The 144,179-nt window shown below is 46.8% G+C and overlaps 1 protein-coding gene across 1 annotated transcript; it reads right to left on the bottom strand.

The window, feature by feature from the left end:
* Positions 1-26,368: 26,368 nt before the first annotated feature.
* On the bottom strand, positions 26,369-109,473 carry LOC138582687 (volume-regulated anion channel subunit LRRC8C-like). Its single transcript, XM_069654237.1, has 4 exons — positions 109,031-109,473; positions 65,688-65,751; positions 56,813-59,121; positions 26,369-26,411 (listed from the first exon to the last, which is right to left on the bottom strand). The coding sequence occupies exons 1-4, from the start codon at positions 109,471-109,473 to the stop codon at positions 26,369-26,371; spliced, it is 2,859 nt and encodes a 952-aa protein (XP_069510338.1).
* Between the last annotated feature and the right edge of the window lie 34,706 nt (positions 109,474-144,179).

Genomic DNA, 144,179 nt, shown 5'->3' with positions numbered 1-144,179 from the left:
AAACCACTGCCACCAGCCATTTCAAGAGGAAAGGGTAACATTTGACTGTTCCATGAGTGTTTAGACACAGGGGATGCTAGGCAACCCCTCCAGCACTCTATAGGAAGATAGTGTGTGCTGGGTCTATGAATTTAAAAAGACTAGCAAAGTCAATTTAACTTAACATGCTCTGGGAGACAGTAGTCAGTCCCAGAGAAGGTATTTAAACCTTGGGAAGTCTGAAAGATATGCCTGTGCCACTGCACTGAATGTGCTGTGTGACACACAAGAAAAAGATGATGCCTATGGAGTTGTCTAAAACTCCATATCCAAAGAATGTTGTCGTTGCCGGCCACAAAAGTAAAACATACACCAAAATACATGAAAGAGTGGGAAAAAAGGCTCACACTCTTTCCAGGTAAGAATTAAAATCCTAGACATCCAGCAAAGTTGCTGAGGGTCTCAAAAGGTAAGGGAAATTCCTGAGAATTCTCCCTAACACAGCCAGACCCGTACTGAGGTCCAATGACTGTAAAACTGCTAAGGTCCGAAATATTCTTATTACAGGTGAGGATGGATAGATAGATGAACAAGTTACTTACCAACTGTAACGTTCTTTCGACTTGGATGTTCCTCCCACGTATTCCTCATCTTATGATAACTCGTCGTCGTCAGCTTCGCTGCTTCGGAAACATTTATTCTCTCGGCAGAGGGCGCTGTGCTCGAGGTTGTGGCGTTGATTGTCCCTCGACAGACTCCGTACTCTGTCGACGTCACCGATGGTATAAATAGCTTGAGCCGCGCCCGTTGCTTCAGTTATGTTTTTTCGATGAAACATATAGGAGGAACACCCAGGCGTGCCCCATGACAGATACATTCTTCGTGAGAGGAAAGTGTAAGAAAACGTAAACTGTACTGTGGGGTAGGATGGGAGGGTCGATGAGGAATACGTGGGAGGAACATCCAGTCGAAAGAACGTTACAGTTGGTAAGTAACTTGTTCTTCGAATGGATTGTGTCCTCCCACGTATTCCTCATCTTATGATAGACTCCCATAGCAGTGGCAATTTTGGAGGCGGGAGTACTAGTTTCAGTTTTTGTGGACAGAATGCAGAACTGCCTTGGCAAATAATCCCTCATTGGAGGAGGCAGTATCCAAGCAGTAATGCTTGACAAAAGTATGCATTGTTTTTCAAGTTGCAGCTGCACAAACATCTGCTGCCGGGTCTCCCCTCTTTAGAGCCGCAGAAGTAGCCATTCCCCTTGTAGAATGGGCACAAAGCCCATCTGGTGGGTCTTTTCCCGCTAATCTGTAGCATTCAGTTATGGCTAAGATGATCCAGCGGGATATGGTCTGTTTTGTTACAGATAAGCCTAGTTTATGACTAGTACAACCCACGAATAGTTGGTCATCTTGTCTCAATTTAGACATCCTTGAGATGTAAAAACTAAGAGCCCTCTTGGGATCTAGTCTGTGCAGTCTCTCCTCTTCCTTGCCCAAATGAGGAGGAGGATAAAAAGTTAATAGTACTATTTTTTGTGACAAACGGAAGTCCGAAACTACCTTTGGTAAGAATGAAGGTTTAACTTTAAGGACTACCTTATCCTTATAAGAAATAGTATATGGTGGTTTGCATGAGAGAGCCTGAAGTTCACTAACCCTGCCGGCTGATGATAGGGCCACAAGAAGGACAGTTTTTAGTGTTAAAAGCCTCAATGGTCATGAGTGCAGAGGCTCAAAAGGTATGCAAGTCAAGAATTTTAATACTAAATTTAAGTCCCAAGTTGGGACATGAAAAGGTATTGGAGAGTATACGTTAGTAAGTCCTTTTAAGAATTGAATTATTAGTGGTATTTTGAAATATGAAACCTCTTCCGAAGTGCGCTTGAAAATGGACAGTGCAGCAAGGTATCCTTTAATCGCTCCTATCTGGAGCCCCAGATCGGCTAGATGTAATAGAAAAGAGAGCACTACTGGAGTGCCACATTGAAAAGGGTCCACATCCTTATCTTTGCACCAGTTACTAAACCTGTTCCAGCGACATTGATACAAAGATTTTGTTGCTGGCCTTCTGGCCAAAAGTAAGACTTCCATTACGTCATCCGGAAGTTCCCAATCCTTGTATCTCAACCTCTCAGAAACCATGCGTGAAGGTTGAGTGTCTTGACCTCTGGATGGAGAACCCGACCTTCCTCTTGCGAGAGAATATCCTCTCTTTGCGGAAGACGTATTGGAGGGCAGATGGACATGTCTAGAAGTTCCGGGTACCACGTCCTCCTGGCCCAATCCGGGGCAATTAGGATCATGGTTTTCCTGAACTTTCTCAACCTCCTGATTACTTGAGGAATCACGGGGATTGGGGGAAACGCGTACAGCAGTGGAAACTACCACTCCACTATGAATGCGTCTCCCAGAGCTCCTCTTTGAGGAAATTCCCTTGAGCAGTACTGATCGCACTTCCGGTTGATCGCGGTGGTGAACAGATCCACTTGAGGGGTTCCCCAAACGGTGAAGATCTCCAGAAGGACTTCCTGAGCCAGCTCCCACTCATGAGAGATTGTGCTCTGCCTGCTCAGAGCGTCTGCCGCCGTGTTCATCTCCCCGGCTAGGTGAATTGCTGATAGAGAGATTCCTTCTCGTATTGCCCAGAACCATAGCTGCATCGCCTCTCTGTGCAGTGGTAGTGACCCTACTCCTCCTCTTTTGTTGAGGTAGTACATGGCCACTGTGTTGTCCGTCATTATCAGGACATTCTTTCCCTGTACAGAGGGCAGAAAGGCCTTCAGCGCTAGTCTGATTGCCCTCAGCTCCAAAAGGTTGATGTGTAGTTTGGACTCCGATGGAGCCCAACGACTGCTGATTGTCAGATCGTTGGTGTGTGCTCCCCACCCTGTGAGTGAGGCGTCCGTCACTACTGTTATCTCCGGCCATGATTGCCAAAAAGACTCTCCCTTGAGAATGTTGTCGTTGCAAGCCCACCATAGAAGATCCTGAGCAACTGAGCTTGGAACTTGCAGAAGATCCAACATATTCCCTGAGAACTGGGACCACTGAGTTCTGAGTGCCCATTGAAGGGATCTCATTCTGAACCTGGCCTCTGGTACTAGGAAAATGCAGGATGCCATGAGGCCGAGCAACCTGAGAAAATCGAAGGCTGGTAGACGTTGGGCATTCTGGAATTTTGTTACCATCTGCTGGATGTGGAGAGCTCTCACTTCGGGAGGCGAGGCTTTTCCCGAGGAAGTGTCGAAGACTGCTGCGATAAACTGGAGCTTCTGGGATGTATCATGTGAGACTTCTTGAAATTGAGGGAGAAGCCCAATTTGTGGAGGAAGTGGCAGGTGATCGAAAGATGTTCCTGAGCTTGTTCTGGAGAACTTGCTCTGATCAACCAGTCGTCCAGATAGGGATATATGTGAATACCTCCTCTCCTGAGACTAGCTGCCACAACCGCCAACAGTTTGGTGAAAACCCTCGGGGCGAAGGTCAACCCGAATGGCAGAACTCGAAACTGATAATGAGAATTGACAATCACGAACCTCAGGTACTTTCTGTGCTTTGGATGGATTGGCACATGAAAGTAAGCATCCTGAAGGTCCAATGATACCAACCAATCTTGGAGTTGGAGAGCCTGAAGGATCTGAGAAAGAGTCACCATCTTGAACTTGTCCTTCCTGAGGAACTTGTTCAAGTTTCTCAAGTCCAAGATGGGTCTCAGTCCTCCGTCCTTTTTTGGAATGAGAAAATATGGGGAGTACCAACTCCTGTTCCTCTCCGCTACAGGTACCACATCTATGGCACCTTTCTCTAGCAGGGTTAAAATTTCCTGCAACATGAGCAGATCTGGAATTTTGACGGAGTTGGCTCCCGATGGATGATTCTGAGGCCTTTTTAGAAAGGGGAGACAGTAACCTTGGGCTACTGTTTCCAGTGCCCAAGCATCTGAGGTAATGACCCGCCATTCCTTCAGATGCTGAGAGATACTGCCTCCCACTGGTGTTTTGTGCAACAAGGTCTCAGAGGTATTTTGAGGCGGCTGCAGGAGTGGCTGAGGGTACAAGATGCCCCTCCTGAGGCTGATTTTGCACCTCTTCCTCGTGCTCCACGAGGGAACTTTCTTTTGCCCCTTTGAGAAGCCTGTCCTCTTCCTCTACCAAAAGAGGAGTAGTATCGAAAAGAATGACCCCTCCAGGAAGATGAGCCGGAATAGGGTTTTAGAGGCTGGCGCATAGAGACGCTAAGCGATTTAGCTGCCGCTTTTGAGGTCTGAAGTTTTTCTAGGCTTTCATCAGCCTTGCTGCTAAACAGCCTCGAGCCATCAAAGGGCATGTTAAGGAGTCTGGCTTGCACATCTGGTGCAAAACCCGACTTCCTCAACCACGCAAATCTGCGTAGCACAACGCTTGCAGCCATGGACCTGCTGATACTATCAGCAGTATCCAGTCCAGACTGGAGACATTTCCCCATTGCCTCCTTCCCGTCTTTCACTATGTTCAGGAAGCCTTCGCTTTCCTCGCCTTCCGGAATATGATCAGCCGCCGCCAAAATACAGTCCCACAGGGTATGGGTAAACCTGGCCAGGGTACAGGTGACATTTGTCGATTTAAGGGCCATACTGCCTGACCTGAAAACTTTACGTGCCTATGCGTCAACTTTTTTACCCTCTCTATCTGGAGGAATAGTGGGATATGCAGTTTGTTTTGATGTAGATGCTGCCTGAATGACTAGACTTTCTGGAGTCGGATGCTTATTTAAGTATTCAGGATCCGTTCCAGCTGGTCTATATTGTTTTGGAAAAGTGCTATCTGCAGCAGCAATACTCTCTGGTTTATCCCAGTTTTTCTCCACCGTCCTTTGAAGGGCCCTGTGAAAGGGGAGAACTGGATCTTTTTGAGGCCCTCTGACAATTATATTCGTCATGTCATCCTGTTCAAAAACGGGTGAAGTGTTACCCCAACCCATATATTCTATTACTCTGGTCATAAAACCCCTGTACCCAGCATCTGCATGCTCTGCAGAATCAGGTCTGGCAAACTCTAATTCTGGGGAGGTGTCAATTCTACTGGCAGAATGAAGAGTATCACTCAGGTCTCTCATTCTAGATTCCTGGTCAATAAGTTCCTCAGGAACTTTCTTTGTGCCATAAGAAACTCCAAAAGGAGTAACTTCGTCTTCTTCTGAACCAGATTCCTCATAAATTGAGGACATGGGGCCTCATTACACGGATGGCGGTAAGGAATTACTGGTACCGGTAAAATACCGGTACCGGTAAATCCTTACCGCCTTACTACGAGGTCCCTTTGCGGGTTGGGGGATTTAACGCCTGCTTTTTGCAGGCGTTAAAAACCAACCCCCAAAGGGACATAGGGAGCTAATTACGGTACCGCAATTTGCGGTACCGTAATTAGCGCCTTCCCCATTCCCATTGAGCCCTAAGGGCCAAAAATGGGAATGGGGAAGGGCAATGGTGGAAGGGGGAATTACCGCCCCGCCAACCTTGGAATGGGGCGGTAATTCCCCTTTCCGCCAAGGCGGTGCCGGTATTTTACCGGCATGAACCATGGCGCTAATAGCACCATGGTTCTCCGCCATCCGTGTAATGAGGCCCATGGACTTAAAAAAGTCTGACCTGGGCAAAGGAGTGACTCTCCTTTCTTCTTCTACCATACGCGTCGAAGGGATTGATAAATCCTTCGAAGTTGTCGAAGGAATCTCCGATGACTTTGAAGATGGCTTGGACACGGACGTCGAGGATGTTTTTGGTTTTGGTGCTGAAATGGTCGACGCCGGTGGCGTCGATGAAGTCGTCGAAGCCTTCAACGACTTGTGTTTTTTGTATGGCACCGGAGAACTGCTCGACACTCGAAGAGTCTTCGACGGCTTGGCGTCGACTCAAGTTTTTTTAGTATCCTCGACACTACTGGTCTTTACCATGGTAGTCTTGGACTTCCCTTTATCGTCCAATGGAGTGACCTTAGGGGTATGGCTTTTTTCGAGGTTCTTTCGAGGGGGTTGGGCCGCGTTCTCGAAAACCTCCATCATCTTTTTACAGAATTATTCCCATTTACTGGGAGAATCCGATTTTGTCGGACATCGAATTTCTTCGGTCGACTCTGAAGAAGAAGATGATGAGGGAGATCTATGTCTCCTCCTCATTTTTTTAGATGATGACGAAGAGTGTCCCGATCCACTCTTAGATCGAGATCTCTTGAAGTTCCTATGGCGATCCGATTCCTTCGAATCAGTCGCTTTCTTATGTTTTTTAGATGTAGCCTTCTTAGAGGCTTCCCTCCCCACCGACAGTTTACCTCTCCTCTCACGAAGAGCTTTCTCGGTCATGGATTGGCAGGAACCGCAGTCGTCGGGTCGGTGACTGGAACCGAGACACCAGAGACAAACCCGGTGGGGATCTGTGATCGACATTTTTGATCCACACTCTACACACTTCTTGAACCCAGTCTTGGGTGTCGAAGGAGTTGAAGATGACGACATTTTCTTCACAGAAAATCTGAAGCGCGCCGTTCTCGATAGCAGAGCGATCAGAAAAACGGAACTGAAGCAACGGGCGCGGCTCGAGCTATTTATACCATCAGTGATGTCGACAGAGTACGGAGTCCATCGAGGGACAATCGATGCCACGACCTCGAGCACAGCGCACTCTGCCGAGAGAATTTTTTTTCCGAAGCAGCGAAGCCGAGGACGATGAGTTATAAGATGAGGAATACGTGGGAGGACACAATCGTTTCGAAAGATAGATAGATAGATAGATAGATAGATAGATAGATAGATAGATAGATAGATAGATAGATAGATAGACACATAGTGATAGGAAGAAACCTGTGCAGTTCCCTTAGGGACCACTGCAAAAGATTTAAGACTAGAGGTGTTTGGCAGTAAACCCTCTTGGTAGCAGTCTGTACCACACAGATTCACTTGGTAGCTGTGGCTGAGCAGTCAGACTTCCCTCAAGAAGAGTTAGGCAGTATACAGAGCATACAAGATAGGTACAGAAATACAGTAGCACAAGCAAACACTGACCAGAGCTTGGGTGTAAAAGTATATAATTATTTATTTAACACACACTTATAAAACACACTAGCACTAAATTGGCAAGATAATTTCAAAACACAATCACTATTATCATATGTACATCCCTGATTAACTGTTGGACAAGTCTTAGTTAACACCACTTTTTTCCAGACAGAGGTGAGCGTTTAACGTTCGATGGCACTCCAACAAGTTAAATAAAAAGGGAGGGAAAAGCAGAATTATGGAAGCACACACACGAAACACTTTTTAAAGAACCACAGCAAGTTAGGAAGGCACAGTCTACTGGTGAGCAAGGAAGTTTAGGTGCCAGGCCCACTTTCAAGGGAGCCAGGTGGAAGATGCCCAAGATCAGACAGTTACACAGAGTCTTCGAAGTTTGTGGAGCTATTTCGAAAAAGGTTTAGTTCAGTTCAGAAAAGTTAGCTAAGGTGTCCCAGGCTAACCCAGGTTCGAGAGACAAGGATTTAATACACCCCGTTCAATCGGTTGCAAGGGAAGCCAGGCAGAACACGGTACCTTAAATGGAGAGGATCCTCCAGCGGGGGCAGTTGTTCCTGGCAGTGGGTGCAAGTCACAGCGTCGTTCAGAGGAAGAGAAGATCTCGTCGTGGAGGAAAGATGAAGGTCGTTGCACTGCCAGGGAATAAACCAGCCGCGGAGTTCTCCGGTACAAAGGTACTACCCTTTCGGTTCTCGGTAGTGGTGAAAACGTGGTATCCCGGTTGCCGGGGTGCTTGGCACAGGCAAGGCGGCCACGAGATGCTCCAGGAAGGCGAAAAGAAGGTAGACTGATTATCCCCACCAGTCGAAGGAAGAAGACTCTCCGGGCTGGAGATCTCCTCTGTCGTTGGGAAAAGTGGTGAGACGGTTCAGCAGGGCTCCACCGGTGGTGTCGTCGTTGCAGGTCGGCTCAGCTTCTCCCTCCTCGGATTCTTTAGGTCCAGTGGCGACGTCTGAAGTTCCAGTCCCCAAAGCCCTGCTTTTATGCAGCACACCCCTATTCACTCAGCCTAGCTGTCAATCAAACATGCTAAGTGGTGAGCCGGTCGGCTCACCACTTGGGCCAATCACACAAGAGTGCGACTTGAGTTACCAAGGTCACTCAGTCCAGGGTGCCTAAACCCCCTCCCACACCCCCTGTGGTACCCAGACAGAGTAGCACCACTTTTGGAGGCTTCTGTGGAGAAGCCCGCCAAAAAGTGGAACAAAGGGCTCGACTTGGGTTGGAGTCACAGAAGAGAACACAAATGCCATTTTAGAATCGAGTTCTGGCAAAAAATACCAACCGGCGAATTAATATTAAATAAATAAACCGGCGGTATGTTCGAGGCTATAAGAATTAAATAATTAAAGTTGGTAGCCTCGAACAATGGGAAAATCCCTCAGGGATATATTCGCGGTCGAATATAAATAGTAGTATCCACTGCCACCAGCCAAAACTCGATCAGGGGGGACGGAGACGTGCCCCCTCGAACAACAGACCCCGGGGCAATCGAATTGCCCCGACCAGTACGTCCACAATATGATGGTTTGTACGGGTTTCTGTTCATAATTTGGGACTAGCAAAGCCAATGGTGACTTTACATGCCCTGGGAGACAGTAGTCAGTCCCAGGATATGGAGTCTATGTTGGGGGGTCGCTACGACACCCCTGGGTTACGGCACGGAGGGTGCTGTGTAACCCACATAAAAAAAAAACACATGAGACCCTATGGAGTAAAAGACCCCATAGCCCATAAAACACTTGGAAAGTTAAAGGAACACCACAAATCATGGGGAACAAAAGAATCTCACTCTTAGCAGGAGAGAAAAAAATAAACCCCAAAAATCCAGCAAAGCTGCTGGTGGACTCACTAGGTTTGGGAAATTAGCCTTACAGAGAATTCTCCCTAACACATAGATATAGATAGATAGATAGATAGATAGATAGATAGATAGATAGATAGATAGATAGATAGATAGATAGATAGATAGATTGATTCCGGTAAGACGTCGTTGCTGGCAACCCGTCAGTGCTACCAGCAGTTTGCCAGCAGCCTCGTAATAAGTCTTGCTTCTATTTCTCAATCAGTGTTCTCTATCTCAAACATGAATGCATGCAGACAATCCATTGTAAATTAACTAAATCTTTGGCAGTGTGATGGATCGTTAGAGGTTGTCACTTCTCCCCAGGGGGGAACTCCTTCCCATGAGGCCAAGGAGGTGTGTTGGTTATGCCATAGTCCCCTTAGGGGTGGTATAATGGGAGAGGATCTCATGGGGAGGGACACCCCCCTGGGGAGAAGGACCACTTTCTAAGGTGTAGTCCTTACAGGAACATCACATCCCCAATCCCTCTAGCCTTTTGATTTAGTTGCAAAAGCAACTTTCCAAATATTCATTTATAATACATACTTTTATTTATTTATTTATTTATTTATTTGCATTTTTAAAGGGCTCACACAGCCCGTAGCATCAAGGCGCTGTTACAGGAATTGTTTGTTTTTTCAGTTGCGTAATTGTTTTTTTTTGTTTTGTTGTTGTTTCTAAGCGTGGACGCGGTGATCGAACCTGTGTTGCTTCGTGTCGTCTTGCTTCTAAGGCGCGCACGTTGCCGTTAAGCTATCCTCCCGGGACTTTATATCAATTATTTACATGTCTATTGCATAATAGTATATGTTTTTCCTGTTCCAACAAAGATGGATGATCCTGAAAATGATCAGAATTGTATGTATTCCACAAAGCAAGGATCTGCATTCAAAAGCACAAATCTATTGTTCTATATGTTATACAGCAGGTGTAGTATGTTTTGATCTCCTTCATTGGATTGGGTTTTGCCAAAAATACTAAAAAGTAAAGGAGTATTTTAGGCCTTCTTCCTATTTCCACAAAATGTAAGTGCTCTTGGAAGAAGTTAGAACTTTCAGTCCTAGATGCTACGCTAAAAGACAAGTAGCAGCACATTCCTGGATTGACCTAAACCCACTGCTAGCAAAGGGAGATAGATGGTCCTTCATGATGAGGGCATGTCATTGGATGCTCATTTATGTATTCTGCTACGACACATACCTGTGAAAGTTGAATCTTATTATAGCTATGATGCCTATTCAGTCCCATTACGTTTTATTTTCTCTGTTAAATTGCGCATTTTGCATCATCATCATCCACACCATGCTCTTGTCTAGTGCTTGATAGTCTTCAAAGTGTTTGTGGAGCTATTCTTTCCTAATACACTAAGGTTTCACAGTCTATCATTATGTGTTTTCATGTCTCTTCACTCTTATAGCAATATCTGCAGGTTATGTTTGCTATTTGCTTTTTTTTCCTTATCCCACTTAGCTAATCTTAATTTAGTAGGCCATAGATCGAATCTAAATCTTTTTATTTCGATTCTATATTGAATATCAGGGTGCTTCCTGCAATATTCTGGAATTGTCTCTTTTTTTATTTCTATATGCTGCTTCTTAAATACTTGATATGTCTCACATTCTACTATTGATTTTATCCATTCTGCCTACCACACTTTCTGTTTAGCACTGTTAGGATTAGATGTTAGGAGGTCCTTGCTAATGTCTGCATTGATCATTATTTCTCGACAATTTCTTTCCCACATATTTATCAGATAAATGTCCATATCCCTAAAGGTTTGGGTTACAATATCTATTACAGTGTTCTTGTAGTTCTCTATATTTTTTTGCATTTTGCATATAACATTAGCATGTTCCATTTCACTACAGCTTCCATAGAGATTAATCCTAATCAGTGTCAAAGGATTTGCATTGTAAAGCTTTTTGGGACAGACAATAAGGTCTTCCAAAATGTGCCCTACAGTGCTATCCATTGGGGCTGATCTTAGAGAGTTCTACTGGCTGCGCCATATTTTATGGTGGGTAAAACCTTTTGAATGTATTATGTGATAATAGGGACATATGTGAATTTCCCATATTTCCTTTGTATCATTTTCGCTTTCAGGCAAAGATTAGCCATTTTACATTTGAATTCCTCTTTATATGGTAGGTCTATTTTGCTGGTATTCATATTCATTCCAAAATATTTTATTCTTTCTACTACCTGTATTTGTTTTCCATCAATGATCCATCAATGATCCAAGCTCTATTTTGTTTCTTAGCGACCATTTTTTTGGTGCCCATTATCATTTCATTCGATTTCTCTGGATTTATTTTTAGCTGGTTCTGCTTAGCATGCATTTCCAGTTCGGACAGGGATCTTTGCAGGCCTATAGGGGTCTTGTCTATTATTGTCAAATCATCTGCATAAACAGGTGGTTTACCCTGATTTGACTAATCTTGGGCAGAAAGGATCTGGCTCTGTTAAGATACAGCCCCACATCACTGATGTGGAAATTAAAAAGCGTTGAAGCAAATAAGCATCCCTGTTTCAGACAAGTATTTGTCAGGATGGATCTGGTTAGGTGTCCTTCACTATTTAGCTGGACTCTTATGGATGTTTCTATGTAGAACTGTTTAATTATATGCAATAATTGCGGGGGGCACTCTGGTTGTTTTAGTTTGTGCCATAGCTTACATCGAGAGACAGTATCAAATGTCTGTTTGTAGTCGATGCAAGCCATATATATGTATATAGGTTTCTTGGCACTAATAGCCTGATGTTTAAGTGCTTGCATAATCAAGTTGTTGGGAGTCGTCCCCACTCCAGCTATGAATCCTGATTGGTTTTTGTCTTTCAGATTGTTTTTATAAAGCTATGTTTCAAAGGCGACCAATATAAATCTTGCACAGGGTCCACACCCTGTACCGTTTTGACCGGGACCCCATCACCACCATGGTGGACATGATAAACGATGACATAATCAGCCTGATAGAAATCCACACTGCCATACCCTCTCTACTGAAGGTGGTGTCTGTGCTTTACTTCCTGGCCACAGGCACCTATCAGACAGTGGGCCAGCTGCATGGTATATAAAAAACACTCTTTTCTCGCATGCTGACCCAAGTGCTTGATGGCTTCCTGAAGCATGCAAGCATCCATATATCCCTACCACGGACTAGCCAGGAGCTTGCTGACACTAAAGTAGGCTTCCATTCACTGGCAGGCATGCCCAATTGCATTGGTGCCCTCGACTGCACCCATGTAGAATTGGTGGTCCCTCATGCCAATGATGTGGTGTACCGCAATTGAAAGCAATACCACTCCATCAATGTGCAGATGGTATGTGACTCCAGCAAGATGATCACACATTGTTGCGCCCGATTTTCCAGATCTACACATGATGCCATGGTGCTGCATAACTCCACGCTACCCCGCTACATGGAGCGACATGCTGGATGACGTGCCTGGCTGCTTGGTAAGTTGCCTGACTGGGCTATGGCAGTGCAGTGGGGTTGTGAGATGTGGGGATGCATACTCCACCTGGGTGAGATTTGGGGGGATGCATACTCCACCTGGGTGAGATTGGGGGGGAATACTCCACCTGGGTGAGATTGGGGGGATGCATACTCCACCTGGGTAAGATTGGGGGGGATTTATACTCCACCTAGGTGGGATTGGGCGGTGAGTGGACAATGTACTTACAACTATACACTGTTGCCAACATCCCAACCTGAACATGATACATCAATGGCATACATAAGACCAATGCTGCACAGCAATGACAACATGCCAGAGGCACAAGCAGGCCACCATGGGCATGTCAATACCAAATACCTGCAGCCATGGCAGTGATTCCTAAAGTAGTTAGGTTAGATACTGACTCACGCATACCTCATTGTGCTCCTATGAAGGTGATAGTGGCTATCCCTTGAAGCCGTGGCTACTTACCCCTGTACAGAACCCGTAGAACAGGCACGAAGAGGAGTACAATTGGGTTCATACCCATACACGTGTTGTGATTGAGCAGACCTTTGGCCTGTTGAAGGCACGGTTCTGCTGCCTCAGCAGGTCTGGTGGAGCACTCCTTTATGGGCCTGAGAAGGTGGCAAAGATCACCATAGTCTGTGTCATGCTGCACAACATGCGCATCCAGAGAAACGTACCACTGCCACCTGACATTGACCGGCATGCACCGGTTGAGGATGATGAGGATGATGATGGAGGAGAAGCAGCACCCCTGGCAGTTCGTGATGCACAAGATGGCCGTGCTGTGAGCAAATCACTGATTGACGATTGCTTCTGAACCACAGGGACGTTGATGGTTATGTGTTAGTACTACACTGGGCACTGTGATTGTGTGGACATGGACACAGGGTGTCTGGGGAGTTGGGCACTGTGCACTGTCATGAATTGAATAAATACACACGAAATGACGAAATGAACAATGTCCAGTCATGAAATGAATTTGAACACAACGGGTGCATTAGGAAAAATAACAATATAGTGCTTCATCCCTCCACCTCTCACACACCCTCCCCCCTCCCCCAAAATCCACAAATGCCCCATACCCCCCCAAACACCCCATACCCCCAATAAACACCCCCAAACACCACCAACACCGCCTCCCCCCTCACCCATTGTCATCCCACACACGATGTGGGTGGACAACCTATTTCCAGCCTCTTTTCGGGTTTGGGGTCAGCATGTCCGTGTGCTTTGCGCTGCGCCTCACCATCCGCACAGGGCTTGAGGGAGTCAAGCTGGCAGATGTGGTTGATGGGGTGGAGGCGGATGGATGTGGGACCGCCGGTGCAGTTTGGACCGCATATGGTCCAGCATTCTGCTAAGGACCTGTGTCACCGCCCCTAAACTGTCACAAAGGACTATGGTGCTTGAGTTGATGGCCATTATGGTTGCGGCATCTGCCTCCCATATTTCACGGTGTGTCTGTTCCCCCTCGGCCACATACTGGCAGACCAGTTCTATCATGGAGTCCTGGCGGGCCTCTACCCTGGCCAGGCGTGCCTCCATGTCAGTGGGGGCTGTGGAGGTGGACGGTGCTGTGGCTGGGTAGACCATTGCAGGGCTGCCTTCTGACGTGGTGGACAGATGCGGACTCCCCAGTTGAACCGCAGGTACCTGCATGGGGCATGCTGGTGTGCCCTGTCTGGAGTGCTGGGAGGTGGACTGGGAGCTTGGAGTATGGGGACAGAAACATGGATGGTGTCGTCCATGTCCTGGTATTCCTCCACGTGCACATCCACGTCGCTGAGGGGGGCTGTGGCTGATGCCTCACCTACAGAACTGGTGGCAGCGGACTGTGTACCATCAGCCGCTCCCTCTGCAATTGTTGCCAACTCTGTATTGGCAGTCTCGTCGGCTGCTGTATTGTCCTCCTCAGCTTGCCTGGCCTGTACTGGTGCCCTGGGTTGCACTCTGGCCGTCGGTGCTGCCCCGGAGGTGGAAGGCCCAGTGCCTTCTGGTCTGGCCCTGGATGCCTTAGAGTGTGTCGATGCCCTTGGGGCACGGTCCTGCCCTTCACTTTCTGCGTCAGTGCCTGTGGGGGAACAAGAGATGCAGGGCATCAGTGATGGTGTTACATGCAAGATGCATGATTTGGTGTACAGTATTTCATTTTTCATGCATTGCATTCTTGTAGGTGTGACACACAGGGTACTTTCAAGGGGGGGGCATATTGGCATAAGCCGTGACCTCTCCATTCTGTACTGATGTGCACCAGGTGGCATACCGTTGCATAGCGGTTTGCGTGATGTGTGACATGTGAATGATCCCTGTGTGTTGGGTGTCTGCTGGTAATGGGATTGGCACGCAGCATGCATTTCATTGTGCCAGGGTTTGGGCCTCTATCTGGACATGGATCTGTATATGTGTGTAAAATGGGCCATGCATTGGCTTGGTTCACTTTCACATCTGTTGTACTACGTCATGTTTTGGTCTACTGGGGTTTGCGGGGTCACTCACCTCCATCTCCCGATGTTGCCGCACCTGTCTCCATTTCACGGAAGCCCTCAATCGACTCCATATTTATAGTGGTGCTGCAGGTCTCACATCGCATCAATTTGATGGGTGAGTGGGCCCCCCGCCTGTAGCCATGGCCTCCCTGCGATTTGATGATAGGATGTTTCGCACCCGGGGGCGTAGGTCATCCCATCTCTTCTTGCAGTCTTTCACCGTGCGGGGGGGGGGTGCCAACCGCTGTCACCTTCCGCGTCACCTCCTCCCATATTTGTTTTTTTCTGAGTTTCACTTCCCTTTTCAGGTTGTTGGCGAACACCTCATCCGCATGGGCGGCCAGCGTACCTGCAAGCATGTGAGCTCCTCGTCAGAGAAGTGCTTCTTGCACAAGCGTGGGGTGGTCTTGCAAGTTGCCTTTGACATGATGGATAGTATGGCCCTGCTCTCCACTCTGTAGCACTGCTGGGTTGAGAGGATTGCAATGGATTGTGTTTTTTAAGATGGCCGCCGGCGCACTTCCCGTTCTGGCGCAATGACGTTACTTCCGGGGACAGGATTACGAGCCCGGTATTTACATGATGGTATTACCAGGTCGTTATTAAGGGGTTGATCCTTGGCAGAGGCGGTATCGGTGGGTCCCGTGATGGCGCTATCGGGGGGTTGGAGGGACTTTAGCGGCATGGCAGTGCAGCCATTACCGGCATGGGGGTTCGCGCGTGCTTGCGCACTCGTAATCAGCTGCTATTAGTGGCATCAAGGGTGCATGGACGCGCTATTACCACCATGCCGTTAATGACTGCGTTTTTAGTGGGATTCTCATAATGAGGCCCAGGGAATATTAGACTTTTTCCAAGAATCAGGAATTTTTCCTGTTCCTTTAATTTGTTTGTAGATTTTATTCAATATTAAGGCCCATTTCTCAGGAGATTCCTTGAGAGTGGCGTTAGAAATGCCAACAGGCAAAGGAGCACTTGATGTACTTAGTTTGTGGATGGCAATTTTTATATCTAAAAGATCTACATTCAGGCTGTACATGCCAGGATGATATTCCTCTTGCGTTTCTAACTCAGACTTTTCACATTGAAACAAGGTTGAGAAATTCTCCACCCAGTCCTCCTCACATACACTAGTAAGGGTGTGGGGCATGCTGTCCACATTCGCCCCCTTCCCCTCCCTAAGCAGGCGCCAAATTTGTGCACTTGATTTTGCTACTAGGGTCCTCAGCATCTGTTCATTTTCCTCTTGTATTTTTTTATTTTATGACATATAATAAAGATTTTATAATTTGACATGATTTAAGCCTTTTCTTTCTTATCCTCCTCTATATTTTTTGATTCAATGTTTCTAATAGCTCTTCTTCTCTCTCTTTTTTTTCTTTTTAATTACAGGGTCGAAGCCTCTAAGCATTCTTTCTCTTTCCCTCTTATCTTCATTTGTTACAACTTTAAATTGGAGGAGCGTATGGACATATTCCTCCTGTTTATTTTTATTGTCATTTATTAGTAATTGATCTAATTTGCTATTATCATTAATTCTGTTAAGTCCTTGATTGTTTCCAAGGGTCTGAGCATACTTCTCTTTTTCACATGAGGGGGCAATATTGCATGTGATAGTTAGTATGTTATGGTCGCTTTGCTCTGTTTTAACAATTTTAAAGTTTTTCATTAGCTCCATATGTTTTTTGCATACAAACGCGTAGTCAATTATAGATTCAGATGTTGAGCTCTTCCAGGTTGCTTTTGCAGGCACGTCACCTTCAATGCAACCGTTAAGCATGATCATATCGCTACCTTCCATTAATCTCAGCCATTTCTCTGCTTGACCACATCTTATTCTTTTGTTGTTACTTATGCACTTTGCATTTAGATCACCTGCAATTATTATCATGCCAATTGTTGGATCGAAGTCTATTTTGTGCAAGACTTGAACTACCAACTTCAGAAAACGATTTTCAGTTATATTGGCTGGGTTCCAATATGTGTTAGATGCCATAAGATGGTTTATATTGCCAACTACATACTTTATTATTTGCAAGCCCGGATATGGATTATCCCATTGGATGAATTTACCAGGAGAGGTAATTTTCAAAGCACTGATTAAACCCTTAGTTGGCCTTCCCTTTTTACCTTTAATTGCAGCAACGGAGCAGATTTGATGATTGAGTCAGGATGGTGTTTTTATCAACCACGTTTCCCGCAACAATATTATATCATACTCTTTTAACAAGTTAGCACTTTCCCATTGGCCCAAATGCATATGTCCTCTGGTATTTCAGATTGCAATTCGCATTGGTTTAGCTTCATCCTGTTTTAAACTCTATCTGGAGTTTCCATGTTTAGTATCTTTTCTTGCCAACTCCATTTTGTTGGTTCCTTAATGGGTGTCTGCTCTAGCGGCTCTTTATAATATACCTCTCTTTGCAAACGTCCTATTGTACCCTCACACTTTATTAATAGGGGATTAATTGCCATTTTCAAGGGTTGTTTTTTTTTATGATCTAGTTCATGACTTCTCCGTCTTTACACATATTTGTAGTCTTGTTGAAGCTGAATCTCAAACCCTATGTTTTGTAGTTGTTGTCTTTCCTCCCACATTAATGTTCTCACTACTAGAGAGGGAATTTTTACAATTGCAGGGTTCCTTTTTTTTTTTTTCTTACAATTGTAACCATGTCTATGTCTCTAGATCTAATTGCTCTTATCGATTCAATGGAATGTATTGCCACTAAAATAGTGGGTCTGTTTGAGTACGGGTCTTGTTCTCTTCTGTCTGTCATTGTCATTATGAGCTTCTGATTACAAAGCGGGTCTACATCTCTCTGCTGCAGAGCATCTTTCCTATACTTGGCTTCTTCTCTTTGCATTAAGCCTTTCTGTTTATCAACTGCTCTAAGCATTTACTTATCCTGGCTTTTTCCGCTATGGTTTTATAGTTTGATTGTGCTGTGTTATTAACTGGTTTTATTAAGTCCAAAGGGGTAAGGCCATCACCTTCCCTCCCTTCCATTTCTAATTCATCCATTATTGAGTAATAATTCATTGCTGTCATTTTCATATTCATTGGAAGAAAGGAGCTCTACTTCTATAGTTGGAATAACATCCGATTTCTCCTTTTGTGCTTCTTCCAATCGCATTTTGTCGTCTGAATTTGTTTGTCTATTTGTCTTCTTAAATTGTGGTTCTTTTTTAGGTGGAAGAGCAAGTGCTTTTAAAAACCTTTTTTCCCCTACCATTTGCTTGGTGTATTTTAGTTTGCATTGATCTTCTGTTTTCTTATTGTTTGCATCAGCAGTTTCTTTTTATTACACTGTCTGTTTCGTTGCGGTTGAAATATATCATACACTTCATTTAGATCTGATGGAGTTTCCAGATCTACAACACTGTGGGCATTACTTATATCAACTATTAACCCAGTCTTCATGTTCTCATTTTCATTAATTTTACTACAATCCTCTGACTCTAATTCGGCCACAGGAATCATAATGGACTTGTGAGTCATATCACCATGCTGTGCTGTTGATTGGTTAGACAATATCTCATGTTGAACTTCATGACCGGCTCCGAGCTTCCACTTGTTTTCTAATATTATCAAAATTATTTCCAGTTAATTCTGCCAATTTGAATTTTGTTTTTATTTCCTGCATGTTCAAATTAATTTGATTCAGCTCACTGTGTATTGCAAGCGTTATGGCGTTGTTTTCAACTTTTAACTCCATATGCACATACAATTTAGTAAGTCCAATTAGGCTAGTATTCATGGCTACGAGAGTCATATCATAGGTTGAAGGACTTGGGCTTCTAAAACCAAATGAAGGTCTCGGGGTCGGTCGTACATAAGATTCCTCTGTCGAAGCAGAGGGGTCTAGCACAATATTTGTTTCTCTATTACCAAGTATCAGGGAAGCCGATAGGTTAGTGACATTTTGCAATCCCCTATCAATAAAGTGTTGATCCATTTGTTGCACTTGCATATCTGGCATTAGTATATCAACATTCAGCTCCCCCGTACCATTATCATGATCATCAGTAACATGCATGCCTGCAGCCATGTCAATGCTTTCTGGGTAGGTCGCTTGATCACCCTTGATTCCTATAGTCGTTCTGTTGTCCTCGCTACATTTTTCGAGGACTACGCCATTCTGCAGGCACAGACTTTGTTACCGCTTGCAAATATAGTCTCGGGACATTTAAGTGCTCTGACACATGGACTAGTGTTCCTGTGTGATTATATTCTCTCATGGGTCTGCAAAGCTCAGCATGCGGGGGTTGATCTGTCTTATTGCAATCACTCACCTCTTGGCAGTCTTGTGATCTGATCGTCATGAGTTCAGCATTAGTGACATACGCAGCAGCTTCTCAAACTGCACAGACAGCGGTGTCCATGGCTAGTGTTCTCATGTTGTCCACAGAAGAGGCCACGTTCAGTTTACTCCGGGCAGGGGACCACAGTTCTCTGATGTCAGCTCCAACTGACTTAGAGCGGCACACGTTTGTTGATTTAGGTTGGGCTTTCCATCTGTATGCCACTAAACTCCTTGCACGCTCATTCACAAGAGGGGCTGCTAAGCAATCCATGTCGTCACCAGCCCGAGAGGGCATGTTTGTCATCAGCATATACATCAAGGCCAGATCAGGGAAGCGAACAAGCGTGGAGAGAATCGCACCATGCCAAAGTCAATCAGGCAGAGACAAGATTTACGATTAAGAAAGGGCACTGAGGGGTGCTAGGCTGCTCAGCTGTTCAGCTGAAAAAGGAAGAAGATAGGGTCAGAGAAGAGGCGAGGAAGCGCAAAGAATTCCATGACGATATAGAACGTAAGCGAAGACACAGAGCAGGGGATCTTGAATATCTGGGAAGAGAGGTTAAAAAATCTAATCCAGTAGTAAATTGGGAAGATATGGAAAAATTCTTTCTGGCGTACGATTCAGTACCAGGCACATCTAGGGCAAATATGGAAGATGATTTCGAACACCCGAAGCATCGAAGAAACGATCGATAGAATGTATGATGAGATGGGGTTAGAACAAACACCCCAAAGGGAGGGGAAGACAAGCGCCCGGAGAGCACTCAGCTGTACGACACTGAGGATGTCTCCCGAAGTAGTGGAAATAGAGACCTGTCCCTGGATAGACTAGAAATAAGTAGGAGTAAGGAGGACACAAGAAGAGGCACTAGTTGGTGACAGACTATGTCCGACTCGGAAAGGGAAGAGCGCGAGGAAAATGAGGAAGAGAGACGGAGCGAAAGACGACTGCCAAGGGAAAAAGGAATAAGATGGTCAGACACTAGCGAGTCTGCACCGAGGGCATCAGAGTCAGCCACGCAGTCTGACCGACATGAAGAAGTATCTCATGGTCTGAGGGTGGTGTCTTCACTGCACTATGTAGACAGGCTAAGGACATTGCCAGGCAGATGGCGATGCAGGAATATTACCCCTGCAATAGATAGGAGAACAATGAGAGAAGAGAGAGAGGGCTATGCATCCCAATTTCCATTGCTTGAGAAAGGGGGAGTGAGACCGCAATATATTCTATAGCCACACATGGATCAGGAACATTTGAAAAACAAGCTTCCAATGCTGACATCGGGAGCTGGAAAGTGGATACATGAGTTAGAAAAAATGACAGGAGGAAACACATTAGCCATAGGGGACATTAAAGGTCTCCTAATCGCCATACTTGGTGAGAGAGCAGATGATGTGTGGCCACGAGCAGGCTACCCTGGCGTAACCACAATTAATACCGCGTACGATGGAGCTCCATTTAGCAATTATAGAGTCGCAGTATGGAAAACACTATGAGTGCTATACCCAGATACTACCGATATATAAAGGCGCGAAAAATGAAGGAGTCTGAGGATCTGTTAATTTACATACAGAATTTTCAAGATGCATGGGTGCTCGAAACTCATGAATCTTGGACGAAATCTATACCTGTGTTTTACCATATTTTGTGCCAAGGGCTGCCAGAGCCGGTGCAGAAACAATTCAAGAAATTGGTGGGAATTGAGGCCAAGCCTTGGGCTGAAAGACAGTTAACCATTGCACATTATTGTAGACTGCTGCAAGAAAAGAATTCGCAAAAAGGAAGCCGCTCGAAAGGGTGAGGAAGCGAAATCGGTGCAAAAGAAATTGTCAAAATATGCTCTTGAGGGAGCCATGATAACTAGTGTAGCTGAATCAAGCATGCAGCAGGTGACTAATCCACAGCAGAGTAAACAGGGCAATACTGGGTTTTATCCCAGGGAAGAGGATTTAGGGGAAGGGGATGGCAGAGCAATCAGGGAGGTTTCCAAAATAATCAAGGAGGCTTTCAAAATATGCAAAATGGTAACCAAGATATGTCAAACGGACAAATGATCCGACCACCGCCAGTATGTTGGTTGTGTGGAATGACGGGGCACTTAGCTCGCACATGCAGAAACCAAGGCATGATGCAGAACGGCCAAGGGACAGGTGCAGGCATGGCCAATCCACCTGCAGTTTTACAGCAGGGTGTTGCGCAGAATCATACAGTGCAACAACAAGCACCAGGAGTGCAACAAGGCGTACAACCGCAGAGCATGGGACATTTTCCACAAGGACAATCCCAACAGGCGCCGGTGCAAGTATCACAGACGATGAGCACAGGGCATACTCTGAACCCTGGAATGGGAAGTAACAATGGGAATGGGGGAAACCCACAAGGGCACAGTGGGCCAAGATTGTATATGGACTAGGACAGCTCACTGGGAACCCTGATGTGTTCTATCCTATCAGTGGCACCAGACCCTCACAGGGAACCTAGGGTGGATATCGTTATAGGGGATAAAGAATATTCCTTCTTAGTTGACACAGATGCAAAACGCTCGTGCATACGTGAAGGCAAGTTTTCCTTGTCCGGCAAGGCCATAAATACTCAGAGTTTTACAGGAGCTACCAGTCACGTTCCATTCACAAATTCACTTCCAGTCTCTATAGGAGAATGTGAAATGAATGTGCCTTTACTATATTCACGTCAGACCCCAGTAGACATTTTGGGTCGAGATCTAATGACGAAGTTAAACATGAAAATCTCGTTCACGGAGGAGGGCATAGTATGTTCAACTCCAGGAATGCACTACTCAAATATATGCAAAATGATTAGGGCATACTCAGGACATATAGCCATGAGGGCCATACCATTAGAACCAGAAATATTCGCGTATGGTACGGGTGTGCTTATGGCAGGATTGACAGGCCTTGCAGACAGAACCATGAGGACTCCAGATGAGTTCTTATTTAGAACAAGAATACTGATGCATAAGGAGAAGGGACAAGTATTTCCCTTGATAATATACACAGCTGTAGTGCGAGGTAGAGTGGCCTTAATTGATGGTTATGACGACGAGGGCTGACAATGGTGCGCAGTAATAGCCACTGAAGAAGGATATCGATTGACTGACGTCACCGATGACGATCTGTTTGATGAACAGGCAGATTTGGGAGAGACAATAGTGGAAGTGAGTCTCACCTTTTGGGTGAGAATAATCAAAAGAGAAGTACCTCAGAGAATGATGTTGGCACTAAATCGTCCTGAATATTTTGATGACGATATGGCCAAGGTGCCTGTCTCAGGAACTACAGGCCCCTATGATGTAGGCCCCTTGAAGGGGGTTGGAGAAGTGAAGATTAAACTGAAACCAGGACCAATTCTCCCAAGAGCACGACAATATCTCATGTCCAGAGAGGCAGATGAAGGGATTTTTAAGACAATTTCGGCTATGATAAAGCAAGGCATCTTAGTGACATCAGAGTTGTCATGCAATACGTCAGTGTACGCTGTGAAAAAAAGTAAAGGGTGGGCATTGGCGATTAATCCAGGATTTACGCCCAATAAATGATATTGTTGAGGCCGAGTTCCCTCTAGTCCCTAACCCTTCTACAATTATATGGCCCTTATTACAAGTCAGGCGTTAAGGGTTTAACGGACCCTTAACGTCTGATTCACACTTTAACGCCTGCTTTTTGCAGGCGTTAAAGTCCAAGGCGCTAAGCGACCTTGGTGCTAATTACGGCACCGTAATTTACGGTGCCGTAATTAGCGCCTTCCCAATCCCCATTATGCCCTATGGGGCAAAAATGGGAATGGGGAAGGGCAAATGGTGAATTACCGCCCCGCTCACCTTGGAATGGGGCGGTAATTCCGCCATCCACCATGGCGGAATCCAGCATGGACCATGGTGCTAATAGCACCATGGTCCACCACCGGACTTGTAATGAGGGCCTATGTAACATACCCATTGAGGCAAAATATTTCACAGTGACTGAATTGAAAAATTCATTTTTCTTGATCCCGTTGCACCGTGACTCACAAGATTTGATGTCATTCAAGTTCAGACAAATGCGCCTGAAAAGCATGAGGCTGCCACAGGGGTACTGTAAGCCTCCTTCTATTTTCAACAGAGTCCTGCAGATAGACTTGAGCAATATTGCACTAGAAAGTGTTGTCCTGCAATACATGGATGACATCCTAATCTGCAGCAACACAGAAGAGCAATGCAGGCACGATTCTGTTCAGTTATTAATATAATATAAAGTTGACAAAGAAAGTGCTGTACATAGGCCAGCTGATCTCACATGAGGGAAAAAAGTGACCCCAGAAAGGGCTGAAGCCATACTGAACACGGCTAAGCCACACACAATAAAACAGATGCAGAGCTTTCTAGGCCTGTGCAACTATGTCAGGGCATGGGTCTTCGACTACAGCTCCTATACTAAGCCTTTACTTTAGGGCCTAAAGAAGGCCCAAGTGACGAAAGAAAAGATTGAATGGTCTGAACCCATGGAGATAGGGTTTGCGGAACTCAAAAGAGCTATTTGCACAGCTCCAGTTCTCGGGATTCCCAATTATGCAGAGGAATTTTACCTGTTTTCGCACACAAATGGCAGTGTTATGACAGCAGTACTCACACAGAGAACCACGTTGGGGTACAAACCCCTGGCATACTACAGTGGGAATTTGGACCTAGTAATGAGAGGTAATTTCCTGGGCGAACAAAGTTTAGCTGCTGCAGCGTTCGCCATAGAGGAGGCTACAACCATTGTGATGGGATGCTCCATAACATTGTACGTTGAGCACTAACTATTTGCCATTCTTGAGAAAGGGCACATTGACATCTCAGAGAGTTTTTGCTTATGAAGTGATCATATCAAACCCATCGTTTAAAATAGTCTGATGTAAAATAGTAAACCCAGCTATGTTTATAGCAGAGCCAGTCACAGAAGGAGAACCGATACATGACTGTACAAATTATGAAGAATTCTATGATGAAATCCCCAGGGTGAAAGAAAATTCCTTGGCAGAAGGAGAGATCATCTTTATTGACGGGTCTTCGAGGATTGACCAAAGTGATGGGCAAAGATACACAGATGTTACTGTGATGAAGCACACAGCGAATGGTGAGTTTCGAGTGCTTGTAAGTGCACGAATACCATCTCATTATTCAGCACAGGCTGCAGAATTATTGGCATTGATACTTGCCATTGAGAATCACGCAGACCAGGAAGTAACGGTGTACAGTGACTCTGCCTATGTGACGTCGACAGTGCACGCAGGCCTAGCACGCTGGAAAAGAAGGGGCTACCTCCGAGCGGACGGCACGCCAGTGCAGCACACAGCCTTATTGGACAGGCTGATCAAGGCACCACAGATCCCAGTGGGCATAGCGGTCGTGAAATGAGCAGCCCACACGAAGGGGACAGATTTTATCTCACGTGGAAATCAAGCAGCAGACACGGAAGCCAAGTGTATGGCATCCAAAAGTGAGACGATCATGGCAGTGGAAGTTATCCATGCCAACGAGTGAATGATGGTTACACGAACTGCACCTGAGAGTTACAACTATTTGGGGCAAACACAGCTAATGGAACTCCAAGGGGAGGCACCACAGGAAGAGAGGAACATGTGGAAACATCGAGGGAGTTCTTTAAACCCCTCTGACAGCGTGTGGCGACAAGGCAGCACTGGTAAACCAGTAATACCTGTAGCCCTATTAAAAATAGCACTGGAGCAGCTACATTTCCCAGCACATATGACAAAAGATAATCTAGCAGCAACGCTCGTGGAAGACTTGTTCATACCGAATTTAGCAGAGCACGTTGCATTCTTTATAGTGAAGTGTATAATCTGCCAGCAATTCACGGCCGGGCACACATTAAAGGTAATGGGAGGAGTCATCCCAAGGCCAAATGGGCCTTTTCAGCACTTGCATGTCGACTAAGTCGACATGATTCAAGTATGTAACGGGTACAGATACTTAATTGTTGTGGTGTGTCCATTCTCTAGATGGATTGAGGCAGGTCCATGTACATACCCAGACTCTAACTGTGCGGCCACATTTTTAGTGAGGGAAGTGTTCCCTAGGTGGGGGGTGTGCAAAGTCATGAGATCAGATAATGGCCCTCACTTTGTTAATGCAATATTTGAACAGATTAGCTTGCTGCTTGGTATAAAGCACAAGTTCTCGTCTGTGTATCATCCTCAAGGTAGTGGAATCTGTGAGAAGCTCAGCGGCTTGTTAAAAAAAAGGATAGCCAAGTTGAAGCTTACTCTAAGGAAGGGATGGTTGCACTGCCTTCCACAGGCACTGTATGCACTTCGGAACCAACCCGGTTCCACCCATCATCTTACGCCACACAAGATAGCCACAGGAAGAAGAATGAGAACTCCTCTGACACCCCAAGATAGAGCTAGATGTGATGCCCAGTCAACAGGAGAAATTCTAGGGTCTGAAATGCAAAACTATCTGAACTGCATGACATCTTGCCTTACTGTAATTTCAGACCAGCTGCAGCGAAGACGAAAAGGGTGCAGAGCAGCACAGAACACAGAAGGAGATACTACAACAGACCAAGTTCAAGGTCTACGTGTTCCACCCATCTTCCCTGGAGATGTAGTCCTTGTGAAGAATCATACAAGGAAAAAGTGGGACAAGCCAAGATTCAACAGTCCTTTTACAGTGGAGGACTGCACTCCATCCACAGTGAAACTGCAAAACAGAAGAGCTTGGATTTTTCTCTGCGATATCAAACCCTACATCGGAGAAGGCTCCCTGCCTCCACCCCAACGAGAGGAATCGGCGGGCGACGGGGAAGAACCACAGCACGTGCAGACGAGATCCATGACGAGGAAGAAGGACGCATGACCAGCTAGACAAAGACAAAGAACCCTTGCAAGTTGTGGCTTAAATTGGACACTTCCTCTAAGCAAAAAAGGGGATAAAGACATAAAAACGGACCCTCTGTGCATCTTAGTTGCAGGGTGAAGAAGAAAATTGCACATACATGCCACAACACAGTCTATTGACTGCTGAACTTTGGACTGAGACATACTTAAGCCCTAATGAGAAAAGAATGTTCCAATTTTGATCAAGAACATTTACATTGGAAGCAAATACAGTATCCCAACTCGTTCCACACTGAGACCCTATTCGGAATCACTTATGGGGTCCCGCAGTAGCAACATCTCAATGGATGTGGTCACCTATTTTGATCTAGTGCTACGATCATACCCGTCATTAGTAGGGAGACTCACCAATGTCTCTGACTTTCTTCAAGTTCCTGAAAACAAAAAGGCAATAAGACAACTGCTCACTGTCATTGCTGAACAATTTCTTCTACTCCCTGAGTACAGTTAGGAAGAATCAAATGTTCCCAACACAGGCGGAAATAGATGAGCTTATCAACACACTGTTCTTTCGCATAATCGAAGATTGTCCTACTCTTATCGGAAGAACAACAGATACACTCACGTTTCTTAGCGATCCAGCAAATACAGAGCACCTAAGCCATCTCCTAAATAAAATCATAATTCTAGTCGCACTCCACGTGACCGCACAGTGCAGATATTGTTCACATTTAGGAGAAAACATATAATCCTGAACGTCAGCATGATAGGACGGATGTCCCTGTCACTAGAAGGCAGCAGGTTGGCACACAATGTCCTCTTTCGCCAAGTCACTGACTTTCCAGAGCTAATGGGGAGACCAATCGAAGTTGCCGTCCTCACATTCATCAGAGATCCAGCTAATGTTGCACAGGTGGGCATGCTCCTGCATGGAGTCGTGTTACAAACAGAGCTCTCAAACCATCAACAGAGCTATAAGAGGAGATTCTAAAAGCCTTCCGCCGAGGGTCAGATCAAGGAAGCAGATTCAAGAACTCCCACTTGTCATATTTGTTGCTAGTTTGCCCCTAGTCCTTCATACTGATTAACGTACGATATGTCTTCAGGACTGAAGCAAATACGAGGAGTGGATTGGGAGCTTACGTACTTCGAACATGCACAGTAAAGTGACTTACTGAAGTGTTATTTAATTTGATGTTTCCCATAGTCTAGCAAAGGAACTGTATCCTGGAATAAGAGACAATTTGTCACTCGCAGGATGGGGGACACTTGTGGAGCACCTGACACTCTTAAACACAGAACTCAAAAGACGATATTGGTTAAGGGAATAATAACATTGACATTTGGCAAATGATCGATATGGAGGTCCAGAGAAGCAATCTGGTCCTCCCACAAGAAGAAAGGCACCCCCGTTTCTCTGGAAGAAAATGCTGCCGCTTGACATACAGGGGCATAATGTGCCTATGCATCATATTCATTATTGTTTTACTGTCATTAACAATCAGAACTGCATTCTTTATTGGTGTACAAAGCGTTCCAATTTCAGTGCACCCACCTACTGATGCACGCATGAAACCCACAAAAGCACCCAGACCTTATATAGTCATTCCAGTCCCTAGAAGATCTGATGGAGGAGTGAAGGAACTTGAAATGGATGTGATTAGCAATGATACACACACACTTGTGGTCACAAACAAACAGAAAAGCCAGAGACAGGGCCGGCACAGTATGAATGAAGTAAAATCACTGACAACCACACGGATGCAAACACTGAATGCACATGAAGCAGGCCTAGTGTCAATGACTACAGAACCATAAACCAAAACAGTAGAAAAGAATAGACTGCCTGCCATAAGAAACTTCACAGAAGATGTTGTGAGAAAACAAGAAGAGTTAAGAGGAAAAGCAACAGAAGCAGTCATATCAGAAACCCTCAAGAAAACAAGGGCCACCTCAGAGAAACTCTCTGCACGGACACAACTGATAGTAGACTCATTATTTCCCAGGTTTTTCCACCATCCGTGCGAGGTGAGTGTGCTTTGCCCTAGCTGCACCTAAATCCGGCCCAAATCCCGCATTTTAAACATTGTAATCAGGCTCCAGGCCCTGTGTAGAAGGCATCCGCCTCTGGTAGAATCCCTGCTCCCATTTCCGCATTTCACCGTGTTTGGCCTACCTCCCACCCCCAACCGACCCACACCGCCCCTGATTGGCTGATCCGGTCTGCCTTGCAGACCTAGTCGACGGCACCAGCCCACACTCGCGTTTTCCACCATCCGTGCGAGGTGAGTGTGCTTTGCCCCAGCTGCACCTAAATCCGGCCCAAATCCTGCATTTTAAACATTGTAATCGGGCTCCAGGCCCTGTGTAGAAGGCATCCGCATCTGGTAGAATCCCCGCTCCCATTTTCGCATTTCCCCGTGTTTGGCCTAACTTCCGCCCCCATACCCACCCACACCGCCCCTGATTGGCTGATCCGGTCTGCCTTGCAGACCTAGTCGACGGCACCAGCCCGTTTTCCACCATCCGTGCGAGGTGAGTGTGCTTTGCCCCAGCTGCACCTAAATCCGGCCCAAATCCTGCATTTTAAATATTGTAATCGCCCGCTCCCCGGCTCCATTTGAACAGGAGCTTGGTGAGTAAGCAGATCCCTCCAGGAGCACCAGCTTTCTCTCTTTTTTGGTATTAATTTAAGGTCCCCGAGGCCTCTCTGCGCCCCCTGCAGCCCGCGTCCACCCGCTCGCTCTCCCTGCTTTCCCCCTTCCCTCCCGCCTCCCGACCCGCCCAGGCCCGCTCTGATTGGTCTCCCGACACTTCCCCACTGGTCCTCCCAGGGCAGCCCTCTGCCCGGCAGCCCCCTGCGGCTAAGGGCCCCAAGGCCAAGGGCGGCTCCAACAGAGGCGGCTCCAGGAGGTGTCAGCAGGTGTCCGCAGGGGGAAGCCAGTGGCCAGCCGTCAACCAGCAACTACAAGGACCTATAAGGTAGGAGGTGCCGGGGTCAGAATTAGAGCAGCTACTCTACCCCAGACTCCGAGCCACTTACCAAACCCAAGGTCTTTTTTATTGCATTGTATGAGGTTTGGATTGCACTGATAGGCCTCTCTCCCACTATACAGGTCTCTCAAATTTAGCAGGGGTTCTCTCTCCTGACTGCATGGTATGAGGTTTGGACTACACTGGTGGGCCTCTCTCCCACTATACAGGTCTCTCAAATTTAGCAGGCGCTCTGTCTCCTGACTGCATTGTATGAGGTTTGGACTGCACTGGTGGGCCTCTCTCCCACTATACAGGTCTCTCAAATTTAGCAGGGGTTCTGTCTCCTGACTGCATTGTATGAGGTTTGGACTGCACTGGTGGGCCTCTCTCCCACTATACAGGTCTCTCAAATTTAGCAGGGGTTCTGTCTCCTGACTGCATTGTATGAGGTTTGGACTGCACTGGTGGGCCTCTCTCCCACTATACAGGTCTCTCAAATTTAGCAGGGGCTCTGTCTCCTAATTGCATTGCATGATGTTTAGGTTGCACTGATAGGCCTCTCTCCCACTATACAGGTCTCACAAATTTAGCAGGGGTTCTATCTCCTAATTGCATTGCATGATGTTTAGGTTGCACTGATAGGCCTCTCTCCCACTATACAGGTCTCTCAAATTTAGCAGGGGCTCTGTCTCCTGACTGCATTGTATGAGGTTTGGACTGCACTGGTGGGCCTCTCTCCCACTATACAGGTCTCTCAAATTTAGCAGGGGCTCTGTCTCCTAATTGCATTGCATGATGTTTAAGTTGCACTGATAGGCCTCTCTCCCACTATACAGGTCTCACAAATTTAGCAGGGGTTCTATCTCCTAATTGCATTGCATGATGTTTAGGTTGCACTGATAGGCCTCTCTCCCACTATACAGGTCTCTCAAATTTAGCAGGGGCTCTGTCCCCAAACTGCATCATATGATGTTTAGGTTGCACTGATAGGCCTCTCTCCCACTGTGCGGGTCTCTCATATTTAGCAGGGGTTCTATCTCCTAATTGCATTACATGCTGCTTAGGTTGCACTGATAGGCCTCTCTCCCACAATACAGGTCTCTCAAACCTAGCAGGGGTTCTGTCTCCTGATTACATTGTATGATGTTTAGGTTGCACTGATAGGCCTCTCTCCCACTGTGCGGGTCTCTCATACTAAGCAGGGGTTCTTCTCCTGATTACATTGAATGATGTTTAGGTTGCACTGATAGGCCTCTCTCCCACTATACAGGTCTCTCAAATTTAGCAGGGGTTCTTCTCCTGATTACATTGTATGATGTTTAGGTTGCACTGATAGGCCTCTCTCCCACTATACAGGTCTCTCAAATTTAGCAGAGGTTCTTCTCCTGATTACATTGTATGATGTTTAGGTTGCACTGATAGGCCTCTCTCCCACTGTGCGGGTCTCTCATATTTAGCAGGCGTTCTTCTCCTGATTACATTGAATGATGTTTAGGTTGCACTGATAGGCCTCTCACCCACTATACAGGTCTTTCAAGTTTAGCAGGGACTCTGTCCCCAAACTCCATCATATGATGTTTAGATTGCACTGATAGGCCTCTCTCCCACTGTGCGGGTCTCTCATGTTTAGCAGGGTTTCTGTCTCCTAATTGCATTGCATGATGTTTAGGTTGCACTGATAGGCCTCTCTCCCACTACACAGGTCTCTCAAATCTAGCAGGGGCTCTCCCCCCAAATTACCGTGTAGGATGTTTAGACTGCACTGATAGGCCTCTCTCCCACTGCGCGGGTCTCTCAAAGTTTAACAGGGGCTCCGTCTCCAAACCGCACTGTTTGGTGTCTAGATTACACTGGTGGACGTCTCTCCCCACTGTGCAGGTCTCTCAAACTTAGCAGGGGCCCTGTCTCCGAACAGCACTGTGTGATGTTTAGATTGCACTGACAGGACTCTCGCCCACTATACAGATCTCTCAAATACCCTACACTACATAACCCAACTAAATCCCGTACCAGCGGACCGTTAACACCCTAACCCCCCCCCACCTCCACCGACAGTGCACCCTTAGGAAACATACCCTACCCACCGACAGGAAACAACACTGAACCAGAGAACACCCCAGCGTATCCAGAGAAGGAAAACCGAGGTTACTGCGACAGCACAGCACAGCATAGAGGACCAACTACCACACCACACCAGCACCTAGACTGAAAAATGGCCCGTAGCAGAAAAGGACGCCGAGAAAGAGAACAAGATTGTGCAACAAGAGACGCGAACATACAACACCGACAGAACCCACAAGAAACAGCCCCACTGGAAGAAAACAAACCTAAAACAGCCACAATCGAAGCAAAATCCACAAGAGAAAAATCCTTATACCTCACACCTTACCTCGTAACAACCACGGTACACCGACACCCCAACACGGAAACCTCTAAACATGCAAACAATTTCCTGATGCACGCAGAAAAAAGATCGGGACACTCAACAAGAGAGTGGGAGGGCTCTGACCACATTACCCCTTACATTACAAGAACAGAGGGGCAACATCGATTTTTACTACATTCCGCAGAACACGGCGAAGTACCAACAACCAGCAAAACCACCAGCCACCCAACAATCAGACCCCATGAAGACACCACTGCTGATCGTCATCCGAGTAGCATCACAGCAGAAACACCAAGACTAATCAGCCCTGTTATCAACTTAACTTACTAGACCGCTTCAATGAAGAAACAGATGTCGCCGTTCTTCATCATACCGACTTCAATGCGGAAACACCACGAGCAGACAAATTCAAACTCGAGCAACAAATAACCTCAAAACAAAATCTCACCCAGAGAATCCACTGTAATCTAATAAACGCAAGGTCAATGTCCAAACACTCAACGGAAATGTACAACCTCCTGTCAAAAGGAGGCATAGACGTCCTGTTTGTAACCAAAACATGGCTAGACGACAACTACAAGATCACCCTCAACAACTGCCTGCCTGAAGACTTCAAATGCATCCAAACAAACAGAAAATCCAAAAGAGGGTGGGGACTAGCGATCATCCACAAGGAAAAACTGGCCATCAAAATGGAACATCCACTAAACATCGATAAATGTGAATCTTTAATACTACGACTTTCAGTAAAACCCAAAACCCACCTGAAATTCATACTCATATACAAACCACCAACCTACGATGCGACTTTCGTAGACGCTTTCACAGAAGCAATTACCACCCTAGCCATCAAGTACAATCATCTGATCATCCTCAGAGATTTCAACATCTGGTTCGACGAAGAAACCACAACCACACAAAAATCCTTAACCGCCCAACTAGCAGCCATGAACCTACAACAACTAGTCAAAGGAGCAACCCACTCAGCAGGGCACACACTTGACGCAATCTTCGCCAACAAGGACCTCATCACGACAGCACCCCCAATTCAAATTCTTTGGAGCGACCACCTCATTATTCCGTTCATAATCACAACGGTCGCTCCGACAAAAAAGCAACAAGAAAAACAACCCATCATGATGAAAAGAAATTGGAGAACCATAAAAAACTCCAACCTAACCGAGCTCCTAGAACTCGGCAAACCGCAAGCATCAACTGTGGAAGAAGCAGACCTAGACAAAAAAGTTGCCATACTTCATACCCTGATCGCAACAACCCTTGAGGACATCGCCAAAGAAAAGCCCTTCACCCCAACACGCAAGAAAACTACAGCAAAATGGTTCACCCCACTACTCAAAACCATGAAAAGGAAAAATCAAAAACTAGAATCTGAATGGAGGAACAACAACACCACCGCAAACAAATTGAAATTCCTACAACAGATCCACGCATATAAAAAGGAAATACAAAAAGCGAAGAGGAAACATTACGACAACCGAATCTTCAGAGCACCAAATGCTCAAAAAGAATTATTCAAAATCATAAACGAAATAAAAAACCCACCGGCCAGCAACAACACGCCACCACCATCGACGAAACTTTGCGAGGACCTCAGAGACCACTTCAAAAACAAAATAACCTCCATCCAACACACCATACAAAACAGAACAAGCGTACACAGCTCAAACCCCACCGACACAGACGAGGAACACGCAAACAAACTACGAAACTTCCCAGAAATATCAGTTGAGGCTTTCATCAAACTGGTAAACCAAAGCAACAAATCGGGCTCTCCTGAAGACCCTTGCCCCCCGGACATATACAAAACAATTCTCAAACAAGGAACCCCCATGGAATACCACAGAAACCTCCTCAACCTCTCAATCTCAACAGGTAAAGTACCGCAGGCCTTCCAATACGCTTACATCAAGCCGCTACTCAAAGACACAACAGGAAACGTAGAGGACTTATCTAACTACAGACCCATCTCCAACATACCCTACATATCCAAACTACTAGAAATGTACGTCTACCAAATAACCCAAGAATTCATAGAAGGGCATTGCCTACCGGACCAGGCACAAGTTGGCTTCAGACCTATGAGAGGAACAGAATCGGCTCTCCTCTCAATATGGGACGACCTAAAAACAAACACAGACTCAGACAACAGCACCGCCCTGATCCTCCTTGATCTGTCTGCAGCCTTCGACACTGTCAACCACGCCATCCTCATAAAGAGATTAGAAGGACTAGGGATAACAGACACTGCCCTAGTATGGATCAAATCCTTCCTAACAAACAGAACAGAAACAATATTAATGAAACCTTGTAAATCCAAAACCAGAGTCTCCACGTGTGGAGTACCACAAGGATCATCCTTCTCCCCGCTTCTATTCAACATCTACATGTACCTATTAATCAAACTCATCAAAAAACACGGCCTTGCATGCTACAACTATGCCGACGATACTCAAATAATCTTCAACATACAAGACACCCGAGAAGAAAACACCACACTAGAGAATTGCCTTTGTGACATATTCAACTGGATGAACCTCAACCATCTCAAAATCAACCCGGACAAAACAGAGATAATGATAGTCTCAAAAAAGGGAGGAGACATCAACTACATCCCCTGGCCAAGAGAGCTTGGCACCACACCAGAACCATCATCAACTGTAAAAAACCTAGGGGCCCTGATGGATAACAACCTCACTCTGGACCCACAAGTAAACTCAGTAATCAAGAAATGTTTCTTCCTCCTGCGAGCAGCAAAAAGGATCCTACCGTTCCTGTCATTCACCAACCAAACACTTACCATCATCGCTCTGATCATGTCCAGAGTGGACTATGCCAATAGCCTATACCTGGGCGTGCACGAACGACCTCTAAAAAAACTGCAATGCATACAAAATGCAGCAGCCAGACTCCTCCTCAAGCTACCCAGAAGAGAACACATCACACCGGCGCTAAAAATACTACACTGGCTACCACTGAAACAACGAATAAAGTTCAAGGCCATGTGCATCACGCACAGAGCAATACACAAACAAGGCGCAGAATTCCTAAGCAACAAACTACGCCTACACCAACCGACAAGAACACTAAGATCAAGCACCGACATACGCCTGGAACCAAAACCCTACAACAGAAAAAAAACTCAGAGGATCGTCTTTCTCTCACCAGGCACCCAAAACATGGAATGACCTACCCAAGAATATACGGAATACAACAAACCACCTAGCATTCAGGAAACTCCTCAAATCATGGCTCTTCAAAGCGTAACCACGACGGAGACGCACTAGAATGCCCAGACATTAAAACAATGACGAAATATCTCCAACCTCGACCACTCTCAAATTGGACAAACACTCAAACCAAATAACCAACCAGTCGACAGAGCATAAGACATCATGGAAAATAGCCAATAAGGAAGGATGCAGAGACTGACCACATACCTAGACCCAGACAAAGGCCCCAAGTGACTCCCCCACTCATACGTACCGGACAAACACATCCAGACCGGCAGACGCATCTAGATAGACGTTGGCCTGCGTCGCATCTGGATAGGATCGTTTGAAGGATACCATGCCCGCGCCCAGAAAAACGTGAATGCTAGCATGTGCCACGCCTAGAATTGTGAACACCGGCCTGCGTGGCGCTCGGATGGAGTTGTGAATGCTAGCATGCCCAGACCTGGACGGGTCTCTAGACACTAGCCTGTGCAGCATCTGGATGGGGGTGTGAGGGTTGGCACGACCACACCTGGATGAAGTCCTAAACATTGGCCAGCGCTGCGTCTGGATGGGAGTGTGGGGGCTGGCGGATGTCACACTCGGACAGAGTCATGAATGTTAGCATGGTAACGGTCAGGTAACCCACTAACCAATATAAGCTCAAACTCTGCATACTTATCTCTCTCAAAAAACTCACACAACCATCTCTCGCACAACAAGCCGCATGCACTTCACAACAATGCAACAACACATAAGCCAGAACAACAGCACACACGGACTGACTCCGATCCGATACCTGCACCAAAGCTCAGCACCCGGTGTATACTGAGCTGAAGCTGCCAACAGAACACCACTCCTCTCACTATCCTACTCCCCTCTTCACCTTACTAACCCATCCCACCTTTACCGTTTACAGATCCGCCTGGGCACCTGGGGACCAATTCCGTTGGTGATGGTGCGCGGTACAAATACCTTTAACATTTAACATAGCCAGAGCGAGGAAACTGCAAGCGGAATTGAAGAACAAAACCACAGAGAATGTACTGCCAGGCATATATGTTCCTACACAAGGGACAAGTACTAGTTCCACAGTACAGCCAAATACCAGACCAGCGTCAGGCTGGTTGGCATGGGCATTTGTAACCAGCAGGAAAAAGATGTATGAAGAGAAGGAAAGAGCTGCCAGACTCTTGTCCACTGTTAAGATGGATTTCTGAACTCTGACCTGGAGGGGCAGAGGTTCAGAAGGCCAACCTAGTTTCTTGGAACAGGGTAACCTCTGGATAAGCCAGACCAATCAGGGTAGCTATGCAGGCAGTCAAGACTAAGGGCCTCATCACGAGTTTGGCGGTAATGCAGCGGTTTTCCTGTCGAACGTAAATAGCGCTAACGCCAAGCCCCCTGGTGGATAATTCTCTGTTTAGGCTGAATTTCCTAACCTAGTGAGTCCCCCAGCAGCTTTGCTGGATTTCTGGGGTTTATTTTTTTTCCTGCCAAGAGTGAGACTCTTTTACCCTCACTCTTGGGCATGATTTGAGTGTGTTTCTTTGAATCTAGATGTGTTTAATGGGCTATGGGGTCTTTGACTCCATAGGGCTTCATGTGTTTTTGTGATGTGTGTTACACAGCACCCTCAGTGCAGTGACACACGGGTGTCATAGTGACCCCCCAGTATAGACTCCATACCCTGGGACTGACTACTGTCTCCCAGGGCATGTAAAGTCACCATTGACTTTACTAGTCTTAAATTCTGAACAGAACCAGTATAAATCATCATATTGTGGACGTACTGGCTGGGGCAATTCAATTGCCCCAGGGTCTGTTAGTCGAGGGGGCACGTCTCCGTCCCCCCTGATCGAGTTTTGGCTGGTGGCAGTGGATACTACTTTTTATATTCAACCGCAGATATTTTCCTATGGGATTTCGCATTGTTTTAGGCTACTATCTTTATTTAATTATTTACAGTAGCCTCGAACATAACGCTGGTTTATTTAATTAATATTAATTCTCCGGTTGTTTTTTTTTGCCAAAACTTGATTCTAAAATGGCGTTTGTGTTCTCTTCTGTGACTCCAACCCAAGTCGAGCCCTTTGTTCCACTTTTTGGCGGGCTTCTCCACGGAAGCCCTCCAAAGTGGTGCCACTCTGTCTGGGGTACTTAGGAGGGGTGGAGGGGAATTTAGGCACCCTGGACTGAGTTGCCTAGGCAAGTCAAGTCACACTCCATCCTGATTGGCCCATGTGGTGAGCCGGCCGGCTCACCACTTAGCATGTTTGAGTGACAGCTAGGCTGAGTGAATGGGGGTTTTCTGCATAAAAGCAGGGCTTTGGGGACTGGAACTTCAGAAGTCGCCACAGGACCTAAGAATCTGACGAGGGAGAAGCTGAGCCGACCTGCCACGACACGACCACCGGTGGAGCCCTGCTGGACAGCCTCAGCACTTTTCCCAACGACAGAGGAGATCTCCCGCCGGAGAGTCTTCTTCCTTTGACTGGTGGGGATAACCAGTTTCACCGTCTTTTCGCCTTCCCGACGTACCTCGTGGCCGCATTGCCTGTGCCAAGCACCCCGGCAACCGGGATACCACGTTTTACCACGACCGCGAAACAAAGGGACCACCTTAACCGGAAAACTCCGCGGCTGGTTTCTTCCCTGGTAGTGCAACGACCTTCATCTTTCCTCCAGGTCGAGATCTTCTCTTCCCTTGGACGACGACGCAACTTGCACCCACTACCAGGAACAACTGCCACCGCTGGAGGATCCTTCCCACTTTAGGTACCGTGTCCCGCCTGGCTTCCTTTGCTACCGACTGTACGGGGTAGATTTAGCCCCCGGCTTTCGAACCTGGGGTAGCCTGGGACACCCTGGCTAAACTTTCCTAAGCCTCTCTAAACTCTTTTTGAACCCTTTGCAAGGCTTTCTAAGCCTAGTGTAACTGTGTGATCTTGGGCGCATTTGCGCTCTGCTCTCTCTAAGAGTGGGCCCAGCCTTTGGACTTTGGCTCACCAGTGACTTTTGCTCTTAGACCTTGCTAACAGTGTTCATGAATCTTAGAGTGGTGTACCTTTCCATATTCTGTCTTTTTCCCTCCCTTTCTCACAAACCTATTGGAGTGCCATCTAGTTAAGCGCTCACCTCTGTATGAAAATAAGTGGTGTTTTACTGTGACTTATCTGATAAGGAAAAAGGGGTGTATATATTACAATAGTAACTACGTTTAGAATATTTTACAATAAGAGTGCTGGAGTGTTTCAAACAGTGTGTTTTTAAATAAATAATTATATACTTTGATACCCAAGCTCTGGTCAGTGTTTGCTTGTATTGTTGTATCTTAGTGCCTATTGTGTATACTTTGCATACTGCCTAACTCTTCTTGGGAGAGGTCTGACTGCTCAGCCACAGCTACCCGGTAAATCTGGGTGGTACAGACTGCTACCAAGTGGGTTTACTGCCAACACCTGTAGTCTTAAATCTTTTGAGGTGTTCCCTAAGGGAACTGCACAGGTTTCTGCCTAACAGCGCAACATCAGCCAAAGGGTCACTGCAGTGGGGTGCGTGCCCCGGGATGGGGAGGATCGCCGCAAGCGCCTTAATGACCTGCGTGTGAGAGTCCGCGGCATCCTCTCACAGCACAAGAGTGCAAGCAGGGGCACTGGAGGAGGGCCACCACCACCCCCACCCAAAATCACACCTTGGGAGGAGAAGATGAGTGCCCTGATTGACATCGCCACCATCGAGGGAATTGGTGTAGCGAAGGCAGGCACTGGCATTGATCCGACTGCGGGTGAGTCCCACCGCAAATGCATGCAACTGAAAGTACCACACATGCAGACCCATAGTGAATGAATGTGAAGAAATGTGTGTGAGGCACTGCAGACACCTATAAGTGACCCCTTGATCCACTGAACCGTAGTGCTACCTAGACTACCCTGCACGTGCAGTGCATCAATAGAAGGGGCAGGGGACAGACATCCATACCCATGGGACAGCTACGTAGTGTGTGAGTGTGCAAGAATACACCCCAGGACCCTGAGCGCAGTGCACCCCAACCCTGCATGTAAAGTTGTCACACAAACATTCCCATGCAGTGCACTTCCACACTCACACCAAGCACCACATGGCGACTGATGAAATGCAAGTTGCATGCATGATTGATACTGTCTTCAATCCCACGTGATGGCATGAACTGCTTGATACTAATGTAGGTTGCCTTGAACTCAAACCACACTCTATGTACCCCACAGGCACATGGCAAACCCCACGGGATGAAGATGATGGGGAGGGGGCCACACCATCACAGCGCCCGAGGCAGCGTGCCTCCACCAGCACCACCAACCCACAAAGGGGCCGCACGGAAGGGAACCAACGCAGGCCACCTCCCACTTCACCACAACGCAGCCCTACCAGACCGCTGCAGCACCCACATGCCCGCAGGGAGTCCACGGCCAGCTCGCCCCAAGCGATCAGGCATAGATGCGATGCAGAGGGACTCACCTGTGGATCGGAGCCCGACAGGGGAGTGACACCTCCACGTGCGCATCAGGCAGGATGTCTGCATTCACCCGAAAGCAGTGACGCTGAAGGGATGGTCACACCACAGGGGACCCCAGGGCCAGGCACACAGCCAGAACAAACCGCACCTGTGCATGTGCGTCGTGTCCGCACACCACAGCCAGATGAAGACACGCCATCATATGGCAGCCCTGAAGACCGGCACTCAGAGCCCGGCAGCCCAATCCAAGCCGGCAATATGACCCCATGCAGCCCCCCCCAAACAGCGCACAAGTGGCAGGCCGGCACCTGGCACACCAGGGGTACCCTTTATCACGGGGGCAGCAGTGATGGGCTGACTGGACGTGATCGAGGTAAAACAGGGGAAAGTTGAATCTATGGCCAAGGTGCACAGCCGGCACATCAAGGCCATCAGTGCATCCATATGCCATGGATGCAAGTACATAGCGCATGACAATGCGTGCACACGCAGAGTGGTGGAGCAATGCACCACAGCCCTGACAGGGTTTGGACAAAGGGTGAGGGAGTTGTGCAAGGCAGTGTCAGCACTTGCTGAACAGACAAGGGAGGGGAACAACCTTCTCCGACAGCACATGCAGGCAACCGGGTCAGTCCCTTCAACCTCCACTACACCCACGGAGGGATCCCTTGAGCCATCTCCTAGGCGCCGTTCAATGTGCCACCTGAGGTCACACACACCAGAGGGGCCTGGACAAGGAAAGCGCCCACGACCATCCTAGTCGGACATGGCATCGTTATGGGCGCCCTGATAACAAACATGCACCTACCTGCACAGTTGTGGGGAGTTCACTGGGGGGAGGGGGGATTGTATGCTGGGTGTTCACTGGGGAAGGGGGGATTGTGTGCTGGGTGTTCACTGGGGGGTAAGGGGGATTGTTACACTGAGAATAAATCACGTTCCGAAAATCACAAAGCATGGACAGTAGTGATTGTGAAAAAGTGCTATTTAATTTTGAATTGACATTTGTTAAATGTAGCAGTCACCCGTTTCAACAAAAAACATCAATCAATCCCTGTCTGGCCTACCTCCCCTCCCTCAGACCAACCTTTTGTGCACATGCAACACCTTCAGGCACGTCATCACCTTCACTCCCATCCTCAGGTGGCTGCACATGAGCATCAGGGGGCAGTGGCACATTCCTGCGACAGCAGATGTTGTGCAGCATGGCACATGTCAGTACAATTTTTCCAACTTTTTCAGGTGCATACATCAATGCCCCTCCCGTACGGTCTAGGAACCGGAAGCGTGCCTTCTGCAGTCCAAAGGCCCTCTCCACACAGATCCGTGTACGAGCATGGGCAAGGTTATATGCCCGCTCCGCATGTGTACTGGGGATTTCCAGAATCACCTGCAGGGGATTGAAAGCAGGTTTGGGGACAAGGTAAGTTCAGTGGGTGTACAGGGCTCAGTCATCAGTGTCATTTTGCCATACTTGTCATTTGTGCTACGAGCAGCATTGATTCAATGAGGTACTCACAACTTGGTACACCTCTGTTTCAGTATGTAACAGTACTCATTCACTAGTCACTGGGTAAGGGGGCCATTCCTTCTGCTTGTGCATGCGAGAAGTGGCTGCTTCATGTGTCGTTGCCATTCCCTTTGGCTGCAGTTGCATTTGCTGGTTGTCACTATTCTGTACTGTTCTCCATGCATTTCATTGGCCATTCAGGGGACAGGGTTTGCGGGATGTACATTGGCATTACTCAGACTACTTATGTGTGGTGCATTTGTGGGTGTGGCGACTTTTGTGTTACATTTGCATAACTGTGGGGTGGGCAGGGTGGGATGTCTGTACTGTGCCAGTGTTGGAAGCCATAGTGCTACTCACACAGGAGGCTTTGTGGTGGTAGGCCTTCCATTATGTCACTGTGCTGCCACATGTCTTTTACATCCTGAATGGGCTTCTTCTGCTATGTTGGACATGTCCAAGGTTTCTCGTGCAAGGTGCTTGATTGGAAATGCTGCACTGATGGTGCTGCCTATTGACATTCAGGGATTTCATTGTGTGTGACCAGCCCCATCAGTTGTGGATTAACATACATTATGGTATACATTTGTACTCACCCAGCAGCCATGTGTTTTGCCCTCGGTGCCTTTCCATGTACGCTGGCAGGGTACTGTTGCGCAGGACCATAGAGTCGTGGGTGGATCCTGGGTAGCAGGCACAGCAGTGGCTGAAGGTGAGGTCAGGGCCACATGTCATCTGCACATTCAGGGAATGGTACTGTTTCCGGTTTCTGTAGGCTGCCTCATGTGCCTGGGGTGGTACGAGTGCTACATGTGTGCAGTCCAGGGCTGCTATTACATTCGGGACTTGGGCAATGGCATGGAATTGACCCTTCAGCTGGTTCACCTTTGCCTGTGTGGCTGGCAATGCGATGTGCTCATCCACATGATTCAACAGTGCATCAAGCACCTGTCCCAGCATGGCACTGAATGTGTACTGGGCCATGCCATGCATCATGGCAACGGTGTGTTGGTAGCTGCCAGTCCCGAGGAATTGTAGCACAGACACGACCTTCACTAGCGGAGGTACTGCTGTGCTGATAGCTATGCGGCTCCTGATGTCAGCCTGGATTGTGTCCAGCAACTGGGTGATGGTTGCCCTGTCCAGCCGATATTCAGTCACCAACTGGCCATCAGTCAGGGCCCAGGGTGTTGGCCTGACCTAGGGGATCGTTGGCCGCCTTGCTGGTGCTGCTCTCCTCCTCCCTCTTCTCATACCCACCACCCCCTGCACTCCCAGGGCTCTGGCCTGCTTGGCTGGACTCTGTAGCTCCAGGCACAGCAGGTAGAAGTCCACATCAAAGGTCCCGGCTCCAAATGGCAGCTGTCACGCTCACCTGATTCCCACGGGGGCGCAGGTCTGGCTTCGAGTGCTGATGCTTCTTCAATGGTGAAGCGCAGGACTCTGAAGATGGACAGGAAGGGCCCCTCTACTCTGGCTTTTCTGGTTCGCAGGAATATTCCCCTGTGCGTGAAAAGGGAGTATTACCTACTGACGGAATAATGCTCAAGCCTCCCACTCCCTTCCAACCCTCCACGATACCCTTCCACGATTCCCCGTGAAGTCTCACCTTAGGGTCTGGAAGGATGAGTTCTCCATCCTGCTTCTGATGCAGGGGCGCGTTGAAACCCAGTTACTTCACTGGATTGAGGTTTGATGGGATTTCAAAATAAGCTTGACTATTCAGGTGAGGTGCTGTAAGAGTTCTGTTGCAAGTTCAAAAGTTCAAGCTTGATAATAATGTTCATTGACTTATTGCAGCAAGCGCTAATGCTTATGTCTTTTTCCCCTTAGGGGCCGGGGTTCGGAATGCCGGAGATATGGCGCCGACCCGAAGTGAAACGTGCAGTTCCAGTAAATGACAGTTAAGTTCTGGATGAGCGTTCAGGTAATGTCTTTGCATTCGCTCATTCAAAGTCTTTCTCTTTTTTCCCCATAGGGGCCGGGGTCCGGAATGCCAGGAAGCGGCAGGACCCGAAATGAAATGGGATGACCCAACAAGTAAGTCTTAGAAGGAAACTGAGCCTTTCCTATTCCCTTCCTTCTCTCACCTTGTTTTCTTGTCTTTTTCTCTCAAGGCTCTGAGAAGTGGGTGCGGATCCGGATGATCGCTGCTGAAGATGGAGGCGCCCAGGAAAGGTGAGTGAAATGCAGCGCTGCAGCGATCGAAGCGAAATGCTTTTAAAATGATGTGTTCCCTTTCAGGATCGTCAGTGTGATGTCTCCGTGATGCAGCTTTAGCTGGTAAGGTCTTCTTTCTCTCCAATTCTCTCTTATCTCCCTTTGCAGGCGACCCAGGATGCTGACTGGCGTGGCTGAAGTCCAGATGCAGGAGCTGACACGGTGAGGGTCCAGCTGCGAGGAGCAGAACAACGCGAAGCGTGAGTTGCTGATCGGGCGTTGTTTAAATAACTTTGGAAGAAGTTCCAGGTATGTATCCTTCCACCGATCAGGTATGTATCCTTCCCCGACCACACCCAGGTGGAAAGTAGTCCCACAGGTAAAATAGTTCCATTCAGGCCTCAAGAGGGCCTGGATGTAGCAGCATGGTCTGCATCAGGTAAGTGCACATTAAAACACTTGAACACATGTCTAGCTTTATGAGCCTGGCACCTAAGGCGCCAGGAAAGGGGTCTAACATGAGCCTGGCGCCAAAGGCGCCAGGACTGTGTCCAAAGGGCCCCAGCTTGGGCCCGCTGGCACTTCCCTGGGGGGAATGATGCCTGCCTCTGGGGTTGCTGGGTCGGACCTGGCTCCTTGGAGGTAGGCATCATGACAGTAGCATGGTGTTTGGAAGTGTGTGTTGTGCATGGGTGGGTCGTTTGTAGGCCTCTGATTTGGATTGGTTTCACCTGGGCCCCTATTGCTGTCTCCTCCCTGCTCCTACTGGTGGAATGGTGTTGGGGAGGGTGTGTTGTGCATGGGTGGGTCCTTTGCAGGCCTCTGATTTGCATTGGTTTCACCTGGGCCCTTATTGCTGTGGCCTGTGTTCTTTTACCTCCAGCTTTTTGCTGGGGGTATTTTCGGTGGATTGTAAGCCGCTTTTCTGGCGCTAATTGCGCCTAATCCGGACTAATCCGGACTTTTAGCGCGAATGGTTACTGGCGCTTTTACAACCGACGCTTGTACAGCCGGGTGTACTTGCGCCGGCTGTAATGGCGCCAGCGGTATTTGGACTTGTGATCCGACGGACCCTTAAAATCGGCGCTGATAGCGTTACCCCCGATTTTAAGGGTTACCGCCGAACTCGTGATGAGGCCCTAAGTCTCAGGAGGGGTGAGGGTGACTGAAAGACCTCAATGAGCACACAAAGCAGGGACACTTACAAATTACTCCAGACAGGTGTTATATTAAAAATATAGACACATTTATTACAAGGCCTTTGTAATATAGACCATAGCAAAGAATCACAATAATAGTGAAGTAAACCAACACATCACAATCAACACGATATATATACAAGACCAGAGGGTTCTAACGGATTAAGAAGCACGAAATATGTAGACCACCTAGATGGGGAGGAAAACAGGCAGTGCAATAATCTTTAGACCCAGTTACACATCAAGAATACACCTAACTAACAGACAGTCCACGCGCTACGAAGAGTGGAGCCTTATGCTCAATAGTACATGCACACGCTTGTGCCAATGGACAAAATAGGGTCTCTTCAAGGGTCACTAGCAGCTCAGGAAGGTGGATAAGGTCGATGAAGAACAAGTCCCCACTATTAAAGCAGGACCTCCACTTGCAGGCAGAGGCAGGTTGAGAGTGAGGGATAGAGTCGCTATATCGCACAGCGGCGGAAAAGAAATGGGCTCCTGCACTAGGGGCCACTGGTTGTGGTATGGACTACTCACGGGTTCCCTGACGCAGGCAGACCCAGACTTCGCCAGTTCAGTCCACTTTGCTGGCAGGTTCGAATGCGACAATCAGGATGTCTCAACACCGTGTAGTTTCCGCGGTAGCAGGCTTCAGGGTCAAGAGGGTCACAAGTGCAGCAAACTTGCATAGGTCTTTGTTACAGGAGGGCAACATGGTAACCGCGTTTACTCCGGTCCGGGCGCACTCGTCTCACTTCAGACCTGGGAATGCCAAGTGTACGAAATTCGGTGTGAGGGTGCTGTGGACACAGAGCAAGCAGTATACCAAGTTTCGAGGGCTTCCTCGAAACCGCGGCGATGACAGAGCAAACATCCTGCGTAAGCTGGTCAGCCCACTGGTTGGCCCAGGGACACTTCCGAAGAGGCTTACTTGCAGGGTTTGATGAAGGTGCCGAGAATAGTTGGTCCCACTATTCCAATGGGCCGAAGCGCCTTCGCAGACCTTCTAGGATGATCAGATGCAGAGGGGTCTCGCAGGACGACAGCGGGCTCAGGGTGCCAAACCTTCCAGCGGGTCACCAGCGGTTCCTCGACTCGGCTTCTTGTTGCAGGATACTTGGCTCCTTATCCTTTCTTCGTGTGAACTCAGGAGATCGACATGGTAGTGGTGTTTTTCGGCCTCCTCTTATCCAAAGTTCCCTTTGCGCCAAAACGGAGAGGACCCAATGGGAGATCTGCTCACAAACACTCACTCCATACATGGACCAATCACGGACCACGGTGGTCCCAGGCATTCAGGACACTCCAGACTCTCTGGCACCCAGGATGTGTATTGGGAACAGACATCCCAGCCCACATCCTGGAGGCATACACACAAGGCATGCAGAAGCCTGCAAAAGCTTTGGGTTTTGCGGGAAAGTGCATGACCAAATAAGGACTGACCCAGGTCGGCTCGACCTGGGGAAGGTGAAGGGGTAAGATGGCCAAAGGACAGGACAAAGAACCTCGTGGCATGGCCATTTTGGGGCCAGGCCATTCGTGCCAAACGCAGTAAGCGCGGATAACATGGCAAAAAAGGGTTCAAAACTTAAGATAAACGATAGCTGCCACCAGTCCTTTCGTTGACACATCTGCACAGTTCATAACAAGTCCAGAGAGAGTTTCTAGGGCCTTTGGAATGACTAGAGACCCAAGGGTGCTGTAAAATAAATTACATTGCACTCTTGTTACATGTTGCACAAAAGCTGCAACATGAGGAAAGGACTAAGGGAAACAAAGTCTCCCAGTACTGACTGTCTTAAGGGCATGTCAGTTTCCCCAGAAGAAGTGAGCGAAAGCCCAGAGGAGTGCGGCTGAGGGCTGCGCTTCTCTGGCAAAGGTTAGATCAAGGTGTAGAACAGCAGCAAAAAGTTTGGGGGTTGACACATGGAGGGAAAATTGCATTCAAATATGAAATCTTTCCTAACATCCACTCAAATGGCGCCGATAAGGAAGCCTGCACCATGGACTGGGATACCTGAGAATCCTCCAGCAAGAAGGAGCCGTACAGATGCATTCAGAGATGTAGTAATAGCAAACTACATGAAAACACTAAGAATCAAGAGAAGCATGCATGGAGATGACAATGAACTGAACGACTACCTGGATAGCACAGCACACCTAGGAAACAACATTTGGTACCAGCACAGGAAGGAAGTTGGAAGACGAAATTCTGAAGGGGAATGCTTTGTTTGCGCATTCCTACCATACAGCATGGGGAAGTCCAGGATCTTCGTGGCTGTAGAAATTGATGTCCCAACAGCACACTGTCTCTCACAAGTAACAATGTGCAAGACCAGAGGCCAGTTCATGGGAAGTGATGCCTCATTAATATGGGCAACTGAAATAGCCTATCCCGATGAAGATGATTATGTCCAAGACATCAAGACACGGAATAGAGCTCATACTAGGAATCATGTGATCAGGTACGAGAAGCCTGGAGTTAAAGGAGCAGGAATAAGATGGGAAGCGAACCCGAGACTAAATGTCCAAGGAAAAACTCCAGAAGATGCTCAAATTGGAAAAACAGAGGCCAAATGCAGATTTGGGGAACAGTGCTTTCACCAGACGAATGGGAAAAAGGAGTAGTGATATGCAGGGCATGGATGGTTCTCGGAGCCTGCAAGGAAGCAATTGAAAATTCACAAAGACTGTGCAAGCCATTATGGCCAAAACTTGCAAAACTACGGACATGGGTCGAAGACTGTTAGGCAGAATCCTGTGCAGTTCCCTTGGGGAACACTGCAAAAAGATTAAGACTACAGGAGTAAGCAGTAAACCCAATTGGTAGCAGTCTATACCACCCAGATTTACCTGGTAGCTGTGGCTGAGCAGTCAGACTTCTCTCAAGAAGAGTAGGGCAGTATACAGAGGATACACAATAGGGCTAAAAACACAGTAGGACAAGCAAACACTGACCAGAGCTTTGTATCAAAAGTATATAATTATTTATTTAACACACACTTTAGAAAATACACTAGCACTATTAATCAAAGCAAGTTCAAAACGCAATCAGAAAAGTCTACACACCTCCCTTAAGAATTATTAGACAAGTCTAAGTCAAAACACCACTTTTTGTCAAAACAGAGGTGAGCGCGTAACTTAGATAGCACTACAATAATTAAGTAAAAGGGTGAGAAAAAGGAAGGTCATAAAAAATAGGTTCCCAACACTTTTAAGAGACCAAAACAAGTTAGTGAAGGCAGAGTCTACTGTAGAGCCAAAGTTCATAGGCCAGGCCCACTTAAAATGGAGCAAGGTGAAATGTGCCCAAGATCACACAGTTGCGAAATGCATTCAAGTCTTTGTAGAAATGTTCAAAAGAGGTTAGGGTGGTTCAAAAGATAAAGTTAGAAGGTCTGGGGGCCAACCTAGTTGGAAGGCCAAGGATTTAAGGGTCACCTTAAGCAAACCGTAGAAAGGGATGCCAGGTGGAACACAGTACCTTTAAAGTTGAGGAAGCTCCAGCGGTGGCAGTTGTTCCTGGCAGCGGGTGCAGTTCATGGTTTCGACCAGGGGAAGAGAGGATCTAATCGAGGAGGAAACTTGGAGTCATTGCACTGCCCAGGGAAGAAACCAGCCACCTCTTGTCGTTGGGAAAGTGGTGAGGTTGTTGCAGCAGGGCTCCACCGGTAGTGTCGTCGTTGCAGATGGCTCAGCTTCTCCCCTCTTTCGGATTTCTTAGGTCCTATGGCGACTTCTGAAGTTCCAGTCCCAAAAGCCCTGCTTTTATGCAGAAAAACCCCCATTCAACAGCCTAGCTGTCACTCAAACATGCTAAGCGGTGAGCTGGGCGGCTCACCACTGGGCCAATCAGAACAGAGTGCGACTTGAGTTGCTAAGGCAACGCAGTCCAGGGTGCCCATTCCCCCACCCACACATCCTGTGGAACCCAGACAGAGTGGCACCAGTTGGAGGGCTTCTGTGGAGAAGCCCGCCAAAAAGTGGAACAAAGGGCCCTACCTTGGTTGGAGTTACAGAGACGGACACGAACGCCATTTTAGAAAAGAGTTCTGGCAAAAATACCCAACCGGTGATTTAATATTAAATAAATAAACCGGCGGTATCTTAACATTGCACCAAAAAGTGGTGTGTTTAAAATCAATGGGAAAATCCCATAGGAAATATTCTGGTGGAATATTTTGCATGGTAACCACTGCCACCAGCCAGAAACTTGACAAGGGGGGACTGGACAGTGCCCCCTTGGAAACAGACCCAGGGGCAATCGAATTAACCCCTTCCAGTACTTCAACAATATGATGGTTTGTACTGCTTCTGTTCACAATTGGGGACTAGTAAAGTCAATGGTGACTTTACATGCCCTGGGAGACAGTAGTCAGTCCCAGGGTATGAAGTCTATGTTTGATGGTCACCATGACACCCCTGTGTTACTGCACTGAGGGTGCTGTATAACACATACACAAGATATCCTATGGAGTAAAAAAAAAAACATAGCCCATAAGCACACAAGAAGTCAAAGACATACCTCAAATCATGCCTAAGAGTGGGAGGAAAAGAGTCTCACTCTTAGCAGGAGAAAAAAACAAACCCCAAAAATCCAGCAAAGCTGCTGGGGGACTCACTAGGTTTGGAAAATTAGCCTTATAAGAGAATTCTCCCTAACAAATACAGAGGAGGACCCTTACAGATAGTACCACTGGAAAACCCTAAATTGTGCTTCAGGAATAATGGACCATGAAAAATGGGGGGAGAATCAGAACTGTGGGCGAATCTTTGATTCTCCAGGAATGGTACAGGGAACTGCAGTGATTATGGATCATTATTGGGCATGCGGATCCAAAGCATACATCAGACTGCCAAAGAACTGGGGAGGCATATGCACAATAGAGAATGTCCACGTTCCAGCATTGGTGATCCCGAAAAGTGACTTGAATATTGACAGTTTCCCGAAAGCAGATACTCACCTGAGAAAGAAGAGATCTGTGGAACTGATAACTCGAATGAAGAGAGAAAATTACTTCTCTGCTAAATCAGAAGAAGCCTTTCATGCAATCCCATATGAACACAGGCTGTTCAGCCTCACCTCATCAGTGTTCACAACACTCTTCGTGCCAAGAATCCAAGTTGGGGTAAATACTAAATGGTTGCAGATAACCAGATGGGAGTTGCTGCAGACAATCAACATGACAATAAAAGGATTCAATGCAATCAAGGAAGAGTTAAGAGCCATCCGACTGATGACTCTCCAGAACAGATATGTCCTTGACATGATCACAGCTATGGATGGAGGAGTTTGTGCAAAAATAGGAGAATCATGTTGCACATTTATACCTTCTCATGACGAGGAAAATGGAACTTTAACAGAAGCTATAGGGATGCTGACAAACATGCAGAACCAGATGATCAACGAAACCGATGAAGTTGATGATGACAGAATGGTTTGGATCACTGTTTTCATGGGTTCCACAATGGATGGCAGATGCATTCAAGTTCTTGGGAGCCCTGCTAGTGATGATATTACTAGGATTTTGTGTTATCAAGATAATAATCTTGCAATGCCAGAAAACTGCAAAGAAAGCCATAGGGATGAAGATCATGATTGATGTCAAGCCAGGATGGAAGCCCAAAGACCTGACTGATGAAGAAATAAGAGACTTTGTGAAGGCCAGCAGGCACGCACCAGAAGATACAAAGTTTCAATATCCCAGGAAACACAGAATTTATGTAGGAAGATGGGATTACTGTAGCCCATATGGACAATGTCAACTCATGACATGGAATAAAGACGAACATGTAAGGACAACAGGAAGCCTGAAGGGAGTAATACAGATATAGACTCCGAAGAGACACTTCTTCAAACCATCATGTATAGACCCAGAAGATGAAGAAGGAATGAGCCCAGGCGATGGAGTAAAGATAAATATAGAAGTGTCAAGTGAATGGAATCCAAAGAAGTAGGTGAAAGTGGTCGATGAATCGTCCAGAGGGGGGAGTGTAGAGGAGGTCCCAAATAAAGCCTGCACTCCAGTCCCCCATTTTGAAGTACCAGGAACGTTCAAATATGTGACGTATGATAAATAAACCAGCAGAGAGCCACAGTAGGGCTCTGCCTAGTACCTATCAGAAGAGCAACACCTATTGAAGTACCAAAACCCAGAAAACCATGAGCAGTAAGGTATCCATTGAGAAAACCCTACCAGCAAATGAGACAATGAGACGAAATGAAGATTACCTCAGTACCCTCCCGGAAGAAACCAAAAAGGCCTTAATGGAAGACGAATGGCGACGTCACGAAGACCGGGACAGACTCACAAATGGAAGAAATGACAACCAAAAAATGACACAAAGAAACGAAACGCCATGAATAAGGATATTGTGAACCTAGTAGAAGAGAACAATGTTGAAATACAAAGAAGCTTAAGCTGTAAGCAGGATGAAGATATTCAACCAGCTAATGCCTGTACATCTGCTTGTAACCACAAGAAAGCTAAGAAAACAGTGTGGCTTGCTATGCTAAGTAGAAGAATAGCGCAGCAAGCGCCATTATACAAAACGAAGCACAGTAAGTAAGTGTAAGTCCACTTTGCACAAAAAGCAGAGGCCAAACAAGACAAGATTCATATTCTAGTAGATGCATTATTCTAGTAGAACGAGAAGAGACGGCTGAATCGAAACTTGGCAGATGCAACTTGTGCCAGGAGAGCCAAGGTCATACCAATAGAAGGAACAAACAGTAGCTACATATAATCAAAACTTAAGAACAGAATATCCTGTCTTTGAAAGGTTGAGATAAGGAGGCGTAGGCAGGAGGAAAGCTGAATAAGAATTAAATGCACAAATTGAGAGAAACAAGACAAATTCACGGTGTAGGTAACACGTGACCAGCCGAGCGAGAAGGAGCAGAGGTTCACACCTATGTGGCATCCGCCTAGGCAGAGATATTAGAACTTTTCCGATATTAGAACTTTTCCAGACAGAAGATGCAGTTTCAAGGCCAACCACAGTAAAATAAGGGCTCCCTGCACCTGGCTGACCGTTCTGCGTGCTGCTAAGCAAAGCGGAAATTTATGCATAATCTTGGGTCCTATAGTTAGCAGAACCAATGGAACGTCGTACTTTTAATGACGTCTACGGTAGTCATATTTGAAGGAAGGGCTTAGACGCCCACCTGAGAGTGTTTACCCAATCTCCTCACTCCGTTACCATATACAGATATAGTACCTATATTAAAGTTACCTTTTCCTAACCAATAGAATTGCATGTTAACTTTTGAGTGTTACACATCAATTATGACAAGTTTTGAGTATAAATGTCACTGTTTGTATGAAGTTTGTTGGAGTTGAAGTGAGACGGACTATCGCATCCATGCTGATTTCCATGACTCCCCGTTTTTTGTACTTGTCATTAAACAGACTCCCTTTGCCAAACAATTGAGTTGTCCTTATTGATTGGTGTTGGAGTAATAAATCTGCACCCCCATCCATCTCAAAGGTGCAGCTATCTTGTCTTAAAGTACTTCAGAGCAAACCTCGGCTCTATGGGCCGGCCGTGGGTCTCCGGAGTACACTGCTCAGAAGTGCAGGAATATATACGCTTATGGGTAAAGGGGCGGAGTCCGATATATAAAAAAGTAAAAACAATGTATAGTACGTTTTAACGTTCTTCTAAATAATAGATCATGAAGTAGCAGTTCCCAGGATAACTTGTCTCCTACCAGGTAGGCCACAATATCCACAATGTCTGCGTTTTTGGGAAGCAGCATCTCCACCCGAACAGCACTCGCCCTCTGCGCTCCCTGCCTAGCCTTTTCATCCTCGGCTAATCTCTTTGTAGAGACCAGGAACATGTGTTGTTGTAAGGCAGATTACCTCGAGAGCCTGGAAAGTACTTGTACTGAGATGAAGAAGAATGTCAGGAACATAGCTAACTCAAGTACTGTGGCGAGGTGGGACATAGAAGCAATGAAGAACAATGTTAAGAAGGAACTGCAGAGGTATAGACTTCCGCAGGGGGCTAGTCTCTCTTACGTGATAAAGACCAATGAAGGACTGCTTGTCAGGGAGATGCATCCAACCAGGACCGAAGGCCAAGAAAGACCCGAGACCAGTCCACAACCAGAGTCAAGAGGAAAACGGCACTCCTTCCCCCAATGGCATCCAGAGGATACTGGGAGACTGTCAGACAGTGATACGAATGCAAGAAGCAGTGTCCAAACCCGTCACTCCATGGGCTGGGCAGGATATCCTCAAGGCAAAGGAAACGAGATGCAGAGAAGCCTGCGCAACACTCTGAGCAGGAGAAGGACCCCAGGAAGAACTGGCAACGCATCCCAAGTGCAAACCAGGTTATGGGAGAGGCACAGGGACTGGTAGGGGCTGAAAGCTATGGGATGCACAAACCCTGAACCGAGATTACAAGCAAGAGAGGCTGAAAGAAAACAGGGTCGAGGACCCAACTCAAGAGAATGATACGAGTCATCTTCCCCATGGCAGTTCCTGAAAGGGAAGTGAACCAAGTGGGCCAAGCCAAAGAAGAGAAACAAGTTTGAGGACCCAACCCAAGAGAGTGATGCAAGTGATCTTCCTTGTGGCAGTAGTTGGCAGGGAAGAGGACCAAGTGAACCAAAGAAGAAGAGAGAAACCAGGGTCGCAGACCATCTCAACACTCAATAGTTGGGTGTTGGAAGAGTGAAAGATAATTAGAAGACCAGGGCAAGGGAGTCATCCCCTTGGTTGGAGGAGACTGTTTCATAACTACCAGGACAAGGGAGTCATTCACCTGGCAACATCGGGCTCATTTGAGACTGAGACCAAATGCCAGGGGAAGGGAGGCATTCTCCTGGTTTATGAAGTTACTGTTAGTTTGGAACTTTGTGACATGGAGAAGGGAATCGTCCCACCAGGCCTATTTGGAATTTTATTTGGAGCTTTGTGACCAGGGAAGGGAGTCATTCCAACAGGTTATTTGTGACTGAACGCCAGGAGAAGGAAGGCATTCTCTTGGCACACCAAGGAGACATTGGGCCTCATTACAAGTCTGCCGGTCTGGAATTAAGGGTGCCGGACCGGCAGTCTACAACTGTGCCTGCTGGGGCCTCTGTGCCCAGCAGGACTGACCTGCCCAGCGCCGCGGCCCCAGTAGGCACAGTTTATTTTTATTTATTTATTTATTTATTTAATTGTTTTTTTATAATGCACCTAATACCATACCTGAGTTTGGTTTCTCAGCGCAGATCCGGGATTCAAACCTCTGTGATCTGTGTGGTATTGCTTCCAAGACTAGCATGTTGTCCCTGCGCTATTCTCTTTTCATAACGGTGCTGGTGCTTCCATTCCCATAGAGTCCTATTGGACTCTATGGGAATGGGGAACAACATTTTCCGCCGCCTGAGATCCCGGGCCACCAAATTTTTAATGTCCTGGTGCACTGGGATCTCAGGCGGGGAAGCAGTGGTATAGGGTTGGCGGCAACCCGCTGTGGCACCGGCAGGTTACCGCCAACCTCATAATGAGGGTCATTGTGTGGAACGTTGACAATAATCCAGGAGAAGGGAGTCATTCTCCTGGGATCCGCACACTGCTCTGTTCTTTATTAGTTTATAGTGTAAGGACCAGAAGTAGGGGTTTCTTGACACAGGACAGTGTCCACTTTTACTTTAACAGACATCCTGACAGTCACCTTAAGATTTTTAGTTGAGGAAGGGAACCCATCTTAGAAATAGGTTTTCTCTTGCTTTACTTTTACTAAAAAAAAGTCTATAGCCTGAATATGCTTTGTGTCACAGTCCTTCTTCTGCACTCTTAGAGTAGATAAGCAATATAAAAGTTTTGACAACGAACGTACCTATTTGAAGAAGTGTAGAGAAAACATGTATTAGCTAAACTGATTGCAAATGATGGACCAATGGTAATGAGAAGGTTTGTTAAATTAACAAGTCAAAGGGAAATGTAGAGAAAATGTCTAGTGTGAAATTGTGTGACAAACCTCAGTCAATCTCAGATGTAAAAGAAAAAGTTTATAGAGAATGTTAAGTAAAATGCGGATCTGGCAGTTGAACATGCTTTCATTGTTGAAAACTGTTCAAAAAGGAATCTTTCACTGGATACATGCATACCGATGATAAGTACCTGCTACATCAATAACATAAATAAAATGAAACACTTACTATCACAGATGGCACAAGAATCACTACAAGTCTCAGAGATGGTTGAAGGATTTTTATTGACATCTTTGTGGACCACGGGCCATCCCTCTCTCTCCTTATATTGACCCTTCACCTTAACCTAGGTGTCCCTGACCCCTCGTTAGTAGCTATCGAAGGTTAAGTCCTACTGTCTGAAGTCTATATTGTCCTGGCTCTGAGGGTCTAAAGGCCCAATGGACTTTTCTAACAAAGGTTTCCTTAAGATCTTCCTAGCTGTCCCTACTCTATCCAGCAGTTAGGTTCTGCTTGAATTGGATATTGTGTCGTACAAATTCCCTATTTGCTTCAGATTTACCAGACACAACCACTCTTACTCTTCCTTTCTTACTTTTCCACCTCACTCCTACCTCCAGTCACATTACCGTCCATGTTCTCACTTCTCCTAGGTATTAGCCTAAAACTGTTGATGTTGTTTCTCTCTCCAAACCACTGCTCCTCCCTCCAAGCCACTTCTCCTCCCTCCATACAGCTAGTCCTTTCACACAGTATCATCTGATCATCCGCTTCACAAAACACTACTTATACTATCTTCCTCAACACACTCCCCACACAACCCTGCACACTCACACCACAGTACTGCATTCACATTCTAGTCAATGCCTCTCCTGCTCCAAAAAACCCTGCCACAGTCCACATCTGTCTGCCCTCCTGCTGGTCCCTTGGTAGCCCTCCACCTCTGACCTCACTTGAATAACCCACACTTCCTGCTTCCTGATCCTCAGTTTAATGTCTCCTCTTCTCTCGGGATTGGACCCCTTTTCCTAGCCAATCCGTCCCTGCCGTCCCTGCCGTCCCAACCTGTGGCATGGAGGTTTATTTAAAAGGCTAAGTAGTGGACTACGCCCCACCCACTTTTCTCACATGAGGTTGACGGGGAAGGGCTATGGGACTCATGGCACTCTAGCATGATCAGTGTTTGTATTAAGTTCACGTGGCTTGAGGTTAGTCATCCTTGAGTTAGTTTGCAGGGGGAGGGTGGATATTCCTCCCTTTTTAGTCTCTTGTGGTCTATGATGTTTTATGTCATTGCGCAGGCATGCGTCTTCCAGTGGCCCCATGATGATTGTCTCTGGGCCATATATACAGGCAACTCTCAACTCTCTCCCCTACCAGTGATGCACATCTGCACGGTTTCTACCTCTCTCTGTTGGTCTCTCTTTCAGTCAGATGCTTTTCATCTTCCCCCCTCAGGACGTGGGTCGCTTGTTCAGGTTTCTCTCCTGGGTTTCTTTACTTCCCTCCAGGACAAAATGTCTTGTCTCTAGAAACAAAATAAAAATACTCGCAATTATCTGGTTGAGGCAAGGCTTGAGAAGACAGTGGACTGCATAGAAACATGCTGGCAAAGCGGGGGACAGGTATTGGGGCCTTCATTGGCCACTGCCCTCAGATTTAGAACTGGACTGGATTTCTCCATACCACTCCAACCTCCTGCTGATACAGATTCTTACACTGTTTGGCAAGGCCATGATAGTGGCTTTGTCACATTACTTTGCCTGTTTCACCAAGTTGTATAATGTGATTTGGTAAAGCTAAAATGTACTTTAAAGCAATAACCAAACAATGAAACACATATGGGGATAATAAAGCAAAACACGAAGAAAGGCTGTAATGATAATCATTGTGTGGGATAGTGTCTTCTGCATTTCCATGGTGACACATGAATGAGTAAATTAGTTGAGTCTGTGTTTTGCTTCGGCAGCTGCAGGCATCAGCAGGTGGGGTGCATACTATCATTTGTGCTGCCAGAGCATTCAAACTTAACTCAGCTATGTTTTGCTTCACATTATCACAAGATGGCCTTAGTTAACTAGAGTGAATTGAGTGATACGTGAATGGGAATGTAATTGTATGACAAAATGCATCACAGATAGTTTTCTTAAAAGTGAACTGACAACAGAAAAGTCCTTCTAAAAGAGTCAGAGAGGCACCATTCACAAAAGTATGCCTCCTGATAGCTTTTGCCTCAATGATGAAAAGGAGCCCCCGTAAAATGTGACCTGTAAATAAATGTGAATGCACCAGAGACTGTTTACTGCACACGTGCAATGCCAATGCATGTGTGCGTTTCGATGTGTGCAGCATTGGGGACATTTCATGCCAGCAAAAAACAGACCAAATCTGCGGAAATGCTTTGTGCTGGTGAATGTTCTGCAATAGGAGCACCAGGGGACCACTGCGGTGGTGATAGTGCGCGGTACAAATGTCCTTTAACATTAACAATAGAGGCTGCCATTTAAAATCTCCATTATCACAACTGAAAAGGCACAGGTTTCAAAGAAAGTCACTGCATGCATGTGGCAACAGGCTAATTTCATGGGGAGTTCCAGCACACTTGTGGTGACTTGTCATTTGGCCTCAGTCATGCTCAGAGGCAGCTTGGAATGTCCCGGTGTCAGGGATAGCCCAACTATCAGATGTGGCATTAGACGTTTTAGGGTCAGAATCAGCTCTTAAGGGTGCTGCTTGAATAGGGTCCTTTGAGGTTTTCAGTTAGAGGAAGTTGGGCACCTAGTAGGGCCAAGTGGCCAAATGCCAACCATGATTATATTTCATGTTTCTCACCTGTTGAGAGTAGTTGTATGAAAAGTTATTTTGAACATCAGAATAAGACTACATATTAAGCAGAGTGGCAGAGAAATACAAGTCCCCAAAAACCAAGTAAAACATACCATGTTCTGTGTTCATCCTTCAGAAGTTGCTCTCTCACATAAACAGGCAAAGTAGCGTAGACCTCCTTTTCGACCTGCAGTCGAGTCTTGGTGAGAAGGGTGCATTTTTCCAGTTCCTGTGGCAAACTTTCAAGTCGATTCCCTGTCAGATCCAGTAACCTCAGGTTTATCAGATTCCCCACTAGTGGAGACAAGGTAGCAATTGTATTCTGAGCAAGTGTTAGTTTTTCAAGTTTGACACATGTGAATAATTCTTCCGGTATTTGGTCTATATAATTGTAAGATGCAAAGAAATAGTGCAGCTCCTGTAGTTGACCGATTTCTTCGGGGAGTACCTGGATGCTATTGTAGGAAATATCAAGGTAAGTCAGCTTCTTTAGATTGCAGATGTTAGGATTTAGGGCAGTGATCAAATTGTTGTTCAAATAAAGATGCTCAACATTTGTTATCTGCCCGATATGTGGAGGAATGGATGTAATTCTGTTTCTAGAGAATTTTAAGGACCTGACTCTTTTAAAGTGCTGCAAACTTGCCAACTCTTCGAGGGATTTCAGGTTGTTATCTTCCAAATCAATTTCTTCTAGGTCACTTAAACTGAAGATGAAGTTTGGAATTTTGTCTAACTTGCATTGAATGAGGCCTAAGTGGCGTAGTTTTTTTAACATCTTAAAGCTGGTAAGAGAAAGAAGCTTTGTCCCCTCATTATGAATGATCAGCGTAGAAACTGTAGCTGCCAGTTCCATTATCGGTGAGGGTATTGTCCCTATAGAAAGCTTTAGATATAAGAACTGTATCTGTTTCATCTCCCGAAATGAATGCACATTGATGCTACCCTTGTCTACCTGAAGATGCCCATGCAAGTACAGCCACTGAATCTTTCCCAGGTGATATAGCCAGGAAGGTAACTCCTGAGAAGTAGAGAAACGCACTTTTAGAACTTCCAGGTTTTTCTTTAAAAAAACAAGTGCTTGAGAGTTTAATTTGATGGAACAGTAATACAGCCATAACTCATTCAGAGCTTTCAATTTGGAAATACTTGCAGGTATAATCATATCCACATTCTCAAGCTTCAGCACTTCAATTTCATCGAGCTCGAATACCTGACTTGGTATTCCAGGCATCATAAAGAGGTGAAGTTCGGTTTTCCCTTGTGAATCGATAGACAAGGACTGTTTGAGTTTCTCAATTGTCCAGTAATTGTTTAAATTCAGCTGCAGTAGCTTTGTCTCACTTACATCAGACAAAAACACTGCAAATTCTCTGGAATACAAAGTATCATATTGGTCAATGAGATGAAGCAAGAAGGCAAAGTCATTGATCACATCGGGTATGTCGTCAATACCATATTCCTTGCGGATCCTTTCAAAGGAGTATTCTTTTAGATTACTGTGAAAAATCCAGTAAAAGTTAACAAAAACCAGGCAGGTATAAATGCATAGTAAGAACAGATAAACCACATATATCATGGTGTACATCCTCCACATTCCGTGGACACAGTAATATTGTGTGAAGCCAGTCATATTCAATTCATCGATACAGTGGGACACAAACTTCATTGAAGGGACATAAATGTAAATGTAAACTATAAATACAATAGATTCCACAGCTCGTAAGAAAGCCTGTCTCTTGTACATTTGGTACAGAATGTCCTTTTCTTCTGTATGAACACGGAACTTCTTTACTTTTTCAAACAAAGCCTTGGCTTGTTCGCTCTCCTTTTTATCAAGGATTTGTTCGGGTTTGCTCTCAACCTTTCCACCAAGCATTTGTTTGGATGTTGTTCTCTTCATTATTGTGTCTGTAGGGGTTTCTTCATCTGTTAGGGTCTCCACATTTTCACCTTTAAGAGCATATTTACCCTCTGTCTCAAATGCATACATAGAAGGTCCTACTGCTTTGGGGTTCTTTGATGACACATTAAACTTTAACGAAGACTGAGCAGCATCCTCGTACATTGTTGCTGATAAGGCTTTAGCCGTCCAAGGGGAATTCAAGCACTTTCCCAACACTGATAGGAAATGTTCGATCTTTGAACTAGTTCCTGGGAATTTGAACCAAAAATTGCTGCTAATAAGGAAAATCAGGGAATTTATCAGGATGAGATAGGGAAAAAACTTTGTAAATGCTGTAACATAATTGTCATAGCACCACGTGTTGATCAGGGCAAAATATTGTAAATCCAAATTAGTTTTGAATCCAGTAAGTGATATTTTATCTTTTATCGCAGCCAACGCAGTAAGGTTCCACACATTGTCAGGAAGTGATAGACCGGGAGGTACTGCACAACAAACAACCTTTTCATATGAGATCTACAAGAAAGACATTTTTTTAGTTTTTACAAACTGGTTTTCCATATACAATCATCACCTACTATTGTGAAAACAATCTTAAGTGATCACATTAATACAATGAACTTCTCTGTAAAGCCGTCTCATTAAAAAGAAGTTAACCTTAACTTTTAATTTCGGATGTCCAAGTTCTTCTCTGTAAAGAGTGGTGTCATACTTTTGTTGTGATGTAAAGATATTTCATGGAAGAATTTGAGGAGTTAATGCATTTTAACCTTTCATGTTATGTTACACCTTCATTGCTTGTCTTCTTGTCATATTTCAACGAATACCTAGCTACTCTCGCCTACTGCATTTCCATTTTCAGCTCAAACTTCCAGTGCTATGCTGATGACACCCAACTCTTTTTCAGGCTTCCCTTAGACACCTCCTCTCCTTCCCTCATCTCTGATTGCCTAATTGCCATTCAAAATTGGTGTGCCGCCAACGATCTTTGTCTAAATGCCAACAAGTCTGAGATCCTCCTCATTGGTAAACCTTCACCATCCTTTCCCCTCACTCTCTGGCCGGCTTCCATTGGCCCTCTTCCTACCCCTACCCGCGAGGCTGAGGATCTCGGGGTCATCTTTGACTCCACTCTTTTCTTCTCCGCACACATCTCTGACATCTATAAAAAGTCAAACTTCCTACTGCACCTCCTTAAAGGCACTCTGCCTTTCCTCTCCTTCCCCCAGCTCACTGTCTCCCAAGCTCTGGTTCTCTCTAGGTTGGACTACTGTAACAGCCTCTTTCTTAATCTCCCTGCCTCCACTCTCTGCCCTTTACAACCAATCCAGAACAGGACTGCGATACTTGTCCTTGGCCTTAAGCCCTGGGATCGTATCTCTGCAGCTTTGAAATCCCTTCATTAGCTACCAGTCGATGCAAGGATTAAATTTAAAACCCTCTGTATTGTCCACAAGGAATTCTGGGGCCTGGGTCCAAAATACCTTCAACTATCCATCCGTAAATACCTCCCCTCTCGAGCCCTTCGCTCCTCTACTTCTAACTCCTTCAGGGTCAGTCGTTTCTCAAAGAAACGAGCTGGGGGCAGATCTCTGCCTTTGGCGGGGGCCTCCCTTTGGAACAGCCTCCCGGCCACATTGAAACTTGAGTAGAACCATCCCCAGTTCCAGAAGCACCTCAAGTCCTTCCTCTTTGCTTCTGCCTTTGCCCCTCTTCTCCCCTGCTGATCTGTTTTCTCTCTCTGCACCATGCTCCTGGCCACCCTTTGTCCTTCGGACTCAGGTACCTGCTCACCGTCCTGCACTGCCTGCGAGCCACCCCTTTCACTGGGATATGTATCTGTACCCATACGGTCCCCCATTCTTCTCCTGCACTTATCAGATACATCTGAGAAATCACTGACTTGCCTCTGCCCTTATTTAATTATTTATTGCATTTGTTGATTTTATTGCACTTATTATTTATTCTGTTCTCTCCTTTGAGCTGCATTTTCTACTTCTCCCCCTTCCTAGCACTTTCTCCCGTTTTCCCTTTTCCATGCACTTGCGTATTCTTAATGTCACTGGGCCTAGTAAGATAGTTGTTTTTATTCTCCCTTGTTTCCCCCCCTTTGCTTGGTCGTGCTCTGAAACACTTGTGTATGAGCGGGATATAAATGAAATATCATATCATAATCTAGGCGTTCTTTCCTCTGATACATACTATCCATAGCACAGCTCAAATAAAGATGTTTTCTAGTATAAAGACCTGTTTCCACTGTTGCTGTGCTTTTTATCTAAGGAGAGACCGTACCAGTGCAGTTTATCCCATTGTCATTCCAGCTAAGCCTGGGGATGCTCTGTGGTGTTGTGGATGCAGGCATGTGGGCCCAGCATGAGAGAACAGGTATGTCAGTATGCATGCCCAATACTGTATTCTGGGTTTTCCCTATTTGAGCTGTTGTGATTTGCATGAAGAGAGGTGTGAGGAAGTCTTATGCATAGGCTAAAGGATCAGTGCTGGGGAATCCTTGGGGCTGGTGAGTGCCATCTGCTTTGTGATGCCATCCCCCGATGCTGTATACAGAGGGCCCACAAGGGTCACCACCATATCCATAGGTTTGTATTTTAACTCTATTTTCAGTCCCAGAGAACCTAGCTAGGGTCGGGGAAATGTGACCAGAATCTGAAACAGAAAACTGGCAGTGGCTGTGGGAGCCTGTCTACAGTGCCGCACTTGTGTGCCTCCATGCACCATCAGGCATTAACAGAGGGAGAGAGAGGTCGGGTTTGTGAGCCCTGCTAATGCTTGTGACCACACATCCTATTGTGAGTTGGTGGAGGGGGGAGGCTTTGACAGAGCCCCCAGACTGACCCTACAGGTTGATGGTGGAGTACCATCACTAGCCAGGTAATGCTGGGCCCCAAGCCAACATGGAAGGTTCACTTGGCTACCCTCACCATGTCATGAGTGGGAGGCCGAGGCTCATCGCAATGCCACCTTAGAAGCTCCAGTCCTTTTAAGGATGGCCCTAGGGAGACAGCTGCACCTACAAGCTTGACATCTTTTGTGCGGGGGCAGGAATCATATCCGAAAACACAGAGGTGAAGAATAAAAGCTGAAAAAAGACAGATAGCGTGAACAGGTAACCAGTCAACAGAGAAAGTCTCCACACCCATACACCAACACCTAAGGCCTGTTGGGCTAAGAAAGTTCTTCCCAAAGGGCAAGCCAGGATGTGACAAATGGAGAGAGGACCGTTGAGGGGGAGGGATTAGCCTACCCCAAGTCCAACATCAAAACTCTAAGACATCCACAGCAGCGGTGCGCATTGGCCAATCCCTATACCGGTGGAATAGAGAGACACACTTGAGTTCCCATTGGCCAGACAGAGAGGATGAAATACTGGATCAAGGCTATAAGTGCAAGGGCCAGTCTGTGGGATTCCAGATAAGGGGCTCATTTTGGAGCCAGCTGGTAAAGTGTGTAGAATAAGCTGGAGTAGGAGACAGGAGGTGGGAGGAGGGACACAGAGGTCTGGGTAAAGGAGAACCCAGTAAGCTGGCTTAAGGTTAAGCAAAAGATACAGCAGTGTCATTAAAGGAGGACCCAGGGGGCAGGGGAAAGAAGAACATAAAAGGCTGAAGGAGATACCCAGGGTACTAGGCAGAGGAAGACCCAGTGAGTGGGGAAAAAGACCCAGGGGACTAGGAAAAGGAACAGTGGGTGGGGGAGAGAACGACCCATCAGTATTGGGAAAGAAAGCTATATGAAGCTGGCAAAATAGTGATCCAAGTGGGGAAAGAATGGTTTGAGAAGGTGGTATCGAGAGAAATTGAGGAGATCGGGTGCTGAGCCATGAAGCAGCAGGTAAAGAATCCAGCCCTCCATATAGAGGTGCCTATGAGGTATATATGAAAAATGGGCCTAAAGATAACTTGACAAACAGTGAGGAGTCGGGTAAAGAGAAGTGTGGACCAGTGTGGAGAGTTAAAGTGGAAAATCACAATAGGTAGGAAAGTGGAGGGGGAAATAAAGATCAGGAGGGAACAAAAGAGGAGGAGATGAGGGAAGTCATAAGGAGAGGCCAGTGATAGGGTAAGCACAAGGATTGAAAGAGAGCTAAGGAATTAGAGAAGGTGCCCCGAGTTTATATGAGAAGCTGTGGAGCCAGGACCCTGAGTGAGGGAAGTTGTGAGAGACCTAGTGGGGAGCATGTAAAGACCGTCACCCCTAACCACACCATCACATTTCATCTACTCTACCAGCCACCAGGGCTACTATCCACTTTCGCTGAGGACCTATCCAACATTCTAACACATAACACTAAAACTAACTCTCAAATCACAGTACTAGGTGACTTTAACCTTGGCCTTTCCGACCCCAATGACACTGCTGCCCTGACTATCGACAACATGCTCACGAATGCAGGCTTTACGCAGCACATTAATAGACCTACACATTCCAAGGGCAGAATCCTTGATTGGTTAGCTGACCACAACTGCCCTATCAATATCATTTCCAACCAACCATGTGCGTGGACTGACCACAACTTAATTACCTTTAAGAGCATGGCCAAACCTATCAGCCTCACTCCTACTGTTGCGCCTGCTATTGCCACACGTAATAAACGTGACATAACCTGTGACAGACTGCTCACTCTCATCCTACCAGTCCTTAATGATCAGGAACTTACTTGCTCTCAACCCACTGCCCTGGTTGACACCTTTAACCACGCAGTGCTAAAAGCCCTAGACCTCATAGCCCCATCTAAATTGAGAAAACGTAAACCTCGAGCTCACCTCAACTCCTGGTTCACACCCCAGTTTAGAACTTTGCGCAACGCGCAAAGAAAAACGAATTGCGGAATCACACTGGAAAAGCAACCCTTCCGTAGCTAATAAATCCTGCCTCTTCCTTGCTACCCTAAATTATAAGGAAGCTATATTCCAGGCAAAAAAAGACACTTACAACAAACGTATCGAGCAAGCTAAATCCAATACCAAAGAATTGGTCAGAATCCAAAAAGAACTTGAAACTCCTGTCACTGCACCAGATACTTGCATAACAGATAGTACTTGGTGCACCAAAATCCAAGAGGCTCTCCTTGGCAAGATTGCTTCTCTCCAAATCAAAATTAATAATAACCAAACTAGCCTACAATCTAACCTGCAACCCAATCCTCTTCCAATTATAAATAACTCCATCCTAGACTCTCTGACTCCGTTCAGTTTCTCTCCACGCTCCATTACTGAAGTGGAAAAGATCATCAGCAGCCTTAAATTGCCAAGGTGATCTCTGCCCGGCGCCTATCATTAAGGAAGCAGCTCATGACTTAGCTCCATTCATCACCATGCTCATTAATTCCTCCTTCAGCTCTGGGATCGTACTTGACAACCTGAAGGATGCTTGGGTCATCCGTCTCTTGAAAAAAACAACATTGGACGCCAGCATACCCACCAATTACAGGCCTATTACCACGGTCCCGTTGCTACTAAAAATCCTTGACCGAGCCGCATACCTACAAATTCAAGATTACCTTGAATCCAACAAACTCTTGGGACTTAGGCAATCTGGGTTTCAGGCGCACCACGGCACTGAAACTGCCCTTATCGATCTTAAAACACAGATTGAAGATCTAAAAGACAAGGGCCACCTTGCTCTTCTACTCCTCCTTGACCTCTCTGCGGCCTTTGATCTCGTCAATCACCAAATATTATGTCATCACCTCAAATCAGCTGCACACTTCTCCGACAAAGCCACAGCCGGAATTAGCTCCTTCTTGGACAATAGATCAATGCGTGTCTTTTCTCCACTAGCAGCTGCCCAGCCTTCACCTGTGGGGTGCCGCAAGGTTCTTGTGTTTCCCCCACATTATATAACGTGTTCACAAAACCTCTATTCGATATCTTGGACTATCTGGGTGTCACCTACACCAATTATGCTGATGACACCCAGATACTAATCCCAATCTCAGGCGACTACTCAGCTGACTCCCGCTCCGTTAATGCCATCTACCAAGTCATCCAAGCCTGGATGGCGCAACTCGGACTCTGTCTAAAGGATGAAAAGACAGAGCTCCTCATTCTTGGCTCACCTCTAAAACTTACCAAACTTGACCCTGCATTCAATTCCTTTACCATTGATGGCAATACTACCCCAACTGCCAAGGACACCAAAACTCTGAGGATTTATATTGACTCTACTCTATCCTTGGCTAGACAAACCAATGCAGTCTCCCGCGCAGCTGCATATACCTGCAAGCTTATCACAGCTAGCCGCCCTTTTCTCTCCTCATCCAATTGCGTCACACTCGCCAGGACTCTTGTGCTACCCAAAATTGATTATTGTAATGCACTCTAACTGGGCACCAACCGCTGCAACTTAAATAAGTTACAAATTGTCCAAAATAATGCTATTAGAGCAGCCCTTAATATCTCCAGGCGCCAACACATTTCTGACAGCAGACGCAACATATGTTGTCTCTCAGTCCCACACCATATCTCTCTTAAAACTCTCGCCCTCACTCACAAATACCTCTACCACAAAGCACCTTGCTACTTGGCCAACAAATTTGCCCTTCACAACTCTATCAGACCCCATAGAATGTCTCAGACCAACTGCCTTGTTATTCCACGTTTCAACCTTCAAAGATCAGGTGGAACCAGCTTCCCTGTAATGGCAGCCAAATTATGGAACACGCTCCCGAATGCGCTAAGAGCAGAGCCTTCTTTCCTTAGATTCAAACACTTAACGAAAGCTTGGCTGTCCGCCAAAGACCTCTAGCTATGATGTGCCTTGTATATATCTGTAACATTGTAAATAATAATTTGCTCTGCCTGCCTACTGTTATTATATTTCTGTAACTTCTGTAATTATTGCTCTGCCTGCCTTATCATGTTGTAACTAAGTGAGGCGACCGGTTGCCGCCGGGGCCTGGTGCGCTATCCAAATAAAATAAACACTAAATAATAAATACTTGTGGTGGACTGCTCTCTTCCTCTGGTTTAGTTTCAGGCTAGGTCCAGCATGACACCAACTACAGAGGTAACAATCAGGCTTCAGTGCACAATAGAGACCCGTAAGGAGGACTCCCCTCTCACCATATGCTTGTTGCCCAAGAACATTGCCAATGAGATTACCAGAGACTGAGGCTTTGCTTGTGGACTGAAAAAGAGAGAATCCATTATGACAGGTTTGAGTTACTGCTTTAGTTTGCCTTTATAAAGTAGGTTTTGGGAAACACATCTGGCCTATGTGTGATACTTGGTCAGTTTATGATAGGCTGCTCCAGGAGCCATAGCTGAAGCACAGAATGGAAAGAAATATCTTAACCCAAAGCCAGAAGTAGTTACCTTCGACTGAAAGGCAGAGGGGCCTATACTCACCTGGGATCAAAGTAGCAAGGCTAAGGTCCATGGTCCCAAGACAACTCAAAAGCCTGAGTACGACAGATATGCTTATTGCACATACCTCCAGTGTTGGGCTACATTGTGTCATGGAACCATGACGCGATGTAAGTGGAACTAGCTCAAGGAAGAGAGCGCGTGGGAGAGGACAGAGGACCGTTGGTATGGCTGGAGAGCGGGGCTCGCACCATCCCACACAAACCCATATTAATAAAATAGGTACAATCTCTCTTACCGTCTCCAGAACGCGTACTTCAGGTGGCGACGAGGAAGGAGCGAGCCCTGCCTTGCCTAAATAGACCAGTGTGCAGCCAGCTGCTAAACGGCGATGGCTGCAACAGAAATAATGTGATCGGGACGGAGCGACATTGATAAATGGGTGTGCTCGCAACTGTGCCGACAGTTACGGGCAACGGTGCTCCGTTGCATCCTGCTCATAAAATAAAAACAAAGAAAAGAAGTCAGGAAGCATTCAAAGAAAGCACCTAGCCCATGTGTCACGTGATGTGCGGCCATTTTCAAGGACCAGGCAACATTATGCTGATTTATATTTGTTCTAAATACAATCCTCCTCGTCCCAGTAAAAGAAAAAGAATTTAAGAATTTTTACTTGGGAGACTTGTTAACAGAGAAATGCAGTGCAATGAATAGAATGTTGTATATGTGAACTGGTCAAAAGCTAAACAGATAGTATAGCACCACAGCTACTCACAGAGGTGGTGGAGGTATGGCCATGCACAGCGTTTCCCCGCCTACCATGTTCCTACCAGAGGCTATTGAGCCATCTATAACCTGGAAAAGATGGCTAAAGATCTTTGAGTAGAGAAATCTTTATTTTCCACTGTCTAGGGTCAGCTGGCCAGGAATAATTTGAGCATCTACCGGACCTAAGCACTGATGAGGGTCAAGATATGAACGAATATGAAAAAGCCATGAAGAAAATGAATAATCATTATGAGAAGAAACTGAGCACAAGTCTAGAGCGGTACACGTTTGGTAAATGCACTCAAAAAGAGGGAGAGAGTGTTGAACAATATATCACTGCATTACACAAACTAGCAAGAACTTGCAGATTTAATCAACAGTTGGATGAGAGACTTAGGGACCAATTTATGTCAGAGTGCAGAAGAAGCAAAGGAACAGAAAGGCTGCGGGCTGAGGATGAGCCACCACTGGAAACAGTGTTGAGGGTGGCCAAAGAGATTGACCATACGGAAAAGTGTGCAAAGACTTTAGAGGACAGAATAAAAGTGACTGCTGTTAGGCCCACACCTGCAGCTACCCTGCAGCCATGTAATGATTCCATAGCGTTGATGAGTGGCCAAGGTGGAATAAGAAGATGGAGTAACGATAACAGAGGTTTCAGATATAACGGCGAGAGCAGAGGGGCAATGAATAGGGGCTCTGGAAGAATATCGGACACAAAGGGACGTGGCTGAGGACAATACATAAGAGGACAAAGAATGGTTAGAACCTGCTATAGGTGTAACAGCCACTCCAATCTAGCCAACAGTCTAAAATGCCCAGCATTAAGGATGATATGTAGGATTTGCAAAGGCAAAGATCACATAGTGACAAATTGTAGAAACAAAAATTCTGCCAATTGGATTGGGGATTAAGAAAGTGATGAAGGAGAATAATGTATATCTGCTGTAGGAGATGGAGAAGATACAACGGACAAGCCAATGACAATTGGACATGTTAATGACGCTCCAATCACCATGATGGCTGACTCAGGTGCTAAATACACTCTCATTGCGGAAAGGGTGTGGAGGAGAATCAGCCCTAAATGTTTACAAGAGGTTGAAATAAAACCCAGAGCATATGGAGGGGTAAAGAATGATTTACTTGGCTGATTCAAAGTGAAACCAGATTTCAAAGGGAGACATGCTGAAGGACACATCAAGGACTCCTGAATGTACGCCTGGATCCGAATGCTGATGAAGCAGTATTTGCAATTTAAGATGTGGAACAGCACAAGAGCATAACAGAATATGAGGCATTCAAGGAAGGAATCGGATGCCTAAAGGGGTTCACGCATCCTACTGTATTGAAGGATGGGTGCAAACCTGTTGCACAAAAACGATGCATCTTACCGTTACCCATGAGAAGTGAAGTAAAAGATTAACTAAAAGAATTAGAGAAGCAAGGTATTTTAGAACGTATCAATGCCTCGGAATGGGTGTCACCCCTTGTTAGGGCGAATTCTCCAGGATGGCTAATTTCCCTTACCTATGGAGTCCCACAGCAGCTTTGCTGGATTTCTAGGATTTATTAGTTTCACCTGGTAAGAGTGTGAGCCTTTTTTCCCACTCTTACATGTGTTTTGCTGTGTGTGTTGAACATTTTCTTGTGTTCATAGACTGTGGAGCCTCCCCTACTCCATAAGCATCATCTTTTTACCGTGTGTTACACAGCACCTTCAGTGCAGTGACACAGGGTTGTCTTTTAGACTTCCCAACTCCGACTCCATTTTTCTGGGACTGACTACTGAGTCCCAGAAACATGTAAAGTTGCCATTTACTTTATTAGTCTCTTTAAAACTCATAGACCCAGTACAAATGGAGCATTGTTTCGCTCACTTTTCATTATGACTTGGCTGGTGGCAGTGGTAACTACCCTATTTTTCCTACCGCGGTTATCTTAAATAACCCTGGTACTATTTAGGTAATCTTGGTAGCCTCGAACTTAAACCCGCTAGACCATATACGTTTTTATACGGTTCCGGCTGGGTTTATTCACCATTTCTTTTTGTAAAAGTCTTTCTCGTGTTTTACTCTGCGTGCCAAACCAGGTTTGGTTCCTTTATTCACTGACCTTTCGCGGGCTTCTATTCAGAAGCCCTCGTTAGGTGCCTGCATGTCTGGGGGGGACAGGATGTGAGGGAGGGGTTTAGGACTCCCTGCACAGGGTCTCCTTGGAGACTGATGTCGCACTCTGATCTGATTGGCTGTGGTGACTGTCCCGGCGGGACAGCCACCCTGCTGTGTGATTGAAAGCTGTGTGAATGGGGGAAAACTGCATAAAAATCAGGTCTCTGGGGCTGGAAAGGCAAAGTCGCGACTGGAACGAGAGAAACGAAGAGGAGCTGACAGAAGAGGACCCCTACAATGACTGAAACGCCCGGTGAAGCCCTGCTGCAGGTCTGAATGTTCATACTCCAACGACAGGGAAGATCTGCAAGGAATCTTCTCCCCTTGAGCTGGTGGGACCAACCAGTTCACCCAAACTCCAAGCAAGGCTCTCTACTCTGGTCGAATTTGCTGTACAGAGCTACAGTGAACCTGATAGCCAGGAGGAACGAGCCCTGTATGCGTTTTAAGGAAAGCACCTTTTATTCGTTGCTTTGCTCTGCTGCTGGTTTCTTCCCTGGGCAGTGCACGACCCTCCAGTCTTCCTACTTCGTGTCAGTCCAACAGTCGCTTCAGGAACCGTAAGCATGCAGGACCTGCAAGGAACGTCCGCCTCAGCCACAGCCTTCATCTCCATTTAAGGTACTGTTCAAATCCAGTTGTTTGTTTTGTCCATCCATGGTGAAAGTGCGTGAAACCTTTTGCCAATTCGCGGGCTTGTCCTTCTCCATTCTTTAAACTAACTTTTCTGCCGACCAACTTCGTCCGGAACTCTTGGCAAAGACTTAACCGCAAACTACCCTGAACTGTGTGATCTTGAGCAAAAGACTCTGACCCATTGACTTTGGGCCAGGCCCTGTCTGAATCTGATTTCCTCACTGTAGTTCCTTTTTCTAGATTGCCCTGCTTACTTACTTGTTGGTGTTACTCAATTTCTGCCTAACTTTGTCTTTCCATCCCTTTTAAATTGCTGGAGTGCATTTTGCTCACACTTCATTTTGAGCCTAACTTGTCCAGAATCTATTGGGTGTGGTGTAGTGTATTAAGACTGTGATTTTTAAACTGCTTTACTTTAGTGAAATGTTATACAACTAATGTGTAAATAAATGTATATTCTTTTACTCAGAAACCTTGAGTCAGTGTTTGTTTGAATCATAGTAATTGCTGTCCTTTGTGTAACTATTGATACTGCTCACTTACTCTTGAGATAAGTCTTGCTGCTCAGCCATCGCTGGTAGTTTACTGTGTAGTACAGGCTTGTACCAAAGGTGAATTTGTACTGTCACTTGTAGTCTTAATTGTGTGTGGTGTTCCCAAATGGTACTGCTTATAATTCTGCCTAACACTGATGTACAGCGGTGAGGATCAAGTATAGTGATTACACTTAGAGTGCTGATATTACCTTGGATCACCTAACCACAAGGCTAACATCACTAAAAAGCAATATTAATCATTTCTGATATGGAAAGCAACAGTCAGGAGACCCTCCTGTGTTACACTGTGGATTATCTGAAAAATCTGTGTAGAGAAAGGAATTTCTCTGTTAAAGGCAAAAAGTCTGAATTGATTGAAAGGTTGTTAGAGAAACAAAGTCTGGAGGGTGGCTCTGAAATACCTGACCCCTCAGCAAATGTGGAAAATAATGAGGATGATAATGTGTCTATTATTGATGAGTTAGAGGAAGTAGGTGTGTTTCATAATGTAGGCCCCACTGCTCCCTTACCTGCTCAGCAACCTCAACCTTGTCCACTGGGACCCCTACAGGTCCTACACTCAGTCCTACATTCATTGCTCTAGAAAGTATGAGGCTCGAATTGGAATGTAAAAGTTTAAATACTCAAACTGAACAAAAGCATCAAGAACATAAGCTCAGAGAAATGGAGATGAACCATGCGTTAGAAATTGAAAAGTTGTCTATTGAAAATGCTTCTCTCGAAGGCAGAGTCTTCTAGGTCTTCCAGTCCTAAGAGACCCTGTATGCCTCAAGAAATTGTGGGCATGTATGAGGTTAAACTTGATATTTTGGATTGGTTGACAATGTTTGAATATAACCATGGGATTCAAGATATTATAGGGAATCAGTTACTTCCCTGGCTCTTCTCTAGGCTACCCACTGTTGCCTCTGATGTTGTGATGGAGTTGGGGGAGGTGGATAGGATGGATTATGAGTGTGTGAAGCTAGCTTTAATTGCTAGATTTGGGAAGACCCTTTCCCAGTACCTTAAGAGATTTAGGACCCTCAAAAAGCATGATGGCACCCCTTGGCCTACCTGGATATGTGATTGTTTGAAAAACTTAGATGGTTGGGTTAAGGGTTACAGAGTGAACACTTATGAAGGTATGAAAAATCTTGTTATGTTGGTGTCAATTTATGATGCCTGAGCTCAGCCAGCTCTTGGCTGATTCTAAGGAGATAGATCCAAAGAAGTTAGCTAAGGCTGCTGACTCGTGGGTTGCCAACAGGGCTACTCACAAGGATTCTGGGGCAACTCGGAAGAAGGAAGAGGGAAAGCAGCCAAAGAAATATAACAAGGAGAATTCAAATACCTCCAATCCAAAAGAGATCCACAAATAGCAACATAAGGGTAAACCACAAGGGAAACCGAATCGGGCTAGTGCACCATCTGGACCCAAACCAGATGGAGGTCAGAACAAACCCCCATTCATCAAGACATTTGGGAAATGTTATGTTTGTGGGTTAACTGACCATGTGAAAGGTGATCCCAGATGTAAGGGTAAACCTTCACGGGTCAACACTGTCTCCTTAGCCTTCTCCCCAGAGGAAGAAGTACCTATGGCCCGTGGAAACTTTCACCTACTGGCTGATGAACCCATGAGAGTCTCAGCTAGTGTTTCTTTAGTGTCCCTGGGCTTGTGGGAACAACAGAATTTAGATGTCTATAATTCCATCCCAGATAATACTAAAGAGTATTATAAAGATAGTGTTCTTGTGAATGGCCAGGAGACTTCTGCCATCAGAGACACTGGAGCAAGCATAACTGTGGTGGATGAATCATTTTTCAAGGTGGAGGATGTTGCTAAGGCACCCAAATGCCTCACCAAGTTATCTGGAGGCCCTGTGCAAATGCTTCCCCAGTTACCAGCTCTCATCCAGGGTAATGATATGACTTTCAAGATACCTGTTAGTGTGCAGAGTGAAGTGCCTGGGAGAGTCCTGTTGGGTAATGAGCTTCTTACGGTCCTCTCCCTTGCAGGCCTAGTGAGCTCCTGTCTCCTCTTACTGGGAGGCCTGAGGGTGCTTGACACAACTCCAAGAGTTCATAGACTGTGGAGCTTCACCTACTCCATAAGCATCATCTTCTTACTGTGTGTTACACAGCACCTTCAGTGCAGTGACACAGGGTTGTCTTTTAGACTTCCCAATTCCGACTTCATTTTTCTGGACTGACTACTGTCTCCCAGAAACATGTAAAGTTGCCATTGACTGTATTAGTCTCTTTTAAAACTCACAGACCCACTACAAACTACCTTAAATGCAGTTCTGAAAAGGGTTAATACTTATCCCTTTTTGTCTGTTTCTCTTGGAGCATTGTTTCACTCCCTTTTCATTAAGACTTGGCTGGTGGCAGTGGTAACTACCATATTTTTCCTACCGCGGTTATCTTAAATAACCATGGTATTGTTTTAGGCTATCTTGGTAGCCGCAAACTTAAATCCGCTAGACCATATACGTTTTTATACAGTTCCAGCTGGGTTTATTCGCCATTTTTTTTGTAAAAGTCTTTCTTGTGTTTCACTCTGCGTGCCAAACCAACTTTGGTTCCTTTGTTCGCCGACCTTTTACGAGCTTCTACACAGAAGTCCTCCTTAGGCGCCTGTATGTATGGGGGGACTGGATGTGAGGGAGGGGTTTAGGACTCCCGGCACAGGGTCTCCTTGGAGACCCATGTCGCACTCTGATCTGATTGGCTGTGGTGACTGTCCCGGAGGGACAGCCACCCTGCTGTGTGATTGACAACCAGGCTGTGTGAATGGGGGAAAACTGCATAAAAAGCAGGTCTCTTGGGCTGGAAAGGCAGAGTCGCCACTGGAACGAGAGAACCGAAGAGGAGCTGACAGAAGAGGACCCCTACAATGACTGAAACGCCCAGTGAAGCACTGCTGCAGGTCTGAATCTTCATACTCCAACAACAGGGAAGATCTGCAAGGAATCTTCTCCCCTTGAGCTGGTGGGACCAACCAGTTCACCCAAACTCCAAGCTCGGCTCCCTACTCTGGTCAAATTTGCTGTACAGAGCTACAGTGAACCGGATAGCCAGGAGGAACGGACCCTGCTTGCGTTTTAAGGAAAGCACCTTTTATTCGTTGCTTTGCTCTGCTGCTGGTTTCTTCCCTGGGCAGTGCACGTCCCTCCAGTCTTCCTACTTCGTGTCAGTCTGACAGTCGCTTCAGGAACCGTGAGCCTGCAGGACGTGCGAGGAACGTTCGCCTCAGCTACAGCCTTCTTCTCCATTTAAGGTACTGTTCAAATCCGGTTGTTCGTTTCGTCCAGCCGCGGTGAAAGTATGTGAAACCTTTTGCCAATCCGAGGGCGTGTCCTTCTCCATTCTTTAAACTAACTTTTCTGCCAACCAACTTCATCCGGAACTCTTGGCAAAGACTTAACCGCAAACTACCCTGAACTGTGTGATCTTGAGCAAAAGACTCTGACCCATTGACTTTGGGCCAGGCCCTGTTTGAATCTGATTTCCTCACTGTAGTTCCTTTTTCTAGATTGTCCTGTTTACTTACTTGTTGGTGTTACTCAATTTCTGCCTAACTTTGTCTTTCCATCCCTTTTAAATTGCTGGAGTGCCATTTTACTCACAATTCATTTTGAGCCTAACTTGTCCAGAATGTATTGGGTGTGGTGTAGTGTATTAATAGTGTGATTTTTCAACTGCTTTACTTTAGTGAAATGTTATACAACTGAAATGTAAATAAATGTATATTCTTTTACTCAGAAACCTTGAGTCAGTGTTTGTTTGAATCATAGTAATTGCTGTCCTTTGTGTAACTATTGATACTGCTCACTTACTCTTGAGATAAATCTGGCTGCTCAGCCATCGCTACCACTTTACTGTGTAGTACAGGCTTGTACCAAAGGTGAATTTGTACTGTCACTTGTAGTCTTAATTGTGTGTGGTGTTCCCAAAGGGTACTGCACATCATTCTGCCTAACACACCTGGTGGTAGTAAGGAAACCTTTAGGTAAGTTCAGAGTAAGTGTGGATCTCTGTCAATTAAACAAATGTGTCATACCTGAACAGTTTCCTATACCCACTATTCAAGGGTTGATTTCTACAATGGGACCTGCTAAATATTTTTCGACGCTTGACTTCACCTCGGCTTACCATCAAATAACATTTCACAAAGATTCTCGTCATCTTAAAGCATTTATCACGCCATAGGGGTTGTTTCAATGTAGCAGGGTGCCATTTGGCCTCATTTCAGCCTCCTCTGTGTTTCTGAAAGTTATGTATGGAATATTTGATGGAAAATGTGTGACATTTTTCCAGGATGAGGTCTTGATCTATGCCGATAAGAAAGAGGAGCATGATAGAAGTTTAGAGAAAGTCAACAAAAATGTGTAAAGTAGGAATGACACTTAGCAAGGAAAAGTCGAAAATTAACAGGAAAGAAATTGAGTATTTGGGTCACGTGATTTCCAGACATGGGGCCTCATTACGAGTAGCCCGGTAAAAACGGGTTCATTACTGGCATGCCGGTAAGAGGGGGTCCGTGCTCGTATGAACCCACTAATAGCGGATGATTATGAGTGCGCGAGCACGCGCGAACCCCCATGCCGGTAATGGAAATACCGGCATGCCGCTAAAGGCCCTTCAACCCCCTGATAGCGGCATCACCGGAAATAATGTCATCGCGCAGGAACGGGAAATGGACGGCGGCCATCTTTAAAACCATAATCCATTGCAATACTCCCGAACCAGTAGTCGATAACTGGAGAGCACAGTGGAAAACTATAGAGAATGTCAAAGGCTACCAGGAAGACCACCCCCCGGCTGCGGAAACAGCATTACTCAGACGCAGAGCTGACCATGTTAGCAGACACTCTAGCTGCACATGCAGACATAATCCAATCCCACGACAAGAAGCGGGAGGTGCAGCAACAAAAGAGGCAAATCTGGCAGTAGGTAGCCCACGAGGTATCAGCCGTAGGTACCACCCCACGCAGTGTGCGCAGTAAGCGGTGGGATGACCTCCGGTTGAGGGTATGCAATATCATGGCCAACAATCGGAGGGAGGCCATGTCCACAGGCGGGGGTGCCCACCCCCCTGCCAAATTGATGCCATGGGAGGAGACGGCTAGCAGATTCATCAGTCCTGAGTCCATTGAGGGATTATGCGAGATGGAGACGGGTGCGGCATCAACCGCGGAAGGAGGTGAATGACCCTGCAGATCCCTGTAGGGGAGACCATGACATAGCACAAGTGAAGTGGTAGAGAGTCTAGGCAAGGCAATGCATGTCCCAACACCGACATGACCATATCCAAGTCCAGATGGCGGGCCAAACGATGCCACACTGAAAGGCATGCTGAGTGCCAATCCCATAACCAACACACAGCCAACACACCTGGACCTTGCCCATGTGATACATCTCACAAACCCCAAATCAACGGCATGCCACCTGCCATGCAGTGAATGCTAACATGCCCCCTCTGAATACCCAGCGTGACACACCTGTAAGACATGAATGCATGATCAAATGAATAATGAACAGCACCATCTTATGCCTCTGCCCTGTCACACCATCACTGATGCCCTGCATCTCTTCTACCCCCCAGGCACCGATGAGGAAGAAGCAACCCAGGAGACCACCGCAAGGGCATCCACCTCACACCCTAAGAAGAGGGCAACCACCACCACCTCCGCTGGAGGCAAGCAGGCCACAGCCACTACCAGTGTGCCTGTGAGAGCTGGGACACAGCCAGCAACACCTGCTGCCAGTGTGCCTGACACACAATTGACCCAGCAGGCCACACCCACACCTGTCCAAGGGAAGTTCCTGGAAGCAACCGCCTCCACTGGGGAAGACTTGAATGCCAGTATGGAGCCTGAGGGAGACACCGAGGTGACATGCCCGGCCACCCAGAGCCCTGTGCCTACCCCCTCACCCCAACACCTGCAGTCACCCACCTGCAGTGAAGCTGATCCCTGCCTCCGTGACTGTGACCTACCCACCTCTGAGGAGTACAGTCCCGAAAATGGCGTCCACGTGACTGCACAACCCACCACTCCAGCTCCCTCCAAAACCCTGGAGACACGATTGTCGATGGTGGAGGCCCAACAGGAGACCATGTTAGACCTACTCCACCAGTACATAGCGGACGGGGAGGAAACCAGGTGGGGTATTGCCACAGCAATTGCGGGGACCACAGCAGCCATCGAAGCCAACACAACCGCTGCTGTTAATGCATCGGCTCGGCTGGGGGCGGTGACACAGGTGCTGACTTCAAAGCTGCTCCATATGCAGCGGCCACGGCTTGCAGGAGGTGTGGAACCTGCCAGCGACTCACCTACTACCTCCACACCAGCTTCATCTGTCCCCACCAGCCCAGTGCGCCAGACACGTAGGAGTGCAAGGCACACTCAAATGCCATCTCCGTACAGGAAGAAGTCCCGGAAGTAGTGTGGGTGGACAATGGGAGTGGGACACAAGGTTGGGGGTGAAGGGGTGCATCTTGTGGAGTCTATTGGGGGTATTGCTGTTGGGTGGGGGGTTTTTGGAGTTTGTTGGGGGGGTCTGGGAGTTTGTTGGGGGGTTAGGGAGGGGGGAGTGGGCACATTTTTGCTGTTGTAAATAATACACACGTGATAAGAAAAATCCATGGCTGGACATTCTTATTTTCGTGTGCATCCATTTAATGTGTTACGGTGTTCAGTTCCCAACTCCCAACATTCCCTGTGTGCATGTCCACATTGGCCCAGTGTCTGACTGACACATGTCTTTCATAGTCCCTGTGGGTCAGGAGTATTCATGAATCTGTGCTTGGCATACTGCATGGCCATCCCATGCATCATGTACTAGCAGGGGGGCTACTTCGCCTCCGTCTCCATCATCATCATCCTCAACCGGGGCATGCATGTCAATGTCAGGTGGCAGTGGTAAATTTTTCCGGACGCACATGTTGTGCAGCATGACACAGGCCATGGTGATCTTTGCCACCTTCTCAGGCCTATATAGGAGTGCCCCACCAGACCTGCTTAGGCAGCCGAAATGCACCTTCAACAGGCCAAAGGTCTGCTCTATCACCACACGGGTGCGGGTGTGCACACAAATGTACTCCTCGTCATGGCTGTTCTGCGGGTTCCGCACAGGGGTAAGTTGCCACGGCCTCAAGGTATATCTTCCGTCACCTGCAAGCAAATACAAATAGGTGTGTGTCACTCTGAGTTGGCACCTTCAGGAAGCACAGTCATGGCGGCAGTTATTTGGTGTGGACATGCACATGTCCCTGTACGTATGCAAAATTGTCACCTAGATGCATTCTAAACTGCTATGAGGTGTGGTAGTCTGAATGGCGTTCAATAGATGATGCAGGGTGTAATCATGCATGCTGTGGCAGATGTGCTGTGGTAGTGCAACAATGTTTAGCCTCCAATTCATGCTGTTCATTCTTCACTATGCATGGTCACACTGACCACATTGCCACAGTTGCCATCCTGTTCATTCATGCATTGCTTGCCATCACCATGGTGGTCTGGTTGTGCCTCTTACTTGTTGTCATCGATATGCATTATTTGTGATACGTGGCCCAGTAATGTGTCATGTTCCGTTTGGCCGGTTCAGGTCAGGAGTGTTTAGCTCTGCATGCATTCTCCAATCACCGGCTATTGCCACCCAGGTGCAGTATGCCCCCCCCTTTCCCACCCAGGTGCAGTATGCCCCCCCTTATGCATCCCTACACGTCAGTACCCCAAAGCACTGCCATGGGACAGTTGTGCAACTCACCAAGCAGCCAGGCACGTGGTCCAGCATGGCGCTCCATGTGACAGGGTAGCGTGGAGTTACGCAGTACCATGGCATCATGTGTTGATCCGGGAAATCGGGCGCAGCAATGTGTGATGATCTTGCTGGAGTCACATACCATTTGTACATAGATGGAGTGGTATTGCTTGCGATTGCGGTACACCGCCTCTATAGCATGGGGGACTACCAATTCCACATGGGTGCAGTTGAGGGCACCAACACAATTGGGCATGCCTGCCAGTGCTGGTTGCGTGCTTCAGGAGGGCATCCAGCACTTGGTTCAACATGCGTGAAAATAGTGGCTGTGAAATGCCATGAAGCTGGTCCACTGTGTGTTGGTAGATGCCTGTGGCCAGGAAGTGTAGCACAGACACCACCTTTAGTAGCAGGGGGATGGCAGTGCGTATTTCTATGAGGCTGGCAATCTCGTTCTGTATCATGTCCACTATGGTGGTGATGGTGTCACGGTCCAACCAGTACAGGGTGTGGATCTGCTCAGGGGTTAGGTTAAAAGGGCTGGGTCTGGTGCGAGGGATTGGTGGTTGCCTACGAGGCAATGCTGGCTGCGCTGGTGGTAAGTGCTGGGCCTGTCTCACCCTCCTTCTCCTCCTGCGTCTCCTCTGTGCTGCCTGCTGTTGGTGCTGTAGTTGTTGTTTCTGTAGTTGTAGCAGAATGGGCATGTCCTCCAGCACCATGATTGCAACAGCTAGTGGTAGCATTTTGGTGTTGGAAGGGGTGTGGTGTGTGGGTGTGCTCATTTTATACTGGTCCAGCCTCCATTGATTCCACCTGTGGGGATTGTGTGCACCTGTGGCAGTTGCCTTGTATGCTGATTGCTGTTTGCGGGTGGTCCGCAATGCCTGTATGGCCGGCATCATGCAGCCCGTGATTACCGGCTTCATGATGCCGGTATTTGCATGTCTGCATGGGTTGGGATGTCCCCCTATTACCGGCATGCCGGTATTTGCTCCCCGAAGGGGCGCATGTACGCGCCCATGCCGCTATTAGCGGCACCGTTATTTAGGGTGCCGTTAATACCGGGTTGCCGGGTCAGAATACACCAGAGCGGTAAACGATGCTACCATACCGGCATCGTTTTTGCCTTACCGCCAACCTTGTAATGAGGCCCATGGTATTTCACCAAAAAATAAACTATTTCGTGCCATAGAGCAAATGGCCATGCCCAATGGTAACGATCAGCTGAGAACATTTTTAGGATTGGCTGAATATTATTCTAAGTTGATTAAGGGATTTGCTGATCACACAAACTACTTAAGGAGTTTATTAAGATCCAATGTGCAATTTGTATGGAGTGTGAACTATGAGGAAGAGTTCCTATATATTAAGCAAGCTTTGGCGAAGGCACCAGCATTGCACAATTATAAGAGGGGATGACAGATTTTACTTTCCATAGATGCCAGTAATGTGGGGTTAGGTGCTGTACTTTCGCAAATTGAGGACAAGAAGAAGTATGTGATAGCATTTGCCTCACGATTATTGAAGGGGCCAGAGAAAGCCTACGCACCCATTGAAAAAGAAGCTCTGGTGGTGAAATTGGCTACTGAAAAGTTCAGGATTTTTGTATGGGGCACAAAATCTAAACTACACACTGACCACAAACCGTTGGTCGAGATATTTTCAACTAAAGAATTAGACAAGTTATCAGGAGGAATACAAAGGTGAGTGTCCAGATTGCAAGAGTTTAATTTCAGAATGCTATATATTCCAGGAGTAAGGAATTACATTGCTGACTGTCACGTATGACTAACAGTGTGGAAGCGGAAAATGATGATGAGGAGCAAGAGACAATTTGTGAAGTGTGGGAATCTCCGATTTCCAAACAGGAATGGCATAATGAAATGGTGAAAGACGACAAAATACAAACTATAATTGAAGATTTTTTGGAAGGACGATTGAGTAAAGACACGAGAGAAGCAGGTGTTGAAGGCTTATGGAACTTGAGACGAACAACATTTGTGTGATGGCATTCTTATGAGGGGGACAAACTGGTACCCACAGAGGGTTTGAAGGAGAAAATAATACGTCTTGGTCATGAGAGCCATCAAGGGATTGTGAAGACAAAGCATATGATAAGGAACAGTTACTGGTGGCCGGCGTGCGATACACAGCTAAAGAAAGTACAGGACTGTGTCCTTTGTGCTAATAGTGATAAGGTGTGTGAGTGAGAGGTGTCCCATGGCTTTAATGGATATACCAGAAAGACCAGGGAGAAGTGGCTGATGGATGTGCTGGGACCGGTGTGGAGTGATGGCGGTCATGCATATTGTATAATGGTCGTGGATGTTTTGACAAGATGGGCGCAGGTGAAGATAACACCTCATGTCCTGATAAAAATTACTGATTTTTTGGAAGAATAGTGTGAGCGTGAGGGCTACTCGGGTGTAGTTCTCACCGATAATGGTACACAATTAAAATCAAAAGAAATGGAATTGTATTTCGAGAAGAGAGCCATTGTCCATAAACCAAGTGCCATATATCATCCACAAACAAATGGTATTGGGGAGAGATACAATAGAATTATTAAGGAAGGTGGGCATGATCTGCCTCTCAAGGACCTGGACGTGGAGCGCTGGGGATATGCGTTCCAGGACCCTCATCTGATCTTCCGACAAGTGACCCCGGCGCCCCTTAGCATCCGCTGCCTTCAAGAGGCGCCGGGCCTTGTTCAGGGTACTGGACCTGAAGTCCTCCCAGCGCTTCTTGACATGTTGGAAGTCGCGGACTGCCACCCCCTCCACATTGATGGCAGTCACGATGTCCGTCCAGATCCGAGTCCGTCCTTCCTTGTCAGCGCGCACACTTCCGGAGAGGGCATCATACTGCCCCAGGACTTGCTCCACCAGGACACCAACTTCCCTGGCACTGAAGCTGGGGCCCCTCTGCCTCTCTGGCCGTGGGTTGTCAGTGGTGCCAGATGTTGCAGTGCCCGACATGACAACCCCAGAGGCAGGAGTGGGTGGGCAACTGGGTCCTGGGGCTGGGCTCTGGAGCGATGGAATCCCAGTCGGGAGTCTTCGGTTCCAGCAGGGGTGGTCACAGCAACAGCACCCCTGGCTGATGTGCAGGCAGCAAATGGCAGGGCACGTGGGCAGCAGGCAGTCAGGCAGCAGCAGATGGCAGGTGGGAGCGTGCTCGGGGCTCTGGGGGGCAGTAATTCGGCCTTGTGGGCAGGAGCGTGGTCTTCCGTGTGCTTACGCGTGGCCAGCTTGATACGGAGTGATTTTGCATGTGAAAATCCTGCACGTCTGCGTGTAAATCGAGGAAAGGCCCTTAGCGCATATGCACGTCAGCACGCATATGCGATTTCATTGGACCAAAGGCCCTTAGCGCGTAAGCGCATCTGTGACGTGACGCGCGTGGGTGTTTCTCTCATTACACGTGATGACAGAGCACACGTGGATTTCCACCAATCATGTGTGAAACTTCCTGCGCACCCCAGAAATACACGTACCCAGGCCAATCGCGTGTACGCTCACTTCCCTCCGATTACACGCGATGACACTCGGACGTGCAGTTTTACCACGTGTGCTCGCATATGCGATTTCATTGGGCCAAAGGCCACCATGCGCAGCTGTGACATCACGCGCATGGCCGTAGAGAAGGGCGCGTGTAAAAAAAAGAGATACACGTCCGAGTGTCAAAGCGCGTAATTGGTGGAAATGGCCTCATCGCATATGCGCGTCTGTGACGTGTGTATAAAAGGTACGTGTAGAACGCCATTTCCTTGTACGTGCTTTTCGTGGAGAGCGAGTGGGTGAAATCTGTACTTCGTGTCGGTTCACACGCGATTTACTTCACGGCGTTTCCAGTTCGTACTCCCTGTTACCTCTGACAGCTTTTTCACTTTTCCTCTTTTTCCTGGGCCTGTTTCCTCAAACAGCGTTCCCTTCTGCTGTTGTCCTGTCTCCTCAGACAGCGTACAATTCTTCTTTTGGCAGGGTGTTGCCAACGCGCACACGTGCATATTTTTCACGCTTTTGTTCCTGGCAGACGGTGAGTCGTGCACGTATTTAACATCTGTGCTTGCCCCGTGTGTCGCGTATCCCTTCAGAGGTCATTCTAGGCTGCATGTGACACGCATACGTTCATTCTTGTGTTTCTGGGTGCTACAGCGTAGTGCAGGTTTATTTTTCCATGCACGTGGTCTAGGAGGGGTTGCGTGCACCTTACTTCCCTTTTTTGGGGTGCCTGTGCGTTGCGTGACCCCTCATCTTTCCCCAGGGGCGACATACAGCCTTGCTAGAGCACTAGGGTACGATTACCATCTGGTACCCAACCCCTTTGACTCCCAATTGCCCAGGACAATAGTTCACATCGACTCCCATACGCACAATAACATCAGTGCCATGGCTGGGAGGCGAACAAGCCGTAAGGGTGGCAAAGGTGGCCGAGCCCCAAGTGGTGGCCGTGGTGGATCCGGTAGGGGACGTGGCCGTGACTTGCAGGGTGCCCCTAGTCCCCCATGTGTGGAGGAGCAGTCGGGGACACCCATGCCCCCCCCGGTTGAGGTTAACGTGGCTGACACCATCCATGCTCAGCCCTTGTTGGACCAGCTCACTGTGGAACCAGACCTGGCACAGGGTGACTCCATGGCTGACTTCCAGGTCAGCAGGTCTAGGCCACGTGCGCCGGTGAACGTTGGTGTCATCAGGCCACGTGGATCAGGGGCAGCTAGGTCATCTGCTGCCCCGCGTAGGCTGGGGAGGCTGCAGGGGCAGCTGCGGCTCCATCCACCCCACCTCTCACACACCCAGCCAGGACAGTGTCAGTCCAAGTCCATCATGCTGACATTCCCCCTGACACCATCACACTTTAGCTAATGCCTGCACCAACTCCCATGCTGAGTGTGCAATCCCACGCTCCTGCCCCTAGTGTCCAGAGCGGCGTAGGACACTCAGGATCCCCACCACCTTCCAAGCGGAAGAGGAAGAGTGCTCGTCCAGTAGAGGCTGATGCCCCAGACACGGCTACACAGTCCGGCCCGTCAAGGAAGCCCAGCTTCAATGAGGCCGAACTGAATGCACTTGTAGAGTATATGTCCGCACATGACTGCGAAATGGTGATTGTTGCAGGATCCAAGACCACACCTGCACAACGTCAGGCACACTGGCAGACCATTGCGGACGTCATAAGTGCCCTTGGAATCGTGAGGCGCACAGCTAATGAATGCTACAAGCGCTGGAATGACCTGAAGCGTATGGCAAAGATTAAGCTGGCCTCAAGTCATGCCGCAACTCTAGTGACTGGAGGTGGGTCTCCAGCAGACGACCTAGAACTCACTCCACATGAGCAGGTTGCTGGGACCTACGTCACGGAGGAACAGATCCAAGGCTTGGGAGAACTGGCAGATTACGAGGCATTGTCCGGTGAGTGCACATGCATGTGTGTGTCATCCATGTGCATGGTGTGTGTGGGAGGGCTTCTGTTTGGGTGCCAGGTGAGGGTGTATGTGCCTGAGTGGTTTGGGTCACCCATGTGCCTCTTCCTATACATTCTGCGCACCAGCTTTTGGGTATAGCAGCATCCCTTCTGCCAACATTAGACATCCAGCCCAACACCACGCCAGTTGCCCTTGAAGTGTCATCTTGCCACAACATTGTTGCTTATTTACCTCTGTTTATTCAGGCAGATTGTTTGCATACCACCACTTTTACTCGTGATTTCTCAGTCCTATTGTAACATGTCTGACATGGCTATGGTACAGTGGACTGGCTTAGTTTCCTGGACATGATTAGTTTAGACATGTCCCTGTGCTATAGGACCATTTTGGACTGGCAGCTGCAGGTTAAATATTTGAACCATTTCAATGAAAAAATCAATTACATTAGCAAACTGGACTGAATGAACAATTGGTGACCTCCTCTCCCTCTTCACTTCATGGCTAGGGTACATGCCATCTGTGTGATGGCATGTGTATTTGACCTGCCAATCACTGGCCAATGTGTGATGCCACTGCTAGGCAGCATGCAGCAAATATGTTCATCTTCCATCTTGGTGTCATCAATGTGTGCCATCTGCCTCCCCTTCACACGCAGTGACGGTGCATGCATGGGAGGGTTTTAGTCATGTGGGACATGTGTCAATCAAGTACTGTTTCTGTAGCCTCTCAGCCCTAATTTTGTGCCATAGTGCTAATGCTTGTTTCCATTTGTTTTCTTTTATGTCTTTGCAGGGGATGACGCACTTGATACTGCTGGGGTTGTGGAGATGGTGCAGACCCAGGAGGGGTCTGAGGGCCGACCGACCACCAGTGAGGGACGTGGTGTGGTGTTGGGTGAGAACCCACAACTGCTGCAGGTCGTGCTCTCAAGGGGTGTCTCTGGCTGCACCTCCCCCGAGCTGTATTCAGGTGTCGATTCAGATGATGAGACCTATGTGCCGTCGCAGATGAGTGTTCCTGGGAGGGATTCTGTTCTGTCCGACCCACTTGCACCAGGGTTAGAACCCTCAATGGGGATGTCAGTGTTGGCAGGTACGCCTTTGGTGGTTACGGATGCAGGGTCACACTCCGCGACATCTGATCCTGTTCCTGGGTCAGCAGATCAGAGGGGGAATGCAGTCCTGCAGCCTCAAGCAGTGCCGGCACAGCAAGGCGCAGTTCGCCTTGCCCCAGACAGGTGTGGTGCCTGCCGACGTGGTGGCCGTCAGCCACCTGGCAATACCGCATGGGAGCAATCCATATACGGTATGGCAACCCAACAGGCAGCATCATCAGAGATGATGGCTCAGGCCATGGATAGGGTGGCCACTTCCATTGTCGCCCCCGAAAGGCTGATGGAGCGACTACAGCAGGCAACCGACTCCATCTGCCAGTCACACAGGGAGGACATGTTGGTGTCCGACAGGGACAGGCGGGCGGCACTGGTGACTCTGCAGGAAGCCATTTCCATAGAGTCCCAGGGCCCCAGGGAAGCCCTGAGGGTGGAACTCCTTCACCTCAGGATGATTCTTGTTGAGCTTGAGGCTTCAACAAACAGAAGGACAGAACAGCAGCTGGAGCGTCTCACACGTACGCTCTCAGCTGAGATGCAGGCAACTAGGGCGGAGGTCCGGGCATCCCGTGAGTTGTTGCATGGGGACCTCTGCACACTTATCCTCCAGAACGAGACCTACCACACCCGCATGCTTGCAGCCATGGAGGAACAGACTAGGGCTTTGTGTGGGCTGCCTCCCATAGTGCCACCACCTCCTGATGCAGCTGCAGAGGGTGAGGAGAGCGACAGCAGTGATACTCCCACAATAGGGTAGCCGTGTAGGCCATGAGCCCATGGAGGTGTTTTTTTTTCCGCAAGATCCACACAGGTGGGTTTTGGTGTGCACCCTATCCTCGGACCTCCTGGGTGGCCTCCCCCACCCCCCGGGCCCATTAATGACCAATTTTTTTTTTTTGGGACAGTGTGTTGCCTTGTGTGGCCCCCGTGGGCATATGCTGCATTGTGGCTGGGCACATGCAGGCTTGTCATGAATTTGGTTCAGATGCTTGGGTTTTTGTGACACACACCCCTCCTGCTTCCCATTTCCATGGGCTTGCAAGGGGTGTGCCCAAGTGACATTGACGTACATGGTGACATTGGACTCCCATGAGCTGTGTGGGCAGTCTGTCGTCAATACTGTTTATACATTCATAGTGCATATTGTTGTTGTATTGTACACTGCATGGTGTATTGATATGTGCCTCTGCATCCATCTCATCCTCCTAATTTGCAGGTCCATTCCTCATGTCTTCACAATGCGGTCTACCTTGGAACTGGAGTCCATGTTGTAAGCAGTGCACCTACACTCTTGCGTGGCGCTAACACTGTATACTTGGAGGTGTTTGGAGGACTGGCATCATCAGGGAGTGAGGCTAGCAAATTCTTAAGTCTGTAATGCCATGTTTAAGGTAGGTTGGAGGTTGTGTAGGTGATTGGTATTCTTGGTAAGTATTTGGTAATGTGTGTTGTAGGTCCTGCATTACTGTGAGCATTTCATGTGTGGACATGTTTCCATTAGGGACACTGTAGCTGGTGACACTTGGGGCATGTTGTGGGGATTCATTTGTTTCCTCTCACATTGCATGACATGCCATGGTGTGTTGTGTGGCCATGCCGGGGAGGGGTTGGGTGACATGGCACTGTTTTCATGTAGTATTTTGCGAGTGGGTATTCATTTCTGCAGCATGGAAGTGTCTTTTGATGACACTGCATTGGTGGTGTTTGTGTAGGTTGGGAATGCACACTTTGTGACACTTCCACATGAACAATCTCAGGCTGCTATGGTTCTGACAGTTGACTGTCCCTTTGTTCGTCTTAATTGTCAGGTCGAGTCATCATTGCTTATCAGATGGTATGTGCCAGGGCTGTGTGGACTCCACTGGGGTGTGATTTCTATGTGAAGTAATTAGCCACCAGCTGCGTACGGGCTGCCTCACCCTGTGTCCTCTCCCCTCCCATGCGCAGCGGGCGTGCATGTGGTTGGGGATGTGTGGCACCACCATGTCCACAGCCAGGCCCCGGCGTGTTGCAACATTGTGCAGGACACATGCTGCCACTATGATCCTGCACACTACTGGGGGCGCATATAACAGCTGCCCGCCAGAACGGTCAAGGGAGCGAAAGCGTGACTTGAGCACTCCGAATGTGCGCTCCACTATGCCCCGGGTTGCAATATGGGCTGTGTTGTATCTTACCTCTGGAGGCATGATGGGGTTCCGAATTGGCGTCATCATGTGGGTGCTCATAGGGTAGGCACTGTCCCCTGGTGAGGAGGTGATGGGTATCATTAGTGGGGTAGTGACATAACTCTGCATCTGACATGCATGCATGTGCAGTGGCATTCATACTCACCAAGCAGCCATGTATTGCCATGCCGCCCAGCTTCTAGGTCCCGGCTTAGGGTAGACATTCGGTAAATGAAGCTGTCGTGGGTGGACCCTGGATAGTTGGCATATACTGAGGTGATGATTCCCTTAGCATTACATACTACCTGCACGTTGATGGAATGCCAGTGCTTGCTATAGATGTGCTCAGATGCCCTGGGGGGACGTAGTGCCACATGGGTGCAGTCAATGGCACCTAGCACTTTTGGGAATTGTGCCACACCGTAGAAATCGAGGGTGGCAGCCTGCCTTTCTGCAGGTGTCCTGGGCAGGTATATGTGCCTACGGACTGATGGGTGTGCAGTGATGATGTTCAAGACCTGGTGTAGGCAGCGTGACTGCGTGGCCTGTGACACCCCACCCACTAGGGCACTTGTCCGCTGAAATTATCATGTGGCCAAGAAGTGCAGTACATTGAGGACCTTCTCCAGGGGGCTGAGTGCTTGGGAGCACAGGGTGGGTGATGTGAGGTCATCCTCCCACTCACTGACCAGGTCCAGAATAATGTGTGGTGGAAACCTGTACCTCCCATACACCTGGTCATCAGGCATCCCAAAAAGGCTGGTTCTGGGAGTGAAAATTCTGGCCCTCACTATCCTCCTCGTCCTCCTTTGGTAACCCACGGCCACTGCTGCTAGGAACGGTATATTCATCCTGGCGTCTGAGCTTGTTTGTTGTTTGCGTGCACTTTTATGCTGCGCGGGTCGACGTACGCCTGCTTCATGCTGGCGTACGTGTTTCAGGATTAGACCATTTATTTTTCAGCACGTCGTAGGCGAACGTGTGAATCTTCCCGCCCACCCCAGGAATACACGAGGCACGCTCTCCCAGGCCCAGTCGCGAGTAAATATTCCCGCCCACCCCTGGAATACACGTACCCCACTCTCACAGGCCCAGTCGCGTGTGGAAGTTCACGCGCACCCCGAAATACACGTACCCAGGCCAATCGCGTGTGGAACTTCCCGCGCACCCCGAAGTACACGTACCCAGGCCAATCGCGTGTGGAACTTCCCGCGCACCCCTTAGTACACGTACCCAGGCCAATCGCGTGTGTAACTTCCCGCGCACCCCGAAGTACACGTACCCAGGCCAATCGCGTGTGGAACTTCCCGTGCACCCCGAAGTACATGTACCCAGGCAAATCGCACGGCTGGGGGGTGGGGCTGATAGGGGACATGAGTGGGGGCCTGGTGGAGGCTGCCCCTGGTGGCTGGGGGGTGGGGGTGGTGGGAGACATGAGTGGGGGCCTTGTGGAGGCTGCCCATGGTGGCTGGGGGTGATGGGAGACATGAGTGGGGGCCTGGTGGAGGCTGCCCCTGCACTGCTGGGGGGTGGTGGTAGACATGTGTGGGGGCCTGGTGGAGGCTGCCCCTGGTGCCTGGGGGGTGGGCACTGCTGGGGGGTGGGGGTGGTGAGAGACATGAGTGGGGGCCTGGTGGAGGCTGCCCCTGGTGGCTGGGGGGTAGGGGTGATGGGAGACATGAGTGGGGGCCTGGTGGAGGCTGCCCCTGCACTGCTGGGGGGTGGGGGTGGTGGTAGACATGGGTGGGGGCCTGGTGGAGGCTGCCCCTGGTGGCTGGGGGGTGGGGGTGCAGGGGGACATGAGTGGGGGCCTGGTGGAGGGTGCCACTGGTGGCTGGGGGGTGGTGGGAGACATGAGTGGGGGCCTGGTGGAGGCTGCCCCTGCACTGCTGGGGGATGGGGGTGATGGGAGACATGAGTGGGGGCCTGGTGGAGGCTGCCCCTGCACTGCTGGGGGGTGGGGGTGATGGGAGACATGTGTGGGGGCCTGGTGGAGACTGCCCCTGGTGGCTGGGGGGTGGGGGTGCAGGGGGACATGAGTGGGGGCCTGGTGGAGGCTGCCCCTGCACTGCTTGGCGGTGGGGGTGGTGGTAGACATGTGTGGGGGCCTGGTGGAGGCTGCCCCTGTTGGCTGGGGGGTGGGGGTGATGAGAGACATGAGTGAGGGCCTGGTGGAGGCTGCCCCTGGTGGCTGGGGGTGGTGGGAGACATGAGTGGGGGCCTGGTGGAGGCTGCCCCTGGTGGCTGGGGGGTGGGGGTGGTGGGAGACATGAGTGGGGGCCTGGTGGAGGCTGCCCCTGCACTGCTGGGGGGTGGGGGTGGTGGGAGACATGAGTGGGGGCCTGGTGGAGGCTGCCCCTGCACTGCTGGGGGGTGGGGGTGGTGGGAGACATGAGTGGGGGCCTGGTGGAGGCTGCCCCTGCACTGCTGGGGGGTGGGGGTGGTGGGAGACATGAGTGGGGGCCTGGTGGAGGCTGCCCCTGGTGGCTGGGGGGTAGGGGTGCAGGGGGACATGAGTGGGGGCCTGGTGGAGGGTGCCCCTGCACTGCTGGGGGGTGGGGGTGGTGGTAGACATGTGTGGGGGCCTGGTGGAGGCTGCCCCTGGTGGCTGTGGGGTGGGGGTGATGGGAGACATGAGTGGGGGCCTGGTGGAGGCTGCCCATGGTGGCTGGGGGGTGGGGGTGATGGGAGACATGAGTGGGGGCCTGGTGGAGGCTGCCCCTGGTGGCTGGGGTGATGGGAGACATGAGTGGGGGCCTGGTGGAGGCTACCCCTGCACTGCTGGGGGGTGGGGGTGGTGGGAGACATGAGTGGGGGCCTGGTGGAGGCTGCCCCTGGTGGCTGGGGGGTGGGGGTGATGGGAGACATGAGTGGGGGGCTGGTGGAGGCTGCCCCTGCACTGCTGGGGGGTGGGGGTGGTGGTAGACATGGGTGGGGGCCTGGTGGAGGCTGCCCCTGGTGGCTGGGGGGGTGGGGGTGCAGGGGGACATGAGTGGGGGCCTGGTGGAGGGTGCCCCTGCACTGCTGGGGGGTGGGGGGTGGGAGAAATGAGTGGGGGCCTGGTGGAGGCTGCCCCTGCACTGCTGGGGGGTGGGGGTGGTGGGAGACATGAGTGGGGGCCTGGTGGAGGCTGCCCCTGGTGGCTGGGGGGTGTGGGTGGTGGGAGACATGAGTGGGGGCCTGGTGGAGACTCCCCCTGGTGGCTGGAGGGTGGGGGTGATGGGAGACATTAGTGGGGGCCTGGTGAAGGCTGCCCCTGCACTGCTGGGGGGTGGGGGTAGTGGGAGACATGAGTGGGGGCCTGGTGGAGGCTGCCCCTGGTGGCTGGGGGGTGGGGGTGATGGGAGACATGAGGGGGGGCCTGGTGGAGGCTGCCCCTGCACTGCTGGGGGGTGGGGGTGGTGGTAGACATGGGTGGGGGCCTGGTGGAGGCTGCCCCTGGTGGCTGGGGGGTGGGGGTGCAGGGGGACATGAGTGGGGGCCTGGTGGAGGGTGCCCCTGCACTGCTGGGTAGGGATGTAACGGTATAACGGTATACCGTTAAAGATACCGTGAACCACTCAATTGAACAATAATAACCGTCACATTGTTTATACCTGTATACCGTTCATACCGTTAAGTGCGCTTTTCTATCTAATTTGGAAAGGCTGCAGTAAGCAAGTGATGCACAGTCTTGGTCTTGCACTGTTGGATGTGCCATCTGCCAAGTAGTTTCAGTTGGAGCAGTTTTTAATGCCATTCCATAAACCACATGTGCCTGACAAAAAAATCAATATGTTAGCAATAGGAAGAATAAATACAGTGCCAAGAAGGGAGTTTACTTTGGGTTGGCGGCTTTGGGGTATATATATTTATAATGGATAATGTTTGCTAAACATAAGACAATGGGGTATTTGCCTGGTTCTATCATTGAATTTACACACAATAAGTCACACTGCGGAATTCACTCATCTCTGTGGGTATTCCCTGCTGCCATACCAAAGCGTAATATCTCTGTGATTACATGAACATCTTCTTTTGGCCCGCAAGTAAACTAAAGGCTGTAACGTAAAGAGAGCGTGCGTGTGCATGTGTGTGTATGCGCACAAGCTTATACGACCATCAGCCTCCATTGATCTGTGGCATGCAGGTTATAAAGATGGCAACATGTTCATCTTCACCAGTAGCCAGTGGGGGAGCTAAAAGCCAAAATGACCACTTAAGAAAAGCTATTCAGTTTGCTTTGCCAGTTGCAGCAGCCCCCCCGCCCACCCTCTCCACACGTGCGTTTGTGTTTGGTGGAAGCAAGGGATGGCATTTCAGTGGAAAGTATGTTGAAAAGCCCAATTCTGGCCCTGGGTGCCTGGTTTTGTTTGTGATGATAAATCTGACAATGTATGACCTTTTAGAAAATATTTGCTAAGATTGGTTAACTACACCTGCTATACCGCGATAACCATGATATACCGTCATTTGGCAAGAAGGTTATCGTACCATCATAAAACTAATAAAACGTGACACCCCTACTGCTGGGGGGGTGGGGGTGGTAGGAGACATGAGTGGGGGCCTGGTGGAGGCTACCCCTGGTGGCTGGGGGTGCAGGGGGACATGCGTTGGTGGGCAGTAGTGCAAGGTGGCATGTGGGTTGGCTGGGGGGCATGGCCATGGTGGATGGGGTGCCTGCAGGACATGTGCTGGGTAGGCCCCTGTGGTGTGGGCCACCTGCAGGGGCCGTGGAGGGTGTAGAGGGAACACCTGGGGGGACCCACACGTGCAATTCACGTGTGGTGCTCCCCGCGCACCCCTGTAATACACGTACCCTGATGGAATCGTGTGTGGAACTTCCTGCGCACCCCTGAAATACACGTACCCTGCTGCTCTTGCGTGTGATACTTCCCGCGCACTCCTGGAATACACGTACCCTGATGGAATTGCGTGTGATACTTCCCGCGCACCCCTGAAATACACGTACCCTGCTGATTTTGCGTGTGATACTTCCCGCGCACCCCTGAAATACACGTACCCTGCTGCTTTTGCATGTGATACTTCCCGTGCACCCCTGGAATACACGTACCCTGCTGCTTTTGCGTGTGATACTTTCTGTGCACCCCTGGAATACACGTACCCTGCTGTTTTTGCGTGTGATACTTCTCGCGCACCCCTGGAATACACGTACCCTGATGGAATCGCGTGTGATACTTCCCGCGCACCCCTGAGATACACGTACCCTGCTGCTTTTGCGTGATACTTCCCGCGCACCCCTGAGATACACGTACCCTGCTGCTTTTGCGTGTGATACTTCCTGCGCACTCCTGGAATACACGTACCCTGATGGAATTGCGTGTGATACTTCCCACGCACCCCTGAAATACAGGTACCCTGCTGATTTTGCGTGTGATACTTCCCGCGCACCCCTGAAATACACGTACCCTGCTGCTTTTGCATGTGATACTTCCCGTGCACCCCTGGAATACACGTACCCTGCTGCTGTTGCGTGTGATACTTTCTGTGCACCCCTGGAATACACGTACCCTGCTGTTTTTGCGTGTGATACTTCCCGCGCACCCCTGGAATACACGTACCCTGATGGAATCGCGTGTGATACTTCCCGCGCACCCCTGAGATACACGTACCCTGCTGCTTTTGCGTGTGATACTTTCTACTTTCTGTGCACCCCTGGAATACACGTACCCTGCTGTTTTTGCGTGTGATACTTCTCGCGCACCCCTGGAATACACGTACCCTGATGGAATCGCGTGTGATACTTCCTGCGCACCCCTGAGATACACGTACCCTGCTGCTTTTGCGTGATACTTCCCGCGCACCCCTGAGATACACGTACCCTGCTGCTTTTGCGTGTGATACTTCCCGCGCACTCCTGGAATACACGTACCCTGATGGAATTGCGTGTGATACTTCCCACGCACCCCTGAAATACACGTACCCTGCTGATTTTGCGTGTGATACTTCCCGCGCACCCCTGAAATACACGTACCCTGCTGCTTTTGCATGTGATACTTCCCGTGCACCCCTGGAATACACGTACCCTGCTGCTTTTGCGTGTGATACTTTCTGTGCACCCCTGGAATACACGTACCCTGCTGTTTTTGCGTGTGTTACTTCCCGCGCACCCCTGGAATACACGTACCCTGATGGAATCGCGTGTGATACTTCCCGCGCACCCCTGAGATACACGTACCCTGCTGCTCTTGCGTGATACTTCCCGCGCACCCCTGAGATACACGTACCCTGCTGCTTTTGCGTGTGATACTTCCCGCGCACCCCTGAAATACACGTACCCTGCTGCTTTTGCGTGTGTTACTTCCCACGCACCCCTGATGCACACGTACACAGGACAATCGCGTGTGGAACTTCCCGCGAACCACTGAAATACACGTTCACCGCTTGGCGTTTGCTGTTTGCCAGCCCTGTGAACTGGTCCAGGGTTAGCGCAGCCCTTTGCGATTATTTGGGGATTTTGAAGGCTTTTCCTTGCGCAAGGGCGTTCTTGGGGGCGTAACTGGCGCTGCTGCAGGGTCGCTGCGCCACGGCTGGTTTTGGATGCGAAAATCCATGAATACGATGTGCGCGGAAATTGATTTTAGCGCACACGGCTGGCGCAAACATTCGCACTGGCACGCTGGGCGCCAGCCGCGTGCAACACTTTTGTGCGAAATTCCATGAATTACCCTGTAGATCTTTACTGGTGCAGAGACAACGGGAGAAAACCGTAGAGAAACAGCACGCTGAAGGAGACAAACCGGGCAGAATGCTTGCTTGGTTGTACAAGAGCGACACACAGCGTCACATGATAGGTCCAGTTGTAGTTGGCGATGGCAGGTTGCATGTAAGACAAGCCGCGATAAATGAGAGTTTTTTGAGATTATAAGTCCCTATATGACAGCATCCCGGAAGTGCAGATATCAGATATAGAAGAAGCCATTAAGCAGAAAGAACTCTCCACCTTAGACGCTAGGGCAATTGAACTATTGGAAGCACCCATAACCCTGGATGAGCGGGTGACCTCGATTGGGGAATTCCCTACAGGCAAAACGGCAGGCACCAATGGATTGCCTAGCAGCTTTTACAAGGAACACGCTAAGGAGGTGGCACCTCCATTATTGGCAATGCGGAAGTCCTCACGTTATCATTAAGAGAATCCATTATTATACCCCTTCATAAGCCAAATAAAGCAGACACAGATCTTGGGTCGTATAGGCCTCTCTCATTACTTAATCAAGATGGGATGATACTATCAGGGTTTGCTGGAAAATAGATTAAAAGCTTCAATAGCCACACTAATACATCCGGACCAAACAGGATATGTGCCACGGAGGAGCATCACATGTAACCTGCGTAGGCTACACCATATAATAGACTATACCAGGGACAGCACAGACCAGTATGCCGTGGCTTCACAGGATGCAGTCAAGGCGTTCGATTCAGTCAGATGGCCTAGGTTGTTAGCCACATTAAGGAGGTTTGGGATAGGCCCTAACTATATTAAATGGGTCCAACTATTATATAGCCTGCCGGTAGCCAGAGACAAAACAGATAGCCTAATCTCAGAACAGTGGGCCTTACAGAAGGGCATAAGACAGGGATGTACTTGGTCGCCAATGCTTTTTGTCCTGGCGCTGGAGCCACTGGCTGCCTACCTCCGAAATGAATATAAAGAGGCGGGAATTAACGTAGAGGGCACGTGGCACTTGGTATCCCTATATGCTGATGACATGTTGCTGTACCTACAGCAACCTAAGACTAATCTAGAATATGTGCTAGAAGTGTTGGAACGCTATGTAGAGCTCTCAGGCATCATGGTGAGCACACAGAAGTCGAATCTGTTCCCGTTGGCAGGATATTGTCGTACGATTACAAGATTGTTGCCAGTGCTCCCAATCAAGTGGGTGGTGGACATGTTCAGGTACGTGGGAGTGGAGGTATACCATGACCCTGGGGATGAACATTTACACAACACACTGAAGGTGGTTAAGTGGGCTGTCAAAATCCACAGACTTCTGGGCGAAGCTTCCCCTTTCATTGATTGGTTGAGCCTCGCTCTTGAAGATGGTAGCCATCCCGTGGCCACTGCTTTGCCAACATTCCGTACCATATACCAAAAAGTTTTTTCAAACAACTTGATACATTATGTAGGGTTTTTTGTGGAACAATGGCAGGTGGAGTCTAGTCCTGACTAAACTGCACGGTACGCATGGCCAAGGAGGTATAAGGGTACCAAACTTTGAGATGTATTATGTGGCAAGCCAGCTGCAATTTGTTTAGACGCCCCATTGTTGCAGCCAGCATGCATCCCATTCTTTCTTAAGGGTATGATTCTTCCTTAAATGTCTCTGTACAACAACAACAAAAGTGACTTGTATGTTATGCAACTCAGCTTCACCTGGTATACTCTCCTGCCAAATCTTTTTTCTTACGCTTCATTTAACAATTTATTTATTTATTTATTGTGTGTGTATTACAAAACTGAACATTTCACACATCAATCATCAACATTAAAATCACAGTAAATCACAATCAATTAATTACATTTGTTTTTTTTGCGTGATTTATAATCAATAAATAATCAGTTAAAACTGTGGACTTTAAAACTATAAAATATGAACAGATCTTAACACTAGCAATCCCAGAGGATCTTATGGATACTACAATATTAAAATATAAAAGATATTAAAACAACAGCAAGTGTACATATTAACAACAAACCACAATGAATGAGTGACCCAGGCAACCTAACAGCTTTGTTTACAAACAGCTTCTGTCATTTTAATATCTAACACACCTAAGAGGAGCGAGGAAGAAAAATAAACCCTTTCTCCTATACCAAAACAATTTTTAAAAATGTTAGTAACCTAATAGAAAGAGAAATTACATTAGTATTAAAGATTCTAATCCATAAATCCTCTTCAAAGTATGCCTGGGCGCAGCGCAGTGTTTTCCAACCACAACACACGCATTATTGGACAAGATACACACAAATGTTTTAAGGTTTCGTCATATAAAGCACAATGTCTGCAGAGGCTTTTCCCTTGAGAGACCTTCCTTCTTCTGCCCAAAACATTCATAGTTGGGAGCAGATTTAACTTTAGCATCAACATTTGGACCCTGAATTCCCTAGACGGATGCCTTGTGACATATGGTGCTGGAGTGTTGTAATTCCTTAGTGTCCAATTAAAATGATAATTAAAGCAACGATATTCCAAAAAAGCAGCCCTAAGCTATATCCACACATATCTAAACATCTTTTGCTTTACTCTGTTAGGATTCGTTGATAATTCGTCCACTGAAGAATCAATTTTAGAAAGAGTCTCTGTGCACCATACATTCGTTTAACAATGCTTACACACTTTGCTTGGTAGGGATTTCCTCTTTTATGCTTAACATGCAAGCTCAGTTTTTCCTGATATACTCTCCTACCAGGGCTTTTCTCTTGTTATTCACTTTCTTTCATGAGCTTTTTTCAACACACGTGCAAACGTCACAGTGACTGGTATACTCCCTTGCCAGGGTTTTTCATTCATGCGTCTCTCTTGTAGCACTTGTAAACTTGTTTCACAATAATATTTGGTGGTGGGCTTCACACTTAATGTCTGCCTATTTTCATTACTATAGGAGGTCATTACAAGTATCCCGGTCTGGGAAAAATGCCAGTAAAACATCTGGTACTACTCTGAGTCTGCTGGTAGGGGCAGTGAACTCAACTGCCGAAAGTTGAGGCTCTACTGCCAGTGATTCAGTAGTTCCCATTCCATAGAGTCCTATGTGACTCCAAGGAATGGGAACTTACTGCCGTTGCGGGCACCCATAATATCCCAGCGACACAGGATATTGTGCGCTGGTAACAGTAAGGCGAGTCTACCGATGGGCTACTGGCAGACTCGTAAAGAGGCCGTAATGAGGCCCATGTCTTGGTTTGCCTCTTTGCCAATATACATTACTTGTTCTTTGGCTTAGTGTCTCCTTTGGGGTTCTTTTCCCCTGTTATTCTTATTTGTTCCCTGTTCTCCATGGCCTCCTGGACATTTAGCACTCGTCTCTCCCTTAGCGTACCTGTTTCTTCAGTGTGCAGCGCCCTTAGCGTATCTGTTTCTTTACTGTGTGGCTTTCGGGGAGGCGTTCTTCTCCCCATCCGGTTTGTGGCATTTGGGTTTCTTCGGTGGTTGGCTGCTTCCTCATCGCTTGCTTCCTGGTCGCTTCTCCACTGGGTTATCACTTCCGCAGCTGGCTTCACATCCGGGTATACTGCTCCACACAACAGACAGGCTGGAGTTCTGGCCGAAGGTTTCCTCAGGTAGCGTTACTAGAGCAGCATTATGCCTGTGTCCGCTCACTCCTGTTCTCCTTCCTCTTCGGCAGTCTTGGCTCTTCGGGACTCCTCCAGGTTGTGGTCTCTCTGCCAGCCATGCTGGATGTGCCTTTTAAATGTCCCAACACCTATCAGCGGCTCCCTACAACTAGACTGCATTATGTGCTTCTCACTGTCAGTGATATTTATTGCTCTAAGCAACTTTCTCGTCACAGTACTTTTATTTTCATAGGAATGGTAGTGAGTTTTAGGAAATCTATGCACAACACAAGGGAAGATATCATTGGTTTCTCTGGGTGGTAGAAGGGAGTTATGGCAATAAGCCATTAAGGCATGGGGAACAGAAGGGGCATCCCTAAAAGGGAGAGGGGGATACCATGTTCCATCTGATGAAGCATCACCCCCTTGAAGGTCACCACCCCCAATGAGATGCTCCTGCATGTAGCTGCCCCTACGTTCAGGATCAGGTAGCGGCTGCCGTCCCCTGGCCATATGGGAAGAGGGCACCATTGGGATAGGAGTGATGGCATCATCAGATTCATCATCTAGTTATGTGTCCCATTCCAGGCTCTTTCACTCTAGAAGTTAAAAGAGGAATAAGGAAGGGTCAGTTGTTACTATTTCTTAAGACATCTGCTTCCTCACGAGGACTAAGTCTAGATCCCCCTATCAGAAAGGAAACCCACTTTTTCATTAGGAGGTTTATCCCTATGGGCTCTCACTTTTATTGGTGTTTTCCAGGAAACTCATTGGTCAAATTGGGGAAGATCACCTACTATTTATAACTAATGGAGCTGATACATTGGGAATTATTGCCATTTTAAACGGGGGCTCTTTTTCCAGAATAGTATTGGGGTTGTTATGTAAAGTGCTGTCAGAAGTGGCCAGTGAAGGTTTGGTGTCTGGCGCGGCTTGACAGACATTTCCGCGTTGCGTTTTGTCTGTAGCTATGTTGCCTGGTTATTTCCTCTGTGCTTCCTTTAGTCCACTGAGTTTTCTGAAGCACAGCTCTGCACGGCACGGCATAGAGGTCAGAATTCACCCGCAAAATTAGCAAATTTACTGTGATTGGCGCCTGCACCTAGAATACATGGAGCATGGCAGTCTGGTTCTGATCTGCATCTATATATGACTTGCAGCATATTGTGGACCTGGAGGGCAGGACAGCTTTCCGGCACGCCGTCTGGTGACTGTTCAGGAAATATAATATAACAAACATATCTTGTGCTTTGTGTGCTAGTGTTGTAGTGGGCAAGTTGAGCAGTCGGCATGCTTGTGGTTGGCGTGGATTTTGACCTTGTCTAATGTAAATGCTGAAGCCGACTGTTAGGCAGAATCCTGTGCAGTGCTACACACAATTAAGACTACAGGTGGCAATACAAGTTTTACCTTTGGTACAAGCCTGTACTACTATGTCAGAGTGGTAGCAGTGGCGGAGCAGCCAGGCTTATCTCAAGAGTATATGAGCAGTAGCAGAGATTACACAAAGGGACCACCATTACTGTGACTCAAGCAAACACTGACTCAAGGTTTCAGGTAAAAAAATATAAGTACATTTATTTTTAAACCATTAGTTATTAACACAACACTTCTATTAAACTCAAATAAAAACGACATGTTAAATATACTACAACTAACCAATTCACTTTGTACAGTAAGTCTCAAGGTAAGTACCGTGTGTTTGAATGAACCAGTGTTATGAACAAAACACGTTACCGCGGATATGATTGCGACCACTTTTTCACAGTTCGGTCTACTAAATAAACACGTATCCGTGACATGAAATGCTACCGGGGCAAAAACACACTTAGCACCTGAGATACCCAGAGGGAGTTGGAGGCAAAAATCATAGGCAATATTTTTGTTAGGCAGACAGAAACAAGAAACACTCAGAGACAGGAGTTCAAAAGTCAAAGGGCCAGAGCCAGGGTCGGAAGACACAGGGGCCTATTGCCGAAGATCACAAAGACAAACAGTTCACGACTCCACGTAGCCAAAAGTCCTTCGATATTGTCAATGTTCGGAAGCAAAAGTTATAAGAAGGAGGGAAGACAAGAGCAAGCCTTGGAAAATGGAAGAAAAGGGATTCACCCAGTTTCCTCAAGTAGAACACAGTACCTTGTTCCAATGGTGCAGCTGGTGCCCTGGCAGTTGTTCATGTTGGTTTCCCGCAGACCCACGATTCCTGGAGCTTCGTTGTGAAGGAGGATGTCAGAAGGGGGTCTGCACCACACAGGGATGAAGCCAGCAGCAGCGACGAGGAATAAAAGGTGCGCTCCTTAAAAACAGGAGAAGCTCTTCAGGTGGCTATCCGGACCACTACAGCAGTGTGCAGCGATTTCGACCAAGGAAGAGGATCCTTTGGCTGTAGAAGATGAGCTGGTTATCCCCACCAAGATCAAGGGAAGAAGACTCCGGACTGGATCTTCTCTAAGTCGTTGAAGGGAAGATAGCTCGGGACTGCTGCAAGGCTACACCGGGATGGGGTAGTTGCAGCAGCCGTCGTTCTCTCTGCTTTTCTTCGGTTCCTTGTAGGTCCAGTGGCGACTCTCTGACTTCTAGCCCAAGAGACCTGCCTTTTTATGCGAAAAACCCACATTCACACAGCCTGGCTGTCAATCACCCAGCAGGGGGGTTGTCCCGCCCGGACAACTACAATGGCCAATCATGACAAAGTGTGACTTGGGTTTCCTAGGATACCCTGTGCAGGGGGTGACTACACCCCTCCCTCACATTCAGCCCACCTAGACACCCAGGTGCCTGGTGGAGGGCTTCTGAGTAGGAAGCCCGCCAAAAGACGGTGAACAAAGAAGGCAAACCTAATTTGCAGCGCAAAGTAAAACACAAGTAGGACTTTAACAAAAAGAAATGGCGAATAAACCCAACCGGAAACCAAAAGAATGACGATTTGGTCAAGCGGTTTTATGTTCAAGGCTAATATAATAGCCAAGAACAGTACCACGTTTATCTAATATAATTGTGGTAGAAAAGTTAGGGTAGATACCACTGCCACCAGCCAAGTCTAGATGTTAAAAGAGCGAAACAATGCTCTAGGAGGTACAGATAAAAAGGGATACGAGTTAACCCTTGCCAGTACACCATGGAAGATGGGGTGTACTGGATCTGTGGTAGATTGATTAAGTAAAGTTAATGGTAACTTTATCCTTTTCTGGGGGATGGTAGTCGCCTCAGAAATGGAGTCAAGGGAAGTCTCAAAGACAACCCTGTGCCACGGCACTGTAGGTGCTGTGTGACACACAAAAAGAAGAGAGCTACTGAAGTGGTGTACTTCAGAGTCCATAATCACAAAAACAGGTAGAAACACATAGCAAAACACAGATAAGAGTGGGGGAAAAGCTCTCACTCTTACCAAGTTGAAAAAAATTAACTCCAGAAGTCCAGCAAAGCTGCTGGGGGACTCACTAGGTGAGGGAAATTAGCCCTAGATGAGAATTTTCCTAACACTGACTTGACAGAACATCAGCCTTGGAGGCTTGCGGATGCTTGTGATAAACAGAGTGAGTAGAAAAGTTCCTTTATTCGATTTGATATTTGCAGAGCCTCCAGAAAAATAGTGGCTTTGGGTAGGTTTATTGCTGTCTTGCCTCTTGGGTGAATTATTAAGTAACTTTGAATTCTTTTTCAAGGTTGGATTAATAGCAGTACTATTGAAATGAAAAAAGCAGAAAGCACGCAAATATGGTCTGCACAGTGCTACTGCGCAGGCAAGTAAACAGCTGAGCAGCTCGGCGGCTTTGTTTCTGCCGGCAATACTAATTCAGTACCTAAAAAAGGATGTTCCTGCTAATAAAGAAGGTGAAAGTGCAAAAATCACAGATTTTTCAGGTCGGCTGTAATTAACACTTTACCTGCTAACAACAATGCTAATACTGCAATCATTTTGGAATCCCTTGCAAGATTGATGAATGAGATGAGAAGAGACTCTGATGTGAGTATCATGGGTTCTTCCACTATTGATAACAATAACTCTTTATTGAAGCTGTGCTTGGGACTACGGAAGGATTCGGTTGGTGAAACTAGGCAAACAATGCATTCTGATCCTAAATATAACAACGTGATTGGCACACAAATCTCTGCAATGCCGGAATTTGAATGTCTGGTGTGAAGCTCATCATACTCTCCTGAAAGTGACAGCAATAGTGACTCTGACTATTCCATACAATTTTAACCTCCTGGTTCTACTGCTGAGGAAGGTGTGTGTTTGTCATCCACATTGAACGCTATGTCCGCTTCGGTGGATTCTCTATTTACACTCTGTTCCTCTGTTCCAGCATAGCAAATGAACAGCAAAATCTGAAACACATTCTAGCCAAAGTTGTTGATATTATTCTGGCAAACTCTGGCCTCTCTTCACTTATTTATTGGTCATTTATATAGCACCTATAGATTTAACAAGCATTTCAAAGCGCTCCAACACAGGGAGGCAAAACAGAAAAAAACCCAGAAAAAAGACATTCTTAATAGGTATTGGAACATTCAGAATGGGCCAGATGTGTTAGCAGGTACAACACAGAACAAAGAGGAAAACAAACTGTAGACAACATATGACACAATTATTGTTTGTGCCTGACGGTTGATTCAAAATGCAAGAGCTAAACATAGAGAGAGGAGAGAGGGATTGGGGGAGGAGAACGAGAAGACAAAACTGAGAAAAACTATCATAATAGGCCTAATGACATTTCAGATAGTGAAAGTGCTTTAAATATAAAAGAGGGAAGGGGAAGAGGGAGGGGACCAACGGGATAGGTAAGAGGCAAGGATAGTGCAGGACAGGAATGAGTGGAGGGTACACAGATGCATGGTGGGGTGCAAAGATGTTAAAATAACCAAATTCGAATGTCCAGCACACACAGATACATGGCGGGGTGCAAAGATGTTAAAATAACCAAATTCGAATGTCCAGCGCACACAGATGCATGGCGGGGTGCAAAGATGTTAAAACAACCAAATTCGAATGTCTAGCGCACACAGATGCATAGTGGGCTGCAAAGATGTTAAAACAACCAAATTTGAATGTCCAACATACCAAGATGCCTGCTGGGGTGCAAAGATGTTAAAAACAACCAAATACTAAGTCCATCGCATACAGAAGCATGACAAACATACCCATGATCAGGGTAACTCCATGGGGGAGGAGGTGGGTACCCACTGAGCCCTCCAAGGACCAGACAGGCACAGACAGGGCCTTAGAAGTGGGCCTTTGTCAGCGGGGCCGGCATACGCCAGCCGGCTACCCTGATTGGCTCACTTGTGAGGATCACTGGACAATCACTGCAGCATCAGGCTGCATCGAGGTGAGGGCTGGGCTGCTTTATTGTACGGCGGCCATATTGAAGGTGGTAGATAGTATAGTAAATATAGCCCGGATGGTACAAAATGATTTAAAATGCAGCATGAACACAGATTCTCTGATCTGCATCTATTCAGTTCTCATGTTGCAGTGCAAGCGTTCAATTACCTTGATATTGCATCTCATGAACTTCACAGCCCGCAGGAGGCCTACCTGATGATGACGATAATGCTGCAGGATCCAAAAAACGGACTGGAGCCGCGTGGTTATGGGGAAGGCTCTCTGTGAGCCAGCAGTCGAACATCTTTCCTCTGATGCTAATGCTGGCCTATCTGTCACTGATTTATTTCCCACAATTATGTCCTCCAAAGCTTTGCCGCATGTGAAGGCCCTCAGTTTGGATACGATTCAATGTTGAATACGCATGACTGGACTAATTGCTCTTGGAGAGCGAAGGGAATAGTTTCTTACCTGTAACTCCATTTCTCCAGCATTGGTATCTTTCATGGATTCACATGCTTAGAATATTCCCCGTCGACAGACTGGGATCCCTCGGTAAGCTTATAAAGCCATTTCCCATAGGAAAACGTTCGACACTTTCGTGTCATATCTACATCGTTTTGGCCCGCGCATGCACGCCCCACTAGGACGTAGCGGTATAAATGCCGCCCGCCCGCGGCTCCCTTCAGATTTCGACTCCTCCAAAGCAGAATGGGGTGAAACCAAGAACTACAAGACGATTGCATTTAGGGGAGGCCGGCGGGCGCATGTGAATCCATGAAAGATACCAATGCTGGAGAAATGGAGTTACAGGTAAGAAACTATTCCCTTCTCCAGCAATGGATCTTTCATGGATTCACATGCTCAGAATAGAATGCACAGCAGTGATCCTGAAAAAAGGAGGAGGAGGTGTGAATGCAATCTGGCACCCACCCAATCCTGCATACAGCATATCACGTTTACATAAGATTCGAATTTAAAGTGTGCCACAGTAACTGCGCAGAGCAATATGCATATAAAGCTATAACAGTATACATAAGCATACATTTATATCTATATATATATCCATACATATAAATGTCCAAATCAGCATAGACCCTTCTTGAAAAAGGGCTTACCTTATTGAAATAGATGTCGCAAGACTGCTCTTCCCATTTGTATTTCGTCCGCATGCTGTCGTTCGAGGCAGTAGTGGCGGGTAAATGTGTGAGGCACCGTTAGGCAGAAACCTGTGCAGTTCCCTCTGGGACCACTACAAAATATTTAGGACTACAGGTGTTTGGCAGTAAACCCACTTGGTAGCAGTCTGTACCACACAGATTCACTTGGTAGCTGTGGCTGAGCAATCAGACTTCCCTCAAGAAGAGTTAGGCAGTATACAGAGTATTCACAATAGGTCAAAAGAACATAGTAGAACAGGTAAACACTGACCAGAGCTTGGTGTAAAAGAGATGTAATTATTTATTTAAAAACCACATCTAGAAATACACACAGGCACTAGTAGTAAGCAATTCAAAAACACGGTCACTAAAAGATATACACTCCCTTAAAAGAATATTAGACAAGTCTTAAGTAAAGCCCCACTTATTTTCAGACAGCGGTGAGCGCTTGACGTAGATGGCACTCTAATAATTTGTTTTAAAAAAAAGGGAGAGAAAAGCAGAGAATACATTGGAACAGATCCCAACACCTTTTCACGAACACAACAAGAGAGGAAGGCAAAGTCACACCGTGAGTTTAGAGTCAGTAGGCCGGATCCACTTTAAGAGGATCAAACGAATTGTGTCCAAGGTCACACAGTTGCAGTGCACGAAAGTCTTGAAAAGGTTCAAAAAGAGTTGGACCAAAGAAAGGGACCAGTTAGAAGGTCAAGGCGGCCAGCCCAGTCCAGAAGGTTAATGGGTTATTATTACCTTGTAGCAATCTTTAGAAAGGGAGGCCTGGCGGACACAGTAAAGTGGTGAGAATACTCCAGCGGGGGCAGTTGTTCCTGGCAGCGGATGCAAGTCAGTGCTTCGTCCGGGGGAAGAGAGGATCTCGTCGGGGAGGAAGACAGGAGTCCGTTGCACTGCCAGCGAAGAAACCAGCCATGGAGTTCTCAGGTAAAAGGAGTGGTCCTTTTATTCCCGGTCCAGTGGTAAGTGGCTATCCGGTTGCCGGGGTGCTTGGCACGGCCAATTCGACCACTAGCCGGTCTGGGGTGCGAAGAGAAGAAGGTAAACTGGTTGTGCCCACCAGTCAGGGGAAGAAGCCTCTCCAGCCGGGAGATATTCTCTGTCGTTGGGAAGTGGTGAGTCGATTCCGCAGGGCTCCACCTGTGGTGTCATCGTGGTAGGTCGGCTCAGCTTCTCCCTCATCGGATTCTCAGGTCCTGTGGCGACTTCTGAAGTTCCAGTCCTCAAAGCCCTGCTTTTATGCGCATACCCCCATTTAATCAGCACAGCTGTCAATCAAACATGCCAAGGTAACTCAGTCCAGGGTGCCTAAACCCCCTCCCACACACCCGGTGGTACCCAGACAGAGGGGCACCACTTTTGGAGGCTTCTGTGGAGAAGCCCGCCAAAAAGTGGAACAAAGGGCTCGACTTGGGTTGGAGTCACAGAAGAGAACACAAACGCCATTTTAGAATCGAGTCCTGGCAAAAAATACCAACCGGCGAATTAATATTGATTAAATAAACCGGCGGTATGTTCGAGGCTATGAGAATTAAATAATTAAAGTTGGTAGCCACGAACAAATGGGAAAATCCCATAGGAATATATTCGCGGTCGAATATAAAAAGTAGTATCCACTGCCACCAGCCAAAACTCGATCAGGGGGGACGGAGACGTGCCCCCTCGACTAACAGACCCCGGGGCAATCGAATTGTCCCGACCAGTACGTCCCCAATATGATGGTTTGTACTGGTGTCTGTTAATAATTTGGGACTAGTAAAGCCAATGGTGACTTCACATGCCCTGGGAGACAGTAGTCGGTCCCAGGGTATGGAGTCTATGGTGGGGTGTCACTATGACACCCCTGTGTTACTGCACGGAGGGTGCTGTGTAACACACATAGTAAAAACACATGAGACCCTACGGAGTAAAGGACCCTATAGCCCATAAAACACATTAACATTCAAAGGAATACAATAAATCATGTCCAAGAGTGTGAGGAAAAAGAGTCTCACTCTTGGCAGGAGAAAAAAACAAACTCCAGAAATCCAGCAAAGCTGCTGGGGGACTCACTAGGTTAGGAAACTCAGCCTAAAGAGAGAATTCTCGCTAACAGGCACTGACCATGCTGCCACCTGGCAAATGTCTGTCAGTGGTACCCTTCCCACAACGCCGTTGACGATGAAGTCGCCCTGGTTGAATGAGCTCTCGAACGTCCTTGTAGCGGTTTTCCCGCTTTTGAATGACAGAAGGCAATCGTCGACGAGACCCATCGGGCCAGTCCCTGTTTTGAAATTGCCTTCCCTTTTGCCAAAGGGCCATATGCAACGAAGAGTTGCTGCGTAGATCGAAGTTGTTGAGTTTGATGAAGATAACATTTTAGAGCTCTCTTGACGTCCAAGGTATGTAGGACCTTTTCCGCAGCAGATGAAGGGGTCGCGAAGAAGGTGGACAGGACAATGGATGAGTGCTCATGATAAGTTGTAGGAACTTTTGGGATGAGACTTGTTGACCGAATCACTTTGTCCTTGAAAAATCTGAGGTACGGAGGGTCTATGACCAACGCTTGCAACTCCGAGATCCGTCTAGCTGATGTTATAGCTATTAGAAAAGCCACTTTCCATGACAAGAACTTCATCGACGATGTGGCCATTGGCTCAAAGGGTGGTTTCATTAACCCTGCTAGCACTATATTCAGGCTCCACGTTGGTGGAAAACGTTTAACCGGTGGGAATGTCCGGAACAAACCTCTCATGAAGTGTTTCACTAACCTGTCGCTAAACAAGGGAGATGACTTCCTTCTTCCTGTGAACCTAGAGATGGCCGCCAGGTGAACCTTTAGTGATGAAAAGGACAATCTGCTTTTTGCTAGGTGTAGTAGGTACGGAAGAAGCTGTTCCGGAGTAACCCTCAGAGGTTGCACTCCTGTCTGTCCTTGACACCACGCACAGAATCTTCTCCACTTACACCTGTAGGACTTGTTGGTGGAAAGGGATCGTGCAACTTGTAAGATCCTCCGACAGTCCGAGGAAATGTTCAAGGCACCAAATTCTGAAAAGTCAGGAGCCAAGCTGTGAGATTGAGACTGTCTGGATTGTGATGACACACTGTTCCCTCGTCCCGGGACAGGAGGTTGGGAACCTTCGTGAACGTTATCGGATGATCCGCTGACAGGTGAAGCAGGTCGGAAAACCACGGCTGCCTCGGCGAACACGGTGTCACCAGGATGACTCGGCACCTGTACCTGCGTATCCACTGCAGAGTTCTCTGTATCAGAGGAAACGGAGGGATGGCATAGAGGAACTTGTCCGTCCACGGGAAGGAGAACGCTTCTCCCAGCGAACATTCCTGTGGCCACCTGCTGGCATACATCTCGCACTTCTTGTTCCTCTTCGTGGCAAAGAGATCCAGCGGAGGCCGCCCCCATTTCTCGAAGACCTTTGACAATTGACCAGTGTCTATTTCCCACTCGTGAATCTGGTCCATATTTCTGCTGAGCGAGTCTGCCTGTTCGTTCCTTACTCCTGGAAGGTGATGAGCTACGATGGATATATCGTGTTTCAGAGCCCAGTGCCACACCTTCTGAGCTTTGATGGAAAGGGTTCTGGATCGTGAGCCGCCTTGCTTCCTCAAGTAAAACATTGCCGTGGTGTTGTCCATCAAAACTCTCACTGTGGACCCTCTGATGTGAGGCAGGAACACCCTCAGGGCTCAGCGCACTGCTCTTAGTTCCAGAACGTTGATGTGTAGGAGAGATTCCCTCTGAGACCAACGGCCTTGTGTTTGCAGAGTGCCCATGTGTGCCCCCCAGACAGTTAGGGACGCGTCATTCACTATGGTTAACCAAAACTCCGGCTCCTGTAGGGGTACTCCTTTGGATAGATTCTGGACGCTTTTCCACCACTGAAGAGCTAATAGGAGCTTGTCGTCGTCGACGGTAAGTTTGTCTGACCAGAGGCCTTGAGCCTGCGTCCATCAGTCCGCCAGAAACTGTTGCACTGGCCTCATGAACAGGCGGCAGTTGCCCACCAGAGGAATGCAGGATGCCATAGCGCCCAGGATCGACGTATATTTTCTCACTGACAGTCTGGTATTGATTTTCAACTGACCTGCCAATCGACTGAGCTTGGTGATCCTGTTGAGGGATGGTCTCACTAACCCTGACTGGGTCTCGAACTGTGCGCCCAGGAACACCAAGCTTCTTGACGGTGTTAACAAGGATTTCTCGAAGTTTATCGCAAACCCCAGCCGTTGTAAGAGGTTCATGGATGCCTGCAAACTCCTGTGCGTCGACATAGGGGAGGACCCCCTGACCAACCAGTCGTCGAGATACGGGTATACATGATGGCCTTGCCTTCTCAGCCAGGCTGCCACTGGGGCCAAACATTTTGTGAACATTCTGGGAGAAGATTTCAGTCCAAAGGGAAGTACTGTGAACTGGTAGTGAGTCCGCCCTACCACAAACCTTAGGAACTTCTTGTGTCGCCGACACATCGGTATGTGGAAGTACGCGTCCTGCAGGTCCAGAGACGCCAGAAAATCTCCTTCTTGAACTGACCGGATCACTTCTTGGAGCGTGAGCATCTTGAACTTTATGCTTTTCAACGATTTGTTTAGCTCGCGCAGGTCTAGGATGGGACGCCACTTTCCGTTTGGCTTTTTCACACAAAGTATCGGGAATAAACCCCTTGACCCCTTTGTGACGACGGAACCAATTCTATAGCACCGTTTTGTAGCATAAGTGGTACTTCCTGCTGCAACACGCTCAGATGGGATTGAGCTACAAATGCTGGTGGAATGTGCGGAGGGTTGCTATTGAATTGCAGGGAATGTCCGTATCTTACAGTGTCCAACACCTATTGATCCGTTGTTATTTGCTCCCATTCGTTGATGTAACATGATACTCTGCCCCCCAGAACGTCAGGGCTTCGTCCACCTTCTCGCCGAAGAGGAGGTCCCCTTCAAAAGGCATATCCAGTACCTTGTAATGCACCTCTGGTCGGAAGTTGGTGCATTTTAGCCATGCCTGCCGTCGGAGAACCACACCGTTATTCACCTGCTTAAACCCCGACTCTGCGAGGTCCACTGCAATGTTTATGGCATGATTGGAAGCCTCTTCACCTTCCCTGACCAGCAACATAGCCGCTTTGCGATCTTCATCCGGAAGGTGTTCTAGTATAGGAGCCAGCCGGTGCCACATCTCCCTGTCGTATCTGGCAACTATGGTTAGAGAATTGGCCGCCTTCACTGTGGTAGCACCTACCGACAGCACTTTTTTGCCGAAAGCATCCTGTCGTCTGGCATCACTTTCCGGGGGGGTCGTGCACTTGTGCTGAGCCCTCGCCTTCCTCGCAGCCGCTGCCGATACCACTGAGTCAGGAGTTGGTTGGGAGGAAAGGCACTTGGGAGTAGAGTCCGGGGCCTTACATTTTTTCTATAGACGACCCTTTATCGCTGGTTCCGAGAAAGGGTGGCGCATGGTCTGCAATCCTTCCTTCCACACATGATCCAGGATGGGTACTGAAAACACCGACCGTCTCCTTTTCCCCATGTGGTCGAAAAGAAAACAGTCCTTTTTCTCTGCTTCCTGGGCCAGCCCGAATTCTGTACAAGCCCTGGCCATCATGGTGTGAAATGACCCAATATCGTCTGGGGGAGACGGCTGAGCCGGGCTCCTCGGGGTTTCCAATTCTGCTTCGGACTCCCAGGTTGGATCCCTGGAGGGGGAAAAGAAGACAACTGACGAGGCTCTGATGTCCGAGTCCGAATCCGAATCCATCAGTTCCCCTTCCTCGCGGCGTGGGGCCGAGAGGTTTGCATCTGCGGGGGTTGAAGGCAGTGGTCGAGGAGACGGGCCCGGGTCGTCGATGACCGACCTGGCCGGACTTGTTCGAGGTAGTCTGTCATCCAGTGTCTTCAGCAACGTTTGCAACATGGATAAGACTTCCAATGACAAAAGTGACTGTGGATTGAGCAGAGAGGTAGAACCCGGAATGCTCCCGGAGAGAGGCCTGGTAACCTGTAACCCTAGGTCTGCAGGGCCAGCTATTCTCACATCCTCGTCTCCCGAGGACACCGACAAGGCCTCTTGCTGCAGAAGTGTCTCTGGCAAAATTGGGTCGTATACCTCTGGACGCCAGGCCTCTTGCGGGATCTCTGTCGACGAAGCGATAGTCGGCTCCGTCATCGTTGCCCTCGTCATCTGCGGTCCAGGAACGGTTGAGGCCAACTGCGTCAGCGGCAGAGAAGTAGTCGACGACTGCCCTACCATCGACGACGGTGGTGGTCGTGCAGGCCTATGCGGCGTTCCCGCCTTTTCCGAACTCGACCTGCGTTTCTCTGCATCTCGACTCGAGGCCGATCTATGACGATCGCCCGAGGAGGATTTAGATTTTTCTTTTTTGTCTTTCCTTGCTGAAGATGAGGATGAAGAGGCCTTCTTCAAAGAAGAGTCCTTGGAATGGCCTTCCGATGATTCTCTCTCCGCCGGTCGCGATTTCTTCACCGGGGGTTCCGACGACGTTGAGTGGCGCGGGGCCCCTGAAGATTTTGACACTGAGGCTGCGCTGCGCGTGGTGCTCACCTCCAAAGGCGGGTATGCCCCCGCTCCGTCGTTCAACCATGCCACAAGTCTTCGACTCCGATCTTTAAGAGTCTTCTGGGAGAAGCCCTTACATATGTCGCACTTGTCTGCCGAATGATGAGGGTGTAGACAGTATATGCAGTCCATATGTCCGTCCCCCTTGTACACCTTCTTCAACCCGCACGTAGCGCACGGGAGGAACAGCGATTTTCCCGACATCAGGAGAAAAACTGCAACAGCACAACCTAAACCAAATAGTAGACTACACAAGGTGCTCCCACTACTTTGGAGATGGTTGAAATCTGAAGGGAGCCGCGGGGGCGGGGCATTTATACCGCTACGTCCTAGTGGGGCGTGCGTGCGCAGCCCAAAATGACGTAGATAGGACACGAAAGTGTTGAAAGTTTTCCTATGGGAAACGGCTTTATAAGCTTACCGAGGGTTCCCAGTCTGTCGACGGGGAATATTCTAAGCATGTGAATCCATGAAAGATCCAATGCTGGAGAAAGAAGTGCCCCCCCAGGGGGATGTGGCAGGATGCACAGGCGTGTACTTCAGCAAGGGTTTCAGTAAATTAGTAGGAAAAAACACTGAAGACTTTGCCAATCTAACCGCATTAAAACTGGTTCTTTGTTGACAAGCTTCTGATTCAGTGGTAGCAATAGCAGGGCCTTCTGGTATTTAACGTGTTGCTTCTGTGACAACATTAGCCACAAAAGCATTGGAAGATGGCACTACTAGGTGAGTATTATTGCAGGGGCCCATGGATAAATGGGTGCAGACCTTCCCTCAGTTAAAATCGAACAAACTGCATCAACATGCTCCAGATTCTATTACTGTTACTAACAAGGATTTGACTATTCTTCCTTTAACGGGCACTAATAATTCTCAAGATGTGCTGCCTGTGATACAAGACTTGCAAAGTAATGTAGCAAAAGCTACTTCTCATCTCTCCCTATGTGAGAATTCTAGACCTTTTGGTAAGTGGGTGGAGTTGGAAGAACTGTACCCCACCAACAGTAGTCCGTTCATGAATCAGCAATTCCTATTTGACTTGCTGGACAAAATTGATGCCTTAAAGAACATTGGTTCCGCTGAGATAACCTATATAGACGTACCTGAGATTGATAGCACTACCAACTGGGCTGTAATAGAATTTTCATCAGCTGCCGTGTTGCCTCTATTGAGCGCTCTTTACTCTGCTATTTGTAACTTTGGCTTTCAATTAACAGAATGCCATAAATACACATCAGTATCTATCAAAAACGATCAACCTTTGGCTGAAGTATTTTCTGCTTTATTCAACACTAAATCTGTTGATGAGATGGAAAAGAATACCATAATGGCATCGGTTGTAGCTATGCAACTAATAGGACGGACACCAGGGAACTAGCCAGCTGGATTCCCTTCACATTGGAGTGTGAGCAATATTAAAGGTGTGTTAAGCCGACTAGATGCAGCTGGCTAACCTTGAATATTCGTGGATTCATCTCTTTTTTCAAAACATCCGGTGGGTACCTCTATTATTTTGAAAAGTTATATTTCTCTACTCTGGGAGACCTACTTATCTGAGAATGTTAGTATTGATGGGTATAATATGTTAAGTTCTCATGGTAGTCATAATCCAAGAGGTTGCTCTTCAGGCGGCCTAGAGTTTGGAGCTAAAACACATTTTAATATCAAAGTGTTTGTGTTTGATCCCCCCTCACTGTATGTACTTTCAGTCAATCTATCTGGAAGCGGATTGCTAATTATTAACGTATCCACTGGATGCGTTGGTCTCTAAAATCATCCAGGAAAATGTAGAAGCCTTCATGGTGACATGGTATGACAAGTATCCAGGTGGTAATGTGGTTATCGCAGGTGATTTTAATGCTCGTCTCTTTTGAAACTCACATGATACCTATAGAAAATAGAGTTGACCATGGATGGGGAAAGTTGTGGTGCTTCACTTATCTGGTCTATCTTAAGAAGTCACTGAAGGGTCAAACATTGAAACAGACTTGGTCTAATGGTAAATACTCATCAACTGTTGACAATGTCTTCCTGGATCGTGCATTATGTGCATGCTGTAGTCCTCTTACAATCACCTAATTGGCAATTGGCAATTAGCAATTAATTCCTACTACCTGGATAAAAACTTTGAGCAGTGTTCATCGTTTTCCACTAGCTGACCGTAATTGCAGGGTAAATCCACAAGGGAATTGCATTACAAAATTGTCTGCATTAATAGAACTCGATTCTCTTGCATTAGAGTCGTGGCTCAAAGGAAATCATTGAGATCTGGGAGCATTCATTATTTTTCTTGGTCCCGACTTAATCTGAATCGGCCAAGAGGAAATTCCCTACAATGTAAAGGTGGAGTATTTGACCTAGACCTCCAACAGCGAAAAAGGCAGTATCAGACGGAAAAAATAAAGATTAGAAAGGATTGTAGTTTAGCAGTGAGCTAGATCCAAACTTCTCATTGCTATTGCTACCAAGTATAAGAATTGGCTCGAATGGCATAGGCATAATAAGAAAAACAGAGTCAGCTGAGTCTTTGGGCTGACTATTCTGATTGTTCTACTGTGCTGCGGCTGCTGTTGATGCTGCAAGCCCCTGGAGGTGGAGCCGGTGCACGGACAGTCTTTCCTTGCTGTCCATAAAATATCCCAGCGTACGCGGAGTAAGTTAATTCTTTGGGTCTTTGGGGCTGAGGGTTGAGCTTGGAGCCCGGAGCGCAGGAGTTTGGAGTTTGACATTTTGTAGCTGTGGAGATAAGAAGCTGCCTATCCCCTGAGCTTGGTTCAACTTGCTGATTACGATCCGAAGGAAGCTGAATATGCCGAGAAATATGAAACTGGATTCCTCTGGTGCTAGAATGTTTGACGCTGGCCCATTAACACAGCAAAAACTACTCCATCAATCCCAACTACGGCGTGAACTGGAACAAGAGTCTGAGGCCGCTCGAGGTGAGTGTAATTTTGATGGCAGCACTGACTTTGTGTTTGTATCGGAAGGTTCTGACGTATCATAACACCCTTCTCTAAACGCTGCATGTTCGACCTCAGCGAATTCCCAATGCCACACTCAATCAAAATCTGTGACAGTTCCCATTGAGTGTATTAAATCTAATATGATAGACTTGGGGAATATAGGCGTCACCCCGTTTCTTATGGCTGATACATCCGCTGAGGCAGTGTTTTACTTTTGATGAGACGGACCCGAAAAGGACTGACGTTTCAGATCGTGACCTTCTAGAGATCAGCAAGTGCACTGATAAACTGCTGACTGTAACACACGAGCAAAATACTGAAATAAATGAGGAATTTTTAATGAAAATCAAAGCTTCGCTGGCACCATGGGAAGTGTACCAGCGATGCACGGAGAATTGACAACAAATTGTCTTACTGACAAAGCAAATGTAAATGTGATTGAGAAACAGGAAAGAGGATGAAGAAAAGGATCAAGCAGATGCTATTATCGATTCTGGAAACATAATGTTAAAACCTCTGAGTGAAAACACAATGCATCCTGAGTATTCCAATTTGAACTCTTCAGGGCTTAATACGAAAGGGGCAAGCCCATATACCCCTTCCTTTTCACAAATAGCAGTAAGAGAAGCAAGACTATCAGAGCGACTAAAGGCGGATTTCCTAATTGTGAAAAAGAAATTAGAATGCTCGAGTGGGCTTTCCATAAGAAGAGGCGACTCTGAACATTTGTTCTTACCGATACCTGTTTGCAACACGAAAGACGGAAAAACTGGTAATGTAAACTCTTGTTTGTCGGAAGAAAGATCGAAATTATGCTCATCGGCAAAACTTGTAAAGGAGAAAAATCTGATCCCGGTTGTGCAAAGGACAGAAAAAAAAGCTTATTCCTTTCATTTACATTCCCCTAAAATGTGTAATGAGGAAGAGGCGGAGCTAGACTTGGCTCCACTTGTAACTAACGACAATGTGAATTTCTGTTTGCCACAGCAAAACACAGGTAGTCTGGAATATGGCAATAAACAACACTTATCTGTTGCAGCCGGCATTCAGCTACATAATAATGTCATGGCAGCAACCGCATTGGCGTTGTCTCCATTCATAAAATTATATGAATCATTACATGAGGCCACAAAAGTTCAGATCTCGATGCTGGCCCTAATTAACAGCAGAATAAGTGCCCTAGAATTAATATCGACTCATCTGACTAAAAGATTAGATTTAGAAGCGGAAAATACTTCTAAATGGGAATATCGACTAAGTGAGATTGCAAGCAATGAAAGACTACAAAAGAAGGATTTGATGGAGGCAGTAATGGAAAACGTAAAATGGATGAGGCGCAACACTACTGGGGTACGGACTCAAAACGACTCACATGGTTGTATGATTGTGTCTGTTACTCCTAGAATTGAGAAAAAAGACTATGCAACAAATTTAGCCCAACAGGCTACTGAGTTAACAAAGTCGAAACTGCAATTAGGAGTAAAAGAGAACTTAACACAGGTCACTTGTGATATCAGTACAATCACACCTTGCTACATATTTAGCGACGATGATCCAATTTCTGTCGTGACAATTGAAGCTCAAAAAACTCGCAACAATGCTGATGCAAGCCTAAGTCAGGATATATCTTTAAAAATGGTGAAAGACCAATTATCAAAGCCTACAGTCCTGAATATAACAACTGCAGACCCAAACTGTGGATCGGGTGCAATATTAAAGAATCCAGGTGTATCGAAAAATATGATGTTTGGGATTTTCAGTAAAACGTTCCGACATTTGGAGGTACTGCGAAACTAAAACAAACCGAACAAACCAAAAGCCCAAGGAAGAAATCACTGATCGGAAAGAACAATCAGTCGAGCCGCTCAAAAATGTTTATTTGAAACCTAACAACGCCTCCCTCAATTTCCATGTTTGAACGGGGCTTTCAGAAGCCTAAAACAATTATTGGCCCAATAATTGAGCTTAAAGAGCCGGAAGAATCAAAAAAGCAGCTGTCACTCTGCAATCCCAATAAAAGGCCAAGATTGGATGATGTATCAGTTGAAGAAATAGACTCTTTTAGTTTGGAAGATCTGGCTAATCTTTCAACTTACTTTAGCGGGGATGAAACAGCCAAAGAGTCCTCTGATCTAACGAGTGGCATCTTGGTAACTGTTGCAGGTAATGTAAGCCCTAAGTTCTGTTCTATAAGGATTGGCAGCGACTTGCCACTGCAAAGAAGATTTGAAGTAAAAGGAATCTTGTAGTACAAAGAACAAGCATTGAAGGAAGAGCATCACCAAAATTAGGCCCTAACAAATTTACTAAGATAGCATCACCGACCATGTCAAATAAGAGACTAAACCCAAAATTCACGGATGCCCAGGAAAAGAAAAAACAGAGGGATGATGGAAGGTGCCAGTATGATTATGCCAGTACTGGTAGGACAAATAATGGCACAAGAAAATTCAAACTTGAATATATCCTGCGAGACAAGGTGGAAATTAATCTAAATAGGAAAAATGTAATGAGTCTTCTAAACTGTGTTCCATCACTAAGAATGATAAAATTGGAAGATATTAAGATTGTGGAATATCTGTCAGAAAGATATTCTGATCGAGTGTTGCTTCATGTTCATTCTTACTTGGTGGCTAATATTTTAAAAGCAGCTAAAATGGAATTACTTACACTGGGCTACGAGATTGGAGATGCTAGTAACTGTGAAGCTTTGTCCCCAACAAAAACGCATGCGTCTAACTTGGATAAAATGGATGAGCTAACCAAGATTGAATCAAGGAGAGGCACACTTCAGGCTCAGGTTGAGCAAAACCGGATTGCTCAACGCTTTAGCAGAGACCTGAGTAAGGATAAAAGAATGGAACAATTGAATAACGCAAGATGAATCGAGGTGGACTTGTACTAGATAACAAGTCAAGACAAGTGGATCATCACTCCTTAATTTCATGGAACACACGTAGATTCGTACATTTATTGCAGGATGATGAATTAAAAACTGGCAATTATGCTGTCATTTGTTTACAGGAGACATGGATGCGAGTCCCGCCAGTATGTGAAGGCTATACAGTCAATTTAAATCCAGTTTTGAAGAAACAGTGTGGTCGTCCTTTTTCTGGACTTCTGATATTAATGAAAGACATTCCTGGGCGGACATTGCTAAAATCCTTCCACCTAAATCCCTTTGTTCAGGGAATAATTATCCAAATATCTGAAGGTGAGGCTGGCTTGATTAACAACATATTTTAAATAAATGTATATTGGAACCCAGCAAAGATTTCCACAAAACAAGTCCTTTCCTCAATTACAAAATTGGTGGACGATTTTGTGCTTGAGTATAGGAACTACACAGTGATAATTTGTGGTGATCTGAACTATTCATGGGTTAATAGCAATGGTCTAAGAAATAATTGTTACTCAAAAGGGGATTATAGCCGAGGGAAACGTTGGCTTAACATTATGAACGCGAGGAATTGTGAAATGCTTAATGGCCAAACCGTTGGTGATATTCCAACTGGCAACGCTTGGCACCGTAATGACACACACAAAACCTTAGATTATATTTGGACACCAAGTTGTTTTAAAATAATGATCACAAAACTGTTGATAAAAAAAATGGAAATAGTGATCATGATGCTGTGGTCATGCTTTGGGATGAACTTTCATCAAAGACTGAAGCCAATGGAAACTATAAGCTAAAACTGGAAATAAATCAAGGCTTAAATCGGCTCAGAACGAAACCGGCAGATATTGCAGACTTAACCGAACAATTCACGATTTACGAAATAGAGAATGGAAGCACTGCGGACTATGACGCTCTTTTAGTTCTCTATAAAGCAACAAAGAGTGGTCTTAGATCTGATCACATGACGCACTCTCATCCATTTAGCAAAAAAATAGCTGAGGCATAAAATTCCTTGAAGGAAGACCTTAAACGTCTCAAAACTGAAGTTTCAAATGAGATTTTACATATTATGACGAAAAAAACGTAAGCAGAGAAATAGAAATTGGATGTTAAATTTCAAGCTTATGCGAAGACAAGAACAAGCTGAATCAATGTTAAAATTGATCTGTGGAAGGAAAGGACGTGAAACTTAGGCAATAATAAACTCAGGTACCCAAGCTCAAAAGGCTAATCTAGGAAATGGGGTAAATGAGTCGGCATGGATTGCACATATCTCTGCAGTATTTCAAATAAAAAAGAGAGGGATTTAAACCACATTATAAAGACCCAGATGTCGAATGGAAAGTGCCCTATACCAAAGAAGTCATTGAAGAGGTAATTATGAAATTGAAAAATTCAGGTGCAGCTGGCCCTGATGGGATTTCCAATTTGATGTTAAAAAAGCACAAATCTAGTTGGGCTACATTTATCAAGGTGTTATTCCATGAAATCAGGAAGTTGAAAAAGATCCCCAGTTCTTGGCAAACGGTGGGGGTTGTGCCAATATTTAAGAAAGGCGATCGTGCAGATCCGGCCAACTACCGACCGATTGCCCTATTAGATGTAATCGGGAAAATGCTTGCAATGTTTCTGCAAAAATGGCTTGCAAAATGGGCCGAAGATAATAACATCATAGATCTAAGACAAACAGGTTTCACCAAGGGTGTCGGAGTAGAACTGAACTTGACTCTGTTAAAATTCCTAAAATTGGAGGCACTAAAGAACAAACAAAACCTATACATGGACTTTATCGATATGAAGCAAGCTTTCGATCGGGTAAGTAGAGAAATTCTCTGGAAAAAATTGCAAAAGTGGAAATGTCCCGATGATTTCATTCAGATGATAAAACAACTTCATACAAACACCTCGATAAAAATAAGACTAAATGGTGATGGAAAACTTTCAGCGAATGGCCATGAGATTTCCTGGGCAACATATGCTGATGATCTCGTCCTAGTAGATTCCACACAGATTGGATTACAGCGTCTGCTGACAGGACTTGAGACCTATTTATGAAACAATAATATGGAAATTAATGCTAGCAAATCCAAACTTGTCACATTTGGGCCTAAGCAAGAATTGAGGGGAAGAAAGTTCAAATGGTTTGTTGCGCAGCAAGAGTTAGGAAAGATGCAGAATACCAGTTACCTTGGAATTATTTTTAACACCTCAGTGCGAGAACAACAACGTTGTGAAGATCTAAAATCAAAAATGAACAGTTTGAAACTTCAAGGCGCAAAGATTCACAGAGAGTATGGTCAATTTACCTTGATTCCAATCTTAATGTTCTACCGGCAAAAGGTGGTAGCTGCAATTACATTCAGCAGCGAGGCTGGGCTTAATTTAGATAATAAGATATGGACTTTGTTAGAATGTCAATTTTGGAAACGTGTGTTGGGGCTTCCACAAAATACTTCAGTGAGTGCGATTAGATATGAACTTGGGTTACAGGCACTGGAATCAGTAGTGATATGGAAAAGTATGTCCTTGTTTAGAAAGATAACTATGGTGGACTCAGTACCCCAGTACAACATTATAAAAGAATCCTCTAGGAATCCTTACAAAGGTCTACTAAAAGTGTGGTCAGACAAAATGCTGAAACAAATCATACATATTGGCGCCTCACTGAAACTACTTCATGAAAATCCGAATGCAGTGAACAAAAATGTAAATATCATGATTGGATGATGACAACTTCTCAAAGAGTAAAATTGAAAATGAGTCCTAATGTGGAATGTGAGAACCGAGGAGTAGGTTTTCTAGCAAAATACCTAACCAAGTTCCCCTCAAGATACCATTGTGACGAATGTATAAGGTTTCGTTTAAATCTGTTGCCTACAAAGGAAAGTTTATTTGTTAAAAAAACTCGACCCATTGTTGATAATAGATGTCGGTTTTGTGACAAAGGGAAAGAAACTTTAAGACATGTGATCACCGAATGTTCTATTATCAAAGTTGAAAGAACGACATGGTTGTGAAAGTGTGCTCCTTTAAATGAAGACATGAATGAATGGTGGACGGTGATACTGTCCGGAGACAGATTCATGTTGATATGTGCAGTAACAGATGTTCTTGATAAAATCTTGTTTAGACTAGACGTTTCATTTAATGAAGGGGGAACTAAATAAATAAATAAGAAGGATGAGAAATGTTATAGAAGAATTCTCACTTCTTAGTTTGGTAATTAGGATTTAAGGTGGAAATCTGTGATTGATGTTTTGTAAAAAGTTTTTTTTGTAAAATTGAACAAATAAAAAATAAAAATAAAAAAATAAGAAAAGCAGTAACTGGACATTTTTGTTTGGATTATTTAAACCAATGATAACATGAAACTCTGGGCAATTATAGACAGTATATTTCCAATGAAAACGCCCTGGAAATTAATTCAGTATCAGAAGAGTCATGGTTGGGGCAGCTAACCCCTTTATACTGGAATGACAGTGTACAACAAACTAATCTGCTATTAGAAGATTACTATGTGGTCTTCACTCCAAGTTGGGATGTAGATAACATATTTGAATTGATATATAAACTGAAGTGATCTAGGGCCACTGGTCCGAGTGCATTTGCGAACGTAGTCATGAAAGCAAATCCTGAATTTTTTGTCTGGTATCTTAAATCAGGTGTTTCAATGAGTTGTGGCGAGTGGTCTGATACCAAGTAGTTGGAGGAACTCCATCCTGGTGCCGGTCCACAAGAGGGGCTAAAGGGTGGACCCCTCAAACCACAGACTTTTCGCCATGCTCGATTCCAGCTCAAAGATATTTGCATTGTTGTTATTAAAGCAGTTGATGCAGTGGGCTGAAGAAAACCATTTGCTCAGTAGCAGATGGCCACTAATCAAGAATTGAAGCAGGGCTGCGTTTTGGCACCCCTGCTGTTCAACCTGTATATTTTAGATATGAGCAGCGCCTTTAGTTCCTTGCATAACTTTTCCATTTACGATTACGCGATAAAGCAGGGCCGTGGATGCTATATACAGACGACACTGTATTACTTGACCGCACTACCATTGGATTGCAGTGTTCTATTAATGGTAATAAGCACACTGCATAGTGCCAATTTGTTTGGAAGTTAAAGCAACATCCTCTGGAAGTGGTCCATAGGTATATATATCTATGATTCCCTATAAAATCCTCTCCTTTGAAAATCTTTTATGAAGACCATATATCCATCAAAATGTGGAGGAAGTGGGTGGTAATTAAGAGATTTATAGAACATAAAGGTGGCAACAATAGTGAGGGGTTTTTGTCCATTTATTCCACTAGCATTATTCCTTTCCTCCTTTATGGCCTTGGGGTGTCCCATGGAGATATGTGAAATGGCTAGAACGAATGGGGGGAACATTTTGCGATCTATCTTAAGTTTGGCCAAAACAGTTTCAGTAAAGGCAGTAAGAAGCGAGTAAGAGGTCCAATCTATTAGATCTCGATGGCTAATGCTGCGTTGTAAGGTTTTCACACAACTCACTGCTGTTGCTTCTGGGGATCGAACGTTAATGGTTAGCTATGAATATTAAGTAACAATGTGTGAATTAATTCCTTAATGGTTTGAGGGAAATTGCACTGTCCCATTTTACTAATATAGTTTTTATTGTTGATCAAATGTAGACTGTTCCTAATGCTTGGCTTGTCCAGAAAGAAGATTGTTAAATTGGGATAGCATTGAGAATGTGATTAAATTGCAGTTAAAAAACGCTATAATGAATGTATTCTACAGAGCAATCAGTTTTGGAAGTCTACGCTCCTACCTTACTAAGCTTTGTGATGGGAAATTGAGCAGGTTTATAGTTATATTTGCGCCTGAATATTCTCTGACTTATGAACATATAGGCAGTTGGTTAAACATTCCTGATGAAGAGAGACGCTATAGGCTATGCAATATTGCAGTGGAAACCTCTCGCCATGTTTTAAAAGCGTGCCCCTGCTAACAAACTTGCTACATTGATGGATATCGAGACTTGTTGGCTAATATTGACTTTATTATGACTGGTCAATGTTGGAGCTCTATATACTCTGCAGAATCATTATTTATTACTGCTGCTGCATTTTACATATGATGTGAGTTTTTATCTCTACTTACATTGCACTAATTGAGCTTTTTATATGTTTATTTTATGAAATGTACTAGCGTTAGATATTTTTAAATTTTTAGGTAGATTTATGTGGAATTTTTATTCATGTTTTGTATTGTAGGTTGTGACCTTTTTAAGAATGACGACATGTTTATTCTTTTTATCTTGTATGTTATGATATGTATGTATCTAAGGTTATCATTAGCCAAGTTCACTAAAATAAAAATAAAACAAAATTGGGGTTTTGTGTTTCAGATTTTATTTTGATGTGGCCATAAATCCAACCTATTCTTTCTTATGCAATCCAGCCTCGGGGAAGTAGCTCTGGTCGAATAGCATACCCTATACTCTCATTGTCTAATTGAGCCCAGATGGTTTTCCCATTTAAGATGGCCATCTTCCATGCAGATCTGGATAGTATTTTCCCCAGGTTCTATTTTCTGTTCTCCCAGTTTACTCATTCTTACTCAGTCCTTTTAGTGATGAGTAATGGAAAGGAATAACATTATTCAAGGGACAATGTTTTATTAAATGATTATCATTAGGTAAATGTGGCTTCTGGAGTTTATAAAGGGTTATGTCTGGGGCAAATGGGCTTAGTTTTTTCTGCTCCAAAGGACGATACGCTGAGGAGCTAGGAATGAGACTCGGACACAAGTGATTCATGGCTTTGTTCAAACACTTATTAAATTAAAAGTGGGTGGTGAAAATGCCTCTCTGACCCTGCACTAGAGGTGTTTCTCTATCTAAAAACAAAACTAACCATCTGTCGATATCACATACCCTTCCCCTAATGCTACTGGTTCTCTCAGCACCTATTGGGAAACGGGAAAGGATGTTCCCATTTCCCGGTTTTCTAATGTGAAACAATATGGCTGCATATCTAAGAACCAGCACATGAGCTGTACACTGGTGTCCTTGCGGAGGCTCAATCATGTTAATGGAGAGTGATCTTTGGGGTAGTATTTAAGATAGGACACTGCCCACTTTATAGCCAAGGCCTCCAATTCAATAGTCGCATACTTATTTTCCCACGGGTATATTTTCCTTCTGATAGAGAATGGAGTGCTCTATACCATTATTATCTTGTGAAAGGACAGCCCCCAACCTTTTTACCTTCTCACTGAGGTTGAACCAGCCCATTACTAACAAAATATTCTAAGATATTTAACTGTGGATTGGGCCAAGTAACACATTTTGGGATTTGGTGTGAGCCCGGCATTCCTCAAAGCTCTGGTAACTAGGTATACATGGTCTAGCTGTTCTTCCCATGTCCTACTATGGATGAATATATCATTGATATAAGCCCAGAAGAAAGAGGAGTAGGGATGGAGGGATTGGTCCATTAACCGTTGAAAAGTGGGAGGGGCCCGGTGTAGTCCAAAAGACAATACTTTGAACTGAAATAGTCCAATGGGGGTGGAAGAAGCCGTTTTCTCCTTGTCCTATGGATTAACGGGAACTTGCCAGTATCCCTTCATCAGATCAATCATGGAGAGAAGATAGTGGTTCCCAATTGATCAATTAGATTGTCCATCCTGGGCATAGGGTAACTGTGGAATTGGGAAACCGCGTTCACTCTACTGAAGTCAATGCAGAACCTGCACAATTGATCTGGATTGGCAACAAGTACTATCTGAGAGGACCAAGGGTTCTGAGATGGTTCTATTTCGGAGATCGTCTCAAACTAACCAATAAAAAATTACAAAAGTTGTCAAAAAAGGAGTGTACGCAGGCAAGAAATAACATTGGTTTATTCAGGGCCCAGGAGCACTGGGGCAGCTATGTTGAAACAGATTGCAGAACAGAACTGAGTGAAAAGGCGCTGTCAAAGAAATGCCCCTAAAGCAAACACTTTTATAACAACCAAGCCAATTTGTTTGTTTGTTTGTTTATTTATTTATAAAGCGCACCAAAACCAGAGATATCTGGGCGCGTTACATAGTTACAATATATGTATGAAGAGAGGACAGCAAAGCAGTTGGACATATTTACAATAAATTACAGAAGTTTAACAATGTTACATGCCAATATATACAGAAAAGTCAGATTAGTACATTAATTATACATCACAGGATAGGAGCCAGGATTTTGTATTCTTCCAATAGCTAAATTTCAGCTCTTAGGTCAACAGGTAGTGAGTTCCAAAGTTTCGAAGCCATAACTGGAAAACAACCTCTGCCTGATTTTTGCAATTTAAATCTAGGTGCATTCAGGCAGTGTGAATGTGGGGCTCTGGTAGGGCGTTCCAAGGTTTTTTTGACAAATTTGTCGGCAATATATTTGGGGGCAGCGTTGGTGAGACATTTGTTTGTAAGAGTTAAGTTTTGAATTTAATTCTGTCTTTAACTGCAAGCCAGTTAGTACTATGTCTATGTCTGATGTCTGAGATATGCTGGGTTCTAGGAATGTTGAACACACTTCCTAGAGCATTATTCTGAAGAATGTGTAATTTGTTTACATTGTATTTACTCAAGCCTATATATAAGGCATTACAGTAGTCTAATGTTGATAAGATTAAGGGTCTGGCCAGTATAGTACAGTGGGCTGTCGATATAAATGGTTTGCATGCATTGATTAATTTGCAGGTGTATGCCGTGGCAGATGCAGTGGCATTAATCTGTCTCTTTAGATTTAGAGCTGAGTCGAGGTAGCTGAGTCGAGGTAGAAACCTAAGAAATTAACATAAGTAACTTTGTAATATGAACAAATCTCGCCAATTCGAGCTGACTGGTGCTTGCACATCATAACCTTATAGAAAAACATACATTGGGCCTCATTACGACCCTGCCGGTACGGAGTGAACGGCGCCGTAAAAGGTGCCGGCGCCGTTCACGCCGTACCGCCGCATTACGAGGTCCCCTCGCGGGACCCAGGAAGCAACGCCTGGGAAAACCAGGCGTGCTTACCGGGTCCCGTGAGGGGAAGAGGGAGCAAACAACGGGCCATCTCGTAATGGCCTGTTTGCTCCCTCTCCCATTCCCATTCAGCCCTATGGGGGCTGAAATGGGAATGGGGAAGGACCATATCCGGGTCCTTGGAGGGAGGAATTACCGGGCCTTCCAAACTCGGAATGGCCCGCTAAGTCCTCATTCCGAGGACCCGGACCCCGACGCGATTTCGGCAGCAGCCATGCCACCAATAGCAGCATGGTTACCGCCAAACTCGTAATGAGGGCCATTATGTTTTATAATTGGGTCCACAAACCTTCCCACACCACCCATTATTATGATTTGTGACACCACAATCCAACCCCCCACTTCCCACATTATAATGACAATTCATTGAAACATTTGAGATGACCAGAGTAAATGTATTCATCTGTCCTGGTCATCTCATCTAAGTTCTCATGGGAAACGCTCTCTACCATGACACTGTCAGAGCCTTGAACACGGACATACAGCTATACAAAGGTTGCATATTAAGAACTCTTCGACCTTCTTCCCAGGCGAAACGTACTAAGGGGCAATTTGAAACCGTCATGGTTCTTTTTTCTGCTGTAAGGCCTATTTAGTTTGGACATACTTACCTGTACCTCTGCATTTTTTTTATATGTATGTTACTTTTATTTTGGGCTTGACTTGTATAATGATTAAAAGGAGCCTACTCCCGTTTTACAGTGCTACTCTCGCAATTGATAAGTGCGTGCCTTTTCACTGTGCAGAACTTGCATTTTTATTACATTATGGCACCATTTTATTGATCTATCAATGACTAACTCTTTTTGTGCTTTCTGTTCCCTTTCTGCTACTTTATCTTTGTGAATCCACATTTTTTCCAAACTTGTCATGTCTCCCTCAATCTCCTCCCAACAATCCAGAGTTTCCCCCATCCATATACACCCCTTCCCATCCTTTAGACATGGAATCCAAAATTGTTGATAGTTTTCTAAAGGGATCCTGATGGGTGTGTAAAGACCCACACATCAGGATCCCTTTCAGGCTCTTCTCAGCCACCTCTGCTTCTTCTCTCATACACGACTGGCAGCAATTGAGGAATGGTGTGACACCAAAGATCTCTGCCTTAATGCCAGTAAGACTGAGATCCTCCTCATTGGGACACCCGCTCTCCTTTCCTCTCTCTCTCTGGCCGCCTAATCTGGGCCCTCTTCCTGCTTCTTCCGGTGAGGCTAAGAACCTTGGTGTCATCTTCGACTCCACCCTCTCCTTTTCTCCTCACATGTCTGACATATCTGCTGCATCTCCTCAGAGGTATTCTTCCTTTTCTCGATTTCCCCCAGAAGATCACTGTCTCCAGAGCTCTGGTTCTCTCTGGGCTGGACTATTGCAACAGCCTCTTTCTAAATCGCCCTGCTTCTACTGTTTGACCTTTACAACTTATCCAGAACAGGACTGCAAGACTTGTCCTTGGCCTCAAGGCCAGGGATCGTATCTCTCCAGCTCTGAAATCACTTCACTGGCTCACAGTGGCTGCAAGGATCAACTTCAAGATCCTCTGCATCATCCACAAGCTTTCTCGGGCCTGGGACCGCTCTACCTCCAACTTTCTCTTCCAAAACATATTCCTTCTCGAGCTCTCCGCTCATCCACCTCCATCTCTATGAGGGTCAAACGCTTCTCCAAGCACAGAGTTGAGGGCAGATCTAGCTCCTCGGCTGGGGCCTCCCACTGGAACAGACTGCTTGCCTCACTCAACTGAGCAGAACCACCTCTGGTTTCAGAAGCAACTCAAGACCTTCATTTTTGCTTCCGCTTTCTCTATTCCTCTCCCCTGCTGATGTACCAGACTGCTCCGCGCACTGTTCACCTGGTCACTCTCTGAACTCGGTTCCAGGCTCCTGTATGTCCAGTAGCCCTCGCACTGCCTCTGGGCTCCCAAGCACTTAAGGGTCTGTACCTGAAGCCCTACAGTCCCTTCTTTCTGCGCTAATGATCCACCTGCTGACTGCACTTGTGAGTTAATTGCACTTCCCCCTTCCCCTCCCCCCTTGCACTTCGCCCCTTGCCTCTACCCCGCACTTGCGCGATCTGTATGACACAAGGCCTAGTAAGATTGTTATTGTCCTCCCTTTGTTTCCCCCTTATCGCACCTTGAAACACTTGTGTACAGGCGAGTTATAAATGCCACATTATTTCATATCATATCCCTGTATTCATTTTCCCCAATTACGTTATTACCACCCTTCTTTTCGGTAGCCTTTTTATCACCACTTAAGGGTAACTTCAACTGCCCCTTTTTCTTGTTAGAATATAATCTAAAAATGTTCTTTATGATGCAGAAGTTGACGAGAATGAGCACCAACGCATGGACAGTCACTCGAAACAGTCCGGAAAGCCAAGTGGGTAACCAGCTACTTGATTGTACGCCATTAACTTTGCTGGTCATTTTTTCATGGAGTGTCAGTATATATGTTATGGCTGCTTTCAATGTTCCATTTGAAGGCTCTCCATCGAGTATCATTGTGCAACAGCTGCTTTGCAAATATCCCTCCCTCGATAGCCGTCATCCAGGTCCGGCACGTACCTGTTCTGGAGGGCTACCAGGCGTAGCGCCCTCATCTCGTCCTTAATTGCAGCTGTAGCAGCTCATATCAAGCTGCAGCCACTTTGCAATAGTGACTGCCGGGGCACCTGGAAACAGCAGTAAGGTACAAAACGTTGCAGCCATTGAGAATAGTCTGTTAGCCATGTTTTCTGTACTCTTCTCAGAAAAATAATTATTTGCCTGCTTCTTCCTTTTTATTGATTTTCGTTCCTCCTCTAGCTGTGCCATTTTTCCATTTTTCCATGCAACCCAGTTGTCATGGTAGTGCTATTTCAAGGCACCACCAGTGCAAGAATTTGTGAAGTGACAAGCGCTTCAACACCACCCCAGTCAGACGGAAGCTGGGCATAAGCCTTAGATCCACAGACCCACCATACGTCCATCACCATGGCAGTCCCCTGCATCAGTGCTGCATTCCGCATCACCTTGGTGCATCCAGAGTTAGTGTCCAGGTAGATAGACCCACTCGACCTGAAACACAAAGCTCTTGATGTCAACTGATTGATGTTTTTCATATAACCAAGTTAATGCATGTACATATTTTCGTCAAATTGCTCTGCAACGATCATTAATCCTAGCAGCCACGTTTTGTTCAAAACCTACCAATCCCACTGCACGACATTCATTATTCCCCCTCCCATTTGTCCTTATACCACACTACTCCCTGTATCACCATCAATGGCCTTGTATGACACCAGTGTATACCTTGCCCTTCCTTACTTGTGCACCATAAACTCCTGTGGTCTCTTATTTGTAATTCCCATTTTTTAGGACCTTCTGTTACATATGCCACTACCATATGCTGGGTTTCATCAATTTAAATATTTTTTTTTTTATTTTACGAAATTGTCTTCATAAATCCTGTCCCCTTCATCCACATACTGAACCGTTACCATTTTTCCCAGGAATAAACTTCTAGTTCTGCAGAGTGACAAGTCCATCAGGCATCCTGCGTCCTCATAAGACACAGCTTGGGATAGAAAAGGTTTGGGCTTCCTATCACGTGTGGCATGAGAGAACAGACGTAGCAAGTGCCATCTGCCCTTTCTCTCTCCACACGTAACATCTCCTCGTACCAAACATTTACAGTTGACGAATCTGGCTCTCCTCCAATGCCATGATGAAAACCTTCCTCTTTTATTAAACTCCTTTTTTCCTATTTATATTTTCATTAAATTGTGTTAACTTTTTTCTCTTAAAACCAAATACACCAAAAGTATTAATCCTACACAAAAACTTATTAATATAATCACATTCCAAAACACTGACATTTTCCTTTTCTTCTTCATTAAAACATTTTCTTTAAAGAAATGTACAGCATTTTCTTTTGCTTGTTTTTGATATAGTATAAAGGAAGAAAAGAAACTTAAAGAAATCTCCCATACACTTCCCTTTATGTTGTGCTTGGCAAAGCTTAGCTTTTGTCTTTGCGCACGTCCGTGATGTGGACCCATCCTCGCCTCCCTACGATTTCACTGCTGTGGGTGTCGAGTAGATTGTGGTATGTGGGCTAGTGAAGCGCTCCTCCTTCCGTTTGCAAATGTGATTCTTGATTAATATCTTCTCCCCAGGGTAAAGAGGTGCTGCTTGTGGAAACTGTCCCGTTGTTCGGTATGAGTTTTTGGCCTCGTCTGCAAGGATATGTATCGAAGGAATTTTGTAAGTTCTTTGAGATACATAGAAATTCCTCCCCCAGAATGCAAGAAGAAATAGAATGTGCATCATAGATAGTATGCGACGGCGGAATAGGCGCATGGATTCTCCACCCTGTAACAAGCTCATGAGGAGTTAAGTGATGATCCCCTCCAGGCGTACTGCACACTGCATTTCATACAAAGGAAATATAGTAGGGAGAGTCCCTTAAAGCAATATGTGGATTGGGACATTCGATATATCTGTACCAACAGTATCCACTATGATGGAGCAAAATGTAAAATGAGTTTAGTTAATTTTAACTTGTGTGTATCCAAAAGCAGATATCACAATTATTTTGAGCCTCTATAGATCCTGAAAACAGTCCTTATTGTTAAAACAAATTTAATAAAGCAAACTGCAAACAAAGCAAGAGGCAAGCCGTGCACCCAGGATTTTCCAAAGCATTTGCGTAAACTTTGCGCACCGCATTTTAGGCAGCCCATTCCTCTTTTCTACCTAACCATTGGTTTGTGGATGAAAAACCGTGCATAATTTATGCATTATGCCCAGGAGTGTTGTTACTTCCTTAATTAAGTCATTAGCAAATGCTGAACATTGTCAGAACAAATTTCATATGGAAACCCCCACCTTGAGACCACCTAGCTCATAGGAAATGTGGCCGCAGAGCACGAGCCATTATGAGCACAGGGATCAGCCTCAAGACAACGTGAGAATGGGCGCACCACTACAAGCAAGCTCCTGTAAGAGATACATCTCACTTGCATATCAACATAGTCATTATGCAAGTGCCGGAAGGGCCCTTTCCGGTTGCAGCAATGTTCTCTGCACAACTATCAAATACTTCTGGCATATCATGCAGTTGTTCACAAACTCTACAACATTCTCATGCAAAGTTGGTATGAACCACTCTTCAGTTATCCCAAGCAGCCACATGCTCTTTCGTTACCTGGGTAGGGTAGTGAAGCTGTTCTAATGCCACCCACAACAATTAGTTTGGCATGACCACTTTTCTCGTGCTATCATGCCACCATATCAAGTCAGTTGGGGATAATGAACATCCTCTCCTCTTCCACAACTATTTCCCATCATCTGATGCTTCTCGCTGCAACTCAATCATCTGCATTATTGGGGTTGCATCAAAGTTTTCTGGTAATGCATCTTTTTCTTTGTTCACTCTTATCACTGCTAGTAGGGATATTTTTTCCTTTTCACCAGGGAACTGAACATGCATTAATTCTGGTAGATATTCTACTTCTATTGCTCGGGCTGTTCTTTTGTTTCCTAATTTAAAACAATCTTGTCCTCCTGTGTGGGCCTTGCACTTTATTAAAGCTAGTGCTACTGGGAGTGGTAACATTTCTAATAATTTACTCAGTAATCCTGCATGCTGAACAGGTGTACCATCACTTCTTTTGAACTCTCTCCTTACCCATCTTGCTATTCCTGAGTGCACTGTGAAAGTAACATAGGCCGAATCAGAGAAAATATTCACCACCTGGCCCTCCTACATGTTCAGTGACTCAGTTAAGGTTACCAGTTCTGCTGCCTGTGCAGGGTAGTGGTCTGGTAGTTGTGTCCGTGAGCACACTATCATCTCCTCCCCTTTTTGTACTCTATGTCTGTGCCCTACCACTTCAGGACCTGAATGCCTCTGTCCTGTGGTCTGATCAATACTGGAGCTCCATCAATGAAAATCATGTCCCCCCTCTTCAATCACCTCTTCCTTAACCAGGGGGTTACCTTTGCTTCTGTCTGTGCACGCTATGCAGTCGTGTATGTAATCTCCTTCCTATGTGCAATAAACTCTGGTGGATTTATAGTCCTGCATCTCACCACTTCTATTGCTAGGTCTGTCAGTATTACCTTATACCCTGAAGATCTCCCAGCTGTCAATGTTGTCAATGTGGATTTTGTTTTTTCCAGTATTGCGAATAATGCATGCTCCACGTATAAAATTAAAGGGCAGCCCATGGTTATTATGGTTATTATCAGCAGCAGCAAGTTCCTGCTAACATGAGAAATGCCCCTGCATCACTGCATCTAGAGGTCTACTGTAATATGCAAGTGCTTTGTGTCCCTGTACTTTCTTCTGTGTCAGCACAGCTGTCATTACCTTCCCAAGCAGGTGAAAATTCTCTTTGTAATTGGGTGTAGCCAGTACTGGTGCATTTGCTAACTCATATTTTAGTTAATCAAGGCTATCGCCCATTTCAACTGTCTATCTTATGTTTGTTTTGTTTTTCTGAGCTTCTTTTAATGCTTGCAACAATGACCTGGTGTAAGTGGAGTAATCATTATTTGTTTATTTGTTTATGGTTATAGAATAACCTTTACAAAAGATAAAAACATAATACAAAAAGAAAACCAGATTAAAAAAAATCATTAAATAAATTAGATGAATAACTGTGACGCAGACCACCATTGGATGTTCAAGATTTTCAATTGCATCCGGAAAATGACAAAATCTACAAATGAGTGAAAACTCATCCCCCACATGACGATAAGTAAAATTTCACGAGTTGGAAGGTCAACATCAAGGCCGAGAGCGGATGGAATTCGCTGAGGCACCACCAGTTGACAACGCATGGGGCCCTCTGCTGCTGATAAGTTTCCAAAGCTGCAAGCAGGATATTAGATATATCAAAGAGGAGGAATCCGTGAAAGGACACGATCCATTAGAATATACCTCTCTTGCTTCCCGAGAAGCATGGATTAATTTGATAGTGCACAATTCCTTGCAAGCACAGGCTTGAGTAGATAGGTACTCTAAGTATCAGCTTCACAAGTGCCATGGAAAGCTTCAGAAATTACACAGTACAGGCGATTATTCAACAGTGATCGAAATAAGGATTTGTTGAGGGGAAGTTAAAAACAGCTCCTGGGTAACTGGCATGACCCAATAAGCAGGAGCTAGCTCTAGGGCCTGAGGAGCCTGATCGGCTCAATTACATGACGGTGACAGTTGCATTTGCCTGGTGCCTCTCGCCCGGTGATACACGGCAGCCTGTGGTTGAAAATAGCCAGTTAACAGCTGTGGTGAGCTATGGTGAACTGGTGAGTTGGTGAGAGGCTGTGGTGTTGGTCTCAGCAAGCCCCGTGGACCTTTAGGTTGGGGATGGGCTAGTCTATCGCCACTTACCATTATTTACTGATGCTTATACATGGGCTAGTCTATTGCCACTTACCGTTATTTACTGCTGCTTAGTACTGTACTCTAATCATCATCGCCACTGTTATACTACCTCTGCCGTTCAAAATACTCTCTGCATGGCCCTCTATTGCTGACCCTCTGCTGCACTATGGCCCTGGGGGAGACTGCACTAAAGGTGAATAGAAAGTACATCAAGGTGTTGCTTTGGAATAGAAAGTACGCCAAAACTACGCTGTTTAATCTGTTTGATCTGTTTGAATCAGCGACCACTTGCTTCTCCCAGAGACTGCACGGTGCCATCACGCAATTAAACCCTTTGATCTGGGTGTTGAGAAAACTCTTCATGCTTCAGGGATAACTGTATTTTGTTCCTAGAGACTGTGGGGCTTTACCTCTTTGGATGCCCTTTGATCTAGGATATTAATACTGGCTATTCAAGCACCGCTTTTTATTAGCACATTTCTTTTTTTTTGGCAGCTATTTTTCCCTCTCTCCCTGTACTGAGATAGGCGGATGTGCCCTTTATATACAACTCCACTTGTTAAGATGTGCTCCGGTCTGTGGAGCCAAGTGGGATCTGCCTCTCAGACTCCTCAATTAGGAAACCATATCAATTGTGATGGAGTAGATGGGTGTGGGACACCAGCCGCACTGATGAGCAAGACTAACTCCCTACCTCCTGTTTCATTTTTTTTGTGCCGATTCTCTTGATGATCAGTTCAATCCTGCCCCCTAGTCATAACATTGGCCCAAGTTCATATGTCACCTCCGGAGAAGATGGCGTCATGTGTTATGCCTTTTCTTGGCCCGCTGGCTCAGTTTGACACACCTAGAGGTGCTTCTCTGAGCCGACCAATTTCGAGACAATGCTTTATGGACCATTATTTTATCAAATTTGTGATTACTAGCATGGATATGAAGCCATGCGTGGTGGCAAGAGGTAAAGCAATGCTCGATCATTCAGTTATGACCACGCAGCCTCACTTCGATGGCCTTAAAGACTTGACTGATATAAGCATATTTAAATTTGCGGACCAGGCATTCCAGCAAGAGTCCTACCATGTACCTAATGGTGGTAATAACATTGACAGTGTGGTGCAACAAACATGTGACGCCTCAATCCAGGATTCACTGGAAGCCCTTACAAACATAATTGAAAGGAAATGACAATGACTCTGGGGGATCTGCACAGCTCGAGAGGAAAGACCTTGGGGATGCTGATGCCCAGGAAGAGTCTCCGGCATTACATCATACTCTGAGGGAGATTGATGAGAGAATACGATTGACTCCCCCTACTGTATCCGCTCGTAACATGGTGCTGAGCTCTTTTGTGGCACTATATAACATTTGGGCTGAACTACAAGCCACAAATCAGGGTACTAACTTCTTTGATTTATTCAAAAGTTTACCGGTGGGTTTTGCACTTTTTGGATCCCGACTCATCACAGTTAAAGCGCAGAGGAATTTTCTCGCGTCGCAGTTGAGCGGTCTTTAGTATGTGTGCTCATTGATTTGTACACCCTCACTAAGGAAGATAATACAAAGTTCAGGGTTCAAAGCGAGGCTGGGCCCAGCGGCAGTCTCTCTCGACCCGACAACTGTGATTTCTGTGTAAATAAAGGTGAGGATGCAGCTGAAGAACTGGAGGAAGAGATAGCGTTCCTGCCAGGCTGATAAGGGAATGGGCTGATCCACAGGTGGAAGGGCTGGGTCATGCTGAGCGGTTGAGATGTACTTATTAATGATGTTTGAAATTGCAGAATTCAGTATAGCATCCGGCAGTTGCAGAGGAAGGCAGCATGTACCAGCACTTGTTAGGAGGCTCATCTACAGATTGACCATGGGCCAATATGTCTGCAGCCGAAATGTCCTGCTCAATCTCCCACTCTGCCGCCATGCAATCTGGCAGCGTGTCGGGCTGAATCTGGCTTATTGAAGTAGGCTGTGATTTTCGAAGCAGGAATTTTACTAATTCTGGACATAGCCGGCACAGTTAGGTGTGTTTGCACATTTGACACAAACAGCCTTGATGTAATGGGACGTGGTGTCGAAGCGTCTCCCACTGGGGTAGAGAAAACACCCGCTATCATTTCCGGAGCATCCGTACAAAGATCTACGGTAATGAGGGCAGAAGGTGTCTCTTGTTGTTGGTTACCGACAGCAGAAGATAGGGTTTTATTGCGAAGGGTGTAAGGCGACAACATCGTCCTGGGCAACGCCGCAGGCACCAGGCGAGACCTGGTAACATATGTTCCATGGCAGCCAGGCAGGGGAGAGGGACGAGCAAACAGCCCAACAAAATGGTGGGCGGTGCACCTGCCTCTCCCCCAGGACACTACAAAGCAACACACAGTCGCCAACGGCCGGGAAGGGAAGAAGGAAGGGCGAGGTGTTAAACAACACCTCCGCCTTCCTCCCCAAGGGGTGCTAAGCACCACTGACAGGCAGAGGGGCAGGAAACAGAGTAGGCTCAGGCACCACATGGTGCATTATTGCCGTCGGCAGCAGCCGGCCAGGGGGCAGCACCCAGCACACACACAGGCACAACAAAGACCCAGGGGCAGCCCTGGGTCTAATATAATGAGCTGCGTTTGCAGCGAAAGCCAGAATCAGCTTGTGGTCCCTGCATGGGGACCCAATCGACGAGTTTGGGTGCCTGCTCGGGGACCCAAACATTAGAGTACTCTGTGCACTCAGAGTCTCTTTCTTTTTGAAAACATTGATCTGTTTTCCATCTTAACATTGTTAGCTTTGCACGGCTACAATGTCTACAGATATCAGGTCGGGAGCGGCAGCCACTGCCTACAAGCATTGCGCTGCGATACACTTCGAAAAAAGACGGTGGAAACTTTGAAGCTGTGCTGGAAGAAAAAATCCAAGAGGGAAGAAGATTGTGGTGACAGCTGAACTCTTTTCACCCTAAGCAGCCCGGGAAAGGAAAAGGAAACGCAAAACAAAACCGCCTGTGCACTTTGGAGGCTTGTCATGACTGACTCCATCCAGCCCTCTCCCCCCCCCCCGCATCTCCGTTGAACAGCGAAGCAGCTTGAAGAAGGCACGGCTGGGGCAGAGTTAAAAAGTAACTAGCCATGCAATACAGACCTTTCAAAATACACCAGCGCTTTGTTGGAAGCAGGACGACACAGCAAACGACCTTTACAGCTACGGCAAATAACCCGGGAACAGTCAGCTGATGGTACGGCAGGTCGTCCCAACAAGAATTGGGGCAGCCAGGGACTGATTTGCGAGCGACCTACATTGAGCGCCAGATGCAAGGGCAGCCAAGGGGGTGACACCGAAACAACACCCTCCCAGTCTCAGCGCGGTGCGCTGCATCTGAATAACAGAACAAGAGCAGGATAGGCGAAGGCTTTACATATTACATCACAGCGATCGCCAGAGGCAGGGGCAACAAAAGGGGCTGACACCGGCCCAAACCCAGGGCTGGACTGCCCCACCGGGACATCCCCCGGTAGGCCTCTGGCCTGTAGGGCCTCTTTTTGAGCGGAAGGATACATGTGTTACACATCGCGTGACTCCGCCTGGGTGGTTTGCCTTGAATTGGCTGCCACCACTGACCTAGGCTGAGGCACCGTCATTTTTTTTTCCCCAGGCAGCATCTGGGCTGGGCCCGCACCTGCGCAGGGCCCCCTGGGCTGGGCACCAGATTGGAACCGCACGTGCCCTGCAGAGGCACCGTCATTTTTTTTTTTCTTCCCAGCAGCTGGGCTGGGCCCCCTGGGCTGGACACCAGATTGGAACCGCACGTGCCCTGCCTGCAGCCCAGCCTGCTGCACAGAGTGCACACATTAGCAGGCAATGCAGGCAGGCAACTGGTCCGGACTGCATGAGGCCCGGCAATGGCAAGCCACAAGATCGATCGATTGTCAGGTAAGAAGCGAGACACACACTGCACGTTGATGATATGTATCTCGACTCGAGATATATATCATCAACGTGCAGTGTGAGATTGTCAGTAAAGTTAACTTGCTGCGCTGCCTGGCCAGCCTTCAAATAATTCCCCAGAGCCCTGTTATTGGGCCGTAGACAAAACCGACTCTGCAGACTCCCAAATCCTGGATAATTATGAGATGCATGTTTGCAATTGCAGCTCAGTAATAAGCTGCACTTGACTTCCAGTGTCTGACATGTAGCAAGCAGCAGGGACCTTCTCCCTGGGGGACCGTCACCCTCCTCACTAAACGCCCACACTCTGCCGCTGGAGCACATACTAGGCTGTCCTTGCACCAGACTGGAGAATGAATGACTGACTCAAGATCATAGCGCTTTGAGTCGCATTATTCTGGCCTGCCTTCTGAAATCCAGTACACTCACTTGCCATGTGTGTAGATGTGGCGGAGGTCAGGACCCGCCTGGCGGAGCGCTGGCGCAGTGTGGCTGTGGGGGTTGGGGGGGTCCTGAAAATTAACTTTCTTGTGGGAATGGCCACGGAAGCTGGCAGAGGGTGGAAGTAGGGTGATGTGTTGCAGACATATAAAAGGACCGTTGTCAGCCTCCAACAAGTTTGTATTTCATCTTAAAAATTATATAATGCTCAAATGATGTAATGCTCTCTAATGCATTGCCTTTCGTGGTGCAGTACACAGCACCCTTTCTTGACACACTGCAGCTGTGGGTGCATTCTGAAGGTCGGAGGGCGTGAAGCAGGCATCTGCGTGCCAGATCTAGCATAAGGCCTTGGATTTCCACGTAGCCTGTGAGCCAGAATGCCCTGGGGTGAAATTGTATGACCTTTGGCAGAGCATGTGGGTTCCTTGTCCAGCAGCACGGGGAGCTGTAGAGGAAACTGTGGCATTAAATGCAACAGCTCGTTTAACCGGAGATAAATCCTTTTCTATTGATGCTCGTAAGACTTTTTTTGAGATATCGACATAAGCATGTACTGGTGTTGTTCCCATTATCTCACTACGTTTCTCATAAGTTCTTATAAACTACTGGCTGGAGCTGATGCTGATCTTGCCATAGCACGGTCTGCATAGAATTCACATGTGCACCTGTGTCAATGGAGTGGAGGTCCTTGCCCAAAGATTCTCTGTACCAAGAAAGGTGATCAGAGGGAACATTTCGAGGGAGAGATGGGGTGGTTGTGGGCAGTGGTGTCTAGATGGAGTTTATGGCTCAGAAACCTGCCTGGGGTGCTTTGGCGTGCTGTGGGGAGGGGGTACAGAGAGGGACGTGTGCAACCGATCTACATGCAGTCCACAGGTTTGAAGCACGACTTGTTTTCACTCTCCTGAGGTGCTTAAAATGCTTACTATTGTACAGCCTAATAACAGCCCAACTCATCATGTAAGTTCCAACAGAACATACACCGGGCTGTGCATTACATAAAAGGTGCTTGTTGTGAGCTTTATTGATATTGCACATTGTATATGTTCAGCAGTGCTTTGCAAGTGGGGTATTATCAGGGGTTTTATGGAGCTTTTGATTATTATCAGGGCTGACTCTTCCTTTCATCGTTCAGAAGTTTATGACATGATTGCTATCGAAGAGGGCCAGCACTAGCTGGTATTTACAGTGCTAAGAAGTCATTACAAGGTGACAGCAAGCTCTGTATAAATGGAACTTCTATGTGTCTGTGCGTGAGGCCTCAGGGTGACTTAGATGGCACTGAATGGGACTTAATAGGTAGTTGGTTTTCTTTGTAATTGACTTGCTAATTGTGTTGTCTCCATACCGTGGTAGTGCAATCAGGAGTCTTTTTACAAAAGAACTGTGTGAGGATCAGATCAGAGATGCATTCAGGGTCACCTAGGTTTAGATGTGAGTGAGATGATAATGTGAGCAGAAGAGTGTGTAATGTCGATGCTGAGGTGTTTATTGAGAGCCGAGCACATCGTATAATGGGGAATCCATCTCATTGAGATTTTGAGGGTGACTGGCGTCTTTTGAGGTGCATGCAACCTGACCTACAACATAAAGTTCATGCGTCTCTGTCTGATTTACTGACTCCTACTTCATTACTGAGTTGCTTGTGTGAGAGGACTGATGCATCTCACGGGTTTCATTAGAATGAGCTCTGCTGTAGCACTGCATTACTTAACCCTCAGTCTTCTCGAACCTATTATACTCCTGGTGGCAACATTACGCAGACGGAGTGAAGGCGATATGACATCTTGGAGTTGGTTGAAAGGAAATTGAAAAAAAGACTGATAGACACAAGCTTTACATTTTCTTTTCTGGTACTGAGACTAGTAATGACGCCCACGTGTGTTGGTTCATTTGTTAGTGAATTGTTGTTAACATAGCCCTTTCGACAAAGCATTTTGCATAAAATATTTCCATGAACAATTATTACCCAGCCCAGGGCCGGCCCTAGGATTTTCTGGGCCCTGGACTACATAAGATGTGCGGGACCCCTTATTTGCATGAATGGTGACCCGTGATATTACAGAAACTTATATCACGGAATAAGTCTTTAATACACACAGGTATCATAGGAAGTTACATTAAAAACACGTTGCCATGAGTAAGGCAGGAGACCAATACAATGAGACGTCCAGTATATAATTTGTCACTGTTAACATTTACCCATATGGCAATATCAGGAGAGAGGCTTTATTTTGGGGTGGCAGACAAAATGAGAAGGGACCCTTATCAATGTACCCCCTGAGCCTTCACTGGATGGGATGAGCAGGCCACAACTGTTTGGCAGGATGCAGGAATTGAAAGGCGAAGCAGGGGATCCCATAACAGAACATTGCAACGGCAACTGAGAAGGTTAGGTGACTGCTGCTGAGATGTTATCTTTATATCTTCTTGTAAATCATATGGCTTTTTTTCCCATTACTGCTGCAAAATGTGGAGTAAAATGAGGTGTTTTAACTAGGGGATGCGTACGGCTCCCTCACATCACTAGGTGTGGGGACTTCTGGCCCGATCGCAAATATCAAAAGCTGGCACCTATCAATATACGCACAGTAAGTGTACATATCTTAAAGGGAAATATACATGTTTGGATCACTTGACCTTTCCCCTTAGAAAAAAGTGCATCACACAAAAGAGCAATGGCATTAAAAAAACATTAATCAACACCAGAAAAATGACATGAGAGGGTAGATTTTCCCATAAGTATGCTGGCAAAGTGTAAAAGGTGCCCACCTTTTAATCCCAACAATCTATAGTGAAATATACCTAGTAAAACAAAATCCCAGTTATGTGGTCTTGTGGGTAAGCGTCTGCACTTGGTACATGATAACCTAGGTGAAATCCTTGTAGTCAAACACTTGAGCAAGTTTTCCGGACTTCAAGACACCCAAGCAGGGTAGCAGCCACCCTCGGAAAAAAGTGTGCCCACCCACATGTATCCTCTAGTTGTGCCCTGAAATACAATGAGAGAAAATAACCTCTCCAGGATTACTTTTATTCAGACCGATATTGCACTTGTGGTTTGTCCCTCTATCATTGAAGATGTACTTTTTGGTAACTTATTTAAAAGATGACCATTTAATCCATATATGTTTAAAAGCTGCTTTAAATGCACTCATTTTGACTCATTTTCATTTTCTTGGGGGATACTCTGAATCCGCTCATAGAAGAGTTGGGCTCACACGCTATGCTCGCTCGCTGGGTGAAATATGGGGCCACTTTGAAAAAATATTCCAGGGCCACTTGTGGTTCCCAGTACAGCCCTGCACAAACCCTCCAGCCTCGCTGCATTTCCTCTACAAAATGGCACAGAGCAAACTTGGCGGACGATGGTCCAAAGCTTTCAAATCCCCATCGACCCCCAGAGAGAAAGGCAGCGAAGGAGCAGCCCCTGACCCACCCCCTACAGCTTTTCTCTCGCAAACGCAACAACCCGCACAGAATAAGGGCAGATGGGGGAAACACACTAAGTTCACTTGCTGGATCCGACAGCGCTGGTTTTTATACCAGTGCATATTGTAAGCAGGACGACACGGAGCAGAGCAAGAATTTCGGGCACAGGTTGGTGCACGTATGTCAATAAGGGATACATTTACAATTAACATTGCAGCGCGGCTGTGTCCAGTTGCACAAACACATAGAGCGGCCTACAGAGCTTAACCCTTGTCATGCCGTGGCACGGCTATCAGGGGGCAGGACAGCCATGTCAGGCGTTTGACTCCGCACGCAATACATCGTAACTAAGAGCTGCAAGGGGACTGACTCCACCCAACCCCTCCAGCGTCAACGCGGCACGCGGCAGCCACACAGAGCTGCCTGCCAGGCCACAGCTAAAGAAAATAAATGGAGACTGCAAGCCTGATAAGAACGACGGCGGCCCCACTCCCCACCTTCCAAGGTCGAATAAATGCAGCACCCCATGTGGGTCACAAGAATGCAGTTTTTAAACGATGGAACCAGTTTTTATCCCAGTACCCTGAACACGGGGCACAACTAAACACATCAGAGCAGGGAAGCAGGTTCTAAATTAGTACAAACGGGCCAACAAGGTAAAGCAGTTACATTTTTCGCGATTAGAAACTTCCTGAAAAAAAAAACAAGCATTAATTTTAGCAGCACCCCCACTGTGCGAAAGTTGCTAAACCATTTCGGAACAGTGCCATGTTGAAGAATCACACAGAAGAGGAACAAAAACAGAAAAGAACGTTATATGTAGTTAAAATCGCCCGCTTTTCATCTTACCGGGTCAATAAATGAACACCACACTCTGTGGATAACAATAAGCAGCGCCCAGAAGCACAAGATTTCTTTACTGCTATATAAATAAAAAAATATCAAATGAGTCCAAAGCACCACAGAGAAAACGATGCAAACCGAGGAGCAGAGGTCCGTATGCCTAATCCGCGCCCAGAAACTGAACTCAGCCATGAAGCACGTGACAAAAAATAAATACATTTAAATACATTAGGTTTCAAGCTGCATTTAAAGCACCACAAACAGCAATTTAAGACAAACACAGCACAAATCAGGTTTTCAGGAAGAACTACAAACCAGTATTTGTATTTGTATTTATTTTATTTGTATTGCGTGCCTTGCCCTGGGGCATCTGGGCGCATACTTAGAGAATAGGAAATGGTTACATACAGGTAAACTCAGTCAACACATGTTACAGATAAGTACATCGTTACAGCGGTTACTATAGACATTTCAAGTAGTATGGGGGAATACTGCAAAGTATACTAGAAAAACAGAAGATATACATATATACGTTACAAGTGACGAGGAAGGCTAGGAATCCGATATTAACACATTGCCATAATAGGCCAGGTGGTTAGGTGGATGAGGCAGATGCGTCAAACTCAGAGCCAGATTTTAGTTTTGTACTTAAAGGAGTGGACGGACGGTTCCGTTCTGAGTTTAGTGGCTATTGTGTTCCATAGTTTGGCCGCAAGGACTGGGAAACTAGATCCCCCGGCTGTCTGAAGCTTGTAGCTAGGTATAGACAATGGGCAGACCTTAAGGGTCTGTTGGCTGTGTGCCACATGAAGCGATTGGCCAGGTATGCGGGTGCCAGATTGTTCTGGGCCTTGTATGTTAGAGCAGGGTTTTGAGCGATATTCGTTGAGCAACGGGAAGCCAATGTAAATTGCGTCTTGTATCGGAGATGTGTAGTCTCCTCCTTTTTTTGTGTCGGGGGGCACCATTTCTGTGTGCCTTGCACTGCGCCTCGTCATCCGCACAGGGCTTGAGGGAGTCGAGCTTGCAGGTGTGGTCGATGGGGTGGAGGTGGATGGATTTTGCACCGCCAGTGCAGGTTGTTGGTGCTGCATGTGTTCCAGCATCCTGCATAGGACCTTTGTGACCGCCCCCAAACTGTCACGTATGATTATGGCACTCAAATTGATGGCTGCAATGGTTCCAGCATTCGGCTCCCAGATCTCACGGCCTGTTTGCTCACCCTTGGCCGCATATTGGCGCACCAGTTCGATCATTGAGTCCTGGTGGGCCTCTACCCTTGACAGGTGTGCCTCCATGTCAATGGGGGCTGTGGAGGTGGAGGGTGCTGCGGCTGGGTAGGCCATTGCAGGGCTGGCCTCTGAGGTGCTTGTCAGATGCGGACTCCGCAGTTGAACCGCTGGTTCCTGCATGGGGCTAGACGGTGTGCCCTGTGTGGAGTGGTGGGGGTGGACAGGGGGCTTGGCGTGTGGGGGCATTCGACATGGATGGTGCCATCAATTTCCTCGTATTCCTCCGCATGCACATCCACATCGCTGAGGGGGGCTGTGGCTGCTGCCTCACCCACTGAACTGGCGGCAGCGGACTGCGTGCCATCAGCCTCGCCTTCCGCAGTTGTTGCCAGCTCAGTATTTGCAGTCTCGTCCGATGCTGTTATCTCCTCCTCAGCCGGCCTGGCCTGTACAGGTGCCCCGGGTTGCACTCTGGCCTGCGGTGCTGCCCCAGAGGTGGAATGCCCAGGGCCCTCTGGTCTGGCCCTGGATGTTGATGCCCTTGGGGCAGGGTCCTGCCCTTCACCTTCTGCAGCAGTGCCTTTGGGGGAGCAAGAGATGCAGGGCATCAGTGATGGTGTTACATGCAAGATGCATGAGTTGGTGCTGTACAGTATTTAATTTCTCATGCATTGCATTCTTATAGGTGTGTCACACAGGACACTTTCAATGGGGTGGCATATTGGCATTAGCCATGGCCTCTCCATTTGGTACTGAGGTGTACCAGGTGGCATACCGTTGTATTGCGGTTTGCGTGATGTGTGACATGTGAATGATCCCTGTGTGTTGGGTGTCTGTTGGTAATGGGATTGGCACACAGCATGCATTTTCATTGTGCCAGGGTTTGGTCCTCCATCTGGACATGGATCTGTATATGTCTGTATGATGGGCCATGCATTGGCTTGGCTCACTTTCACATCTGTTGTACTACGTCATGGTTTGGCCTACTGGGTTTTGCGGGGTCACTCACCTCCATCTTCTGATGTCGCCGCACCCGTCTCCATTTCACCAAAGCCCTCTATGGACTCCTCCCATATTTCTTTTTTTCTTAGTTGGACTTCCCTTTTGAGGTTGTTTGCGAAAACATCATCTGCATGGGCTGCAAGAGTATCAACCAGCATATTAAGCTCCTCATCAGAGAAGCGCTTCTTGTGCAGGCGGGGGGTAGTTTTACGGTTAGCCTTGGACATGCTGGATGGTATGGCCCTGCTCTCTCCTCTGTAGCACTGCAGGATTGAGAGGATTGCAATGGATTGTGTTTTTAAAGATGGCAGCCTGCGCATTTTCCGTTCCAACGAGATGATGTTACTTCCGGGTCCGGTATTACGAGCCCGGTATTAGCATGATGTTATTACCAGGTTGTTATTAAGGGGTTGCTCCTTGACGGAGGCGGTATCGGCGGTTCCCGTGATGGCGCTTTCGGGGGGTTAGAGGGCCTTAAGCGGCATGGCGGTGCAGCCAATACCAGCATGGGGGTTTGCGTGTGCTGGCGCACTCGTAATCAGCCGCTATTAGCGGCGTCAAGGGTGCACGGACGCGCTATTACCACAATGCCGGTAATGACTCTGTTTTTACCTCATACTCGTAATGAGGCCCAATGTTTCTTCTGTCAGGTGACTCCGGGTCCCCTTGAGCCAGGATAACCCCCAGTCCAACAGGAGGCGTTGACCGTGAGCTCAGTTTCTCGAGACGTATGAAAATAGACTATATTGTCTGCAGACGAAATGAGCAGCCGTATGGTTTCAAATGCTTCCTGCCATGCTTCTGAACACAGGAAGGGCACTTGCTTCTCGGTGAGTGTGCAGAGTGATTTGCTCACAGATGCAACATTTTGTATATATCTTGTGCAATAACTGGCGAACACCAAGAATTAGCATAAATCGGATACATTTGTGGGCAGCTCAGCATGGGTGAGTGCGGCCACCTATTCTAGATCTGTCCTCATTCCTTGCGTAGAGAATACATGTCCGAAGAAATGTAGAGTTCCTTTCCGAAATTCACACTTCTCCTTGTTTAGTGTGAGATTGGCTGCCTCTAGGGCCATGCATACTCTGGCCAAAGTATTGTCATTCTGGTCTTGATCCTTTCTAAATATTAGTATATCATCACTACAGTTCAGTTAGGGATGTACTTCATGACATTGTACATTTCAGCCTGAAAGGTCCAAGCGGCCGAGGACACTCAGTCGCTTGTATCTGAACAACCCTAGTGGCATGATGAAGGTTGTGATATATCTGGACTCCTCACTCAGCTCTAGCTCGTGGTATCCCTTGTTGATTTCTTCATTGGGCCTGCGCATGTCAACACAGATCCTGGATTGGTTGTCACTATGTGTTCCTCCTTGCACTTTGGTGATTTGTTTCCTGGTTGTTAAAAGTGTCATGTAACAGTTGAGTCATTAACTTGCATTTTTTCCGCTGTTCATTAGACTGAGACAATGTTTTATTCATGTCCTATAGGGTCCAGCATTTGCTTTTGGTCCTGTAGAAGGCAGCCTGAACCATTCCATTCTGCCAAAACGCCATTGTGATTTTCACGCCTTGAGCATGTCTTACGTTATTGTAATCCCTGTTTCTCTAACGGAATGTGAATATAATTCTTGTTTTCCTGGCGTAGACCCTAGCCATTTCAATCCACTTCTTATGTCTATGTATGATTTCAAATGTATTTATATCTACTGATGTACCGCCCTCATGGGCATTGTATTTACAACTATATTGACCTACTTCTTATGTGGGCATATTGCCATGTAATTAATTTGATCAGGCAATGAACATACATATGTTCTCTTTTTTTGGATTTTTCTGTCTTTTGTTTGTTTAATGAACTTAATAATAAATCATTCATTGATTCTGATCTGTCTGTATTACCTTTAAATTATGTTCTGTTCATTTATATAACTCAGTTTTTTAACCCAACACTTGCACACCTAAAAGTGATTTTTTGATACTTAGCATTGTTTTATGCCAAGTTATTTGTGATTTATTCGGTTCAAACCAGTCTGAATGGCAACACCCACACCCTCTTTGTGTTAACACAGATCGTGATGTCATTAGATCCTTTTTTGGGAACTGGAACTATGTGTAAGACCTAAGGGGTGGGTCCTGTT

This window comes from Ambystoma mexicanum, chromosome 3q, assembly GCF_040938575.1.
Source record: "Ambystoma mexicanum isolate Mex_15411 chromosome 3q, UKY_AmexF1_1, whole genome shotgun sequence".
Lineage (NCBI taxonomy): Eukaryota > Metazoa > Chordata > Amphibia > Caudata > Ambystomatidae > Ambystoma > Ambystoma mexicanum.
The sequence above is the reverse complement of the archived record's forward strand: the minus strand, read 5'-3'. Positions and strand labels throughout refer to the sequence as shown.

Excerpts from the sequence above, each read along its gene's own strand:
- LOC138582687 (XM_069654237.1), bottom strand. The coding sequence starts at position 109,473 with ATGACGGAGCCGACTATCGCTTCGTCGACAGAGATCCCGCAAGAGGCC. Across the intron at positions 65,752-109,030 it reads GACTCGGACATCAGAGCCTC|TCCACAAGCAAAGCCTCAGT; the intron begins GTCAGTTGTCTT and ends TCTCTTTTTCAG. Across the intron at positions 59,122-65,687 it reads TCTTGGGCAACAAGCATATG|ATCTCATATGAAAAGGTTGT; the intron begins GTGAGAGGGGAG and ends TCTTTCTTGTAG.